The 144,179-nt window shown below is 44.2% G+C and overlaps 2 protein-coding genes across 2 annotated transcripts; both read left to right on the top strand.

Moving 5' to 3' along the window:
• Positions 1-31,332: 31,332 nt before the first annotated feature.
• On the top strand, positions 31,333-47,306 carry LOC134573607 (complement factor B-like). Its single transcript, XM_063433392.1, has 9 exons — positions 31,333-31,604; positions 32,796-32,935; positions 33,986-34,106; positions 36,536-36,677; positions 37,889-37,976; positions 38,909-39,010; positions 39,238-39,370; positions 39,644-39,693; positions 46,622-47,306. The coding sequence occupies exons 1-9, from the start codon at positions 31,337-31,339 to the stop codon at positions 46,781-46,783; spliced, it is 1,206 nt and encodes a 401-aa protein (XP_063289462.1). The 5' UTR covers positions 31,333-31,336; the 3' UTR covers positions 46,784-47,306.
• A 20,910-nt stretch (positions 47,307-68,216) lies between these two features.
• On the top strand, positions 68,217-103,096 carry LOC134572487 (class I histocompatibility antigen, F10 alpha chain-like). Its single transcript, XM_063431477.1, has 7 exons — positions 68,217-68,315; positions 69,321-69,575; positions 71,804-72,082; positions 94,861-95,130; positions 101,951-102,052; positions 102,412-102,437; positions 102,835-103,096. The coding sequence occupies exons 1-7, from the start codon at positions 68,261-68,263 to the stop codon at positions 102,838-102,840; spliced, it is 993 nt and encodes a 330-aa protein (XP_063287547.1). The 5' UTR covers positions 68,217-68,260; the 3' UTR covers positions 102,841-103,096.
• Positions 103,097-144,179: the final 41,083 nt, after the last annotated feature.

Raw genomic sequence — 144,179 nt, 5'->3', positions numbered from 1 at the left:
AATGGATGGCACCGTAGGGCGTCGAGTGTATGAGAGAGCCGCGCTCTCTACTAATGTGGTCAAATAACGTGCTAACGTCCGGCTGATAGTCTGAGCGGGCCGTACCCGTAAATAACCAAACAGTAGAGTCTGCATCCGTGACCGTTCCTCTCTCTGAGAATGTTTCCTCCAAACATGACCCCTGTATCCAGCTCAGTCTCTGGCCGAGGTTGAGGGAGGGGTGCGCCCTCAAAGAACAACTCAGTGTCCGGTTCCGTATCTGAGAGGGGTTCGCTCTCTGCTCCAGAAGATAAAACGTCCTCGGATCGAAGAGATGGAGGGCCGCACCCTCCTGTGATCCAAGCTAGAGTCCCTAGAGACTCAGGGTGACCAACTATAGGGTACACCAAATACGAGTATTAGCATAAGGCTGAGGGTAATCCATGGGAAAAACGATGGAAAAACTATCAACTGACCGTCCGGATCCCGTGCGCGCGCGCGGGTTCCAGGCGGACCGTTGGTAGTCTGAGGAAAGCAGGAGACGTTCTCCGCAATCCACGAGCACCCGGGAGGTCGGAGGAGGTCAAGTCAGGCCTCTCGACGACCCGAGCGAAAGGAAAAGGAAGCCACGAAAAACGAAAAAGACAACAATAACGTAGGTATGAGTAAAAAACGCAAATTCTATCTCAGCTAGAAGGCAAATAGCAGGCCGGAAGGCAAGACAAGTAAGCCCCACTGCACAGGGCCAGGAGCTAACCTACGGAGGAAAAACTACCGATAGCTATATGGATACCGGGAGGCAGATACGGAGGTGTTGATAAAGACAAGGAAAAACCGCGTTCTCCTGTAGGTGACTGAGTACCGGTCCTTGCCTGTGCAAAGTTCCCCTTGGAGATGTGCCCTCGCCGGACTGGCGTAAACCGCGGATGTGTGTCCGGGGTCTTCGTAATAAAACTTGCCCTTCAGGTCTGAGGTTTAGGGCCTTCACCCTACCTACCTTATCCAGATGGCCGTATATTGGTGTCCTCTTGGACAGTATGGCAATGGTGCTCGTCCGGACACCTGCCTATTTCCGTGTCACTGGTGGGCACTGGCTTCTCCTCAGTGATATTCCCCCAGGCCCGCGGCCAAAAGGGGGTTCGGCACCAATAGAGCGGGCCCAGCAGGCCAAACTAATGGACGCAGGATAGTTGGGCAAGCAAATAGGCACCGACATAGTAGGCCATACAAATAGGCACCGACATAGGAGGCCAATAAATGGGGCACCGACATAGCGGGCCGTGCTTATGGGCACAGACCCAGCAGGCCGTTCTTATGGGCACAGACATAGCAGGCCGTTCTTATGGGCACAGACATAGCAGGCCGAACTTATGGGCACAGACATAGCAGGCCAATCTTATGGGCACAGACATAGCAGGCCAATCTTATGGGCACAGACATAGCAGGCCAATCTTATGGGCACAGACATAGCAGGCCAATCTTATGGGCACAGACATAGCAGGCCAATCTTATGGGCACAGATATAGCAGGCCAATCTTATGGGCACAGACATAGCAGGCCAATCAATGGGGCACAGACATAGCAGGCCAATCAATGGGCACAGACATAGCAGGCCAATCCTGGGTCGTGTATTATTGTTATATTATTATAACACGTATTTATATAGCGCCATCCAATTCCGTAGCGCTTACGAGGGGTACTGAGTGAGAGTGGGGACCTCTGAGTTGGATAGAGGCCCCTAAAATTAGTAGGTCCTCAGAGCATCCTGTGACGTAGGATCCCTAGACCCCAACCCTTTTAGACAGCGTAATGCCGTGTGAATAACCTGAACCGGAACTGGCGGTCCCCCAAGTGCCCAGCAGGGAAATAGTGGTATTCCAGCTGTATAGGGTATAGGCGGAAGTATTCCAGTGACCAGCATGGCCATGAGTGTAAGATGCACTGAGCGAAACTGTCCTTGAACTGTGAATAGGTAAGCATATGCTCTCACCGATCCGTAGGAATTCTAGCGTATATAGAATACCATCATCATACCACCTGCAGGGGATGTGAAACCACGGACACTGCGAGGAGAAGGGTTAAACCATAGCCAGATTAATTAACTCCCCGAGAACCTGACAAAATTGTCTCGCATCAGCGCAGACTGGTTTCCCATACCAGTTTGAGACAGAGCCAGGTCTGATAGCCATATACATGCCATGGACAGATAATTCATACCAGAGCAGTCCCATCTGAGACCTCATAGCTGGACCAGACAAATATATTATTGTCATATTGCTATTTATATAGCGCCAACATATTCCTACTCAGAAGCATATGAATCTGAGAGCTAACTAGCACTGTCTACCTTGAACAGAGCCTGTACAACTGAGTACATACACACTTGAAACTCACGGAAATCTGTGAAACGCGTAGAAAATAGCAATATGTACAGACTGCAAAACTCTCAGCTATCTGAGAAAGACACTGCCAGCAAAACGCACAGTGATCTGTGATTCGCACTGACAGCAAACACACAGCAACAGTGACATACACGGTCAGGAAAACGAAATCTAGAAATACATTGTCAGTGAAACGCACAGCCAACTGCGACATACACTGTCAGGAAAGACTAAATCCTGAAATACACTGTCAGAAAAACACAGCAGTCTGTGAAGTGCACTGTCGGCAAAGCTCAAAACATCCGTCATACACACTGTTAGTAAAACGAAATCTGTGATAAACAGCGTCAGTCAGACACACAGCAAAACTGCACATACATGGTAGAAAAACTAAATCTAGACATACGCTGTCAGAAAAACATACAGCGATCTGAGAAATACACTGTCAGCAAAAATACCCACAGAGCAAAATTACAGCAAACTGTGTATATATGCCAAACACACATCAATCTCAGGTAGAATATGCCAAAAGGCCCATGTCACCTAAACGCAGTAATCTGAACATATACATAAAGGAGAGCTGGCAATCAGAGAAGATGAGAGAACTGGCATGACAGTGAGGAGAGGGGTCGGGGGGGTGAGCGGGAGCAATTGCCCTCCCCTCCCCCGGCGGACACATGCAGTCCGTGGATTGAGCCGGCCGAGGTAGGCAGCCACGTGTAGAGGCTCCGGTCGGCGGTATCCTAATACCGCGACCGGAGGTGAAGCAAACCACAGGAGGGGCAGCGAATTGCTCCCTCCTCCCCCGGCGGGCATGAGGTCCGCGGGAAAAGCCTCCGGTCGGCGGTATCATAATGCCGCGACCGGAGGAGAAGCAAACCACGGGAGGGGCAGCGAGATGCTCCCTCCTCCCCCGGCGGGCATGCGGTCCGCGGTAAGCGGGCGGCCACGTGTAAAGCCTCCGATCGGCGGTATCAGAAACACCGCGACCGGAGGAGAAGGAAACAGAAGTGGGGCAGCGTAATGCTCCCTCTTCCCCCTGCGGACATGCGGTCCGCGGGTAAAGCCGGCGGCAGGCGGCCACCTGTAAAGCCTCCGGCCGGCGGGTGTGGGAAAAAACAGAGCACCCCGCGACCGGAGGAATGAGGGACAGAGAAGGCAAAATTAAAGGGGACAGAGAAGGATAAACATCCCAGGAAGATGAGGAGAGAACAAATAAAGACAAACTCCCCACAAACCCCAGAGCAAAAGGCAGGGGTGAATAAAGTGAAACACACAAAGAAGTCCCCAAATGAAAATAAGTGAAACACTGAAAATATAATTAAAATCCCAAAGCCACCCACTAATGTTAGCAGGAGGCAGTGGTACTCTGACCTGTACTGATGCGGAGCAGCAAAGAAAGAGGAAATGATGCATGGGGAGGGGAGTTTTATAGTACCTAACTTTTTTCTGATTGGTTGTTTTCTGTGCTGCTGTGGAGTTCTAGTAAAGAGAGACTTGAGCAAATACGAAGCCTCCTGTCATGTTATAAAATTAAACTTTGGATTAATACTAGATCTTATGCAGGAGGTCGCTATTTGATAAACTGTGACATTTATATCATTAAACATCTAGAATCCTTATAGAAGAGACAAGTCAGCATTGAGGAAGACCCCTGACAGGGTCGAAACGTGTCTGCGGATATCCTTTGGGACTTTTACATTTGTATTTATATTATTTGCTTATTTGTTTGTTTTTGTGGTGCCATACGTTTTATTGTATTCCACTTTTTTGTTGGCACTGCTCATTACTTTTATTATATACCCTTATATGTGTTCCAATAAATTTCCACTTTGAATTTACCTGTTGGACCATCGATCTCTTCTATGTCTACCTTGTAGCCTGTATAGGCACCCTGATACGGCTTATTGCTGTGTGAGTTTTATTCCACTTGTTTTTATGTATGTTTTATATATACAGTGAGCACTATGTGTTTTCCTATTCATTTTTTGTAGATTGTTGGGTTTATTATATATTTATTTATCTCTACTAACTATTGCAGATGTATAAGAGGACACACCTAATTATACACCCCTTCACTTTTTCTTTTGTGAGAAGCGCCAACACACTTTGTCCTTCTTTTCTACACGTTGTATGTTACAAGAGAGAAATCAATTAATCAATCAATCAATCAATCAATCAATCAATCAGAGGGTTTGATTGGTCACCCTGATATTTATTAAGGAATTCCACTTGTAAGTTAGGTAAATTCTTTATGCTACCCGCCAGCATTTTTTATTGAACTGCAGGGCTTTATACGACCGAGCAGAGGTAATAGATTATGGCAGTCAAGAGAGATTGAAGTGATCTGGGTGTAGTGCCCTTGTCAGGGCCGAGCCTGGGTGGGTACATGGGTTGCGCAGGGCCCAAGTGTCAGAGGTTTGGGGGCGCTGCACTGAGTGGGCCAATGTGATAGGAACCTAAAGGCGTCCCTGGAGAGGCACTTATTCATTAACCCCTTAAAGACACAACTTCTGGAATAAAAGGGAATCATGACGAAATATTTTCGTCATGTGTCCTTAAGCGGTTAAGGCAGAGTAGGCACCTGCTTTCCCTACATAGCATGTGCCTGCTCGGCCGCAATATATCAAGTCGGGGAGATGAGGAGTCAGGCAGCGGATAACAATTCACACCAGATTGAGGTGATCGTGGGGTTAATGCTGCCTTGATGTCCAAGACAGACCAGCTGCAGACAATCACGCTGCTCCAGCCAGTGGTGAAACTACCGCTGGTGCTGCACTGGGGCCTGCATGTTTGGGGGCCCATCGGGTGGACCATGCACTTAGGGGGCCACCCAATGGGTATTGCTGACCAGACGCCATGGCCCTTCAACAGCGTGACTGGGTCCCTGCAGAATTCGGAATGATCAAAATACAGATGACAGTAATTTACCGTCAGATTTGTTTATCTTTTAACCCTCAAGGCTTAACTTTTTTTAGCTAACTATCTTTTAACCCTCAAGGCTTTAACTTGTTTATCTTTTAACCCTCAAGGCTTAACTAAAAAATGGGATACAGTTGTATAACCTAAAATTAAAAAAATATAAAACAACATAGTGCAATATAGTATAACATGTGCAAAGAATGACACACTAATATTTCACACTCACAAGATGAAGAGTATAATATCGCTTAAAAGTGCCTCCCTCGATGGAGCTGGGGGGCTGAAATGGCCCCTGTCTCCCTTTAATGATGGAATTTCAGGAGCCAAAAGAAGCAGGAATCAGGTTGAATGTAAAAAAAAACATTTATTTAGTAAAGTTATGTTAAAAACAGGCCCAGTCCTGCGCATTTCGTTCTATTAATAGAACTTTCCCCTCCCAGTGTGTGCTTCTTCCTTCCTACCTTTGATAATTGCGTAGGATTTTTAATAAATAAATAAATAAATATTTTTCTCCCCTTCTTCCTTCCTGGTTGTGCACATGTGCTCTGAGCCAGGGAATCGGTAAAGATCAGGCTTCTCTATGAGAATTCTGTGATTGGACTGCGCGAGTACTGGGATGATGTCAGCACAGGGAGTGGATTTCAGGATTACAAGATGATCCAGCACACAGTACTGTGTCACACCTAGGACTAAGAATAACGTATAGTTGGACCTTAGAATGGCCGGACTTAACGTCTCCAAGAATAGTCAAAGTACTTGCCGAGGTCAGGGACACAGAATCAGACACAAAGATGAGGGAAAGTCAAAAGTCAAGGATACCAGATATCAGGGAAGTTCATTACAAAGCCAAAGTCAAATACCAGAAAATCAAGATCAGGAACGCACTCTTGGATAACCATAGGCATGAAACCACGACAGGGCACTGAGCAAGAGGAGAATTGGGTTTAAATACCTCTCCTGTGGATCCGATTGGCTGTAACCGGCCTTTGACCCCAAAAGTAATTACCAGGTTTCCATGTGCACGATTGCTGCTGGGCACAACTTTTCCTGTCAGGACAGTAAATGCAATTAACCAAATTTTTATGTGCGGATGAATACGTGACAGTGGAAGACACAGCCAAGAGCTTCGCCAGTGCTGGATGTCAGGTAGGTTCTAAAACTTCTAACATTGTTTGGGCGGTTGGGGACCTAAAAGTAATGCACTGTAGGTCATTGTGAGCGAAAAATCTAACGGTATGTATAAGGGCTGGAGTAAAACAGCTTTTCTTGATGACAATGGATGGTCTATTCCGATGCTCCTCAGAGAGCGCCCTGCTGCACCTGCACTCAAGCTTCTCTATAGGAAAGTATTAAACCAGTCATTCCTATGGGGGCGTCCATGCTATGCGACTGAGTTTTACTTGGTTATTGCATTTAGTGGCTATCAGTACTAGAGGTAGAGTTAACCCTACAATGTAAACTTTGCAGTTTCTGTTTTACATTACAGGGTTTAACAGAGCTACTGCACCTACACCACTTCATTGAGATGGTCTAGGTGAGTATAGTGTCCCTTTAAACACCATCAACTAGTACGTTGGAAATCACATGGCACAAATCTTAATAAAATACATTTTATTCCCAGGGTGGAACATCCATATTTATGCAATACTGTGTACGTTGTTCATTAGCAGTGCCCCATAATTATACCTCCATCGTATCTTTGTCTTTTTTTCCCCAGCTTCCATTCCTGCTTCTAGAAGAAGCTGTGATCTCAATAAAATACAAATATCTGGAGGTAGTTACAGTGTAAATGAAGCTAGTGATGTGGTCACGTATAGCTGCCCTAGTGGAATGTACCCCTACCCAGGATCCATACGAGAGTGCCTGAGTGATGGATGGACAAAACAGAATATCAAGGCTTTCTGCAGAAGTAAGTGAGTGTGAACCCATTACTGCTTATATCTTCTTACAACGTATTTTCAGTTTTAAACACTAAACCAGAAACCAAGGAGAACTGAAAGTATAGCTCAGTTGGAGTATATGCATTACTTTATTCTCTAGGTTTGCCTATTGAAGGTACGGTCAATGCACCATAACCACTACAGTTGAGAGTGTCAGACAATGAACGAAGAGCTGCACAATATCTGTATAGCTAAAGTTGAATAAGAACTTCAGCTTTAGTGATATGGAGAAGACCAGAAAGACCACAGGTGCACAGGGGTCTCAGTTAATGGTCTAACTCAGGGATAGGCAACCTTCGGCTCTGCAGATGTTTTGGACTACACCTCCCATGCAGGGCCGGTGCAAGGATTTTTGGGCACATAGGTGAAGATGAATTTTTCCGCCCCCCCCCCCCTCTAAAATTAACATCTTCACCTATGTGCCTCCTAACCAGCTCCTCCCTCTTCCCCGTCCCTTAGTGTTCCTCTCCCCTCCCCCCTCTTTTCCCTGTCCCTTGGTTTTTCTCTCCCCTCCCCTCTCTGTCCCTTGGTGCACCCCCCACTCTCTTAGCAGTCACACTCCCCTTCCTGGTGTGCCTCCTACCTGTCTTGTGGCGTTGCGGAGCAGACCCTCTACAGGAGCTTCAGTTTTCTGTACCTGGCTGGACTGACAGGAAGTGCTCTCTCAGTGAGCACCTCCTCTCAGTCTGGCCGGGTACAGGAAACAGAAGCTCATGTACTGCGCTCCGCTCCGCCACGCTACACTCAGTGGTGTATACACACTAACAGCCACACATACTCAATGACAAACACACAGACGTCACTGACAGACACAGACTCACTGATCTGACACACACTCATTCATTCATTGACAGACACACACTCAATCACAAACATACTCTCACTGATTTGACAGACACTCACAAACACACACACACAGACACACACATGCATACAATCATTCACAGACACACACAGACACATACACACACTCACATACACAGACACACACACTCACAGACAAACACATACAGACACACACAGAAACACTCACAGACAAACACATACACAGACACACACTCACAGACAAACACAGACACACACTCACAGAAAAACATACACACACAAAGACAAACACATACACACACACACTGACAGACACATACACACACACACACACTGACAGACACATACACACACACTCACAGACACACACACACTCACACACACACTTACAGATACACTTTCAGACACACTCACAGACAAACACATACACAGACACACACACATTTAGACAAACTCACACATACACTTTCAGACACAGACACACACTTTCAGACACACACACAAACTCACACATACACTTTCAGACACACACACTTTCAGACACACACTCACAGACAAACACATACACAGACACACACACATTTAGACAAACACACACTCACACATACACTTTCAGACACAGACACACACACTCACAGACACACACTCACACATACACACACACACACTCACACTCACACATACACACACACACACTCACACATACACTTTCAGACACACACACTCACAGATACACTTTCAGACACACACAATTAAATATTAATATCCACCCAGCCTCCCTACCTGGAGAGCTGGTGTGGATGTGTCCCTGGGGTCCAGTGGGGCTTCCGTGCGGCTGGCGGCAGCGTTCTAATGAGAGGCGGCGAGGGAGCTCTAACCTGTCTGCTCTGCTCCCTCGCGGGCTGTCTGCTGATGCCGCGGGAGCCGGAAGATGACGTCATCTTCCGGCTCCCGCAGCATCAGCACACGGCGCGCGAGGGAGCAGAGCAGACAGGTTAGAGCTCCCTCGCCGCCTCTCATTAGAACGCTGCCGCCAGCCGGGGGTCCAGGAGGTGACCTGGCAGGAGGGAGCGCTTCCCTCCTGCCGGTCACTGAAATCTGGCGCCCCCAGAGCCGGTGCGCCCTAAGGCAGCCGCCTGTGCCGCCTTATGGACGCGCCGGCCCTGCTCCCATGATGCTTTGCCAGCATTATGTGTGTAAGAGCATTATGGGGGATGTAGTCCACAACATCTGGAGAGCCGAAGGTTGCCTATCCCTGGTCTAACTATTCAAAACCTGTCTGACTCCTTACTGTGAGATGGCGCCAGGAGACTCCTGGCACCATAATCACTACAGTGGGCTGTCATGGCTATTATGCTTAGAGTGCTCCCTAACCCATGTTTACCTTTCCATCTGTTAGGCTGCAAAATGTTACAGGGTCTGTAACCCTTACGCTGCCATGGACCTATGCTGTAACACATCCTGCATTCCTTAATCTTTGTTATGTTCACTGCAGAGAACATACATGTACACCAGTCATTATGGAGTTCCAGTGTATATATGAAAACAAAAACACGGTTTTCATAGGGGTGTATCCAACAGAAGACAAAATCAAACTATCATTGACGTCCATAGACGTTTAGTGCAAAAAGTACAATTTCTCATATAACATTACCTATTACAGGAAATCTACTGCGCATGTACAGAATATTTGATAGTCCTAACCTCAACATATGAGGAAAGGGATTTAGGGGTGATTATTTCTGAGGACTTAAAGGTAGGCAGACAATGTAATAGAGCAGCAGGAAATGCTAGCAGAATGCTTGGTTGTATAGGGAGAGGTATCAGCAGTAGAAAGAGGGAAGTGCTCATGCCATTGTACAGAACACTGGTGAGACCTCACTTGGAGTACTGTACACAGTACTGGAGACCATATCTTCAGAAGGATATTGATACCTTAGAGAGAGTTCAAAGAAGGGCTACTAAACTGGTTCATGGATTGCAGGATAAAACTTACCAGGAAAGGTTAAAGGATCTTAACATGTATAGCTTGGTGGAAAGACGAGACAGGGGGGATATGATAGAAACATTTAAATACATAAAGGGAATCAACACAGTAAAAGAGGAGACTATATTTAAAAGAAGAAAAACTACCACAACCAGAGGACATAGTCTAAAATTAGAAGGACAAAGGTTTAAAAATAATATCAGGAAGTATTACTTTACTGAGAGGGTAGTGGATGCATGGAATAGCCTTCCAGCTGAAGTGGTAGAGGTTAACACAGTAAAGGAGTTTAAGCATGCGTGGGATAGGCATAAGGCTATAACTATAACTATAAGATAATGCCAGGGACTAATGAAAGTATTTAGAAAACTGGGCAGACTAGATGGGCCGAATGGTTCTTATGTGCCGTCACATTCTATGTTTCTATGTTTCTATGAAGTTAATAGCTACATATAATGGCTGGCCTAAGAGCCGAGCAATGTGGATGCTGGTGAGTGCTTTCTAGTCAAACGCATCTCACAAAATTGGATGGTTTTGTGCTTTTTAAAAGACCGTATTGTCATACCTGCCAGTATGCGCAAGAAACATTAAGTCAAATTCATGGTGGCTATTTGGGGATTTCTAAGTCTAGAGAAAGACCAACTATGGTGGTGTGGTGGCCTGGAATCAGCACTGACATTGCAGAATACATATCAAGATGTGCCTTTTGCCGTGAACGTCGGCCTACACAGACAATTGAGCCTCTAATCTCTACCCCACTGACTACAGGCCCCTGGCAGGAGATAGCTGCAGAGTAGTGTGAACCCAACGGAAAAAAAAATATCTGGTTGTGTAGACTACTACCTCAGATATCTCTAAATTGCACCTTTAGGTGAGGCGACAAGCATGGCTGTCATCACCCGTCTTAAAAGCATATTTGCCAGGTGGAGTATACCATTGGAGTTGGTGAGTGACAATGGAATGCAGTTTACTTTTACGGAGTTGTGATGGAAAGCACCTTGGCCCAAGGCTCAAGCTACAGATGACCGGATGACCAGTCTGTTTTTATTAAATTCGCTAACTTAGATTATGATATGATTTGAACTTTACCCTAGCTTTAGTGTCTGACAAGTAAGCATCATTTCTTTAGTTGTGACATTCTGTGATTTCTGAGGTGATGTCACGTCTAAACATTTGTTATGAAGGAACACAACTGCAGATTTCTTATAGTTTGAATATTTATTATAAAAAGTAAAAGGTATTGACTTTAAGTCCAATTACAGGTACTGTAGCTTTCATTAATAAACGATAACTGAAGTCCACAATTACAGGCACTGTAGTTTTAAGTAGTAAACGATAACTGAAGTCCACAATTACAGGCACTGTAGCTTTAAGTAGTAAACGATAACTGAAGTCCACAATTACAGGCACTGTAGCTTTAAGTAGTAAACGATAATTGAAGTCCACAATTACAGGCACTGTAGCTTTAAGTAGTAAACGGTAGTAATTAGCAGACACTGAATCAGAAAGAGTCTCTTAGTAGTATTAATGAATTAGGTGATAAGAAGTTACAATAGTTGTTCCATAGACTTTAACTGAAGCGATACAGATGCAGCTAACTGAGATAACGTATGAGTTGAAGTTAGCTGTAACGGTTTTGTTTTATCGAAGGACTTTGAAGACAGGAAATAACAGCTTTGAAATGCAACGCTTATCACAGAGGTTTTACTTAGCTTCCGGCACATAGAACACTGGTTCCCGAGATCTCCTCAGAGGCGGCTATCCTGGAAGGAGAGAGTTCAGCTTTAGTCGTGGAAGAGGAGAGGTGAAGGGAACTTGAAGTCTTCCAGTCCGGTCCGGTAACAGAGGGCTTTCACAACGATGTTGTAGCCGGTTCGTGAGTACGGAACGTAGTTCAATAATCCAGCGTCGATCAGCTGGTGCGGTCGGATTAAATAGGGAGACCGTGTCATAAAGGGGTGTGGCTAAGCTCCGTGGAACCAGGAAGTAAGAGGATACCATAGTTAAGGCATGACAGTACCCCCTCCTTAATGAGCAACCTCTGGGTGCTATTGACTTGGTTTAGAAGGGTAACGCTTGTGAAATTTGGAAATCAATTTGTCAGCATGAACGACAGAGGAGTTTTCCCATGTATCTTCATCAATTCCATATCCTTTCCATCTGATGAGGTATTGTAAAGAGCCACGATGGATCCTTGAATCTAGTATACTTTGAATTTCGTATTCTTCTTCACCCTGGACCAATATGGGATCAGGAGAAGTAGTGACATTTCTTTGGAAAGGGTCAGGATGATAAGGCTTTAGTAAGGACACATGAAAAACAGGATGTAGCTTCAAAGTAGGTGGAAGTTTCAATTTAACAACATTACGGTTGATAACCGATAGTATTGGAAAAGGACCAAGAAAAAGGGAACTTAACTTCTTTGATGGACGGTTTGTAGAGATGTTCTTTGAGGAAAGCCAGACAAGATCACCGATTTTATAAGAGGGAGGAGGTTGTTCCACCAAGAAGTCCATAGAAATGGATTGCCAAGGCCGTTCAGGAATCGGTAAATTCAATAATTGACCGAATGGTCGATGATGGACATGTTTGGATCTTTGGCATATAGAACAAGATTTGACATAAGATTCAATAGTTCGGTCTTGACGAGGCCACCAATAGTATCTCTTAGACAATTCAAGGGTCTTTTTCATACCTGGATGACCTGCCAGAGGAGAATCATGAATAAATTCAAGTACTTTAATTCTGAAAGAGGGAGGTACATAAATCCGGTCTTTAAAATAGTAGAGACCGTTTTTCTTGGATAATTTCATTGATTTAGGAAGTTCAAGAGCATCTTCACTGAGATCTTTAATGTCGTCAATAAGAGAAGATAAGATTCCAATGACTGTAGGAGGAGGAAACTCCAGTTCGGTGTCAGAACAACATGAGGTTTTAGCTGGTTCTTTAGTAGACTGAAGAATTGGAATACGTTGCAAGCATGTTTTCTTGCAATAATCGGAATTAAAGGCAAGAGAGAAGGGAAACCATGAGATTTGAGGGTTGTGGTTCCTTAACCAGTTGATCCCTAATATAATAGGAAAAAATGGTGATGAGATAACATCAAATATAAGACTTTCAGTATGAGTATGATTGATGGTTACTTTTAGAGGGATGGATTCATGAAGCATTGGTCCCGATGAAATTAGGGACCCGTCAATCACTTTAACAGGCACAGAAGTTCTTTTACGAACACAAGGAATTTTATTCTTTGTTACAAAGGCTGAGTCGATGAATACTCCATTTGCACCGGAATCGATAACAGCCTTGGTTATAATTCTTTTATTGTCCCACTGTAATACAAGAACGATAGGGGACATTTGAGTATTTGCTGTAGAGGGAAGTACACTTAGGATGGAAGAGGCATGAGACTGCCTACTGCCTTTTTTTTTTTTTTTTAAATTTGTATTTTATTGAATTTTATGCGCATGGGCAAATATTCACATCAGGGTATGGATGTTAGAAAATAAAGACAAAACAGAAAAACAACCATTTGTCATAACAATATGCAGTATCTTGGGCTGTCTTGGGCTTTATCCTGGGCATTGTTTCATGCAGTGTATTGGGCAGTGTATTGGGCATGGGGCGTTCTGAGTTGGGCAGTCTGTGTAGACCTCAGTGAGGCTTAGACTCGGTGGTGCTTCTGGCATATGCCTGTGGTGCTGGCAAGTCTGACCGTGGTACGGTGCCGGTGAGGAGTGAGCCTGTGTGTAGGGTGGGGATCGTGGTGATGACAGGCAGTCAGAAGTCAGGGTAGTCCCTAGGTTTTAGCCTCTGTTGGTGATTCGTGTGTACTCTGCCCTCTCGGCATTCTGATGTGCTCAGTCTGCGAATTCCCGGGTAGTCATTCTTGGGGTGGTTTCGCAGCTTGTCTTCCCCTGTTGCTCCCCTCTCTTTTCCTTTGCGGTTGTTCGTGCTCAACCTTGCCGGCGGGTGCTCTCCAGCCATACAGCATCCTAGTTTCTCTGGATCCTCATCCGAGGTAAGTGTGAGGGTTTTGCCTTCGTGTGGCACCATCAGGGTTCCATCAGCTCCCCAGCGGTACCTCACCGCGTTGTCTCTCAGTTTTTTTGCCATTGGGGCCAGCTTTCTTTTCTCTAGGAGTGCAGCAAATGGGATGTCACTAAAGAACAGGATATTAGCTCCTTCAAATTCCGCACTCCCCATCTCTCTGGAGCGTGACATAATGGCCGCTCGTACGGCTGTGTCTCTGGTTACTATTATGGTGTCTCTGGGTGCAGCCTCCGGTGCCGTCGGGGCTTTCCTGACTCTAAAGGCCGCAGTAATTATTGTAGGGTCTGTTTGGCCCTGTAGGCCAATGGATGTAAGTAGCCTTTGGGTGTATGATAGGAGTGCGTCCCCTTTAACGGCCTCAGGTACCCCCCTCAAGCGTACATTGCGGCGTCTATGCCTGGCCTCTAGGGTCGCCACAGAGCGGTGTAGTCGTTGTACCTGCTGGGTCAAGCCGTCCAGGGTGTTTTCGGTGGCTAGTAGCCGGGTTTCCCGAGCTTTGCCTGTTTCCTCCACCACTTGGAGTTTGCTTTGTAGCGCCCCCATTTCCTGCTTGATGTCTCGGAGGTCTGACTTCCAGATTTGTCTCATCTCCAGCAGCATGTGCTTGATGTCCCCCTTGGTTGCTGGGGACGAGTCCTCGTCGGAGTCAGCCTCCCGGTGTAGGTCTCCCCGTCTCGGGGAGCCAGGTGATGCCTCCCTCTCCTCGTGGGAGTCTTCCGACGAGTCTGCTGTGCGGCTTTCAACGGGCGCCATTTTCGGCTGTGCTGGCGGAGCATGCCGCTCAAATGAAAGCCGAATGTCTCTTTGTGTGGTGAGTTCAGGCGCTTGAAATTTACGGTGCTTGCGCCCCATGTTGCCTCTGGTGGGGTGGGATTGTGGAGGGTTCTCTCCGGGTGCAATTTTCGTCTTGGGAGGTATTTATCCGTCGCGATTTAGCGGAGCTCCACAGAAACACGTCTGTTCAGTCTCTAGGTTGGCCACGCCCCCCCTGCCTACTGCCTTTTATCCGTTTCAATAAAGGACAATCAGAGACTAAATGAACTTGAGAGGCACAATACATGCAGAGGTTTAATATACGTCTTCGATTTTTCTCTTCAGGAGTGAGGGGACTTCTTATTATCCCTATTTCCATAGGTTCGATTGGTTCAGATGGGTTGTCAGCAGTGGTGTATCTTGGTTTTGTGCTGCCCTAGGCAGGACAAAACTCAGACACCCCCCCCCCCCCCCCGCGCCACCCCCACCCAACCCTTCCCCCGCCTTCTAAATACACACACATTCACTGACAGATACGCATACACTAGCTAACAGACACACACAGTCAGACACACACAGTCGGACACACACACACACTAACAAACACACACAGTCGGACACACACACTAACAAACACACACAGTCGGACACACACACACTAACAGACACACACAATGAGACACACACACTAACAGACACACACTGTCGGACACACAGTCAGACACACACTAACAGACACACACAGTCAGACACACACACTAACAGACACACACACACTAACAGACACACACACAGTAACAGACACACACAAACACACAGTCAGACACACACACACACACACACTAACAGACACACACAGTCAGACACACACTAACAGACACACACAGTCAGACACACACACACACACACTAACACACACAGTAACAGACACACACAAACACACAGTCAGACACACACACACACACTAACAGACACACACAGTCGGACACACAGTCAGACACACACTAACAGACACACACAGTCAGACACACACACTAACAGACAAACAGTCAGACACACACACTAACAGACACACACACACACACTGACACACACACACACACTGACACACACACACACACTGACACACACACACACACACACACACACTAACAGACACACACACTATCAGACACACACAGTCAGACACACACACACACACACATTAACCCTTTTTTTTTTATTTACTCCCCCCCCCCAGTCTCCTTACCTTTGGGAATGCTGGGGGTGGGGGGGTTCTCCCATTCCCTGGTGGTCCAGTGGCTGCAGGGCGGCACTGGCGGGCAGGCTGGGTGGCCGGCGAGGGAGCTCTTCCCCTGAGCTCTCTGCTCAGCTCCCTCGCGCGCCGCCCGCAGAGTGAGGCTGAGAGGCGGAGACGGAATATGACGTCATATTCCGGCTCCGCCTCTCAGCCTCACTCTGTGGGCGGCGCGCGAGGGAGCTGAGCAGAGAGCTCAGGGGAAGAGTTCCCTCGCCGGCCACCCAGCCTGCCCGCCCGCCCAGCAACCAGCCCAGCAACCAGCCCAGCATGTCTGTTAGCCGCAAGGCTAACAAGACATTTGCCTTGGGCATTTGGGGGCGGCGTTTTTTGCCGCCCCCTGGAAAATGCCGCCCAAGGCAAATGCCTTGTTTGCCTTGCGGCTAATACGCCCCTGGTTGTCAGGAGGCTTTGGAGGATGAAATGATTTTTTCCCAGTAGAAGTTGAGAGAGCCTTTTCGGTCGTGGAAGAGGAGAGGTGAAGGGAACTTGAAGTCTTCCAGTCCGGTCCGGTAACAGAGGGCTTTCACAACGATGTTGTAGCCGGTTCGTGAGTACGGAACGTAGTTCAATAATCCAGCGTCGATCAGCTGGTGCGGTCGGATTAAATAGGGAGACCGTGTCATAAAGGGGTGTGGCTAAGCTCCGTGGAACCAGGAAGTAAGAGGATACCATAGTTAAGGCATGACAGGTGACGATTGCAGCTTTCACCCTCAGCCCCCCTTCTTATGTTCTTACTAACTTCAGGTTTTTATATATATAACCATTGAAATATGCTTAGTTCTGTAAATTCCTTTTATGGTACAAAGTGCCTTCAAGCATCCTGGTTTTGTCGCGCAAGTCTCAAAGCTATATTATCTTGCTCTTGAATAAAAAAAAAAAAGTGGAAGCTTTCTTTGATACACAAACACTTGTGGTGTCTGATTGCTTCTCCGAGCGCGCTTGAACTAACAATCTGGTTTCCCCTGAACATATCTTTGGATTATATTTATCCATGACAGAGTTAAGACCTTTCAGTAGAGAGTATGATCTTTTTTCACTTTACTTCCAGTTTACATTACCTGCAGGCCAATGGAGTCGCTTATAGAGCGGTTCAAACCACCAAGTTTGTTTTGAAGAACCAGAAATTTACTTGGCACTCTTAGCCTACAGGGCAACTCCAATTAAAGCTACAGGATGCAGCCCTGCACAGCTGATGTTAGGGTGACAGAATCGTACCACGTTGCCTTCTGTGTGGGGGGCATTAAAGCTTCCTCTTTTCTTCCAGAGGACATTCGTAGGAGGGATGAGAAGACAAAGCAGAATTACAGATTATTTTACAATAAAAGACACTCTGAAAACCCACTGACCGGAGCTGTACCTGGGCCAAAGTATCTAAATCAAGTTGGATGACAAAAAGAGGTGGAAAGTACTGGCTACCCCCAAGCCAATGTCCTATGTGGTCCACACAGAAGACGGACTGTTGCCCACCGCAATAGAAGGCACCTTCCACTAGTACCCTATGAGTTAGGTGATGAGAATTTGGGACCACAGCTGGTAGAATCCCAGGTCATGATAAGTATGCCTCTTTCGAGTTGGTGTGGATCCAACACTGCCTCCAGTGGAGTCACAACCACTCTCACAAGGACTCAGGGAAGGTCCTTGCAAAATTACTTTGAGTGGTAGAGTTGTGAAGCTTCCAGCACACTACCAAGTTGAGCACTGCAGTTAGAACAGTGACTTGAAGAATGGCCAGAATAATCCCACAGTAACTGTGGACTAGTGTAATCTAATCTGATGTCCAAGATAGTATAGTTATTTTTCCTTCTGTTTATATGTTTTGTTTGTCTGCTAAAAAATAATAATAAAAATGGGGAGATGTGATGAGAGCCTGAGTGAAATCACAGAAAGGGGGCATAGCGGGAGGTTGCTGAGGGAACTGTCATTTTTCAAATGTAATGCCGGCTGCTGAAGATGGTGACTCGCCTCAGGTTAAGCTCTGCAATAAGGACATGTTGAAACCAGCTCTCTTTGGTATATTATTTTCATGACACTTACATTTTAGTCCCCACTGTGCTGGTCTCCATGGGGAAACTCCACCCTCTTTGGCTGCGATTATCAGTGTAGATGATCTCAGCCAATGCAGTGCTTTCCCATTGTGAAAACAGGAAATCTTTGGGAGGCTAGTGAGCGTAACGCAATTATGGATGCGGAAGCACCTCTTGTGGCTGTCAGGAAGAAAGCCACTGGAGCTTGTTTGAACTGACAGGGGCATTGCACCCAGACCACTTCAATTATATAGTTTATATATTCACACTGCAATGCCCCTCAGAACAAAATAGGGTAATTACAAACCTGTCTCCTATTAGCAATGCATTTGATTGTAAATAAATCACTGTATGTATATTTTATAAACTATTGGCAGGTTTCCAGCTTTGATATCGAACCCCGATACGCAATTATCTCTTATGCTTCTGAGGCAATCCCAGTTGTCCGTCTGTCTGACGAAGAGAGTGTGGAAGCAGATAAGGTGATAGACCAACTGGATGAGTTTAAGTATGGAGGTTAGTACTGTGCAATTTCCTTTAGTAATGTATAGCATACTGTGTTAGTCCATGTTATACAGATATAAATAGTATTATACCAGGAACTAAACGAAGAGAGACTGTTAGCAAACAGGAAGCATGAAGTCCAAATTCTACTCTACACTCTGATTCAACACCTATTTTTTGGTTATTTTATTTTTTTCAATTGATATTTTGTGCATGCAGATAAGTTGTTATTTGTTTGACACATTAATTGGAGGGACACTTATTGACTGATTTTGGTTATACAATTACGAGTCAGTGGTGACTCGTGGCATTTCAAGACTGGACACATGGAAGTGACTCTGCCACTAAATGTTTTTAGTCATGAAAAGGAATATGTCTAAATGGCAATACTGTTTCCAAAATATGTGTATGATTCCATGTATAGGGAATAAACCATATAAGCATTTTCCTATTACGGAGTTAAATAAGTTGGTCATTTTGAGGCAAAATTTAATTTACAAGTGTAATACAGAATTTAGCCACAAGATGTTGTCAAATTATTACTTAAAAAAAAATATTTTGTAGTAAAATGCTAGATATAATTTCTCTAGCAAAAAAGCAAACAATAATTATTTGAGTTAATTATTTGAATTAATACCTCATGTTACAGCCGTGCCTGCCATCGTGGACATCGGAAAACAAAATTAGTACTAGATGCAGCCTGCTCCCAAGGCTAGTGCTTGAGATCTTGGAGGGCGGTGGGAAGCTAGGTTGGGGAACCAAGGGGTGAGGACATCGGGGGTAGGAGCTTGGAGAAAAGGAGATAGCTGCTGGAGTAGGAAGCGAGAGAGCCAGACACATACCTTACAGGGACACTATAGTCACCAGAACACCTACAGCTTAATGTAGTTGTTCTGGTGAGTATAATAGCTCCCTTCAGGCATTTTCATGCATACCTCTAGGGACACCTCCAAATGGCCACTCCTTAGCACTGGAGGTGCTTCCTGGCTCAGGGCTGCACAGTTCAGGGCATGGGGATGCTGAATTTTCCTCATAGAGATGCATTGATATAATGCATCTCTATGAGGAGGTGCTGATTGGCATTGCCCCGTGCCCATGGGAAAGCATTGGATTTGTTAAAAATTCGCAATTTTGATGATGCCACCAAGGGGGCGGGGCCAGCACCAGCAGACCAGTGGAGAGCTGGAAATAAGGTGATTTAACCCATTCTGAAGGGGCTAAGGGGGAAACAAGCCACTATAAGGTCAGGAATACATTAGCTTTTGTAGATGAGTAAAAGATTTTTCCAGTACATGTTTTTTTTTTGTTCAATTTTTCACCATATTTTTTTTTTTTTTTTTTAAAGTAAATTATATGACATGATATAAATAATGGTATCTAAAGAAAGCCCTTCCTGTCCTGAAAAAAAAAAAACAATATATAAATTTGTATGGGAACAGTAAATGAGAGAGCGGAAAATTACAGCTAAACACAAACACCACAAAAGTGTTAAAACAGCCCAGGTCCTTAACGTACAACAGGGCCAAAACAGTCCGGTCCTGAAGTGGTTAAATATACACAGGGATTTTGGATAGTGCTCAAGTAACTCTTTTCTTTGGTTTTTAAAATCTCAATAAATGCTATAGAGACATGTACATACTATGGATATGTAATTATATGTAAAGACTCAAGGCACATCGACAATCAATAAAAAGAAAGCAAACGTTAAGAGACATGATAACAAAAATAATTTATCTTTATATAAATAAAGTGCATGTGTATATTTCGAACGTTTAGACAAACGTCTATTTTCCCACAGACTTCCATTGAGATAGCAAACACCTTACATTCACCCATAGACTTCCATTGAGATAGCAAACATCCTACATTCACCCATAGACTTCCATTGAGATAGCAAACATCCTACATTCACCCATAGACTTCCATTGAGATAGCAAACATCCTACATTCACCCATAGACTTCCATTGAGATAGCAAACATCCTACATCCACCCATAGACTTCCATTGAGATAGCAAACATCCTACATTCACCCATAGACATCCATTGAGATAGCAAACATCCTACATTCACCCATAGACTTCCATTGAGATAGCAAACATCCTACATTCACCCACAGACTTCCATTGAGATAGCAAACATCCTACATTCACCCATAGACTTCCATTGAGATAGCAAACATCCTACATTCACCCACAGACTTCCATTGAGATAGCAAACATCCTACATTCACCCACAGACTTCCATTGAGATAGCAAACATCCTACATTCACCCACAGACTTCCATTGAGATAGCAAACATCCTACATTCACCCATAGACTTCCATTGAGATAGCAAACATCCTACATTCACCCATAGGCTTCCATTGAGATAGCAAACATCCTACATTCACCCATAGACTTCCATTGAGATAGCAAACATCCTACATTCACCCATAGACTTCCATTGAGATAGCAAACATCCTACATTCACCCATAGACTTCCATTGAGATAGCAAACATCCTACATTCACCCATAGACTTCCATTGAGATAGCAAACATCCTACATTCACCCATAGACTTCCATTGAGATAGCAAACATCCTACATTCACCCATAGACTTCCATTGAGATAGCAAACATCCTACATTCACCCATAGACTTCCATTGAGATAGCAAACATCCTACATTCACCCATAGACTTCTATATTGATAGCAAACATCCTACATTCACCCATTGACGTCCATTAATAAAGCAAACATCCTACATTCATTCAAAGACTTCCATTGAGATAGCAAACATCCTACATTCACCCATAGACTTCCATTGAGATAGCAAACATCCTACATTCACCCATAGACTTCCATTGAGATAGCAAACATCCTACATTCACCCACAGACTTCCACTGAGATGAAAACAGCCTATATTTTCGTATAAACCTGGCTGTAGTTGGTTATGATAAACTGTATGAAAAATGAAAAAAAAAAAAAAAAGATACTGTGAAAAGCTGTATTTTTGGATGCCACATTAAAACGATCCTGAACTTGCAAATAGCCAAGACAAGTTTTCTCTTACTTCTGTTGCTATAACTGCATTGGCATCAACGAATACAAACAAAATGTAAAAAAATTTAAATTCCTAACTGTTCTCCTCTTTCTCACCCTTTTAGCTCATGGAGATAAGAAGGGAACTAACATGAGAGCTGCCCTTCATTGTGTATTTGAGATGTTGGTTTTGCAGGAGCTGAGAGAAAAAGAACAATTCATGAAGAAACGAAATGTCATTCTGCTCATGACAAATGGTAACACACAACAACATGTTACACCAAAACCCACACCAACAATGATTTCCAAACAGCACCATTCACCACCACCTGGCTTTCAATCTATGAATTTTAAAAGCACATTAACAGGGAATATATACCACAGTTAGACATCAACTCTTACTAACAAGCCTTCACCTAGCTTACATATAGATAACCAATGATAGACACTGCACTCGAGGGCCCTTTGGACAATCATCAACCAACAAATACAATAAAACTGGATGAGAGTTCTGGGTTGTTAATATCAGTTTTGTGCATAAAAGATGTCCCTCACCAGCACACATGTGATGCTGGTTATAGAGACCCCTCAGTGCCACCCTCACTCCTCCCTCATCATGGCCTCAATCCCCCCCTGCAGCGAGGCGGAGTGATATCAGTAAGGGAGAAGGAGGTGGGGAGAATTTTTCTACTTTATATAAGACAAAACTGAATATTTGTCTTGGATATTTAAACCATTATTGTACTATAAATAGAACAAACACAAATAAGGTGTGGTAAAACAATGGCGCTTTGTGATATAAGATAGAAAGTTTTTTAGTTCAGCTGCTATAGGCACTCAGTGGATACTCCAAAAAAACCCACTATAATAGATAGACACCAAAGAAAACAAATACTTAAACAGTGAGTGGGTACAAAAAGACCTTCTCACTATTCAGTAAACAGTGCAGCGCTGTGAGTGTGATATCAGAACAAGTGACACATTCATGTAAAATAAACAGAGAAAAAAAAGTACATAGGGTAATATTGTTTGGTATCAATTATAATTGGGTAAAATACATTGAATAGAAACAAACTCACATTTTATAGAGCCTTTTATGGGGATACAGGCTCTAAACACTTCTGTGTCTGTGCCTTTAAGGTAGGCAACAGCACCTAAATGGTAAACTTTGTTCCTCTTTTTCCAGCAAGTAGTTTATCTCCCAAAAAGAGCAGAAAAGAGAGAAGACTCTGGGTGCAGATGAAACTTAAAACATTGGTGCACAACATAAAACAGTAATCAGTGCTCACCTACTAGAGAGCCTTTAATAACTGGCTTTATGTATAATACTATGTATAGACAGCTGCAAATATACCACGTATAATAGCACAGCCACTATGTGTATATTCCATAAACTATACCTTGTACATAAAAATATATAATATAAACTATACTATTTAGGCTAGGCTCCCTAGGCTTGAAGGAAAATATAAATTAAAGATAGGAGGCAAGTATTAAGCATTAAAGGAACACTATAGTGTTCGGAATTTAACCATGTATTCCTAATAGTATAGTGCTGGCGTAGCAGTTTAGGTTCCGGGCCCTTCACAGAGTGGAGTTAAATGTGTTTAAAATGACCTTTTCTCCATTGCCGCGCTGGTCTTGCCTTGGCTGGCCCTGCCTTGATGATATCAGCGAATCCAATGCTTTCCCATGCAAACGCATTGCACTGCAAACATCACCTCATAGAGATACATTGAATCAATGCATCTTTATGGGGAGCATTCAGCGTTTCCATTCAGAGCACTGAGACTCTGAACACCAATGCTGCACATTGTGCAGCACTGGAATAGGAAGCAACTCCAGTGGCCGTCTGAGTGACTGCAACTAGAGTTGTTACGAGGCAGCAATGCAAACACTGCCCTTTGGCTGAAAAGGAAGCATTTACATTAAAAAGCATGCAGGAACATGCTATAGACACCAGAACAATACATTAAGCTGTAGTGGGTCTGGTGACTATAATGTCCCTTTATACTGTCTTTACTACTCCATAGAAGCAAACAATGAGTTAATAAACAAGTTTAAAAAAAAAACACAGTAGGTGCAACCAAAAATGAATAGGATGTTTATAAACACGGAGCCTCCGGATATTATATAAGGCACACTCCTATCACTCTCATCCTCTTTTGAGCTGCTGTAAATTAAGTGGAAACACACAACCATAACATAAATTTAACTGGAAATAAAACTATAAAAAAACAGTGAAGATGCACCGAATCAAAGCTTGAATTTTATGATAGACATAAGGCTCCTAGTATGCAGAACAATAGCCAACAATACTTTATTAAGGTAGAACTATTGTGGACACATAGGAAATCGGTTTAAAATAAAAAGTTTTAAAGAGAATATGAATACTAATCAGCAGCTTTTAAAGTGTATGAAAGGAACCCCCTGCTAGTAAAATTCTAGAAAACGTGGCCCCCCTTGGTAGAATGTACAGCAAATGTGATTATATCAATGCCTGCTATTTGATGGAATAAAATTTGAACCTTTTTTTTTTTTTTAATTCTTTATTTTTATTCGTGCATGAAGTAACAGTAAAGCGTACAGCGCCACAACAGCTGCTGCAAGCTGTTTGTCGGCATTTCAACATGTGGCAGTTTATACAGCACAATATTTTGTATTAAAGCATGAAAATAACAAGATGGAAGCAGTTTCATAGGATTAGGAAACGTGGTAAACATGCAATTTGAACTGTGAAACACTCTGGATTATTATGTCGAAGGCAGTGAGACATGATAGGGTTACAGGCTAGCATCGGTAGACATAAGTGCCCCTTTAAACATGTGGATGTATGTTGTCTTAACTATGAGGCAGAAAAATGAATAGGTAGCATGATAACAACCGTAAAAATAACCATAAAAAAGGGAACTTAAAACATGCTGAGCAATGGTGCTTTCTATAGCATAGTAGCTGCTGGATGCGATTCATGCGATTAAGGCATATTTAATTGTTATGTTATAGTGATGTGCCTATGTGTATGCTGAAAGTTGTTACCTAACACTTGAGGACATTCTATTCATTGTATTATGCAGGCTAGTGCATCAATTGGTATGCTAGAGTGACATATGTATGCATATAACCAGTAAGGCTGCGGTAAGCAAGGGGTTAAAGTTGGGCCCTCAGTGTACCTATCTGAGTGCATAGTGTCCTTTTCTGGCAGCTCTGTGGTCTAGTTTTAAGTACAGCCTCAGGATCAGCCGATCCCCGTCAGCGGTGGTGGTGGTGCCTGGTTAGGTAAGTCCAGACCGGAATAGCATTGCTGTTGGCGTCGGGTGGTTTCGCAGTGAAAGAGCTGCAACCGCTCCCTTCCCCCAGCCCAAGTTGAGACAGGAATCAGTCTCTTGCGTCAACGGGTCACTCCGCGATGTGCGGTGGGGCTGTGGGTCTTTGGGTGCGTCGGACCCCGGACGACCTTTCGGGTGTATGGGCGGTGAGTAGAGTGTTGTCTTTTGTGGCTTCCTGCCAGGGGGTGTGAGCCCCTTGTGGATACAGTCCCTGTGCCCCTGCTGAGCGAGTCCGGTGTGTCTAGGTGAGGAGTGGTGTCCTTGCGTGGGAAGCAGGGGAGGCTTTTAGGGTGCTGCCCGGGTCCCTTCAATGGTGTGGGTTTCCGTCGCTGGGCTGAGTGTGGAGCCCGGGGAGGTCCCTTTGCTTGAGGGGATTGTGAGCTGGAGCATCCAGGATGGCTACCTCGGCGGTGCCCTGTCAGCGGCAAGGTCAGTCGTTTGGGTTTGTGGGCCCGTCGGGAGCTCCGTCCGTTTTGGCGCCCATTGCTTACTTTATCAGGGGAAGGGAGTTTGCGCCTGCTTAAGGAGTGTGTCGGTAATACCTTGGGCGAGCGTGTGGCCTTATTGTGAGCCTCCGCTTTTCTCTCTTTAGCCGCCGTCTTCTCCAAGAACTTAGTTAGTCGTGGGCTCCCAGCCTCGATGCGGTCCCAGAAGCGCTGGCAGATTGTGTCGAACTTGGCCCTGAAAGCCGCCGCCCAGTCCTCATCTCTCCGCTGTTGCAGAGGGACCGCTCTGTCGGCGGCCATCTTGGCCAGGCCAGGCCTCGTGGTGCTGTCATGGCGGCATGGCCCGGGTCTGTGTTCCAGAGGGATGTGTCCTATGCTGGAGGACCGGGATGACCCCCACCGGTCCAGGGGGGGGGGGGGGCAGGGGTCCGTCCGCAGTGAAGCCCTCAGTCTTGGCGGGGGGAGAGCGGCCGTCTCTCCTGCTCCCGCCTGTTGACTAGGCCTCCGATGGTCGTCGGGCAAAAAACTCTCGTTTCGCCGCTTGAAGGGTAACATTCTGTTCCTCTCGGCATTCCCCATCGTTTGCTGGCTCTATCGGCCCCCTTAAGTCACACTTGGGTCGGGGAAAACCGGTTAACAGCTGAGTCATGCAGGAGCCCACAAGGATGTCGACCGCTCGGTTCTGCGGCCAGGCCCCGCCCCCAAAATTTGAACCTTTTTAAGGCCTCCCAATCCCATTTAACCTCCTCCTGGGCTGAAGGTCTCTTCTATTACACAAAATATGCTTTGATTCACATAGTTCTTGATCCTTATGTTGAATAATGTCTTAAGAGCATTAAGCTAAAGTGACAGGCAGGGGCGGACTGACCGGTCGGGCACTTCGGACATGGTCCGAGGGCCCGGCCGGGAGGGGGGCCCGCCATCAGGGGGCCCGGCCGCCCCTTTAAATCCTGCAGCCGCCTGAGCGCTCTCTTCAGAGCCTCAGGCGGCTGCAGCTTCTCACCTCCCCTCCCCTCCCCTGTAGCTTCTGCGTGGTCCGCGGTGCCGGCCGGAGTGATAGGAAGGTGCTCAGTGTGCACCTTCCTATCACTCCGGCCGGGCACGCGGACCACACAGCAGCTCGGCCACGCTACAGGGGAGGGGGTGGGTAAGAACGGGGGGGGGGGGGGATGAACAAAGAGAGAGGGTTGGGGATCAGAATGAACAGAGGGAGGGGGGGGAATGAACAGAGGGGGGGGAATGAACAGAGGGAGGGGGGGGAATGAACAGAGGGAGGGGGGGAATGAACAGAGGGAGGGGGGGAATGAACAGAGGGAGGGGGGGGAATGAACAGAGGGAGGGGGGGAATGAACAGAGGGAGGGGGGGGAATGAACAGAGGGAGGGGGGGAATGAACAGAGGGAGGGGGGGGAATGAACAGAGGGAGGGGGGGGAATGAACAGAGGGAGGGGGGGAATGAACAGAGGGAGGGGGGGGAATGAACAGAGGGAGGGGGGGGGAATGAACAGAGGGAGGGGGGGTTGGGGATCAGAATGAACAGAGGGAGGGGGGAATGAACAGAGGAAGGGGGGGAATGAACGAACAGAGAGGGGGGAATGAACAGAGAGGGGGGGATGAACGAACAGAGAGGGGGGAATGAACAGAGAGGGGGGGATTAACAGAGAGGGGGGATTAACAGAGAGAGGGGGGAATGAACAGAGAGAGGGGGGAATGAACAGAGAGAGGGGGAATGAACAGAGAGAGGGGGGAACGAACAGAGAGAGGGGGAATGAACAGAGGGGGGGAATGAACAGAGAGGGAGGAGGGGTAAGAAGAAAGAGGGAGGGGGGATAAGAAGAGAAAGGGAGGGGGGTAAGAAGAGACAGGGAGGGGGGGAGAAGAGAAAGGGAGGGGGTAAGAAGAGAAAGGGAGGGGGGTAAGAAGAGGGGGAGGGGGTAGGGGGAGGGGGGGGAGTAAGAGGAGGGCAATTGCTCCCTCCCCTGTCCGCAGGCACCGTGCGGGCAGCCGGCAGGGGAGGGAGGAAGAGAGGACCCGGGAGCTCAGCCTGCAGCTCCTCTGGGTCCTTGCGCGAGCACAGATCGTTGCCGCGGTTACCACGGCAACGTTACGGCTCTTGCGAGAGTAAACTAGCCCTGGAGCTACAGGCTAGAGTTCACTCTCAACACTGTGACCACCAGGGATTCCTGGTGGTCGCAGTGGTGAGAGTGAACTCTAGCCCCATAAACACACTACCCCCCCACACCATACACATTCACACACTGCCCCCCCATACACCCACACACACCATACACATTTACACACATTGCCTCACACACACATACACTGCCCACCCATACACACACAGTCCCCCATACTAACATTGCCCCACACACCCTTCACATTCACACACTACACCCCCTCACACACACTGAACCTTTCACACACACGGCACCCCTTACACATTGCACCACTGCTCCTATACCCTACTACAGCCTCATATCCCAGCAGACCCCAGGTAAGTTGTCAAACTGTTCTTAAAGGGTTTGACTACTTACTCTGAAAGGGGGGTCCGGCCCTCCTGGCACCATAACGACTACACAGAGCAGTAGTGGTTATTGTGCATGGATTATTTCTTAAAATAATCTACAAGTGCCCCAGTAGCCAGCAAGCCAGCCAGCCCACAGGCCGGCCAGCCAGCCAGCCCACAGGCCACCAGTTAGGCTTACAGCCAGCAAGCCCACAGCCTGCCAACCGCAGCCAGCAAGCCACAGCCAGCAAGCCAACAGCCTGCCAGCCGCAGCCAGCAAGCCAACAGCCTGCCAGCCGCAGCCAGCAAGCCCACAGCCTGCCGGCAGTAGCCAGCAAGCCCACAGCCTGCCAGCCGCAGCCAGTAAGCCCACAGCCTTCCAGCAAGCCCACAGACTGCCAGCCAGCAACAGTAATTAAGGTAAGAGGAGCTAACTTGGCCTAGGTATCAGTGAGCTATGTCCATTGTAGTCTCTAATGGGACCTGGAGGAAATTCTTTCTAACACACTCTCTAAAGGACACTGAGATAGCCTCTGCTAGAATGCTCCCCCCCTCCATGGCCCATTAGCCCTCAATTGTAGTCTCTACTGGGGCCTGGAGGCGACTGTTTCCAGCAGGGACACTGAGATGGCCTCTGTTAGAAAGACCCCCTTCCAAGCCTATTAGACTCCATTGTAGTCTCTAATGGGGCCTGGAGGGGATTCTTTCTAACACACTCTCTAAAGGACACTGAGATAGCCTCTGCTAGAAAGACCCCCCTCCATGGCCCATTAGCCCTCAATTGTAGTCTCTACTGGGGCCTCGAAGGGATTATTGCACTTTTGTTCCTTGTGTCTAAAGATTGTGTAGGGTGTGGCTGGAGGCGGTGCATGGAGGCGGGACATGGGTGGCGCTTGCTGCGGAGTATGGGTGGGGCCTGTAAGGGGGCCCTTGATTTATTTTGCCCGGGGGCCCTGAGGGTTCTCAGTCCGCCCCTGGTGACAGGATGGTCAAAGCAATAATGTCTCTTCTGGGTGGCCTTCCCGGATTTTTTTTAGTCCCTTAGCGAAACTGTGTTCTGATTTCTCTGCGGACCAAAAATGATCGAATGGAGTAACAGGAGCTTGATTTGGAAAATGGTACATTGGTTAATGGCTAACGCAACAGGCAGACTCCTACATTGAAGACATAGTTGACAGGATTGCTGCTGAACCTTATCTTATTGATAGAGGCATCCAATACATTTTGAAGTTGGTCTTTACTAACAAAGTCACAATCACATATGTAATAACATTTTAGTTGACAAGAGGGACACTATAATTTCATCGGTGTGCGTGTGGGTGTGGCCTAGGGCAAGGCTAAATGAATACTATAGTGTCAGGAATACAAACAACACTATCTCCTTTAAAAGTTGAGTTTACTCACCGTTATTCCAGCACCGCCCCTTCACTAGCACTTTAGGTATACAGCACTCCACTGTTATCTATTTGTTGTTTGAAGTGCTTTATGGTTGTGGAGTAGTCCTTTAATTATGGTGAAAAAGAGCCACAAAAGCAAGACAAAGGGTGGGGGAAACCAGAGGGAGTCTGAATTTAATTGGATAACCGAAAAATGACAATGTGTCACGGTGTAATACCAAAACACGCAGAGTATAGGATAGAAAGGGACAAGACAGGGATATAACATATTACCGGGCCTTAGAATGGCCGGACTTAACGTTAGACAGAGATAAAGCGTAGTCAGACACGAAAAGGGGTCAGGGTAACAGAGACAGCGAAAATGAGAACTAGCCAGAGTCAGGTACCTGGTAATCAGTCAGACAAGGAAACAAGACAGGAAAGGGTTAAAGATAAACTCAGAGTCAAGAACAAAGCTAAGGTCAATACCAGAATAAACAAAATAGATAAAAGAACACACTAAAGGATACTGAAACATAAACCATGATAGGGCAAAGTGGATAGGGCTAGCAAAGTTTAAATAGCCTTACTTTACATTTGATTTGCCCACGTCATGCTTACGCCCTCAAAACGTGCATGTGTGGGAGCATCGGAATGACGTGGGCCAATGGGGGACTGAACTAACGTGTAGCTCCCACTGCCCCTTTAAGAGTGTGCTTGTGACGCAAGTTGCGCTCCTAGAGCGAGGCAGGCCACGTGACCGTACACTACGGTCAGCGCATGCGGCCCTCTCAGGAGAAGCAATCGAGCTGTGCGTGGCTCATGTGTAGGCTGTAGTGCTTAAACCATGCGCGGCTCGAGCTGAGGAGCCTAGCCGGCCCCCAGATAAGGTAAGTACTGCCACACAATGATATTGCCGCAGACTTATAAACTTGATATGGACAGAACTAAAAATATATATAAGATCAATAAATATGTAATTGAGCAAATGCACGTACTTATACTGATGCAGAAGCAGCAAAGAAAAAAGATGAGCGCTATAGACCTGTGCCTTATATCATATCTGGTGGCTCCTGATTGGTTTATAAACATTCTATTCATGTTTGGTTGCATCTGTGTTTTTCTCCATCTAACTTGTTTATTAACTCATCGTTTGCTGCTATAGAGTAGTAAAGAGAGTGTAATAGGAGCATAACATTTGAAATTTACTTTTAATTTATGACAAGTTATACTTTAGTGAATAAGCCTGCATTTCCTACTAACCAGCAATGCAATTTTCTTACAAGCTAGAAATGTCCAACGTATTTGAGCCTGTGCAGTTAGAGCACGTGAATGACATTTTTGATCATGGAACTCACAGATCTCTCTGTGGAAGGGGAAGCTCACACTGAGCATGTCATATGTAGCTTTGACACCTGGAGGCTGCTGGAGTAGGGATGTGTGACTTTAGATTTCCGTGCATCCTCCATCAGTGGGACCTGCACAGAGGGACAGAGTATCCGCAGAAATAATGAATGAAATGAATAACTAAGAGATGTTGGCTCTCCTTCCACCAATTACATTACAGGGCTGGAGAACATTGAGATTGGCAATTCTAACTTGCTGCCTTCCTTCTCCCTTACTGTACTAACAGGCATCCCAATGTAACACTTGGTATATCTATACATTAAAGGACCACTCTAGGCACCCAGACCACTTCAGCTTAATGAAGTGGTCTCGGTGCCTGGTCCAGCTAGGGTTAACCCTTTTTTTTTTATAAACATAGCAGTTTCAGAGAAACTGCTATGTTTATAAATAGGTTAATCCAGCCTCTAAAGCCTCTAGTGGCTGTCTCATTGACAGCCGCTTGAGGCGTTTGCGTGCTTCTCACTGTGAAAATCATTCAGCCCGGCCCGGCGGGAGGGGGTCCCTGAGGGTGGGGGCACCCTCAGGGCACTATAGTGCCAGGAAAACGAGTATGTTTTCCTGGCACTACAGTGGTCCTTTAAAGAACGATGGGAGGCTGCAGCCCACAAGATCCTTTACAGCCCTCACTTGCTATTGGCCCAAGGGTCAATATCCCCCGGTCCCCCTTACAAGCCCTCTCATGTCCCAACTGGTTCACTCTTGTGGTATTAATTGCTGTGTTATTTGCAGACGTGTATGTCTTTGGCATCGATTATAATGAATTGAACCTTCTTGCATCAAAGAAGACTAATGAGCAGCATTTATTTCGCCTTCAGGATGCAAAGAGCATGAAGAAGGCGTTTGACATCATGATAGGTACAAATAGTATTGTGCTCCAATCTGTTACGTGGCCTGTCTTGCATGGAACACATTCTCTGTATTTTCTGTATGTGAGCTTTCTCCTCTCCGTTTCTCTCCTATCTTACATGCACCCTTTACACACACTTAATATTCTCTATCACCTTCTGATATATTGCCTTCACACATAATGGACATTTTAAAAGAGCAGTCCAGGTAACCTAACCACTACAGAGACATGAAGCCCATTTTAAACACCCTCTGCTCTCCCTAGAAACATAGAGACATAGAATGTGATGGCAGATAAGAACGATTCGGCCCATCTAGTCTGCCCAATAATCCTTACAAGCCCAAGTTTACACCCAGTCAGCTCAGTGTAACCTATGCTCACTGTTTACGCACAGTCTCAGGCCCCCAACTGCCCTTATTTTGGAATATAGTTCACTGGTGCCCTGAAACACTAGACATTAGGGAACTGTCCTCTTCCTGAACAGCATGAGTGCATCATTAGAAGTGCCCACACTGTGCATGGGCACTAGGCTTCCATCCAAACTGCCGATTGGTCTATTGGTTTCCATTCAAACTGCTGATTGGACCATTCAAATTTCATCCATCCAATCAAGTTAAGATAACTCCTTTTTATACCGGGCAGAGCATACAGTCTGGTTCCCTCCTGATGAGCCGACAGACGAAACGCGCGTCAAAGGCTTAATAGCTTACATTAGCTACATGTTGACTGGGACACATTATTAACAATGAAGTAGGAATGCTACACCCTGATATCTTTGGCTGCACCGACAAACGGGACACTGTAGTAATACCAAACGTGTCAAATCAACAGCCATACACCACCTCTTCACCTCAAATTCTTTCACACTTCCGTACCCATCTTCAAGATTCTGCAGTCTGTGGGCTGAACAGACTGGTCCTTCTGTGCTTCAGTGGGTTGGCCCTCACAAATCACGTCAATGGCGACACCCCCCATTCAGGCCCATCCACCCCATCCACCTCGTCTTAATCTCATACCTCCCAATGTTGGAACTCGGGTGGTATGCACTCTGCTTACTCTTATCCTGCTAACTAGTCCCTATTTACTCACAATATATGGCTCTGGGGATTAAATGTCTGTTCAGTGACCAATCTAATTTCTTCATTGCTACAGTCTGTCATTGACCATCCTCCCACTAATGATGACACTTTCTCCCCCAGATGAGACAGATGCTATGGATATGTGCGGACTCAATAAAGAGCTTATAGATGAAGTTTTTAATGATCCAAATACTGATTACAGAACACGCAAAACTCTTGTCAACGAGAAATTCCCTTGGATTGCTAAAATCAACATAACTGTAGGTATCCTGGAGAAATCATGCACTAACATACAGATATCTCTACAAATGTCATTTAATAACCCACACCAGTGATGTTCTAACCAGAGCGCGGTGCTCAGAGCACCCCCTCCCGCCCCAATGAGTGCCGTTGGGGATGCTGCACAGAGGGTGCCTTCTATGTGGCTGTTGTATGTGGTTGCAGAGCAGAAAGTGAGGGGCTGCTAGGATTACTGTGCACTGATATGTCTCTCCCCACACCTGATGCTGGGAGCTGGGATGTCACGTTACTCCAGCCCCGGCATCAGTACAGAGCTACAGGGAGCTGGGCAATAAGTACAGAAATCCCAACAGCAACCCACTGGACCCTAGGGATGAGCTTCCGCTCCAGTTAATTTTAAGGTAAGAATAGGGAGGCTGGGTTGGCATCACTGGGAGAAAACAATACATAAAGAAAATGAAATGAAAATTAGGTGTGTGTATTTGAATGCATGAGTGTATGTCCTTGTGTGTGCATATATGTGTCCTTGTAGATGTATATGAAAGAGAGACACACACAAAAACCTACATATGGTGGGACGCCAAAATACATTACCGCCTGGGTAACCTAGGTAAATCTCTAACCCACACACTTGCCATCTCTCATATATTTCAACATTAACTCATGAAGATTGTAATATTTTAACATCTTTGTAAGAATTTTTGTGTACTGTTTTTCGAGAACTGGTATGAATCAAATACAAAATAGAATTTTTTTAAATTTAATATAACTTATATATAACTTAAACCGTAAAGACCCTTATTTAATGGCCTTTTTCTGTGTATTGAGTTACGGGTGTAAAAAAAATGTTATTAAAAATAAAATCCATGTATAACTTACCAGCTGAGCGACAGTCTCAGCCAATCGTTACCATTAAAATTTGGACAAAATTGACATTGCTGACGCTGACATTACGCTGTTCACCCTTATGCTGACAGACATTAGACTTCTTACTGGCAGACTGAAAGACATTATCGAACTTACTGACGACCATATATTCTTTTTATATTTTATCCTCTATCGTCCTCTAGCATCCTGGGACACAAGAGTTTTGCAAAGGATCAATTTTGACCAAAAACTTTATCCTGACGGCTGCGCACTGCTTCCATCTTGATGAAGACACAAAGCATATTAGAGTGCAAGTTCGAAATGGTGAGTGCCCATTCTTTGTCCACCATTCAGCATGCCAACATACAGTCAGAAGCAACTGCTAACGTGGGTTTATATCAGGACCATTAATAGACTCAATCAGGTTTATTCTATAAAGTGTAATGTGTCGGAAATTCAGAGTGAATAGCCAGTTTGGAAAATAAAAATGTTTAGGTTTCCAGTTTTTTTGGCCCAACACAATTTACACTTTAGCAAATAAACTTCTATCACATCAAAGTCATTAAAATAGTCAATGATAGTATAGGTTTTCTGCTTAACAACAAGGTACAAAATCTCAATGATAAATTGGAGGCAATTTTGCATGTCGGTTTTTTATTTTCTCTGCACATTGTCAAGGGAAAATTACCAGAACCTAATAAAACTCTACCAGGTCATTTCAACAAACATTAGACATGATTTTATAATTCTTGCTTTTTTTGTCAATGAAAATAATTGGTTTCCATTCAAACTGCTGATTGGACCATTCAAACTGAATCCGTGATGTGGTTTTTGTACCGGGCAAAGCATACAGTCTGGTTCCCATCTGATGAGCCGACATGTGAAACGCACATCAGAGAATCAATAGCTTTCATTAGCTACACGTCGACCGGGACACACCATTAACAATGAAGTAGGAATGCTGCAACCTGATTATCTTTTCCTGCACTGACGAACGGGACACTGCAGTTATACCAAAGGTGTCAATACAATTACAAGCAGTTGCTTGTCATTGTATTACTCACTAGTACTACTCACTAGTATCTAAGGGATAGTATTTTTATTAAGGGGTGTCCTCGAAGGCACAATAGGGATAACATAACCTAGGACTATTATGGGAAGCACTCCTTGGTTTCTCCCCCTTTACTACTAGTGCAATTTTCAAATGGATACTAGATAGTAAAATAGATACAGTGTTACACAATATTTGGCAACAGTATCGTCCTCTAACTAACGGTGCATCCTACCACTGGCAGAAATAGTTGGATCTCTGCATATAGTGAGCTATGAGATTGAATAGAGACTTACTTTCTTCTATGATGTTTTAAACTTATTTATGTGTTTGCTATGTTGTCTACTCGTATATATTTGTTGTTGCCTAATTCGGTTACCACTTTGGAACTATTTAGTAGACATTCCCCAGCAATTATATGTCGTGTCTCTTTTTTTGGCTATTTTTGTTTGGTACTATATGGGTAGCTATTACCCTTTTATTCTCTGATCTAGTTATATGTCATTAGAGGAGCAATCTAACTTCCACTATTCTACCTTTCGTCTAGAAAATATTCCGAATCCTCCTGTCCTTCTTCTTCTTTTGTCAATTAATATGTAAGGATTACTGCCTATCTGGGAAGATTTGTTTAATTGGCTCCTCTCTTTTAATAATTCAGTAGTTGTTTCCTACATTAAAAATAAATTAATTTCACTTTTTATTTATTGATCCACATGTTGTTCTATTTTGCCTGATAAACAGGGGGCACTTTAACCATCATGACCACTATGGCTGTGTGTCACACATTTAAAAACTGCCTCTCCCTGACACCTATAGCCAGCTCACTCTCCAGCCGCATTGATAATTCCATATTACAATTATCCATTCCATTAAACATGGACAGAAGTGAAAGTCTGAGAACACTGGGCTAATCCACCCCATTAAGAGCCGGAATATTTCAATCATAATAATGTAGTCTGCTCCTATGGAAATAGAAAACTCCACTAATTTATCAAGAGCAGAGTTCCATAGAAATCTTAGATCTTCATAGATCATATAAATAGGTGAAACATTCCATGCTAGCACTGGATCTTTATAGATGGTTATGGCAGTCTGAAGTATGACATTAAAGGATTACTATAGTGTCAGGAAAACAAAGCGGTGTTTCTGACACTATAGTGCCCTAAGGGTTAAAACCCCTTCAGCAGCTTACCTTATTCCAGCGCTGGGCTACCTTGGTGCTGGTGACCTCTCCTCCCCCACCGACGTCAGCTCCCACTGCCAACGTCAAGCTGTCAATGTCCGGAAGACAGCCACTAGAGGCTGGATTAACCCCAAATGTAAACATAACAGTTTTTCTGAAACTGCTATGTTTGCGTCTGAAGGGTAAAAACCTGAGGGACCTGGCACCCAGACCACTTCATTGAGCTGAAGTGGTCTGGGTGACTATAGTGTCCCTTTAAAGGGTTTGCAAGGGTGAACTTGTCAAAAGGCAGCCACTTATCTTGCATTATAAGTATGATTGCACTACAGATTGCAGGGTGGTGGCGGCTTCAGATCACTGCTAGGATACTGGACACTCAGGGGACTGGAAGCAAAGAGGACAAAGGGATTAGAAAGTGAAAAGGAGCTGGGTACATTGGCTTTGAGCTGACATGCACGAGTCTCCTCTTTGGTATCTTTCCTTCTTTCTCACACATGTTATTTGTTTTCTATTTTACAGTAAGCCTGCCTGTCAAAAACCTTTACCGACATCCTCAGTTTGACCGAAATGCCAAGAAGGATAAAAGCATAACAAATACATTTGACTATGATATTGCACTTCTCGAACTAGGTCGGAAGATTTCCTATTCATCAACAGCCAGGTTAGAGAGCAGCAGAGATCCTTTTAAAGAAATCAGGCCAGTGGAGGAACTACCATGATTTCAGGGGTCGCAGCTGTGACTAGGCCCGTCACTCCAGGGGGCCCGGCTGCCCTGTCAACCCCTACTAACGCACAGGGCCGGACTAGCCAAGCAGATGTCACGCTCAGTGCTCAGCCCCACTGGCCAGTGGTGTGCAGTTCCTGGACACATGGACAACATGGGGCTTGGGGTAGGATGAGACACATAAAGGAGCTGGCCAATAAAATGAGACACATGGGCCTAAGGGGAATGAGACATATGGAGGAGGAGAACAAGTCACATGGAGGGGATGAGGGGGGATGAGACACATGAAGGGACTGGGGTGAGAATGAGACACATGAAGGGGGGGGGATGGGACACACTGATGTGGAGAATGAGTCACATGGAAAGTGGCACTTTCCCTATGTATGAAATAATCATTATGATTGCTTTGAGATTTCACTGAAATTCCAACACATCAAGAGACATACAGAGACCAAGTAGAGACTAGTTTGACTCCGTATTCCTCCTCCGCCTAACATTCTTAGACACTAGGTGAAGACACAGAGTCAATCCCAACAGCCATCACCGGTTACTGCTGCAGGGAATCGGATGTGTCTGTGGAGGATCCAGCCATCTTTTATGCATAATAGTACAGCAGTCACTTTGGCACTGAAGAGATACCTGCCAGATAAAAATGGTGGCACCTGCGAGGGACAGATTTAGGTCGGTAAACTCACCTTTACCCGCACTCTCCAGCTACCGGACCACCAACAGTGATGTCACCTTTGGGGGACTTTACTTATTTGGCAAAATCCCCAAAAGGTGGCAGTGTCGCTTTAACTCATAAAGAACCTTGGCAAAACACAGTCGTCACAAGACAAACCAAATATATATTATATAAAGTGGGAGAAAGTGGCAGAAAATGGTTTCCAATATTATTTATATTATAATTTTCGAAATCTGCATTTTGTGAGTATGTGTAAGAAGTGTACAAAATAAATTTAGTAGCTATTTTGCAACACCAAAAACCTGTTTACATACTGTTCACAGTATGTAAAAAAAAATGTGAAAAAGGTTATCCTCCAAGGTGTACCTCACAACAACACCACAAAAATATCTAATATAAAAAGAAATAAATAAATTATGATGTTTGTTGTTGTTAATGTTACAATCTAACCTCTGTTTTACAGACCCATCTGCATTCCCTGCACTAAAAGCTCATCGTGGGCCTTAAGGATGAAGAGAAAACATAACACATGCAAATATCATAGTGAGTTATAATAAGAAATGGATATAGTGATTGAATAAAGGAAATGGAGAACGGGAACACAGTGATTGAATAAAGGAGGATATAGAACAGGAACATAGTTATTGGATAAAGGAGGATGGAGAACAGGAACATAGTGATTGAATAAAGGAGGATGGGGAACAGGAACATAGTGATTGAATAAAGGAGGATGGAGAACAGGAACACAGTGATTGAATAAAGGAGGATGGGAACAGGCACATAGTGATTGAATAAAGGAGGATGGAGAACAGGAACATAGTGATTGAATAAAGGAGGATGGAGAACAGGAACATAGTGATTGAATAAAGGAGGATGGAGAACAGGAACACAGTGATTGAATAAAGGAGGATGGGAACAGGCACATAGTGATTGAATAAAGGAGGATGGAGAACAGGAACATAGTGATTGAATAAAGGAGGATGGGAACAGGCACATAGTGATTGAACAAAGGAGGATAGAGAACAGAAACATAGTGATTGAATAAAGGAGGATGGAGAACAAGAACATAGTGATTGAATAAAGGAGGATGGAGAACAGGAACATAGTGATTGAATAAAGGAAGATGGAGAACAGGAACATAGTGATTGAATAAAGGAGGATGGAGAACCGGAACATAGTGATTGAATAAAGGAGGATGGAGAACAGGAACATAGTGATTGAATAAAGGAGGATAGAGAACAGGAACATAGTGATTGAACAAAGGAGGATGGAGAACAGGAACATAGTGATTGAATAAAGGAGGATGGGGAACAGGAACATAGTGATTGAACAAAGGAGGATAGAGAACAGGAACATAGTGATTGAACAAAGGAGGATAGAGAACTGGAACATAGTGATTGAATAAAGGAGATCAGAAGCAGCTAAGTAGCTAAGATGAAATGGTGTCAAATCCTTGACTAATAAAAATCCTTTTTTCACAGAGGACTTTTTATTTGAGGGAAAATTGATCAATTCACTCTTTGTAGCGGAGGAAGACAAGAAATTAATGGAGCAGAAGCACGTGACTATAAAGACAGGAAATGCGGTAAGGACAGCGTTAACGCACTTGTTTACGTAAATGATTCTTTAGTCTCTAATTTATCAGCCACATATTTGTAGGATAATATGTTATAATATAAATAATTGTAATTGTTAAGCCAACTCTACCAGGACACTTTGGAAGGTTTGATTAGGATCACTTATTTAGTTTTCTATTCCTTTTCTTTGAACATGTTGTTTTGTACCCTCCATTTACACTGTATCATCCCACAGAGGTTGGCCTGCCTCCGAGCTACCGCACAAGTCGAGGAGTTCAAGGATATAGCTGATATTCGTGACATGGTGACTGATCAGTTCCTCTGCACAGGGGGGACAGAGCCTTATGTTGAACCCTCAACATGTAAAGGTAATGCCTTCTATTTCACATAATTCTACATATATATTATTTCATTGCTTCCTCTTTTTGTCTACATATTTTGCTAGGAAATTAATTGTGTTCTTAGTCTCTCCATGTTGTACATTCTTTTTCATTAGAACCCCATGTTTCCTGTGAACCATTAACTACATTAGTTCTTTCCAATCTCATGTTTATTACATCCTATTTCTGCCTTTCCTGATTTGTCTGAATCTCTCTTACACCCCAACACTAACCATGTTCCATTATATACACTTCATACAGGAGATACTGGCGGTCCCCTGATCATTGAATATAAAAGGCGATACATACAGGTAAATAAATAACAAGTCAAAACGTATCACCAGTCAACTTCTTCTTTCATTCTCTCTCTCTCTCTCTCTCTCTCTCTCTTTAGCTGAGAGATAGTTTCTACAGGTTTGTCTGTTGGCATTTGAAACTATCAAAGTCAAATGGATTTGGACATGAAAGAACAATTTGGCTTCTCAGAATTATTTGTTTCTATTTATTCTTGATTCATCTGAATTTCAGTTATGCACCAACTGGGTTTGTTTCAAAGTTGTTTAGGCAAATAAATCTTAAATGAAATGTGAATGAATCTAATTGCAGGCTTAAAGGAGCACTCTAGTGTCTGGGCTACAAATGTATCCCCGGCATTATTGTTTTAAGAGCGTCGGTGTTAAAACTCACCTTATTTTCAGGGTTGCTCAGGTTTTGCCGTGGTTAGCTCAACCTCCTTGACTGAGTTCATAAAATGTGATTATCTCAGCAAACCAACGCTTTCCAATTGGGAATCACTGGGAGGCTATTGCACGTGCATGGCAAAATGTCACCCTGCACCAATCAGCATCTCCTCATTGACATACATTGAATCAGTGCATCTCTATGAGGAACATTCAGCATCTCCATGCAGAGAGTGATTCAGTGCATCTCTATGAGGAACATTCAGCATCTCCATGCAGAGAGTGATTCAATGCATCTCTATGAGGAACATTCAGCATCTCCATGCAGAGAGTGATTCAATGCATCTCTATGAGGAACATTCAGCATCTCCATGCAGAGAGTGATTCAATGCATCTCTATGAGGAACATTCAGCATCTCCATGCAGAGAGTGATTCAATGCATCTCTATGAGGAACATTCAGTATCTCCATGCAGAGAGTGATTCAGTGCATCTCTATGAGGAACATTCAGCATCTCCATGCAGAGAGTGATTCAATGCATCTCTATGAGGAACATTCAGCATCTCCATGCAGAGAGTGATTCAGTGCATCTCTATGAGGAACATTCAGTATCTCCATGCAGAGAGTGATTCAATGCATCTCTATGAGGAACATTCAGCATCTCCATGCAGAGAGTGATTCAGTGCATCTCTATGAGGAACATTCAGTATCTCCATGCAGAGAGTGATTCAATGCATCTCTATGAGGAGATGTTGATTGGCACAGTGTGGCATTTTAACCTGGATGGATATTGCACTTTATTTCTCTTACACTGTCCAAACTGGAACTGAGTGAAAAATCTGGGAAGATTCCCAAACTGTTGTGCTTTGCTTATCTTCGCTTGCAGGATCACCGCTATACATTGTGTATTTATATGTTGAGGATTTAAGGACACCTAGATGGGCTGAAGTTTTTTCCAATTTGTTTAACTTATTAATTTATCACCTATACTCTTGTGAATGTAGCTTTTTTGTGTAAATAATATCAGGAATGTGTTGGCCAACATTCAGTCAGGGAACTGACTCTCGTGCTAAAAGGACAATCTCTTAAAGGAAAGTCTATCGAAAAAGGAATCTAAACTTCTTCATTTTCCCCTCTGCATTTCATCTAAAATCAGTAAAACAGGTGGGGATGATTCCTAACCCATACTCGCCTAAAACAATTAAATGCCAAAATATAAAACCATCTTCAAGCACCCTGGGCTTGTGTCTCGTGGTTGATGCCATCATTCTATTACTGAACAGCAGAAACATCCCCAAAATGTGTAAACTAGTGCTTGCACTTACACTGTTAGTTCATTGAGTGGCCTGCCTCCGAGCATTTCCTTAAACTACCCCCAGAACCTGGAGCCATAACTGGCACTCAAAGCACCATGCCGACTATCACTTAGTATACTAGGTTTGGTGCTCTGAGTCTACGTTGCCTATAGACTCATAGTAATATAAACACTACACCAGTTGAGACTAGGTATGGGGCTTAACATGCCCCTTTAAACATATACTGATATCTTTGGAGCAACATTAAACTAACGATAAACCAACAACCTTCTCTCTTTGCTGTAGATTAGCAAGGATCGCTAATGTTTGCCCAAACAGCCCATCGTAATAAAATCAAGGTACATTTCCACAGTGTTTAAATGCCTCTAATAATACCTTAAGGCACTCTTATTAAATTACTTTCAGTGTCCATCATTTCATTATTATTCTCTGATTTAGGTAACTTTCCAATGACATCAATGAAGGTAGATCCCCAAAATACATCTCCAACTGTTCCCTTTAATATTTCCTGGCAAGAAAGAACCTATACAGTTCTCCTTATTATTTATCTGCGTCTATTCCCTGTTCGTACTCTCACCCAGTGGCGGATCCAGGGGGGGGCAACGGGGCAATTGCCCCCCCAAGATTCTCCCCTGCCGGCTAATGCAGGGCTGGCTCTCCCTGCCCGGTCCGCAGGCACATTGCTGACAGCCGGCAGGGGAGGGAGAGAGGACCCGGGAGCTCTTACCTGCAGCTCCTCCGGGTCCTCCTCTCGCGAGATTTGGAGCGTTGCCGCGGTAACCACGGCAACGCTCCAAATCTCGCGAGAGTGAACTCTAGCCCTGTAGCTGGGCTAGAGTTCACCTCACCACCACCGGACCACCAGGGAACGAAATATGTCCCCCTCCTCCCAGTAAAGGTAAGAAGAGAGGGGGGACATAAATGTATTATTTTTAATTAAATAAAAAAAAAGCCTCCGTACCCTCCTTACCCCCCATACACACACTGCCCCCATACACACACTACACACACTGCCCCCATACACACACTACACACATTGCCCCACAAACACTGCCCCCATACACACACTACACACACTGCCCCACAAACACTGCCCCCATACACACACTACACACACTGCCCCCATACACACACTACACACACTGCCCCACAAACACTGCCCCCATACACACACTACACACACTGCCCCCATACACACACTGCCCCACAAACACTGCCCCCATACACACACTGCACACACTGCCCCACAAACACTGCCACCATACACACACTGTGCACACTGCCCCACAAACACTGCCCTAATACACACACCGCCCCCAAACACACACTGCGCACACTGCCCCACAAACACTGCCCCCATACACACACACACACTGCAACTCTCACAAACACTGCCACCCTCACATACACACTGCACCGCTCACACACACACACACTGCCCCACACATACACTGCCGCCCTCACGCACACGCACTTCACCACTCACACACACACTGCACCTTTCACACACACTTCACCCCTAACACATACCACTGCTCCTATGCCCAATATCCCAGCAGACCCCAGGTAAGTTGTCAAACTGTTCTTAAACGGTTTGACTACTTACTCTGGGATGGGATCCTGGCACTACTGGCGCCATAACTACTACACTGAGCTGTAGTGGTTATTGTGCCTGCATTATTTCTTTAAATAATCTACAAGTGCACCTCCCGAGAGCAGGTTCTGGATCCGCCACTGCTCTCACCTCTGATGCCCGCCTTCAAGACTTCTCTAGGGCTGCGCCCTTTTCTGTTATACTTTCACCCAGTTTCAGTTCTTTCAAAAAAGAAAATGAAAAACTCAATTCTTTAATAAAGTATATCAATTAAACTGTTAATAGCTTTACCTCCCACCACCTGTTATTCCTTTCAGGAAATCATCTATTAATGCACATAAAGTGCGTTTCTATCAATGAGAGATCGTGAATATGTTTAGTAAAATTAGAATAGGCTAGGTTCCATTAACTCCATTCATGATTGTCAATATTTACGTTCAGATCTTTTTCCCAGATAGTTACGTCTTTTTTTTTTGTAATTTAATTAATTTTAGACATCTGACAAGCAATTTTAAAATTATCTTTCTGTGTAAAAAGGTTCTCCAATGCGGTCACTGATTTGATGTGTTGCTTTTAATTAGTAAATGATCCATCAAAAAGCTTTTTAATCTAATGTAATTAAAAATGTATTTTGGAGTCAAACAATATCTGTGTTGTAAATCTCCAAAAGTTTTTATGGACTTTTTTTCTACGAGTTGCTCTACAATTTCAATACCTACTATCTTCCAGTATTCCCAAAGATACACTTTCCAGGTTTTTTTCTGTTACTTGGATGTTGACAAATCTCGGGATTTTGTTTGCTAAATTTACTTTTTTTTCTTTAACTTTTACCATAACGGTATAATTTGGCTGTGAATCATACAGCTTTTCTTGCAAGTCGGGAGTTTTTTTAATTTTCTAGTTTCCAAATAAATGTTGGTAAGTTCTTACAGTATGCATTATTTGGCTTCAAATAATACGAATCTTCATTTTTAAACCCAGAATTATACAATTTATTCACATGATAGAGGATGCTAGCCTCATAGTAATGGTGAATAATGGGAAAATGTAATCCTCCATTTTTAGTATCTTTTAACAGTATACTAGAACTGATGTGTGGTATTTTGACTTTCCATACAAAATTCCTAAATGTAAAAAAAAAAAAAAAATTCCTTATTTGTACCAAACCACGCCAAGGAACTGGGAAACTTAAAGGCAGCATCCTGAACAAATAAATCCACTTAGGTAAAACATAAGATTTTATCATGTTAATTCTTTCATACTGTGAAACTTCCTTATTACTCCAATCCTTGACTACTTGACTACTGTAATCCGCTTCTCTGTGGACTTACGTGCTCCCAACTTGCACCGTTACAGTCCATAATGAATGCGGCAGCAAGGCTCATCTTCCTGTCCGCCCGCACCTCCCATGCCTCACCATTCTGTCAGTCCCTACATTGGCTTCCTATGAAATATTCAATTTCAAATTCTGGATTTGCTTTCAAATCTCTACATAATGCTGCTCCCACCTATCTATCCTCTCTTATACACAAGTATCTCCCGTCTAGGCCCTTACGATCTGCTGAAGACTTACGTCTATCTTCTGTCCGTACTCCCACCTCTGATGCTCGCCTTCAAGATTTCTCGAGGGCTGCACCATTACTGTGGAACTCACTTCCCTCCACCGTTAGACGCTCACCCAGTCTCCACTCCTTCAAAAAAATCGTTAAAAACCCACTTCTTCATAAAAGCGTATCAATTAAACTGTTAATAGCTCCTGACTGATTCCTCTTCTGCAACTGTCACTAGTCTATTTCTATCCTTACCTTTTGTGTCATTTTACCCCACTCCCTCTAGCATGTAAGCTCATTGAGCAGGGCCCTCAACCCCTCTGTTCCTGTGTGTCCAACTTGTCTGGTTACAACTACATGTCTGTTCGTCCACCCATTGTAAAGCGCTGCGGAATTTGACGGCGCTATATAAATATCATAATAATAATCCTTTAACATCATATTCATAGATCCTATGGTATCTAAAAAAAAAATAAGCTTGACTATTCTTTTTAGATCAATTGGGATTATAATTCTGAAATTACTAAATGCTGGAGCTTTATTTATTTGAATTACAAGGCAACCAATCCAAGTGCTCTAATCAGACTTCGAAGCGTGGGAAAGCCTTTATAAAGTCCTTGCGAGGCGAAATTGGATTTACATATTTGCCCACAGTTTCAATTTATTCCATCAGTTTTTCTATTTTACGAATCAGCCTTTTTTATTTTCCATTTTTTCAAGTATTTTGTCATGTATTTTGTTTTTTATTTAAATTTTTGGGGGGCTAAAGTTAAAAAGACTTCATATGGTACGTATTATTTATGTTTTGTTATTCAGTTATCATCTGTAGTCATAGAATCTTGAGATTGATACTCAAGATCGCAAGGTTATTGACAAATCTATTTGACTTCTTTTATAGTGCAGTGGTGATGATAGTCATGTGTGTCTTTAAGATATTGTGTTTGAAAACAACATTAATGTGTGTATATTTCTTTAAGCATGTTCCAATTGTGTTTGAAAACAACATTAATGTGTGTATATTTCTTTAAGCATGTTCCAATTGTGTTTGAAAACAACATTAATGTGTGTATATTTCTTTAAGCATGTTCTAATTGTTGATAACTGTATTTAAGCCCTGTTTTAAGTGAACTAATCATTTTGTTTATAGTATACATGGGTATTTCTTGTGTTATCAATTTCACTGTTATTTTGTTGTTAAAGTGCTTATTTGTCCGTTAATTTATTTAACTGATTGATGTGAAATTGCTTGTAAAGTTTGGTGACATAAAAATCTTCAGCTCAACATGTATTCTTGAATAGGCAATCTCTCATAAGGGCACCAAATTAAGGGAGCCATCTACGAGACAGCACCGTATAACGTAGTTCCAAATTTCTGAACATTTTCGGAAACATTTCTGGTTATTACAAATTCAAAATTAACAAATTTTGCCTAAACAAATTTTCAAGTTATCCCATTGAAACCAAAAACAAACCATTCACATGTCTAGATAGGAGAACCCTGTCCACATTTCCCAGTAATTGGACAAACCATTTTACATTTTGACCTCCTACCTGAGTCTCTGGGCACTGTTAGTTTTCCATAGAAATATGCACAGAGATGACATTACCCAGCCTGAAACTCTATTTATGGGATGACGGATTATGTCCCTATGATGCTGCCACAGGTGACGTTACACCTTGAGCAGCAAATGGGTTAAACTTCATATGTGCAGCATTTCATAGCGAAATGGAGTACACACAGACTCCAGGCGCCATGGCCTCTTAAAATCACTGAAGTGATCATGGTAGTTGGAGTAAGCCTTTATAAAGTACTGGCATCACTATAGTGCCATCTGTGATGGTCATTATCATAGGGGTCAAGTCACATTATTGTATCTGGTGCTGTAACGTGACGTACAGTGTATCCTGTCCTCTAGGTTTAGGGAGAGTTAGAAATTATGGTTAGCAGGTGTTTATTGTTTAGTTGGCTTGTTTATGTTGTAAATGCCGTATTCTAGTAAGCTGGTATAGATGAGCTTCAGACTGCGCAGTCAAAGGATATCATTAGAAAACTCTTGCATTTCCTTTATGACCAGTCAACCTGTATCCTGTCTCAATAGGTAGGAATTATAAGTTGGGGATCTGTGAATCATTGTATTGGCACCAAAAGAAAATCAGCTCCCGTCCCAGAACGTTCCCGGGATTTCCATATCAACATTTTCTCCATGCTGCCCTGGATAACGGAGATTGTGAAGAATGAACTTATCTTCCTTCCCAACTGAACAACACGATCTTGGGTGTTGATGGACACAGCAGGGTGACCTTGTGATGGAAGAAGTGATGTGGAGCCATGTAATTTCTTTTTATAAAGAAAGCATCTTCCAATAAATCTATATTTCACACTTATGACAAATGTTGAAACAATTCAATAGACACTTAGAGTTTAAGGTGCCGGTGATGTTAACTCTTGCTGTCCTAGTTTTCTTGTTATTTTTAATGTCATATCTCATATAGGCTATCTTCTACAATATAGATAGAGCTGGTAGTATTTCTATAATAATTAGCCTTATTAAACGCTATTTACTCCCAGAGCCTTGTACCTTTGTTAATAAACCCTGAATTACTATTTTAATATTATCTGCTACAGTCTTACTTAATAGTGCTTAGTTTTGAATATCATGATTATACTGATTAAACTGCTGCCAGAGTACCCAATGGCAATAAAAGGTTAAATACGTGTTTGTATAGGTTCCCATATTATTTTTTTATTACAGTCTATTGAGACTTGTGAACCCTAACCAACAGCAATGACGAAGAATAAAAAACGATGAGCATTAAACATAACTTGCTTTATTTTATTTTTTGATCTGATTTCATAAAAAAATAGACACATAAAGTTACTTTAAGACATTACACCTAACTATGTCACTTTAAGATCTTGCACTTGAACGGATTATCTGTATAAAGGTGTCAGTTATAAGTCAAGTTTATGTATATTCACAATTTTACCACATGACAGGAGGCTTACTATTTGCATATATTTCTTTACTGAAAACTCCAGCAGCATAGAAACATAACAACCAATCAGAAAAAAGTTATGATGCCCATAAGAGGCCCTGTCTATGACATATCTTCCTCTTTCTTTGCTGCTCCAGCTTACAACAGATCAGAGTATTTTGCCTCTCCTGTGTAACCTCATGTTTACAGACTATTTGTATTCTTTTTTCCTTTCATACTTCTTGCTAATATACTCCTGGCTCTCCTATACCTGTCCCTCCTAGACTTATACTGTATCCATAACTGTTTTCTCACTGTCCCCTGGTATACTGGTGCTTTACCTGTAGAAGTTTTGTTTCCCTTGCTTTACAGATCGAGAATCACTCGATCTGCACCTTTAGTGTTGCCTTTTCCTCAGGATTGCTACTCACTGTTATAACTCTAACATCACCAAATATACTTATGATGAATGTGTAACACTGCCTGTCAGTTTTCCAATACACTTTCCCTCAGGATTGCCCTCACTATATCAAACTGCTCCATGTACTGGTGATGAGTGTTTTACACTGCCTGTCAGTTTCACATATAGGAACTAATAAACAATTCCCAGATTTTACTAGTAACATGACGTAAAGTCATGATTTTATTAAAGACACGGAGGCGAGTATTATGCATAACTCTTTCTTTATTTCCTCAGCAGCAAAGATAGAGGAATATAAATATTATCAAATTGAAAGGAAAAACTGTATGGGTACACAGGCAACCAATAACATAACAGAAGAAGGGACTATATAAGGCCTGTGTCTCCCACAATCCCCCTCTTTCTTGCGAAAACCGAAGACCAGTTAAGACGAACGAAATCCCACTTGGAAAGAACAGGAAACGGCAGCACTCCAATAACTTCAAGCTAAAAGAGAGAGAAAAATATGGTAATAACTAAACTCAAAACTGTGTGCTTACCAGTTAAAACTGTTGATCAATCACAGAACAGAACTGAAATTTGAAAAATACAAAATATGATTAGTATCAAGGTATCATAAGTGGCACACGCAATTAACCACAAAATGGACCAATATGTAACATACCTGAAAAGTCCAAAACGCATCTCACTCGCAGACCCCACACCGGGAGGGTGGGCGGGAATAATACTCGCCTCCATGTCTTTAATAAAATCATGACTTTACGTCATGTTACTAGTAAAATCTGGGAATTTTATTAAAGACACGGAGGCTCATATTATGCAAGTTCAAAGCTGTGCTATCACCTGAGATGCGATGTGCTCAATTGGTCTGAAATAGAAGTCCCTGAAGGTCGACTCTCGAGACCAGTCCGCTGCGCGCATGATGTCTTCCAGACGGCAACCAACTGTAGATGCCTTCGAGGCCATAGCACCCCGTACAGAATGCGGCGTGAAGATAGACGTGTCTATACCCGCTAGGGATAAAAGCCAACGAACCCAACGCGCTAGTGTCGGTGTCGAAACCGGCTGATGAGGAGCCTTAAAGGAAATGAATAGAGGATGTCGGTCAGACGAGTGAAATGTCCGTGTAGCATCCAGATAAGTCTTCAAACAATCCACCGGACAGAGTGCCGGACATACCGAGAATCTAGGATACACGAAGGATTTGGATGCCGACTTAGTCCTCCTAGATATGTTGAAAGTAACGCCTTCAGGAGTAAACACAATGGCACCCCAGTCAAGGGCCCTGACATCTGAGACCCTCTTACAAGAAATCAGGCAAAGCAGCATAACCAGCTTGGAGGATAGCTGCTTGAGGGTCAAGTCATGGTTAGGGTACCACGCCGACAGGAACTGTAACATTATGTTGACGTCCCAAAAGGCCGAAAAACGCGACCTAGGTGGATGGGCGAGGCGAATACCCTTGAGAAGGCGGCATACAAAAGGATGCTTGCCGACGGCTAAACCTTCCAAACCGCCGTGACCGGCAGATATGGCCGAGCGAAAAATATTGATAGTTCTGTACGCCTTGCCCGAATCGAACAGGGCTGTGAGAAACTCCAGAATCAAATGGAGAGGGGCAGATACGGGATCCATTGCCCGTTCCATGCACCAACTAGACCAAGACCTCCATGCAGCACGGTAAGCTGATCGCGTGCCCGGAGCCCAGGCGTTATCGAGGAGCAAGAGAGTCATCTGTGGAACGTCAGGGACAACCCACCGTCCCCTGAAAGGAACCACGCTACCAGGGGCAACTGGTGCTGTAATACCAATTCGTGCGAGTTCCCATCCGGATCCAGAAGGAGGTCCCGAAAGTTCGGTAACAGCCGTGGGAAGTCTATGGACAACTCCATCAGTCGAGGGAACCACGGACGGGATCTCCACAGAGGGGTGATCAGGGCCAGACAGCAGTCGTGACGAACCAGTTTCAAGATTGTGCGAGCAATCATGTTGAATGGAGGAAAGGCATATTCCTGAAGAAAGGCCATTCCTGAAGAAAGGCATCCGTCGCCACAGCCGCTGGGTCCGGTCTCCAACTGTAGAACTTCGGCAATTGAGTGTTCAGGCGAGAGGCGAATAGGTCCATCTCGAATCGCTCCCACAACCCGGTTAAGCTTTGGAAGACCGAGGCGTGCAAGCGCCAGTCTCCCGAGTCTCTTAAATGTCTGGAGTTCCAATCCGCACCCGAATTGTCCAGACCCGAGATATGTTCCGCTGTCACCGAAACGTTGTTGAAAAGGCAGAACTGCCAAAAATCCTTCGCCAAGAGAGCCAACATCCTGGACTTGGTGCCGCCCAGGTGATTTATGTACCGGACCGCCGATACGTTGTCTAACTTGAGGAGAATGCAACAGTTCGCCCTTCCAGGGGTAAGGCTGCGTATCGCAAAGGCTCCCACCAGAAGCTCCAGGCAGTTGATGTGCAACGACTTCTCTGTGTCGGACCATCTGCCTCCTGTGGAAACGTCGCCACAACGAGCACCCTAGCCGTGCAAGCTGACATCCGATTCTATGATCACGTCCGGAATGGAACCGAAAATCGCCCTTCCGTTCCATGTGTGCTTGCCACCATACCAGCTCGTCTTTGGATTCCTCGTCCAAACATATCCGTGATTCGTAGGAGTGACCCGAACGTAGGTGTGACCCCTTGAGCCGCTGGAGGGCCCGGTAATGCAAAGGGCCTGGGAATATTGCCTGAATGGAGGAGGCCAACAGACCGATGATCCTTGCTAACTGCCGGACCGATAAGTCCGAAGCACGAAGAGCTCGCCGAAGCTCCTTCTGGATGGCCTTCATCTTGGATTCCGGCAAGTACAGGAACTGCCGTATGGAATCCACCTGGAACCCCAAAAACTCCATAGACTGGGCGGGGGTCAGGACCGACTTGTCCCAGTTGATCAGAAAACCTAGGTTCTGTAAAAGGTTTACTGTCCAGTCCAAATGCAGTCTTAGGCATTCCAATGATTGGGACATGATCAAGATATCGTCCAGGTAAATGATTAGGCGAACCCCTCGGGTACGGAGGTACGACACCACCGGCTTCATTACCTTGGTGAAACACCAAGGGGCCGAGGAGAGACCGAACGGCAGGCATGTAAAACGCCAACGCCGTCCATGCCAGGTGAAGTGTAAGTAGTCCCTGGACTCTACTGCTATTGGAACCGTGAAGTACGCGTCCTTCAGGTCCAATTTGGCCATCCAATCCGACTGTCGCAGAAGGTCTCTGCCCTCCATCTGAAAATGCTGGTAGTGTAGGAAGGCGTTGAGAGGGCGAAGATTTATCACTGGGCGGACTCCGCCCCCTTTCTTGGGCACTAAGAAGAGATTGCTCGTAAAGCCTGGAGCGGCGAACGGCAATTCTTCGATCTCTTCGACTTCTGCGGAGATCATCGCGTCCTGCTCCTGTGGGAGAGACAATTCCCTGGGGGCAGAAATTTGAACAGGCATGGAGACAAACTCCAGTCGATAACCCTTTACGCATTGTAGAACCCAAGCATCTGAGGTTATATTTGCCCACCTTAGGTAGAATAAGGCCAGCCTCCCCGCCACCCGAACCTGATCGAGAGGGGAAGAAAGGGTACTTACCATAAGGGCGTCTGCCCGAAGACCCACCACGGGGGTATCTGGAGCCCCACGATCTCCCTCTTGCCGGAAAGAAGGGAGGCGTTTTCGGATCTTGGAATCCTCGGGAGGGGAAAAAGGAACCTCTGGTGGCACGGAACGAGCCTCGGAAGCCACGGCCGGGTGGACGGTTCCTGCTACGCCCGGCCCCTCCAAAAACCTTGGGCGCGAATACGCGCTTCATATTTGCCTGCGCCTTGTCGATTGCCGTAAAGGTCTTGACATAAGATCCCATGTCCTTCACGAAGGATGTGCCGAACAACATCCCTTCATCGGCTGAATCAGGTTCAGCTACGGTCATAGCGGCCAGTTTAGGGTCTATTTTTAAGAGAATTGCCTTGCGTCTCTCTGAAGACATGGCCGTGTTAGCATTCCCTAGAAGGCAGATAGCCCGCTGGACCCACCCGATGGCCACATCGACATCCAAAACAGAGTCACCAGTACGAGCGGCGTCAAGAAGCTCGTACAGCTTCGACAGGGGGCCCAGCGTATCTAGGATCTTGTCTTGACACCCTTTCAGGGAGTGATCAAGACCCTTCTTAGGATTCCACCCTTTAAAAATTGGGCAATTTGAGGGTCAACGTCTGGGGTCTTACAGGCAGCGCCAGGGAGGGAAGGTCGTGGGCATTCAATATGTACACCTTGGACAGAGGTGTGCGTATTCGCTTAGCCACGTATTGGGCGATATGGTCCGGAGGGACCCATTCAGCAGACCGCGGGTGACGTAGGTCGTCCGGGTCAAACAGGGGGTTACCCTGTGGGTCTAAAAGCGCTTTATTATCATCCCCAGCGGGGCCTGTCACTTTCCCTCGGGGGTTGGCAGAGGACCCAGAAGGGGATACACCCGTAGGGGGTTGATCCTCGCCCGACTCGCCCTCAACATAGGAGTCATACTCCATAATATCGGAATCATCTTCCACACTCCGGTCGGTATCCGACCCATTATCCAGGGCTCTAGCCCGTTTCCACAATCTAGCCTTTTTAGCCCGGCCAGGGGCTCTTGTGCGCGTGGGATGCGCGCTATCTGTGACCGCCAGAGGCATGTCAGTCATGGCAGGCAAAGCCTGCATCGAGGAGTGGGAGCCGATATGTCGAGATTTTGCCTTTGCCTTACGGGCACCCGGCACAGTTTGGGCAGGGGAAGGGGACCCCACACCCAGGGGGGTAGGGGTAGCCATGGAAGGCAAAAACACAGAGTGAAGTGACTGGGTAAAGGAGGATGAAACAGCCCCCATTGCTGAGGCAATAGCCTTTTGAAGGGAGGAAGCCATAGTGGCCTCTAATAAGGCTTGAAACTCCTGAGAGGCCATAGCACCCTCAGGGTTATCAATTGGGAAATCCCCAGAGGGGTCAGTAGGCCCATCTTTACTATCCTGCATAATGGCAGTAGGCACTTAGAGAAAAAACGGGCACTAAGTGAAGTACAAAAGAAAATGGGTTGATTAACCCAGCAGAAGAGCATATAAATTCTAACCTGATCGTTGGTGTAGCAGGGGAACCCAGAGTAAAACAGGGACCGACCTCACGGCAGAACAGGGAGTGATGCGAGTGATCGCCCAAAATGGCCGCCGCACGTGTCAGAGTGCGCTCGCGGACCGGCTCCCGGCGGGGGAAGGGGCGCGTGCACCTACCCGCGCGGGCAGCCCGCGAGAGGGAACGAGCACACTCAGCCGCGGTCGCAGGGGAAAAGGACCGTGGCGGCAGAGGAATATGCTGGGAAGCGAGCAGAGTAAATAGGGACGGGAGGGAGGGTTAAAAACAGCCCGCGGCGGCGGGCAAAGTCCCAGGGGAACACCCAAATACACCAACGATGTAGGTAACAGAAAATACCAATTACAAATACAATAATAATAGTAATAAGCAATAGGTCAAAACATGAACCAACAAGTAAATATCACAAAGCAAAATGCAATGAGTAGGAGAGCTCTAGTAAGATACTTAGCTGTCTGAGGAAGCAGCAAAGAAAGAGGGGGATTGTGGGAGACACAGGCCTTATATAGTCACTTCCTCTGTTATGTTATTGGTTGCCTGTGTACCCATACAGTTTTTTCCTTTCAATTTGATAATATTTATATTCCTCTATCTTTGCTGCTGAGGAAATAAAGAAAGAGTTATGCATAATATGAGCCTCCGTGTATTTAATAAAATCCACTTGCTGGATATTTGAGCATGCAAATCATTAAAGGAGACTGAGTGTATTAAAGATTGCCCTGCACAGGGATACATATATATTTACTGTACCTAGTGTACGTTCTAAATGTGGGTGTCCTCTGGGTATTTTTTTCATGGCACACCACCCGATCTGCACCTTAGCATTGGTTTCCTTTCTCAGGATCGCCTCCACAGCAAATCAGCTCAGCTCAAACTGATCTCCACATACATTTATGGATGTTTAAACACTGCCTGTCAGTTCTACATTAAAGCAACAGTACCACTCCACTTGCTGGATACGATTTGATGCAGGATCATTTAGGAAACTGAGTGTATTGCAGAGTACCCTTCACAGGGATACATATATGTATATTTACTGTACCTAGTGTACATATTGAACGTGGGTGTCCTCTGGGTAATTTTTCATGGCACACCACCTGTGGTGACCCCCAGATATACATGCAATGCTTGTAAGGTGCCAATAATTATAACGTGGGTGTCCTCTGGGTAATTTATCATGGCACACCACCTGGGGTGACCCCCAGATATACATGCAATGCTTGTAAGGTGCCAATAATTATAACGTGGGTGTCCTCTGGGTTACCATGGCACACCACCTGGGATGAACCCCAGCCGAATGCACGAGGGTCCTGTGACTGCAGACCTTAAGGAGACAGGCCCCACACGCTTCTATAATAAGCCTGATTGTTAAAAAACGTGCATACAGCTCTGGCGTACATTTGTGGTGAACTCGGCTAACCAGACCAACACCACTACCAATCAGTCACGCCTGCACAACGGCTCTCGGTAGCCAGATTAAACTAATAGAGGTGACCCCTCTACACTTGGCACAAGTATTCATACACTCAGACAATCTAAAGCAGGCAATTCAAGCCGTTTAACCTGGGTGATCCCCAGTTCTACCAGGAGTCTAGCACCCCTACGTGCTGACCCTCCAACACTACTCCCACTGACTACCACTATCTCCCAAGAGGACGAGAACGAGTCATGGAGGACACTCTCAACCTTCCCAAGATTTCCAGGCAATGATAAACGCCGCAGTAGCGGCCTCAGTGGAGAAGGTTCTGTTATGAGCTCTGCCCCAAACTGCTTTATGGAGGCCTCAGGCCCAAAAGTATCCAAGTCAAAACGGCAAGGGAAGGGCTCCAGCCCCCCTGCCACTAAGGTCAAGGGCAAGACGTCCATCAAACAGACCAAGTGGACGGAGCACCGGGAATCCAAACCCCGTCCACCACAATCTTCTGACAAAGAAGACTATTACCCACCTTGCACTTTGGACATGGTAGATGAGTGGCACAAAGACGACTCACCATCTGAGGAAGAGGAATGGCAAGACCTACCTCACACTTCCTCGAAGTACGTTAGGGAAACCTTACTCGGTGACGACGGCTGAGGCAGAGATAGCAGTAGCGGCACTAAACCAGAGTAGCTGAAGACGGAACGTTCCTGGACGAACAAGGGGCCTCACTCTTCGACCCCCACAACATCCTGCATCCCCGGTCTTCAGAGTGGGGCCTCCCGGACCACCCAGCACATTTCGTGCACTATTAGCTGCGCAACCGTCTGGAGATGGAAGTACGCGCACGCCTCAAAGCCGAATACCCCAGACCACTGCTACCAGACAAAGTGGCAGTTACGCCCGAGTTCAACAACACCGTGGTAGTCTTTGCACGCTCGGGATGAAACCCCCGCAATGGTGGGGAGAAAGGCCTGAGGTCGACACACTATAAAGTACTTGATTTACCAGGCCTAATTGCAAAGATGCTCTATTTTGCGGATCTGGCGCTCAACCAAGGTACACAACTCAACCCTAACACCATCAGAGAATGGGCTCAATGTTCGATATGCCTCCTGGGCAACGCAAATGACGCACTATGCGCCGAAAGACGCAAATCTGCACTGGTCCGCATCGACAACACACTCTTGGACTTAGGCACGAAAGAATTCGGTCCAAAAGCACAAGGCCTACTATTTCACGAACCGTTCATTGCAGAACTCAAGAAACACGTCAATTTATTCACCACACTAAATTAAGCCCAAACCTCACTAAAACAAGTCTTCCACACCCCTACGGGGAGAGGTGCTTTTGGGAGGACTGGTCAGTAGTGGAACCGAGCCACCAGCCGCTTCTGGGCGACAGGTTCCAAATTGTGTACACAGTCCTCATATTTTTCCAATCTACTACACAAAGGACCTCATCCTACAGAGGCGCGGATAGAACCAGAGGCTTCAGAGGTCGGGGCCGCGGCTGCTTCTCTACTAGTGAGTCCACCTACATACCTAACTGTTTCCAATTTTATGACCGGCAGCCTGTCTCTGTTTTACAGAATTGGGAGACAATTACCAAAGACGCCTGGGTTCTCCAGACAGTACAAGGCTACGTCATAGAGTTTTTTATCACAGCCATTCAGGTCGCCCCTTCACCTCCAATACGCATGCTGGCGGAACAGGAACGCTTTGTGGACAAGGAAATCCGCACCCTATTCAAGAGGGGCGCAATTCAATATGCACCAGAGGGGAAGGCTTCCTCAGCAATATTTTCCTGATCAAGAAGAAGCCAGGAGACTACATCAATTGAACTCCTACGTGGTATACAAACACTTCAAGATGGAGGAAATTCATCTTCTACAAGACCTCCTAAGCGATAACGACTGGTTTACACATCTGAACCTCAAGGACGCATACTTGTCAGTATCCGTTGCCCTAGACTGCCGACGTTTCCTCCGATTTCAGTGGAGAGGACAAACAGGGCAGTTTACGACTCCGTGGTGCTCACGAAGCTACTGAAACCAGTGAGGGCATGCATCCGAAAATTTGGGCGTGCAATGTCTCGTATACCTGGAAGACTTGCTGATCCATTGCGAATCCAGGCTACGATTGCAGACAAAATTTGTTGTTCACTTCCTGGAATCCATGGGTTTTTGTAGTACACAGACAAAGATCGCTTCTCCCTCCGAGTCGGGACAGTTCCTCGGTTTTGACATCGACTTGGAGAACTGCGTTCTGCGTCTGTCTACTGCAAAGATCGCCTCTATAAGGAAAGATATCAGACGCGCTCTAAGGTTGGATACGATTCCTCTCAAGATACTCGCCCGGATTGTGGGACTCCTCTCTTCCTCCATACAAGCGATATTCCCGGGCCCACTACACTACAGGGCCATGCAACGACTGAAGGCGAGATACCTACGCACCGGTCACTCATACGACCACTGGATCCCACTGTCAGCAGAAGTGAGGACGGAATTTCGATGGTGGTTACTTCACATACAAGCTTGGATTGGCAAAGCGATCTTTGGCTCTTCCTCCGGATCTGAACTGCGAAGGGGTGGATGAATCCCTGCAACCGTGGCCCAGCCGTTCTCCACGATAGGAAGGGTGCTTCGATACACACGCACCCACAAGATATCGCTCCTGCTCATAACACCCCTCTGGCAGAGCCAACCGTGGTTCCCGGATCTCCTGGAGATGTCTCACGAAAACCCCCTACTACTCCCTACCTTCCCTCTTCTTCTGACGGGACCTCGAGGGGAAGCCCATTCCCTCGTTCTCGAAGGACAACTGGCGCTAGTGGCTTGGTGATTTCAGAGGATCCTGGTCAGTCCACGGCCTATCACAATCAACTAAAGACCTCCTATGGGACTCATGGGCTCACGGCACCAGGAAATGCTATATTTCCGCCTGGTCGACCTGGAGTGATTGGTGTGGGGAAAGGGATTCTGATCCCTTTACTGCCCCTGTCTCACTGATCCTTAACTACTTATCTCATCTATTCTCACTGTGACGATCATATCGATCCCTCAATGTGATCAGATCTGCCATATCGGTGGAACATGTTCCGGTACAAGGCAGACCAGTAGGTCAAGATCCACTGGTTTGTCGGCTACTGGAGGGTGCCAAATTAACGAGACCCCCAACACCCAAGTATTCACGCCTCTGGCAGGTGGATGTAGTGCTGAAATTCCTTAGGGAATGGCCGGACAACCCCTATCTGTCGCTGAAACAACTCTTAGCCAAACTGGCCCTCTGGTTATGCCTCAACGAGTGGCAGACGTTAGAGCGTTCGATGTGGACGGTTTCTCTCTCACACCGGAAGGAGTTACCTTTTCCATATCGAGACAAACTGAGTCAGATTAATCTTCAGTGTCATACCCGTATTTTGGGTCAGACCCAAAACTATGTGTTGTCAGGACACTAATGAGGTATACAGAAATCACAGCTCCCCTTCGAACTAATTTGACGGGTCAACTCCTGATTTCTTACGTAAGGCCTCACAGACCGGTGTCTATGACAACACTGGCTAGATGGGTCCGCTGGCTATTATCGTTAGCGGGCATTGAACCTTGCTTCGGAGCACACTCGGTCAGAGGGGCGGCAGCCTCCCAAGCCTTAACGGAAGGCGCCTCCCTAACCGTCATTATGCGCTGCGCGGATTGGACACGAGAGAGTACATTTAGGACGTTTTACTTTCGTCAAACATCTCATGCTTCCTTCACATTAGTCAATTCAAAGCTTTAAAAATGCAAATATGAAGCCTCCTGTCATGTGGTAAAATGTAAGATTATATTAGCTTTAGTGTACTAATAATCTTAATTTTAGTAATGACAGGAGGCGAATATTTCCCGCCCTATAGGATCCCTCCCATGTCTTACTCAAGTTGAACAGAATACGTCTTTTATGTTCAGAAAGACACGTGCGATATATGGTTGTATGTTTAATACTTAGACATTTATCTTGAGAGGATTGTATAGGGTGAATAATTAGACATGTATCTTGGAATATGTTGTGTATATATTTATTAAATAACATTAATTTAGAATTATATATTGATTTATTACCCATTCAGGCATCCATTGTTATGTCAGATTCTTAATGTTTATTGTATGCGGACAATGTATCACGCCAAAGACCTTTCACCTTTTTCTTTTCTTGCAGTGTGAACGCCTTCTCAACAAGACAAAGATTCACCTTCCATACCTCTACATCACGGAACTACTGGAGTTGGATATTCTCTTATGTTATTGAACTGTTGGCGTTTAATATGATTATGTTTTATAGTTGTTATTTGTTGTTTTGCTTCAAAGAAAGAGGAAGTGATGTCATAGACAGGGCCTCTTATGGGCATCATAACTTTTTTCTGATTGGTTGTTATGTTTCTATGCTGCTGGAGTTTTCAGTAAAGAAAGATATGGAAATATTCGCCTCCTGTCATTACTAAAATTAAGATTATTAGTACACTAAAGCTAATATAATCTTCAATTTTATGTGTCTAAAGGCAAGATTGTTACTGACATTTATTTATTTCTCTTTTGTCCTCTAATAACCAGGTCTCTAATACAATATGTATTTTAAGTATGTTCTAATGAACATCACATCTCCATAATATGTGAAATAGTTAATAGTAGTTTATGTGAACTGATCATGACCGATTGAAGAATAACCTTTTTAATGATTATGACACAAATGTGGTAAAAAAAAAAAAATATATATATATTTTTATCAAAAATGTGCTGTGGGTCTTTCCGCTGTTGTGATATAGGAAATACTACTTAGAGATTGAATAAGCCAATTTTAATGTGTTGCTTGTTAACCATTCGAACGTTATATCCATATGTAAATTGTGAAGAAAAAAATGCACCAATCATGAACGGGCATTTGCCCTATAAGAGACTGTGACGGTAGAACGCACTCTAGCTTCATTACGTCCTGACGAAGCCGTCAGAGAACGTCGAAACACGTAGACGAATTGACGTGAGCACGCAGACAAGGTAGGCGGAGCCATAGCGGGAGCCGGCAAATACAAACGGCAGACTTTATACCACTGAACTATCTGCTATCCGGTCTCCACACATCGGCATTTCATCTGACCGACTCCCAGTATGTGAAAGCCATCTACTGAGAAGTATAAGTATACTCTTTTATTTTTGGATACATGTGGGAAGGGGCTTATCACCTTAATATCGCTCCACTTCTTGAGACTTATTTTACTAAGTAATTTTTACTTAGTATTTGTAAATTTGGCTGAAAGACCAATTTAGGTCTTTCAGCCTTTTGGCAGTTAGCTCCCTAATTCCATAGGAATAAGGGAGTTATCTACTTACTCATTCCCATCCATTGACTGGCTAAGTAATTTACATTTTATATGAATGTGTTACTTGATTTTTGTAAGTGTTGCAAATGCTTAAAGCTGAATCCTGGCTATGTTTGCATATTTTTTATTTAAACTGGTGTACAGTGTAACATTCTTAATTCTTCCACTGGGTATATTAGTACTTCAGCAATTCTGTGCTTCAGAGCTTTGGCACTTCGGCACTTTGACACTTCGGAACTTCGGCAACTTCAGCACTTCGGAACTTCAGAAATTTGTCAATTCAGCTATTCGGACATACGGATGTCCGAATTGTCCGAAATTTGTCCGAATTGGCATTCGGGACTTAACAAATTGCACATGCCTATTTAGAACTGGTGTTTAATAATTCCATTCAGTTTAGGCTGGTTGAAGCAGAACCTCATGATTTTTCTCTCACCATGTGTCTCTGGCCCTGCTGATTTCTTCATCTCCCACCAGGGTCGTTTGCTTGCGATAGTCTCCACAGTTGTTTTGCTGTCTTCTGGGAAAATAGTAGGAAAACAGATTTGGCGTTTTTCCATTGTATCTCTACCGCATGCCTTCCAGCTTACGGAGCGCACAGTGTGGCGTTTTATGCCATGTCTATGCTCCACCCCCTAAATCCAGGGTCTTTTCTCACAATTCAGTCAATTAGATATGGCACTATAAGGAGCAATATAAAATTGCTGTATTTACAAAGTATGGTGTGCTACAAAGAAATGGTATTGAAACCTAAGATAAATAACTAGAAGAAAGAAGTTAGTAGCCTAATAATATATACTTTGTATCACACAGCCTTGTTACAATGCTGCCGCCCAACCCATTTGTTCCCTATTAAGGGTTAATAAGTATATAGGGGTGTATATAAAAAATACCCCTCTCTGTCTCATTAGAGATATCTTTGCCAGAAGCTCAAGGAAGCAGGCTGAAGGGTCAGTGTTAGGACCCACTTAGGGGGGTCTGCCTTGACGTTGGCAGGCGGGCATCCCTCCAATGGCCATTGGAGCAACTAAATGACCTCCATTTGTTTAAATATACATAGGGATTAAGGAGAGAGCGCAGGTAACTTTTTTTCTTTTCTTTTTTTGGTTTTTACTATATATTGGGGCTGATGTGTACTGTAGTCATTGCTGCCGGCCCAATAGTGATGGATGTGAGCGCAGGACTTCTCTTTTTGTATTTGTGTTTAATAATATATATCACTGGAAAATAGTAGGGGGTAACCCTAATTAGCAAAGGTTAAATTGAGAGGATAGATAGCAGGGTAGTAAAACTTACATTTTATTATATTTATATATATATATATATATATATATATATATATATATATACACATATACAAAAACAATTACAGCTATAATAGCTATATAAAAACAAAATTACACAAAATAAAAGAATACATAGATAAACTCACAAAGAAAATAAATAGAAGCAATCAATAGAGATAGAGCCCCTCTATCTCTAATTTATAGGCCAGGGGTAGTCAACCTGGTACCTACGGCCCGGTGGGCCTTGATGGCCGTGGACCAAGGCTGGCAGGGGAGTTCCTTTCATCTCCCCTGCTGGCCCATGCAGAGTCAGTCAAAGATCACCCTCACCGGCACACTGGCACTTAGTTCCAGCAGAGGGAGGGAAGGGCCTGGGAGACCTCACTTACACAACACCACACCCACACACACACACACACATCACCTCTAAGACACACACTGCACCCCTCACACACACACTGCACCCCTCACACACGCTGCACCCTTTACACACTGCTCCTCAGACACACACACACTGCCCCCTCACGCCCCCCTCACACACACTGCCCCCTCACACACACTGCCACCCTTCACACACACTGCCCCTCCCACACTGCTCCACCTCAGACACACACACTGCCCCCTCACACACACGCAGCACCCTCCATACACACACAGTAACCCTCACACACACAGCACGATTCACACGCACACATAGAAAAAAAGTAGAATAGAAAATAGAAAAAAAGGGAAAAATAGATTCATTTAAGTATTTTTTTTTTTTTTTCAAACCTCCTTTCTAAAAAAAAACAAAAAAAACAACCGCACTTGCACTATAAAATTAGTTACTGCAGCACTGGTGGGAGGTAAGGGAATTTTACCATCAACAAAGCAATAAGGATATGGAATTCTCTGCCTGAAGAGGTGGTTTTGTCAGAGTCCATACAGATGTTTAAATTGCAATCGGATTAATACTTGCAAAAACATAACATACAGGGATATAATTTCCAATTAGTGGGGTATTTGCTGCTTGATCTAAGGAGACATCTGACTGCTATTTTGGGGTCAAGAAGGAATTTTTTCCAAGTTTGTGGCAAAATTGGAAGCGCTTCAGACTAGGTTTTTTGCCTTCTTTTGGATCAACAGCAACAACATATGTGAGGAAGGCTGAACTTGATGGACACAAGTCTCTTTTCAGCTATGTAACTGTGTAACTATGTAACTGTGTAACTGTGCAAAAGATACAAAAGTGGGCGGCAGGTATTAAAAGGTAATTTTCCCCTGCAATAGATCTCATAGTGGAAAACCCCTTAAAGCTATGAATGCAGACTAGCCGGTTTTTACAATCCCTGTCATAACAAATCCCAGCTCTTTGTGCCTTGAAGGTAAAAGCCTATTATTAATTGTCTAACTTCTTCCTTCTAGAACTTGAAGCAGAAAAAACATTGAGTCATTTCTCACACTTTTTGTTAGATTTTATTCACATTAAATTATGTTTCATATATCAATATGAAATGAAAGCCATGTTTCTCCTGAACAAAATGATATATGTGACGAGAGCAATCTCGCCACATTGCATTGGAGAAGCCTGGTTGCCCACCTGCTCCCTTTGGACTATGGACCAGACTTTAAAATACTTTATTTTCCATGCAGAAAGGCTTATTCGTGCATTTCTGCCAGGGTGTTCGGTAGATTTTATCTACTGAACAAACTAACGAATGCGTGACCACCTGGGAGCTGGAGTGTGCCGTCAATTTACCTCCCTGAAGCTGCGGTTAACCGCAGCTTAATTGACAAATCCAGGGTGGTCTTTTGTGGCAAACCTAGCCACTTCTGGACTGCAATGTAGAAGGTTCTCTGTAGGCTGTATTGTGTGCTGTGTATATTATGCTGTATGTATACTGTATTATGGTGGTTCGCATGCTGGCAGCCGTAAGCTCCCAGCATGCAGAACACTTCGTTCGACGAACAGCGACTATCCGGGCTGTTCGTCAAACGAATCCGGGCTTCCCTGATAGACCACACACTTAGAGGCGTGTGGCACTTGTTAACCGATTGCAACAATGTTGCAATCGGTAATTAGAGGCTCTCCTAGGTGGCCGTCGTTCGACTACCGACCATGCGGCGGTCCGCCATCTTGGATTCGCCATTCTTCAGCGGTGTTTTGTCGTCAAGCGCCTGGAACTGAAAACGGCTGCTCGACGACACGAACACCGCTGCCCTTCCAGGCCATTCGGGAGTCCGGTGTTCGGTAGGAACGTTCCCCTAAATACAATCGACAGATTGAGGGGAACTTCCATATATAACTTTATTTGGTGCGGCGTTCGGTTATTTCAGCTGGGAGCTGAGCGGTATTCTCTCAAAAGATGCGCTCAGATCCCAGCTATCTACCGAACGTTCGGCCCGGTCAAAATACCGAATAAAACGTAAAAACTGTATTTTAATGTAAATTGTCGGTTTTGCTGCACGAGGGGATAATCTACTTAATCGTCCATTTTGGTGGGAGTATCCCTCTCGTGCAGCAGGGTCTGCTGGGAGAATTATACTGCATGCTGGGATAAAACCCCTGGAACCTCTGTAAGAAAACCCCTTGCATGGGGAACTGTATAAATATGCAACTTGTGAATAAAGCCAGTTGGTTGACTCCCAAACTGTGTTTCGTCCGGTTATTGGGAGGATTGGGAATATTGCCTTGCTTTCTAACCTGACTGTGGATTACCTGTGATACCAGCGGACATCGTGGACTATACTACTGCATTCCGTTACATCTTTGTTCGGTTGACGACCACGAGGCGGCGGCCATTTTAAACGTACGAAAGACCAGCGGTGTTCGGCGAGGATTCTATGGAACTAAAATCGGATACTTATTTGCACGAACACCGCTGAGCCGTCCGTCTCCTGGTTCCTATTTGTGCCGATTTGACCGAACACATGTTCATTCAGTACTTTTGTTATGTGAATATGTTAACCCAGATAGCTATGCCATGGAGCCTATTCAGGTAATTAAAGACTTCGGCTCCATGGCAATTGAACTGTGTGAATAGGATCTGAGCGATATTCGGTAGTTTTGTGCGCTCAGATCCCAGCTCTCTGGGGATATGTGACATGTCTGTGTTTTATGTATAAAATGTGTCTTTATGTATTTTAAGGTGTTTTGCTGTCTTTTGTGTCCCCACATGTGTAATGGCGATTTGCCTCTGTCCTGGGGGATAATTGGATTACTTCCCAATTATCTCCAGGATAGAGGGAGGAGATCAAGATGCATTGTGGGGATGTTTTACTTCTGTATGTCTGTAATTGGTGTATGTCTGTCCTTTGTCACAGTCTTCCATCTGGTCCCCTAGGGGAGTGTCCACCAGGTGGGAGACCTGCATAAATACTGGGTGGGTAGCCCTGAGTAAACCAGACCATTGCTTGACCCTCAACACGGAGCCTTGTCTCGTTCTTGGGGGGATTCACTGTATGCTGTTAGAGACTGATTGCCAGGAGTGTAAGCTGCTTGGGAGCTTTTCCTGTTCGTCTGCTAGCAGCTATTCGTGAGGTTCCAGTTTGTGAGTTTGGAGTGCTACCTTATTCCCTTGTATGCAGTTTGGGAGTTTGGTGCATTCACTTGTATTCAATTCGGGAGTTTGGTGTTCTGCAGTAGCTGTGCCTGTCTCACAAAGGGGAAGATCACCTAAGCGGATTTTAACCCCTTGTCTGCTAAAACGGTCCATTACAATATATAATAAGTGTGGGTGCATATAATATGAAAGAGGTGATCTATGGTTGAACAACATATAGCGCAAATTCCAGGTTTTGTTTACTTTTTGTTTTGATCAAAATGTGAACAATTGCCTCAGTCCTTAAATATGTGACCTACTAAAATGCCCCATAAACCTATCTTCAATTTGACATTTCACAAAAAACTTGACGAGGGTATACAAAGGGGGTCATTCTGTACTTGGGATCTGTAGTAAAGTAAAATGTAGTTATTTTTATTACAGTAGAACATATCAAGTTTACAAATTATGCCGCTAAATTGCAATGTGCATGTAAAAAAATTGTGACAATCAATAATACCATAAACTTTTAAAGAAATTGGGGCGAAAATGGCTGTATAATAAAGCTCAAAATATACCATATGACATACCCCGTGTTGTCGACTTTCACAAGGGGTATGCATTTATGGGGTCATTTAAGCTATCAAACTGCTGTAATGCCCCAAAAATGCAGAATAGATAAATCAAATTTATCAATCAAAATTCTAACTGTAAAAACGTAATTAGTCAGGTCTCTTATATGGCACTGTAACTTTGCAAGATAGTACCAAAGGTATATTGTATTGTGGGTATAGTTTAAAGGGACACTATAGTCACCTGAACAACTTTAGCTTAATGAAGCAGTTTTGGTGTATAGAACATGCTGTCAGGATCGGGACAGGGATCCAACACGCAGAGTACAAACAGTAGCCAGATACGTATACCGGACCTTAGAATGGCCGGACTAACGTAAGTAGTACAGTATAGAATGGTCAAAGACAAGCCGAGGTCGAGGGTAACAGAAGACAGGTAAGCGAGAGACAAGCCGAATCAAGGGTAACAGAGATAAGCAGAGTAAGGTAAACAAGCCGGGTCAAAACCAAAAGGGATAATAGAATACACAAGCACTGAGTGACTAGAACAAGCTAGAACCACGACAGGGCAATGAGCTAATGAAAGAAGCTCTGTTAAATACCCTGTTCAGAGCAGTAACCACGCCTCCGAGGCGTCCTGATTGGTCCTGCAGCAATTGAGTGACAGGTCGTTCCGGAGGAGTGTCCTGATGACAACTTCCTGCCTAGATGCTGTAAAAGGCAGTCACTCCCTCGCGGCCGGCCTTGCATGACCGGATAGACCGTGGGGAAGGGAGCCATCAGGCCGTCTGGATGGAGGAACAGCTAAGTCTCTACCTCTTTCGGAGGTAGAGACCACAGGTACCCTGACACATGCCCCTGCAGCCTCACTGCTCAATCCTCTGCCATTTAAGAGTTAAATCCCTTTGTTTATGAACCCTAGTCACACCTCCCTGCATGTGACTTGCACAGCCTTACATAAACACTTCCTGTAAAGAGAGCCCTATTTAGGCTTTCTTTATTGCAAGTTCTGTTTAATTAATATGTTCTTATCCCCTGCTACGTTAATAGCTTGCTAGACCCTGCAAGAGCCTCCTGTATGTGATTAAAGTTCAATTTAGAGATTGAGATACAATTATTTAAGGTAAATTACATCTGTTTGAAAGTGAAACCAGTTTTTTTTTTTCATGCAGGCTCTATCAATCATAGCCAGGGGAGGTGTGGCTAGGGCTGTATAAACAGAAACAACGTGATTTAACTCCTAAATGACAGTGAATTGAGCAGTGAAATTGCAGGGGAATGATCTATACACTAAAACTGCTTTATTTAGCCAAAGTAATTTAGGTGACTATAGTGTTCCTTTAGTTCAAAAGAGTTTGCTGAGCTCTTGATCACAGTGACAAATCTCTGATTTGAAAAATGCCTGGTTAAGGGGGGTGGGACTTGGCTGCCATGCTGTGAGGAAGCACAGGGCTGTAGCTCTCTTAAACCGACAAGGTTTTCTCGATGTTTTTCCAAACATACCTGATTTAAACTCCTCATAACTCGGCAATCCTGTTTGAGGAATCTCCGGGTAACATAGAGATAACACTCCAGCAGCCATACCTCACTTTTTCGCAGCTCCACGCCATCGGCGGCATACCAGCTGACTTAGCGCTGGAGAGAGGGACACTCTCCTGTAGTCAGCATAGCTTGGGGATCCCATCTGCCACCTTTATCCCCCTTCCATCTGGACCAGTGGGGGTTATCTTTGTACCCGCTGGGGAAGACAGTACAACTTTCCCGCCAAAGCAAGTCTTGGTGGTACGCAGATCCTGTGGAGTAACTAAAATGGTGGCGGTGACGGAATTCTGGTTCCAGCAAGCAGATCTAGTGGGTCAGGGCTGGATCCTTTCTAACCCGATTTGACGCCTTTTTAAAACTCAATAAAAATTGTCAAATTAGTGGGGTGAAGGTGGAATAAATCGAAAAAAAATTACATTTTACTCTAATATTTAGCAGACATGGGCAGTTGAATGCCTACATAATAAGTTTCAAAATACCCTTAGATAAATAACCTATGATGTCTACTTTATACAAATATATACTTTTGTGTGGCAATTGTTTTCTGTGATGCTATTAACCCCTTAAAGGGATTGTATAGTGCCAGGAAAACAAAGTGATTTTTCTGGCACTATAGGTTCCTACAATGCCCCCTTCCCTTGTACCCCCCCTTCCCTTCAGTCACTTACCTGAATCCAGAACCGATGTCCCTTGGCCCTGGGTCAGGCTCCGCCAATGCTCCTCCCCTGCCGACGTCAGCCTAGCGTCATTTAGGGTGACCAAAACTCATCTAAGAACCCGGAAGTCCTTCTAGTGGCTGTCTGGAAGACAGTGACTAGAGGGGGAGTTAGACCTAATAGGTAAATATTGCAGTTTAAAGATGGGACATTGCACCCAGACCACTTCAATGAGCTGAAGTGGTCTGGGTGCCTAGAGTGGCCCTTTAGCTCAACCTAGAGTGTCCCTTTAGCAACTTTAGCTCAATGCAGTTGTTCTGGTCACTATAGTAAGTCCCTGCAGGCATTTTGCTATAAACACTGTATTTTAGTGTTTACATTCTGGTTTAGGGACACCTCCACTGGCCATTCCTCAGCTCGACACTAGAGGTTCTTCCTGAGTCAGTGCTGCGCACTGTTCAACGTCTCCACACTATGCATGGAGACACTGAACTTTCCCCATGGAGATGCTGATTGGCCAGGGCGGCATTTGGTCAGGCTCCCAGCCAACCTCCTTGGCTGAGATCATCAGAATAAACAATCTCAGCTAATGCTGTAAATTGTGCAAAATAAAATCACTTTTACTACATCTGCCTGTTTATTTCTCCTCTGCCTGATCTGCTGTGTATTAATTTTATCATTGGACAGATAGTGAAGCTGTACAGTGTCTCCTCCCCCCCCCCCCTCCCCTCTTCCCTCCTCTCTCTCTCTCTCTCTCTCTGCCCTTCTCCTACCTCCCAGCACAGTCCAGGCTGAGTCAGGCTGGGAGTTAGATACAGTATCAGTTATTAATACTCAGTCACAATATGAAGGATCCCCTCCTCCTGCTGCTCATCTCTGGGGTCTCTGGGGTGTATTGCAGTGAGTATAGACGGAATCATAAACAGACTGTATAATATATAGACTGTGTAATATATAGACTGTATGATATATAGACTGTATGATATATAGACTGTGTGATATATAGACTGAATGATATATAGACTGTGTAATATAGAGACTGAATAATATATAGACTGAATGATATATAGACTGTGTAATATATAGACTGTGTGATATATAGACTGAATGATATATAGACTGTATGATATATAGACTGTGTAATATATAGACTGAATGATATATAGACTGTGTAATATATAGACTGTGTGATATATAGACTGAATGATATATAGACTGTATGATATATAGACTGTATAATATAAAACTGAATAATATATAGACTGAATGATATATAGACTGTGTAATGTATAGACTGTATCATATATAGACTGTGTGATATATAGATTGTATAATATATACTGGATAATATATAGACTGTATGATATATAGACTGTGTGATATATAGATTGTATAATATGTACTGGATAATATATAGACTGTAATGTATAGACTGAATGATATATAGACTGTAATGTATAGACTGTGTAATGTATAGACTGTGTAAGACTGAATAATATATAGACTGTATGATTGATCTATAAACTGTGTGAACAGAGTCGCACTCACTCTGACATGTGTCTGTCTTGGGTCGCTCTGTCTAACATGTGTCTGTCTGTTTCAGGTCACTCTCTCTCTGACATGTGGTTGTCTGTCTCAGGCCACTCTCTCTCTCTCTCTGACATGTGTCTGTCTGTCTCAGGTCACTTTCTCTGACATGTGTCTGTCTGTCTCAGGTCTCTCTCTGACATGTGTCTGTCTGCCTCAGGTCTCTCTCTCTCTCTGACATGTGTCTGTCTGCCTCAGGTCACTCTCTCTCTGACATGTGTCTGTCTGTCTCAGGTCACTCTCTCTCTCTCTGACATGTGCCTGTCTGTCTCAGGTCACTCTCTCTCTCTCTGACATGTGTCTGTTTGTCTGTCTCAGGTCACTCTCTTCAGTTCTATGGCACAGCTTTGTCCGTTTCCGGACTTGGGCTTCCAGAATATACATTGGTAGGTTTTGTGAATATGATACAGATTATAAAATACAACAGTGACATTGGCCGGGCCGTTCCTGTGGCTCCGTGGGTAAAGAAATTGGAAACTGAATACTGGGTGATAATTACACAGATCGGCAAAGAGGGGGAAGCTGTATTCAAACAGGAATTTAAGACGTATTTGCCTCTCTACAATCTGACAGGTGAGATACAAACACAGTATATACACACTGACACACACCGTATATACACACTGACACACACAGTATATACACACACAGTATGTACACACTGACACACAAAGTATATACACACACAGTATATACACACTGACACACAAAGTATATACACAGTATATACACACTGACACACACAGTATATACACACTGACACACAAAGTATATACACACACAGTATATACACACTGACACACACAGTATATACACACACCGTATTTACACACTGACACACACAGTATATACACACACAGTATATACACACTGACACACAAAGTATATACACACACAGTATATACACACTGACATACACAGTATATACACACACAGTAAATACACACTGACACACACAGTATATACACACTGACACACACTGAAACACACAGTATATACACACACAATGTATATACACACTGACACACACAGTATATACACACACAATGTATATACACACTGACATGCAGTACATACACACTGACAGACAATGTATATACAAACACTGTGTGCACACAAGAGGTTAAAAAACGTTTAGGCGATATTCCCCTTTCCAGATGCACAGGCAGCTACTGCAAGCACCAATCTCCTGAACTGCAAACTACACAAATCCTCCAACTCCCGAACAGGAAACACATGAACACTGGCAACAGCCGAACAGGAAAAGCATACAATCAGCTTACACTCCTGGCAATCAGCATACAATCCAATTCCCCCAATAACGAGACAACACTTCGTTTTGAGGGTCAAGCAGAATCTGGTTTACTGGGGCTACCTGCCCGGCTTTTATGCAGGTCTCCCACCTGGTGGACACTCCCCTAGGGGACCAGATGGAAGACTGGGACACAAAGGGTAAAAGGACCAATCACAGACTTACACATTTCAACAATCCCACAATGCATCACAATCCCTCCTCTCTGGCCTGGAGATAATTGGGAAGTAATCCAATTATCTCCAAGGACAGAGGCAAAACTCCATTACACACATTTTCAGTAAAAAGACATAAAATTACATACGGTTACATTTATCACATAAAACATACACATTCTACATATCCCCAGATAGCTTAGACCTGAGCGCACATTATTACCGAATGGCGCTCAGATCACATACATACAGTTCAATCGCCATGGAGCCAAAGTCTTTCCCCTAGTCTTTCGTTACACGAATAGGCTCCATGGCATGGCTATCTGGGGTGATGCTGTTCATACGGTTAAACTACTGAATAAACAGTCATTCGGTTCCACTACCGAATGCAGAGGTAAGGAGGCTGGCGGCTCAGCGGTGTTTGCGCAAATAAGTGTCCGTTTTCAGTTCCATAGTTTGGGCGCTGAACACCGCTGGCCGTTCGGGAGTTAAAATGGCCGCTACCACGTGTTTCGGCAAACAAACAAAGGCCACCCAGCATTCGTCAATTAAGCTGCGGTTAACCGCAGCTTCTGGGCAGTCAATTGACGGCACACTCCAGTTCCCAGGTGGTCAATCGTTCGGTACTTTGTTCGATAGATTGAATCTACCGAACACCCCGGCAGAAAGGCACGAATACGCCTTTCTGCAGGGAAAATAAAAGGTTTTAAATGCCGGGCCATAGTCTAAAGGGAGCAGGCGAGCAACCAGTCTCTTCCAGTGGACAGTTGCGAGTCTGGTTCCGCCACATTTCTCCCCTTTACCATCCAGATTAACAGGGTATCTGGGTGTCTGTCACTCTTACTCCCGGTATCCCTCACACTCAGTGTCTGTCACTCTCACTCCCGGTATCCCTCACACTCAGTGTCTGTTACTCTCACTCCCGGTATCCCTCACACTCAGTGTCTGTCACTCTCACTCCCGGTATCCCTCACACTCAGTGTCTGTTACTCTCACTCCCGGTATCTCTCACACTCAGTGTCTGTCACTCTCCCTCTCGGTATCAGTCACACTCAGTGTCTCTCACTCCCGGTATCTCTCACACTCAGTGTCTGTCACTGTCACTACCGGTACCCCTCACACTCAGTGTCTGTCACTCTCACTCCCGGTATCACTCACACTCAATGTCTGTCACGCTCACTCCCGGTATCCCTCACACTCAGTGTCTGTTACTCTCACTCCCGGTATCCCTCACACTCAGTGTCTGTCACTCTCACTCCCGGTATCCCTCACACTCAGTGTCTGTCACTCTCACTCCCGGTATCACTCACACTCTGTATTTGTTCTGTTTGCAGGTTTTCACTCTATCCAACAGATGACTGGCTGTGAGCTGAGGGATGATGGCAATATCACGGGATACAATAAGTTCGGTTTTGACGGGAAGGATTTCCTGGCTCTGGATATGAAGCACGGTGTTTATGATCCGCTCTCAGACTGGGCTCAGATAATAGCACAGAAACTGAACAGCCCGGATGAGAGACAAGGGGAGAGAGACAAGAGGATCCTGGAGACTCTGTGCATCGAATGGCTGAAAAAAGTATTACAGTACGGCAAGGAAGAACTGGACAGGAAAGGTGGGTGCTTGGTATGGGGTAGTTGGGGTGTGTATGAAGGAGGGGTTACACAAGGGAGGTGGGTGGGGAATGGGGGAGGAGCTTAATACAGACAGTGCAAGGTAAAGGGAGGAGCTACACATCAGAGGTGGGTGGGGTATGCGGGTGCTATACGGGGTAGGTGGGGCGGGTATTGTAAAAATTTAGAAGGAGAGGCTAGATAAGGGAAGAGGGGCATGGTATGAGTAGAAGCTACACAGGAAAGATGGGGCGGGGCACGGTGTTGTGTATAGGAGTACAAGCAGGGATGGGGGATGAATTGTGAAGCGATATCAAGACTATATGTTCCCTTTAATGCAGTTAATGTGTCATTGTTGTCCACACTGGATCTGGTGTTGTATTCCTCCTTTCTTATTGTTTAACCCCGTAACCCCTTAAAGGTACTCTATAGTCACCCAGACCACCTCAGCTCATTGAAGTAGTCTGGGTGCAGTGTACCTGTCAGTTTAACTGCAGTTATCGAGAATATAATTAGCTCTCAGGGTTAACTCCTCCTCTAGTGGCTGTCTACCGTTGGTGGCAACATTGCATTCCTATCACTATAGTTTCCCTTTAACCCCTTAGTGACCAGACAGTTTTTCAATTTTCTTACCGTTAAGGACCAGGGCTCTTTTTACATTTCTGCAGTGTTTGTGTTTAGCTGTAAATTTTCCCCTTACTCATTTACTGTACCCACACATATTATATACCGTTTTTCTCTTTCTAAAGATACCATAATTTTAATCATATCATATAATTTACTATAAAACTAATTATAAAATATGATGAACAAACTGAAACAAATACACACACTTTTTCGAACTTTGACCCCCCAAATCTGTTACGCATCTACAACTGTCAAAAAACACCCATGCTAAATAGTTTCAAAATTTTGTCCTGAGTTTAGAAACGCCCAATGTTAACATGTTCTTAACTTTTTTGGGGAAAGTTATAGGGCTATAAGTACAAGTAGCACTTTGCTATTTCAAAACCAATTTTTTTTCAAAATTAACGCAAGTTACTAACACTGATATCTCTCAGGAATCCCTGAATAACCCTTCACATGTGTATATTTTTTAAAAGAAAACAAAACGGGTTCTTTGGGGGCTAAAAGATATTATTTGGAGGGTGCGTATTCCAGTTTTCCAACTTGGAATTTTCACAACTGGTCATCATGCACCCATGTCCTATTTAGGACATTTCTGAGACCGGCCAATGTAATTTACCCGCATCAAACCATATATTTTTGAAAAGTAAGCACCCTAGGGTATTTCAAATGGTGGTATTTTAACACTTTCCATGCACTAATTCTACCACCAGTCTTTGTCAAACATTTGGGTAGTTATTTTTTTGTTATTTTTCTCTCACATTGTATTCTCAGTTCCTGTTATGTGTTACTGCCAAAGAACACCCCAATATGTGTTCAGCAACATCTCCCGAGTACAACAGTGCCCCCAATGTACAGGTTTTATGGGTTTTTGCCAACTTACAGGGGTCAAATGTAGGGCTTTCCCCTTTTCCATGTTTGCACATTGAAATTTGCCAGACTGGTTTGCTGGGCCTATGTTGCCTGTGAGACCATATAGCAGCCCTGGAATGAAAATTAACCCCATCATGGCATACCATTTGTAAAAGTAGACAACCCACGGTATTCAACATGGGGTACGTCCAGTCTTTTGTAGTAGCGACCAAAGCTTGCGTTTTTATTAGTTTTTTGCATTTTTTTTTACACAAAAACTGCACTTTTACTGGTGATTTCATCGTCATGATATGTTTTACTGTTGTAAACGCTCATATTTGTCTCCCGAGTATAAAAATACAACCCATGTACAGGTTTTATGGTGTTTTGGAAGTTACAGGGTCAATATAGGGCTTGCCCAATTCAGTTTGCCAGATTGGTTTGCTGGGTCTGTGTTGCCTTTTGAGACCATATGGTAGCCCAGTAATGTGAAATATCCCCATCATGGCATACCATTTTCAAATGTAAATAACCCAGGGTATTCAAAATGGGGTATTTCCAGTCTTTTGGCACAAATGCTGGCCAAAGTTAGCGTTTTTTTTAATTTTTTTAAAATGTTCTTTATTTTTACTTATATGTTGGAAGGCCATTTTGCCTGAATTTGTGGGAGGATTTATGATCCTATATAAACCCAACCCCCTACTTACCTTTGTCGTGCAAGCTGTTTGTCATCTCCATAGTTACCTGCACCGGTTCGTCGTTCCCGCCAAGTCCTGTCTCAAGCTGTCTCCAGTAAGCAGTCCGTCGCCAGCAGCTCCTGCCTCCGTCTTCCGTGCCCGTCCACCAGCTTCTACCTGACTCCGCCACTTGCTACCCGGCATCCGGTCACGAGACCGGCACGTCCACTTAAGCATAAACGTGGGAAATGGCGTTCGGCTATTTCCCACGTTTGGGCCTAAAAACACGGGGTTAGGCTCCCTTTATTACTTACCCATTCGTGATTTTACACCATTCGCGTACTTCTGCGTTCGTGCGGCTAACAGCCGACTGCAGAGTACACACTCCTCTCGTTTATTTTTGTATAAGCTAACTACCGACCGCACTAAACGAACTTACATTCGACTATTTAATCCGTTCGTTTGTTTGTTCGTTCATCCGACCACAGGTACAATTGGCTTTCGTTTAAAAATCTGTTTTGTATGCTCCATTTAGCCGAACGCAGGAGTTCTTTCTCGTTACAGTTCTCCTGTTCATTTGTTTACCGAACACAAGAGGCTACAGTGTTTAAATTCACTAATCTACTGTTATAGTACATAGTTATGCTTTCACGTATCTAAGCACTCGCATTGTTTATCCTATATGTATTTATGTGTTTTTATTATATGGCTCTTAAAGTCACCACTGGTTAAATAATATGTGTTTCTAATTTTCCGCTATGGTCACATAATTATGGGACACCTATCTTTTACAGGGTAAATCTTCTTAAAGGCACAGTTTATCCACTTTCTCTTATAAGTTATAAAGTACACCTTCAGGCATTATCATACCCTGCTGAGACTTAGTCTATTGTACTTTCCTTTATGTATTAGTCTTCTACGCTCATAGGTTAAGCCTTACGGTCCTTTTTCACCAGGCTCATTACAGACCATTAGCACGATTTAAAAAAACCTCTGTTCCTTAAAAGTCCTTATATACTGGTTCCTTACACTTAGTCTGCATATTTTTTTAGTTTTTTTTTTTACTGTATCAGGTAAGAAGGTTTACCAGTTCTCTTTTCCCTTGAGGCCTTATTCAACCTCCATGGCCTCATTCAGCTTCCCCACCTCCCAAAGTGGGTTCTAAACTTCAAAGGGCCAGATCTGTGTTTCCTCACTGCGATTATAACATCAATCACACAAACCAACACCACCTTGCTTCTACTTATACTTTTCTTCAAGCAAAGCTCCAAGAAGAGGTTCCTAGTATCCCGCATTTCGGTAACAGGTAAGAAGGTTTACCATTTTACGTTTTCCCTTGAGGCCTCATTCAGCCTCCACGGTCTCATACAGCCCCCCACCTCCCAAAGTGGGTTCTAAACTTCAAAACGTACCTGGTCTAAGATTCCTCACAAATGTCAACAACAATCTCATTATCATAATCCACCGTATTACTACCATATTTAACGGTACATGTTTTTGTCATTCAGTTCTACATATCATTACTTAGACCTGCGTCATTACAGCAGCTCGCCAAGTCCTATGCCATCGACAACATACAGGCTACCTGGTTCCCTGCATTACAGGATCAGGTATTGGTAATCCTACTCACTATGTTTACGTTTCTTCTTAAGGCCTCACTTCGCCTTTTTTTCATTCAAAAATATTCACATTTGTGGGAACCCAGGGGCTTGTCCCAAGTTCTTACGTTACAGTATCTCTGATACACACCTACCCATACGTTCAACATTTTTTCACTCATTATACTAGTGGCACGCCTCTAGTGGCACTGGCCCACTAGCATCTTTTTCCCCTAAGGTTTCCCGTTCCCTGCAGAAGCAAGACTATATTGTAATCTTCCTGTGCATTGCCCAAAGAAAGAGGAGAAACACTCAAGGTGAAGTATCTACATAAATTATATCACACCATTCTAAGAGACAAGCCCCATCAGGCTAGAGAACTGGCATTGAGGGTTAGGTGCTGGCCTTAGCTATCCTAAGTAATACTACGGTCCCGCGAGGTCTACACCCCCACCTCATACACAGAGGTTCAGCCCCATGACCAAATCATAGTTAGCTTCCTCGCTCGCCCTTCTTTAGGGCTACAGTTAGGGCTTCCCAAGTCACGGCCACACGTTTTGAATCTCTTACGGTCACCGAGAGGCTGACACCCTGCCACCACGTTCAAGTGGCCACAAAATTCCCTCAGCCCAAATCATAGGTAGAGCCTCTCTACACCACTTGGCACTAGCAGGGCCTCACCTGTCACTTGGTTCTAGATTTTTTTTTCGCTTCGGCACTAGCTAGCAGGCCAGTTCTCCGAAGGTCTCATCCACACCTCTAAGACACATAACTTATCCAAATTATTATTTCTTTTTCAGAATCCATCCCAACACCTCTAAGACACATAACTTATCCAAATTATTATTTCTTTTTCAGAATCCATCCCAATAATCGGTCTGCTGTTAGACGAAATACCCAGCCCGCCAGTCAGGCCTGGGTCTCCAAAGGAATCCCTCACCCCTTCTACCCTCAGTTACCTGGGATACTTGTACATTCCAAAAATGTCAGCAGAGCTCAGTCACAGGGGTATCCCATCTCCAGCCACTACCAGTAAGGCAGGACTACACAGGCTCACGGCGGCTCAGGCCAAGGTCTCCAGGCCCGGCTCTAGTTCACAAGGGCCATCAGCTAACTCCTCAGATTCCAATCAGGAGACCTCGGTCGCTATCCCGGCCAGCCTCCAAATGATCAACAGGCTGATAAGTGGAATTGGCTATAGCCACACCAGGTGTCTCATTAAGCCCGGCAGGCCCTCACCTGGCGATCTCGGTCATACAGTCTGACTTACCCCTCATTTCCCTCCCCGTTCCCCCACCATCCACTATCACTACTCCATACGTCTCACCGGCCCACTCTGTTCCAATCACACGGGCCTTATCGCCATTCCCACAGGTACACTCATATGCCCAACCTATTATCTACATCTATTGACCCTCTTACGGTGGACCACCTTCTGTCCACAGCAGTCATACGCTGGTTTCACGATCGCCTCTTTTCCGGTCCTCACACTATTCATCTTGGCGTACCATTCCCATCGAGGTAGCCATTCACAACCCCTTTTATACGTCTGATCATAGTCCCCTTCCACACCGCACTCTACTTCCATTCCCAGCATCAAAACTCCTCATTCCCATTAAGGAGTTCTCACTGCACTACGCAAATCGACCATGCCATACAAGCTATTACTTCAGCAAGTAGTAAGGCTTGGTTGAGCAAGTCAGACTTATCCAACGCAGGTAGCAACCCCTCAGTTCTTTCTAGTCTACATTTTTATTCCTGGTGTCCACTACACAACTGCTGACACTTTGCACGCTCTCAATTTAAGGTTTTCTCTCAAGCACTCCCTACGATCCACTACATACCATCCAAGACATCATCATTCCATGAGCTAATCTTGGACTAAGCACACAATTTCACCACGTACAGGTGTGCACGCTTCACTCAGTTTCACGACTACTCCATCACTCACGCCAGGGCCTTGTATATTGTAAACATCACAATTAGAGTTTGCTTGAATCAAGACTTTTGCAGTTACAATATGTTTGTTTTTTTGCCTCTTTCTCCAAACCTACAAATCAAGCATCTTACTTAAACCGCCTATGCTGTCACACCGCTTTATGTCTCCAAGGTCAACCACACACTGTGGCAGAACCAACCTCGCCACTGCCCACTGGAGGGGCCTGGTTGCTCGCCTGCTCCCTTTAGAAAGAGGACAAACACTCAAGGTTAAGTATCTACATAAATTATATCACACCATTCTAAGAGACAAGCCCCATCAGGCTAGAGAACTGGCATTGAGGGTTAGGTGCTGGCCTTAGGTATCCTAAGTAATACTACAGTCCCGCAAGGTCTACACCCCCACCTCATACACAGAGGTTCAGCCCCATGACCAAATCATAGTTAGCTTCCTCGCTCGCCCTTCTTTAGGGCTACAGTTAGGGCTTCCCAAGTCACGGCCACACGTTTTGAATCTCTTACGGTCACCGAGAGGCTGACACCCTGCCACCACGTTCAAGTGGCCACAAAATTCCCTCAGCCCAAATCATAGGTAGAGCCTCTCTCCACCACTTGGCACTAGCAGGGCCTCACCTGTCACTTGGTTCTAGAATTTTTTTTCGCTTCGGCACTAGCTAGCAGGCCAGTTCTCCGAAGGTCTCATCCTCATTTGTTTTTTTTGCCTCTTTTTCCAAACCTACAAATCAAGCATCTTACTTAAACCGCCTATGCTGTCACACCGCTTTATGTCTCCAAGGTCAACCACACACTGTGGTGGAACCAACCTTGCCACTGCCCACTGGAGGGGCCTGGTTGCTCGCCTGCTCCCTTTAGACTATGGTCCTGCACTTTAAACTTTTATTTTACCTGCAGAAAGGTTTATTCGTGCCTTTCTGCCGGGGTGTTCGGTAGATTTAATCTACCGAACAAAGTACCGAACGATGGACCACCTGGGAACTGGAGTGTGCCATCAATTGACCCTCCAGAAGCTGCGGTTAACCGCAGCTTAATTGACGAACGCTGGGTGGCCTTTGTTCGTTTGCCGAACACGTGGCAACGGCCATTTTAACTCCCGAACGGCCAGTGGTGTTCAGCACCCAAACTATGGAACTGAAAACGGGCACTTAATTGCGCGAACACCACTGAGCCGCCAGCCTCCTTACCTCCGCATTCGGTAGTGGAACCGAATGACTGTTCATTCGGTAGTTTTACAGTATGAACAGTATCACCCCAGATAGCCATGCCATGGAGCCTATTCGTGTAACGAAAGACTATGGGAAAGACTTTGGCCTCATGGCGATTGAACTGTATGTGTGTGATCTGAGCGCCATTCGGTAATAATGTGCGCTCAGATCTAAGCTATCTGGGGATATGTAGAATGTATATGTTTTATGTAATAAATGTAGCAGTGTGTATTTTTATGTATTTTATTGTCCTTTGTCTGCCATGTGTGTAATGGAGTTTTGCCTCTGTCCTTGGAGATAATTCGATTGCTTCCCAGTTGTCTCCAGGATAGAGAGGAGGGATTGTGATGGATTGTGGGATTGTTTAAAGGTGTATGTCTGTGATTGGTCAGTGTCCAATGTGTTTCCCAGTTTCCCATCTGGTCCCCCAGGGGAGTGTCCACCAGGTGGGAGATCTGCATAAAAGCCGGGCAGGTAGCCCCAGTAAATTAGTTCCTGCTTGACCCTCAAACCAAGGTGTCGTCTCGTATTTGGGGGAATTGGATTGTATGCTGATTGCCAGGAGTATAAGCGGATTGTATGCTTTTCCTGTTCAGCTGTTTCCAGTGTTCGTGTGTTTCAAGTTCAGGAGTTTGGAGTATTCCCCTGGTTCCAGTTCGGGAGATTGGGGAATTCAAGTGTGTGCAGTTCGGGTGTGTCTATGTATGTCTGTGTATGTATGTCTGTATGTATGTATGTCTATGTCTGTCTGTATGCATGTATGTCTATGTATGTCTGCCTGCATGTATGTCTATGTATGTCTGTATGTATGTATGTATGCATGTATGTCTATGTCTGTGTATGTATGTCTGTGTATGTATGTGTATGTATGTATGTCTGGCTGTATGCATGTATGTCTGTATGTGTATGTATGTATGTATGCATGCATGTATGTCTGTATGTCTATGTCTTTATGTCTATGCCTGTGTGTATGTGTATGTCTGTCTGTATGCATGCATGTATGGATGTATGTCTATATGTAAGTGTATGTATGTCTGTCTGTCTGTATGCATGTATGTCTCTGTCTGTCTGTCTGTATATATGTATGTCTGTATGCATGTATGTGTCTGTATGTCTGTCTGTATGCATGTATGTCTATGTATGTCTGTATGTATGTATGTCTATGTATGTCTGTATGTATGTCTGTATGCATGTATGTCTATGTCTGTGTATGTATGTCTGTGTATGTATGTCTGTCTGTATGCATGTATGTCTGTATGTGTATGTATGTATGTATGTATGTATGTCTGTATGCATGCATGTATGTATGTCTATGTCTTTATGTCTATGCCTGTGTGTATGTGTATGTCTGTCTGTCTGAATGCATGTATGTCTATGTCTGTCTGTATGCATGTATGTATGTATGTATGTATGTGTGTGTATGTATGTGTCTGTCTGTCTGTCTGTATGTCTGCCTGTCTGCATGCATATATGTCTGTATGTATGTCTATGTCTGTCTGTCTGCATGCATATATGTCTGTATGTATGTCTGTCTGTCTGTATGTATGTCTATGTCTGTCTGTCTGCATGCATATATGTCTGTATGTCTGTCTGTCTGTATGTCTGTCTGTCTGTCTGTGTGTATGTATGTCTGTCTGTCTGTATGCATGTATGTCTATGTATGGCTGTTTGTCTGTATGCATGCATGTATGTGTATGTATGTCTGTATGTCAGTATGAATGTATGTCTGCATATCATTATGAACATATGTCTGTGTGTATGGATGTCTGTATACATGTATGTCTGTATGTCTGTGTGTATGTATGTATGTCTGTATGCATGCATGTATGTGTATGTATGTCTGTATGTCAGTATGAATGTATGTCTGCATATCGTTATGAACATATGTCTGTGTGTATGGATGTCTGTATACATGTATGTCTGTCAGTATGTTTGTATATATGCATGTATGTCAGTCTGAATGTATGTATGTATGCATGTCTGTATGCCATTATGAATGGATGTCAGTGTCTGTATGTCTGTCAGTATGTCTGTATGTATATGTGTGTGTGTGTATGTATGTATGTCGGTGTCTGTATGTGTGTATGTATGTTTAGTGTATTAGCATGTTATATATTCACAAAATGACATTGTAGTAAAACAGAACTTCTCTTTACTTCAGTACACACACATAATAACATAACACAAGAGAGACTAACACAACAGAACAAGTGCATAACTTCACTATGCTGCCATCTACTGGAAGGTGGACTGCATAACACCCCAATACATAACACTCCTCCCCCCTAGACCTCAAAGTCTTTGAGATAACTGGGAGGGTGAATATTTCTTCTTGGGCGCCCCAAAACCATGTTTGGAGCTGCTTCACCTGGACCTTCAGTTGTGCCCATCCCTTCTTCCTGTGCTCTCTCAGATGGACCGCAAGGAACTGGTTCTGCAACAACAACTCCTGGAGAACTGACACCTGTATCACCTAGTGGTTCCACATCATCTGGTATCACAGAAAACTCGGTATGACTGGGACCGACAGCAGGCACAATCTCATCACTCCATTCCCGGATCTGATCGACATGCCTTTGTAATATTCTACCATCAGGAATTTGAACTTTGTATGACAAAGGTCCTGTGGCCACAAGTACTTTTGAAGGTATCCATTTAGGCCCAGAAACATAATTCCTGACATAGACAGCACTGTCCGGTGCAAATACTCTCACAGTGGAAGCATTATAGTTCTTATTGAATTGCAATTCTTGCTTCTCTTGTAACTCAGATGTCAAATCAGGATGTAAACGATCCAGACAAGTTTTAAGACATCGGTTCATAAGGAGCTCTGCTGGACTACTACCAGTGCTTGAGCATGGTGTCACATGTTGTTTCAGAAGGAAATTTGCAAGTCTACGATTCCAATCTCCTTCAATTATTCTCTTTAATGAGTCTTTGGTAGTCTGAACCATATGCTCAGCTTGACCATTTGATGATGGGTGAAATGGTGCAATCGTAACATGTCGAATAAGATTACTTGCCATGAGAATTTTGAATTCTGATTAGGTAAATTGTGTTCCATTATCAGACACAATTGTATCTGGCAACCCATGTGTAGCAAACAGCCTCCTTAGAATCTTTATGACTGTGACTGAGGTAGCAGATGTAACTGGAACAACTTCTAACCATTTTGAAAAGGAGTCAACAACTATTCCAGGATGTCCTTCATGAAGAGCATGCAATACTCGAGCTTGTCCTGCATTTGGAATTACCACTCTGTTTCCCCATAATAGGCACCCTTTATAGGCAGATAGTTCATGTTGGCGCAGTACAAATGGTTTAAACTTGTCTTCCACTTTTGATTTTGGCCACCCCCTCCAAACCCAGTTGAGCACACGGGACAGCAAAGGATCCTTGGCAGACATACAAGCAATGTCACTTGCATGTAACGGAGGGTTTGGAATGGATTCCAACATGAAGACATCAGACATAGGAGGAACAAGGAAGTCAGGAGAAAGCAAAGGTAATCGGCTTAATCTATCAGCATGTTTGATATCCTTGCCAGGACGATACTTGAACTCACAATCATAGGCATTCAGCATAAGGGACCACCTGAGCATGCGTTGAGGAGTATTGCTGGTGAACAGACTGTTATAATAGTAAACCGCCGCCCATACAAATAGTCATGAAACTTTTTTACACCGGATACAATGGCTAAAGCCTCCTTGTCAATTTGGGTGTAATTGCTCTCTGTAGTAGATAAAGTCCGTGAATAAAACGCAATAGGAGCCTCAACCCCATTTCTCAAAGTGTGGCTCAATACAGCCCCTATGCCATACGGAGAAGCATCGCAGGTGAGGTTGAGCGGTTTCTCCAAAATCATAGTGTACAAGTAAACTGTCAACAGGTTTTTAGCAGTGCTGAAAACGGTAGTATGAACGTCAGTCCACTTCCATGGAGCATCTTTATCTAGAAGACAATGCAGAGGTTCAGCAACAGTGGCTTTATCAGGCAGAAAAGAATGGTAAAAATTAAGCAACCCTAGGAAAGCTTGCAGTTCTTGTTTGTTTGTTGGAACTGGAGCTCTATGGATAGCTTCAACCTTAGAATCAGTTGGATGAATGCCCTGTGCGTCAACTTGGTAACCAAGGAAATCCACGCTGCTTACACCAAAAACACACTTTTCTTTTTTAAGTTTCAGACCAGCATTAAGAAAACGTTGTAAAACAAGTTGTAGCTGTGCAGCCAATGACTGTATAGAATCTGCTCCAATAAGAATGTCATCAAAATAAGGCACTACACCTGGAAGTCCAGATAAGAGGTCCTCCATTAAATTCTGGAATATGCCAGGAGCAATGGAAACTCCAAACTGCAAACGTCTTGCTCGGAAAGCTCCTTTGTGTGTTATTATTGTTTGTACATCAGCAGCCTCATCATCCACAGGTAACTGCTGGTAGGCTTGAGCCATATCCAACTTGGCAAATACTTTTCCTTTTGCCAAAGTAGTAAGAATTTTATTAACAGCTGGAATTTGATAGGGATGCTCTTGCAACGCTTTGTTGATTGTACATTTGTAGTCAGCACAGATTCTAATATCCCCATTTGGTTTCATCACCAGAACTATGGGTGTACACCACTTTGGGTGTGTTATGGGTTCAAGTATACCTTGTTCCACAAGACGTGTAATCTCAGTATCTATTTTTGGTCTGAGAGCTAATGCAATTTTGCGAGGCTTCACACGAATTGGGGGTACTGTTGAATCTAATACAAAAGAAACAGGAGGGCCTTTAAACATGCCAAGACCTTCTTCAAAAACTGCACTAAATTGATCAATCACATTCTGTAGAATATCTGTGGATACATTATTAACTCCAGTTAAATAAATTCCTAAGGGTTCAAACCACTCTCTACCTAACAAACTTGCTCTTTGTCCCTTACCTATTATTAACCCCTTCAGGACGGAGTCAATAGTACACGTTCTGATCAAAACAAAACGTAAACAAAAACTGGAATTTGCGCTATATGTCTGTTCACCCGTAGTTCCCCTCTTTCATATTAAATGCACCCACACTTATTATATATCATTTTGTTCAGGGGAAACAGGGCTTTCATTTCATATAAAATATTTGTATTTGAAACAATTTATTATGAATAAAATTAAAAAAAACTGTGAGAAATTTGAAATTTTTTTTTAAATTTGTAGTTCCGCCTCACATTTTAGCTTTAAATGTCATAATACTGTTAGGTTTTACGGCAACAAAATGCACATATTTGTAATCAGCGATGTCTCACGAGTACAACAGTACCCCCCATTAACAGGTTTTATGGTGTTTTGGAAAGTTACAGGGTCAAATATAGAACGTTCCATTTTCAAATTGAAATTTGCCAGATTAGTAATGTTACCTTTGAGACGGTGTGGTAGCCCAGGAATGAGAATTACCCCCATAATGGCATACCATTTGAAAAAGTAGACAACCCAAGGTATTGAACGTGGGGTATGTTTAGTTTTTTTTAGTAGCCACTTAGTCACAAACACTGGCCAAAGTTAGCGTTCATATTTGTTTTTGTGTGAAAAAAGCAAAAAACTAATATTTGGCCAGTGTTTGTGACTAAGTGGCTACTAAAAATGACTGGACATACCCCATTTGCAATACCTTGGGTTGTCTACTTTTGCAAATGGTATGCCATCATGGGGGTAATTCTTATTCCTGGGCTACCATACGGTCTCAAAGGCAACATAACTAATCTGGCAAATTTCAATGTCAAAAAAATGAAATGCAAGCCTTATATGTGACTCTCTAACTTTCCAAAACACCATAAAACCTGTACATGTGGGGTACTGTTATTCTCGGGAGATTTCACTAAACACAAATATTAGTGTTTTAAAACAGTAAAACATATTACAACAATAATATAGTCCATAAAAGTGCCGTTTGTTTGTAAAAAATGCAAAAAACGTCACTTTTACTTAAAATATCATCGTTGTAATACAATTTACCAGTTTTAAACACTAATATTTGAGTTCAGCGAAGTCTCCCGAGTAAAACAGTACCCCTTATGTACAGGTTTTATGGTGTCTTGGAGAGTTACAGGGTCTAATATAGTGCATGCGAATTAAATTCTCTGCACTTTCTCCCTGTGTTGTCAGGCATGTCAATCAAATTTTAATTAATCAAATGACATAATTATGTTAAAAAATTACTTAAATATACACGTAGAATTTTAATATATATGCATTTATAGGTATATAAATTCTACGTGTATACTAATGTAATCTTTTATGTAATTATATGTATTTATCTCTCTATATATATTTGCGGTTATTTGTATTTTATATATAGATAGATATATATAGAATGTCATTCTAATTGTATTCTGTTTCCAATATATATATATTAATAACAAAATACAGTTAGAATGAAATTACATATGAATATATAATTTATTCTATATTTTGTTTCAATATTTTATTTATTTATTTAATTATTTTATTTATTTATTATTGTAATTATGCGTATATATATAATATATATATGTAGATCTATTATATATATAATATATATACATATTATATATATGTAACGTCATTCTAAGTGTATTTTAATATTAATATATATACTAATATTAATATTAAAATACATTACGTATGACGTTACATATATATAATATGTATATATATTATATATATATAATATATATACATATTATATATATATAAAAAGGCATTTAATTTATTTTATAACATTTTAATATTTATTTTTTTACACTACCTACCAGCAGGGGGACTGTCTAATATTTTAAACAGTCCCCCTGCTGGCAGATCCATAGCCAGCTATAGGGTGCCATGTGATCGCTCTTTGAGAGCGATCACATGGCCCCCGGGGGCCTCATTTGCCGGAGGGGGGCTGCCTGGGCTCTCAGACAGCCCCCCAGAAGAGGATCGCGGCGGAGGTGAGTACACCTCTGCTCCTGGGGCTGCAAGCCGTTACGGCGTTCTATGCCGCCGCAACGGCTTTAAAGCCCTTTAAAGCCGCGATGGCATAGAACGCCGTAACGGCGTTAAGGGGTTAAACGTAAGTGTCCTCTGTATTTACCATATTTTACAATGTAAATGTCTCTTCTGAAATCAAAGAATATGCGCACCCACAATCTACTTCCATTTTGCACGGAACATCTTGCAGCACAATTTCAGTGTAAATCTTCAGTCCTGATGGCGAATTTTCCACTTTATTCACATAGTCATTTGAGTAAACACCTGCAGTCATTTCACTATCTGAAAAGGTATGAGGAGTATTAAAAGAGTGCGCTGTGGTTTGTATTTTATTCACATTCTTATATTTGGTTTTAATTCCACTGGCTTGTCTTTGGCAAACTGTCTGTATGTGACCTGTACGTTTACATGTGTGGCAAACTGCATTTCGAAAACGACATGTACCGTATATACTCGAGTATAAGCCGAGTTTTTCAGCACATTTTTTGTGCTGAAAAACCCCAACTCGGCTTATACTCGAGTCAATAGTCTGTATTATGGCAATTTACATTGCCATAATACAGACTGGGGCTGTGGCGGCTGGCAGAGAGCTTACTTACCTGTCCTGCAGCTCCTGTCAGCTCCCTCCTCCTCCGCGCCGTCAGTTCAGCACCTCGGTCAGCTCCCAGTGTAAGTGGCTCTCGCGAGACTTAGAGTGTGAGCTGAAAGAAGAGCTGACCGGACGGCGCGGAGGAGGAGGGAGCTGACAGGAGCTGCAGGACAGGTAAGTAAGCTCTCTGCCAGCCCCCACAGCCCCCCACTGAACTGCCAATGCTGGACCACCAGGGAAGGAGAGCCCCCCTCCCTGCCATATATCAAGCAGGGAGGGGGGACGAAAAAAATATATATTAATACTAATAATTAAATTAAATAATAATAAAAAATAATAATAATGAAATTAAATAAAAAATAATAATAAATAATAATAATAATAAAAAAAATAAAAATTAAAAATTAAAGGAAATTGCCCACCCCCCACCAAGGCTCTGCAACACACACACACACTGCACACATACACACACACTGCACACATACACACACACTGCACACATACACACACACTGCACTCATACACACACTGCACTCATACACACACACTGCACTCATACACACACACACACACACTGCACTCATACACACACACTGCACACATACACACACACTGCACTCATACACACACTGCACTCATACACACACACACACTGCACTCATACATACACTGCACTCATACACACACTGCACTCATACACACACACACTGCACTCATACACACACTGCACTCATACACACACACACTGCACTCATACACACACACACTGCACTCATACACACACACACTGCACTCATACACACACACTGCACACATACACACACACTGCACACATACACACACACACTGCACTCATACACACACACACTGCACACATACACACACACACTGCATTCATACACACACTGCATTCATACACACACACTGCACTCATACACACACTGCACTCATACACACACACTGCATTCATACACACACTGCATTCATACACACACTGCATTCATACACACACACTGCATTCATACACACACACTGCACTCGTACACACACTGCACTCGTACACACACACACTGCACTCATACACACACTGCACTCATACACACACTGCACTCATACACACACTGCATTCATACACACTGCATTCATACACACACACTGCATTCATACACACACACTGTATTCATACACACACACTGTATTCATACACACACACTGCATTCATACACACACTGAACTCATACACACACACTGCACTCAAACACACACACTGCATTCATACACACATTGCATTCATACACACACACTGCACTCGTACACACACACACTGCACTCGTACACACACACACTGCACTCGTACACACACACTGCATTCATACACACACACTGCATTTATACACACACTGCACTCATACACTCACACTGCATTCATACACTCACACTGCGTTCATTATACACACACTGCATTCATTATACACACACTGTAAATAAATATTCAATTAATATATTTTTTTTAGGATCTAATTTTATTTAGAAATTTACCAGTAGCTGCTGCATTTCCCACCCTAGTCTTCTACTCGAGTCAATACGTTTTCCCAGTTTTTTGGGGTAAAATTAGGGGCCTCGGCTTATATTCGGGTCAGCTTATACTCGAGTATATACGGTATTACGCCTGTGTTTTCCAGCGCAACTATAACAAGTTCCTTTAAATGGAGCTTCAATTGCGAGCGCTTCCTCTTGTGCAATAATAAAAGTTAAATTCTGTCTTGCAAGCAGTCTGCTCTGCAGTGCTTCATCTTGCACCCCACACACAAGCCTGTCCCTTAACAAGGATTCTAAACTGGCACCAAAATTGCAATTTTCAGACAGCCTGCGCAGTTCTGCAATGTATGCTGCAATGTTTTCACCTGGTTTCTGATTTCTTCTATTGAAATGAAAACGCCTCACTGTTTCAGATGGGGTGGGTGCTAAATGATTTTTTAACAGTGCCTGTATTTCTTCAAATGAGTAGTCTTGTGGTTTAGCAGGAGATATCAGTGAGCGGACAGTATCAAAAGTCTTGGATCCAATAACACTCAGTAACACAGCTCTCTTCTGAATAGCATCCGCCACCTTATTAGCTTCCAGGAAAAACACTAACCGGTCAGCATATGGGTCCCATGAGGCTGGATTAGCCAGATCAAATTCCCATGTGTCCCAGAGAAGCCATGATGGAGATATTTGTAGATAATAGAATTCCAAAAGGAAAGTTTTACTTCCTCACTCAGGCTGATCTTATTTCCTTTATATATATACTGCAGTGTCCATTTACTGACATCCCATCCTCGTCGCCAGTTTAAAGTATTTGCATGTTATATATTCACAAAATGGCTCTCAGACATTGCAGTAAAATAGAACTTCTCTTTACTTCTGTACACACACATAATGACATAACACAAGAGAGACTAACACAACAGAACAAGTGCATAACTTCACTATGCTGCAATCTACTGGAAGGTGGACTGCATAACACCCCAATACATAACAGTATGTATGTGTCTTCATGTCCTCATGCATGTGTGTCTGTATGTATGTTAGTCTGTGTCTGTCTGTCACTATGTATGTCTGTGTGTATGTCTCAGTATGTGTGTGTCAGTATGTATGCCTGCATGTCTGTTTCAGTATATGTGTCTGTTAGTATGTATCTGTGTCCTTTTGTATCAGTGTGTGTGTTTGTGTCTGTGTGTATATTCCTGTGGGTGGTATCTGGAGGCGGACTCAGTGGGAGGTATTTGGAGGCGGGCCCCAGACCCTGAGCTGAGTTAGGGTACCCAAAATTTCTGGTGGCTGCCCTGTGTGTGTGTATTGGATGCATTGTGTGTTTCACTTCATGTGTGTAAGGGAAGCATAATATGTTTCTGTGTGTGTAGTGAGACATTGTGTGTTTCTGTTTGTGTAGGGATGCATTGTGTGTTTCTGTGTCTGTGTAGTGTAAGAGAGTTTGTGGGGTAGGATTTTTATTATTTATTTTTTTAAAGATTATTATTATTATTATTAAGTGTATTTTACCTGTATCAGGGAATGGGAACAGCATATTCCCTGGTGGTCCGGGGCGCTGTAGAGGCTCTCTCCCTTCACCTCTGCGGCTCTTCTCGCAATTCCCAGCACCATGTACAATCGAGTGCTGCCATGGTAACAGAAACAAGGCCCAACCGCAGAGGGGAATGCTGAGATCCTCCTGTCCACCAGTAATGGTGCACAAACTCTGCAAAGACTTCTGAATTCCCTTACTAAGTCTGTGTGTATGTACCTGGCCCAGGCCACTGCACATAGAGGACACGGCTTGCGGAACCCACTGGTGGCCTGTGTCCCCTAGAAGTGAGGGGATTGTACCCCTTGTCCGGACAAATAAATATCCAGCGCACTCGCACATTCACTAAACACCAATTTCAAGTCTCACAGAGATATTTTATTTATCCAATCCCCTAATCCTTCCACATTTCAATCTGGAGATGTTCAAAGACTCTGCGTAAAACAGTATCTTTGCGGAATCCAACCCACAGTCCGCAAAAAGTCACCGCACAAAAAGTGCAGAGCCTGTTACAAAATGAGAAGTTGGAAAGGAGTCTACATACTATTGCCACTCCTCCCCATCTCTACCTGGCCTATTTGCTTTTGGTGCTTTTGAATGTTTTAAAGTGTACTCTATAGAGTTTAACTAGTAATGCAAATGACTATGTGTGTGGCTTTATTTGGTTATTCTGGATCCATGACCTCAGCTTATCCCGATTACTGTTTGTCAGCTTCCTGTACCGACATACCAGCTTGTTATACCAACTACTGTGATTTCCGGATCCCCTGACCTTGGCCTGTCCCTGTTTACATTAAGCTCAGCTAATATAAAGCGGCTAGACCAAACAACTCAAAATACGTAATTTGAAATAACCTGAGTAGCCTACTTTTAAAAATGGTATGCTTTAATGGGGGTAGTTTTCTTTCCTGCTGTCTCAAAGGTGAGATGGGCTCTGCAAACTAATCAATCAAATTTATAAGAATAAAAACGGTCCTTGTAACATTCCAAAACCTGTACACAGGGCATTGATGCACTCATGGGACATCACTGATTTGGCCAGGTTTTGTGACCAAGTGGCTATTAAAAAGACCGGACATACCCATTTTTTAATATTGCTGGGTTGTTCACTTTTGCAAACGGTATGCCATGACGGGAGTAATTTTATTTCCTTGTCTGCCATACGATCTCAAAAGCGACATTTACAAAATTTACATGTATGAAAACGGAGGCTGAAATTTGGGCCTGTAACTTTCAAAAACTCTAGCAAACCTGTACATGTGGAGAATTGTTGAAATTCATGATACTTCACAGAATACTAATATGTGTGTTTTAATCTATAGAAATCTATTAGTATTCTGATATTCACAGTAGAATATGCCATGTTGAACTTTGGAAAAAATGTACATTGGTTAATTTCTCACAGTTATTTAGATTTTGTTCATATCAAATTATGGTTGATGTCAAATGAAAGCCATATATATAATAAGGGTGGATGCACTTAATGTGAAAGAGGTAAATTATGGTTGAGCAAACATATAGTTTACATTCTAGGTTTTGTTTTGGTTCAAACCTTGTACAGTTGCTTCCTTCCTTAAAGGGTTAAATGAGCACTCCACACACCTGAAGCACTTTAGCTTGCTGAACTGCTTTATGTGTGAAGTGTGTACCCCCTTTTTTCAAATAATCAGTAGAAATTGGCACTTTTATAAATACAGGTGTTCTGTTGCTGTGTGTTCTCACCAGCCCTCCAACACACTCAGAGGTCCTTAAAGTAAGACTTTCTATCTTATGGACTCTTGCCTGTATATACGTTTAGTTATTTTAGCTAGTAAATTATTATAAATATTAAACTAATGAGAAAGGAAAATGTCTAGCAAAATAAAACATTTGATTTGTTCCTCCTGTGTTCATACCATACCAGAAAGTTTGTGGCAATTGTTCTAAATAAGCTTCTGAGGAAGCTAAAAGGCTAAAAAGATTCAATTTTCTTGTCATGGTTCCAAAATTCTGTAGAAAAAATATTTTGTACATAAGAACAGCTGCCATTCAATCTACACAGTCTTTACTGTGTACCTTACAGCTATCAAATCACCACCTTTTAAGGCAAACACGAAAACATTTTGAGATCACAGATTCAAGTTCTGTTCCTCATCAGTTGACTTTGCCTCTGAAGGTTCTACTGTCTCCTCTGATGAGGAAAATTACTTTACTAAATATAGTCTTCACAGTCTTATTAAAGAAGTTCAGCGTCTTACGGAAAATTAAAGGACCACTATAGTGCCAGGAAAACATACTCGTTTTCCTGGCACTATAGTGCCCTGAGGGTGCCCCCACCCACAGGGACCCCCTCCCGCCAGGCTCTGGGGAGAGTAAAGGGTAAAAACTTACCTTTATTCCAGCGCCGGGCGGGGAGCTCTCCTCCTCCTCTCCGCCTCCGTTCCTCCCTTTCGGCTGAATGCGCATGCGCGGCAAGAGCTGCGCGCGCATTCACCCAGTCTCATAGGAAAGCATTTACAATGCTTTCCTATGGACTCTTGCGTGCTCTCACTGTGATTTTCACAGTGAGAATCACGCAAGCGCCTCTAGCGGCTGTCAGTGAGACAGCCACTAGAGGATTTAGAGGCTGGCTTAACCCTATTATAAACATTGCAGTTTCTCTGAAACTGCTATGTTTATAAAAAAAAGGGTTAATTCTAGAGGGACCTGGCACCCAGACCACTTCATTAAGCTGAAGTGGTCTGGGTGCCTAGAGTGGTCCTTTAAGATGTAATAAAAGATAAAGATGCTGGCGAATGCAGGAAACTTAAGTCATTTTCATTTAATAGTATTTTAAGGGATCTCGTGTTAAGAAAATGGAAGTATCTGCCTAAAAGGGTCTTTATATCTGTCACGGATGGCGGTACGGAGACCGGGACCCCTGAGTGCCTAATGATGATGGGAGTCTCAGCGTGGAAATGGATCATCAGGGCCTGGTGCAGGTTAACCACACACCCACTGGTGTTGAGCACCAGCGTTTCTGCGGCCACATACCAAGGCCCTGATGCATCTTCTGCGGTTTCCAAGAGCTAGGAGCTTGATGATAAGCAGACATCCCAGGAAGCGGATAGGGAGGCTCTGCAGCAGATTTGTATCCAGTACAGAAACAAGGCAAGACAGGCACCTAAGGAGAAAGCAAGACAAGACTAGAAGAACCCAGAACATGCACACAAGACATGAGGGAAACATGAACTGGGAATACAAGACAAAATAAAACAAGACCAGATATGCAAGGCAAAACAAGAGGAGACATAACTAAGTACTAATATGTGCAATAAACATTGGAGAATTAGACATACATAAATGGCCAAGATGTATGCAGCCCACCACTGCGTCAAAATACTCCAATTAATGGTGGGTCCTAGACTGCCTAGATATGCATGACTAAATAAACAATAATAAAACACACACAGCACTTACCTGCAAGAAAGGGGCAGAGGACTTGAAACAACTGCCTGCAGGAACCAACTGAAACTAAAAGGATTAATGGGAAAGGAACTGGTGTGGCAACAAAAAACAAACATTTAAAGGAATGTAAAAGGGATAAAAAAGCAGAATCTTCTTTAATAAAACAGTTTTTCACAATGGCAGCACAAAGAAAAGCCCTTATTGCAGAAACATCAATGGCTAAGTCACAACGTTTCTGGCTAGATTACCTAGAAAAATTAATTTGGGTGAATTCAAGGAAGATCTTTTGAAACTTTAACATAACATTAGAATGGCATCTGACTTTCTTGCAGATTCCACGTCCGAAGTGCTAAAACTATGGGTTTCTCCAATGTAGCCAGGAGGACAGTGTGGCTTCGATCAGCAGATTCAGCTTCAAAGAACACCCTTTGTGATCTACCCTTTGAACAGAGAAAACTATTTTGGTCACATCTGGATGATTTGCTCAAACAGATGGCAGAAGGGGAAAAAAGCCAAGTGGAACAAAACATTTTTCTGCAGAAACAAATCTTGGTATAGGGATTCCATTTCATAGACCCACATCTAGAATAAACCAGAGACAGCCTTTTGACTATAAGAACAAAGGAAAGCTCTCTGAGAAAAACAAGGATCGTAGATTATGTTGACATTTCTGTTGGAGGAAGACTCCAGGAGTTTTGGTCAGAAAAATACCACCACACAAAACAGAATCTTGTCAATTGTAAAAAGAGACTTCTGATTGGAATCCAGCAAAATACTTCCAAGAAGTTTCATTTGTGATGCAGTCCATTTTCTCAGTACTGCCTTCTTTTCAAAGAAGTCCAAACAACATTGAAGAAAAAAGTAATCGAAGATCTACCCAAAGCAGGCAGTGTCTCTTAAACAGTTTGGCAAATGTTCGATAGTATCCTTAAAGAGATAATCAAGCCATTTGGCTAATGGCTCCATAATCCCCCCTATGGCAGACACTATAGGCCATCCTGGTGGATTATCTAGTGTGTATAAGACAGGTGTCTTAGGACAGGTCTTGAATAGGTATTGATATAGATCTGGTGTTAATTTGAATCCAACCCTTTCTGTTGGATCACTGGATAATTTCATGTAGGTGTTGGTGTCTGAAAGTTGTAGTATTTCAATCTGTTAATCGTTATAGTCTTTGTTTGCTTTGCTATCTAAATTTAAAGGGTTTCTCCTGCCACCATGACCACTTCAGTGATTTGATCATGGTGGAAAGTGTCTGTGTAGTGTTTCAGTTTGAAAAACTGCACATACTGAGTTATTGTAAATTGTGTGCTGAGGGCTAGTTCCACCCCCAACACACGTGACTCAGGAAGCCCATAACTCTGTTCCAAGCTGCTCAATTTCAATTCTATGCATAAAAACATATGTCATCGACAGTCGTAAAACTCATCCTACAAGCATGCAGAGCTCCTGCAAGGGGAAGATAGTTTTCCCCTCTCTCCCTCCTACTGTATACTCTCTCCGCTAACTGAATGTTTTTTTGTACAATAAAGGTCTCCAGTGAATCTGTTCAATCACAGGCTTCTCTGAGAATCCTGTGATTGGACCACGCAAATGCCAGGTGACTTCAGGACAGAGCATGGATGATCAGCACTGGGATCTTTGCCCGGCGCTGGTATAAGGTAAGTTTAAAAGTTTTTAATACAGTTTGGGGGGCTGGGGACCTATTATTAACTTATATGTCATTACAATCTAAAAAAGTGATTGTTTAAGGGTTGGAGTAACCCTTTAATCTGTATTTTATTTATATATTTTTCTTTTCTAATCTCAGTTCGACCAGAGGTGAAGGTTTCAGATCAGAAAGCAGATGCAGCCACAAAGATTTACTGCCACGTCTACGGGTTTTGCCCTAAGGCCGTGGATGTGAATTGGAAAAGAGATGACGTTGATGTTCCCTCAGATGAACCCAAACAAGTTCTTCCCAATACGGATGGTACTTACCAGATCACAGTTACTGTGGAAGTACCACTAAAGGACACAGGGAAATACACCTGCCACGTGGAACACATCAGCTTGGAGAAACCACTTATAGTAAATTGGGGTGCGTGTCACAATAACACAGATATCATGAGTCGTTTTTCAGTGTGGGCTTTTTGAGTAATTTTAGTCTCTATCGGTCATAAAGTAATAAACTCAATAATATGATAATTACAGAAAATGGTGAGTGTCATGGAGCTCCCTGTACCCTTGGCTGGGTACCTCCACCAAGGACCGCTTCCTACCTGTAGCAGGGGACAAAACGCAGCACTTCTGCCCACAGTCGAGGTGGCTTGACTGGGGTTCTGGAACCACTCCCTCCTGGAGCCGAATGGGGAACTCGCTCTATCAACCCCCAGGCACTGGACGACACTTAGTCCTGGGAGCTCTAGTCCTTACAAGAACTTTCCCTGTTGAATCCTCCACACTGGAACAGTGATTAGCCCTTTCCCCTCCCAGTATCCAGACAACACATAGTTCTGGGAGTACAAGTTGGAATGTTTTAATCTGGCCAGATGGCCTGCTCTTGTACCGTTTCAGATACAGTTGAGCAGGCCCATGACACTCCCACACAAACAAGATAATCCCTCTTCTGGACTTGAGAGGGGACTAGTTACCAGTCCCAAACTACTCCCCTGTGCCTGAGAGATAATTGAGTCAGGAACTTAACTAACTCAATTATCTCTAGACACAAAAAACCCACAATTCACAGACATCCCAGAAATTACTTTAAAATACAGAGAAACACCCTAACCCCCTGAGAACCACGATCTGGGTGACCAACATATTAAAAAATCACCCATATCGGTTCAGGGGTTCGGGAATTTCCTAATTTGACAGACTGCACACGAGGTTCCTGTCCAAAATAGTTCCATTAGATCAGGACTACATTTATTTTTATATTCGTTTTTTTTATTTATTCATAGTTTCATTTTTTTAGTGTATTTTGCATCTTGTTTTTATTTCTCTACCCGTCTCTCCATTATGGAGAATCAGTAGAGATGTATACACTGGCGAATGTACCCCAAATTTCATGCTTTACATTTAAAATTTGAAGATATTCTCTGTAGAATCCAAGTTTCCTTAGGAGACACTGATGGCTGACAGGAAACATGAGAGGCGTTGTATATATGTAATTATTGTTGGAATTTGTTACCATTTAGGTAATTTAGTGGAATTTTAGATTTAAAATAAAAAAAATCAATAAAAGTTACATTTTAGTCAAGTGAGACTTTTGAAATTTGATTACCAATACCTCAGAGGACACTTTCTTTAGTGTGGTTCTGTAATAAGATACAGGCAGATAGTTTATGGTAGCTTGTCTCCAAGTAAATCCTCTGGCCTGTTTATTGCAAGATCGCTGAGCATAATGCAAGCTTACCGGGCCTGGAAAATATTATTTCAATATTTATTTTCATTATACATTATCTAATTTTAAAACATCAGTGTCAATTATTGAAATTCCCATCCAGACCTCTGGATTTTCAGTGTCTCTGTGTCTACACAACATAGAATATAGAAATTGGGGTTATTCACTAAACAGAAACTGTGCTAAGCAGAAAACCAAAAAATGAATAGGTATGGAACCCCAAAAGGTCCCTAATTGGGAGAGTTATAATAAGAAAGGAGTCCCTACCTTTAATAGTCCTAGGGATATAAGGGGATAAAAATAGTCAGGAAGAAAAGACAAGGCACAAGGATTAGATGTGTAAGTACACATGCAAATCCAAACAACTACTAAACAGGGAGATAGCCAGACCCAATGTGGTTGGTACAAATTCCTCCAAACTGTAAGGTTGTAAAAGTATAGGTAGATAGAGGAAAGAGTAGAGGGTTAGGGGGGAGGGACACCTCCAAGGGGGGAAGATAGAACAAAATCCCCCATAAACAAAAACCCCAATCCCAGTAAAGAACCTACTCCCTAAGAGAGGTTCCTAAAACTATTTTACCTCGGCACAGTGAGATTCACAAGTGCCTACCTATTACCCTTCTGTCTTCCTGGCTAAGTAGCTAAAAATACAAATTAACTTAACTAAACTAATCCATAAGTGCTACCTAAGTGAACAAACTGAACAAAATAAATAAAAATAAATGAAAACTCGACGCGCGTTTCAGCGTGCTAACACGCCGTCGTCAGGAGTAATGAACCTCTGCATGGCTTTATGCTCGTTTATATAGGGATTGTAACAATTAGCCTGTAACAGTTTGCCGGTGTGTATCGAGCGTGTGTATTACCCCGCCGTCTCTTGCGGTTCCTTGATTGGTCACAAAGCAGCCAGCCCAGTTTGTAATTGGATTGCCGCTTGGACCATATGACCGCAGGCTATTACGGTTCAATTGGGTGATACCCACGTGGGGGCGTGGGGGGAGTGGCTTGATCGTGTCAATCGGTGACGCCGTTATCCTTTCAAAGTGACGCCTCCCATACAGCATGCGGTCTACGTAAAATCTGATCCCCTACGGGATCCTCTGGTGACGCGGACCAAATTACAAGTGTAAGATGTAGCTGAACTTCCTGTACCCTGGCAGGGTATCTCCGCCAAGGATCGCTACCCAGCTAGAATGGGGGAAAAACCTCAGCGCTTCTGCCCCAGTTGCCGTGGCTTTACTGGGGTCCTCCTGGAGCCTGTCCATCAGGAACATGATAGGGGACTAGCTCTGTTTCCTCTCAAGGACTTGACGACACACAGTCCTGGGAGCTATAGTCCTTACAAGGACTTTCTTTGATTGTATCATCTTAGGAAGGAACTATTTGAGATAGCTTTAGTAACTTGCAATACTATTTATGTGACTTGGTGGAATTCTAGTATTTATTTATTTTTTAAATCAATAAAAGTTACATTTTAGTCAAGTGAGACTTTTGAAATTTGATTACCAATACCTCAGAGGACACTTTCTTTAGTGTGGTTCTGTAATAAGATACAGGCAGATAGTTTATGGTAGCTTGTCTCCAAGTAAATCCTCTGGCCTGTTTATTGCAAGATCGCTGAGCATAATGCAAGCTTACCGGGCCTGGAAATTATTATTTCAATATTTATTTTCATTATACATTATCTAATTTTAAAACATCAGTGTCAATTATTGAAATTCCCATCCAGACCTGGATTTTCAGTGTCTCTGTGTCTACACAACATAGAATATAGAAATTGGGGTTATTCACTAAACAGAAACTGTGCTAAGCAGAAAACCAAATTACAAGTGTATGATGTAGCTGAACTCCCTGTACCCTGGCAGGGTATCTCCGCCAAGGATCGCTACCTAGCTAGAACGGGGGGAAAATCTCAGCGCTTCTGTCCCAGTTGCCGTGGCTTTACTGGGGTCCTCCTGGAGCCTGTCCATCCTCGAACATGATAGGGGACTAGCTCTGTTTCCTCTCAAGGACTTGACGACACACAGTCCTGGGAGCTATAGTCCTTACAAGGACTTTCTTTGATTGTATCGGCTTAGGAAGGAACTATTTGAGATAGCTTTAGTAACTTGCAATACTATTTAGGTGGCTTGGTGGAATTCTAGTATTTATTTATTTTTTAAATCAATAAAAGTTACATTTTAGTCAAGGAAGACTATTGCAATTTGATTACCAGTTGCAGGGTTAACTCCACCTCCAGTGGCTGTCTACTAGACAGCCACTAGAGGTCACTTCCTGATTTGTAGCAAGGATTTTCCTTCCTAGAGCGTCGCTGGACGTCCTCACGCTGTGTGAGGACCTCCAGCGCCGCTCATTTCCCCATAGGAAAGCATTGAAAATCTTTTTCAATGCTTTCCTATGTGAAGCGCTAATGCGCATGCGCGGCATTGCCGCGCATGCGCATTAGGTCTCCTCGGCCGGTGGGCGGGATCAGTCTCGCCCACCGACCGACGGAATCACAGGGAGGAGCGGCGCGGAGGAGGAGGCAGCGACGAAAGACATCGCCGCTGCCTCAGGTAAGTGACTGAAGGGGTTTTCACCCCTTCAGTAACTGGGGATTGGTGGGTGGGAGGGAGAGGGACCCTCCAGTGCCAGGAAAACGGATTGTTTTCCTGGCACTGGAGTTTCCCTTTAAGCCCTCCTGCAGAGACTATAGCTGTATAGCTGGTCAACCCAAACACTAGCCGAGACTGAGTGAAGGGTGAAAAGGAACTGGTTTATTATGGCCAAATTGCCTGTTTATGTACATGGCTCCCAGCAGAGGGTCTCTATTCAATACAACACAAGCCCCTCCCATAGATCTCTGGGCCTGGGAGATAATTGGGTTAAAGACCGGTAAGCTAATTATCTCCCAGGAATAGAGAACCAAACACAAAATATAAAAACATAAAAGTACCCCAAAACATAATAAAAACACCCAATAATCCCACAAATCATACATAGCGCTCAGATCCACACAGCACAAGGGAATCACCACTGTGTCACAAGTTCTGACCGGCCACACACATGACCCCATGCCCAAAACAGTTCCAGGGCAATTAGTGCTTTTGCCGGTCATCTTTCGGGAGCTCCTGCAGCCAAAATACAGAGTTTATTCCTCTTAGTTTCAGGCACATTTCCTCCAAAAAGCGATCGCATGGTGGTTCGCAGAGTGGTCCAAACCACCGGACCAAGTTGCCGGGAACCACACGGTCCCCTAGCCGAAAATAGTTCCAGAGTAATCGCAGCTAGGTATCGCTGGAGACCGAAATTTGTTCCAGGCAATCGCGGCCAAGTACCCTTGAGACTGTTCATGGTTTTGGTGCATGCGAACGGCCACCAGGGAGCCAGCGTTCGGCTGAATTCGGGAGAAGGGAAAGTGCCGAACCTGGGCAACTGGGGGAAATTCTCTACAGGAGGCCAAACAGGCTAACTCCCAAACAGGGTTTGTGGACATGGCCCATAGTCCTTGTTGCGGGAGACTAGCAAGCAGGATCCTCCAGGAGCTTGTGGCATAAGCATGTTTGCCACAACAAGCATTTGTAACATGATGAGTTAGACGGACAGGAACAGAGGATGTTGAGGACCCTTCTCAAACAAGTTTGCATTCTAGAGGGAGTGGGGTAAAGTGGCACGAGGTGCGGGTAGGATGTAGGTTACTAGAATAGTTTACATTAAAATGGTTAGTTTATTGGATGACACAGTTGCAGGAGAAGAAGCAGGGTGAGCGCTGCAACCAGCACAAGGTTATTAGTGGGCGGAGGTAGGGAGCTGATAATGCAGGGAGGAGGGGAGGGAGCTAATAGTGCAGGGAGGAGGGGAGAAAACTGATAGCGCAGGGTGGAGGGGAGGGAGCTGATAGTGCAGGGTAGAGCGGAGTGAGCTAGTAGCACAGGGAGGAGGGGAGAGAGCTGATAGTGCAGGGAGGAGGGGAGAGAGCTGATAGCACAGGATCGAGGGGAGGGAGATGATAGCACAGGATCGAGGGGAGGGAGCTGATAGCGCAGGGAGGAGGGGAGAGATCTGATAGCGCAGGGAGGACGGGAGAGAGGTGTTAGAGCAAGGAAGGAGGGAGAAGGACGCCAGCCACATATCTTGTACTGATCCAACTGCACCAGGGGAAGTTAGGTTCTGACAATTCCACCCCCTGGTGCAAACAGCCAATAAGAGCCCAGTTGGCAAGCTAATAGGCTGACCTCTCTAATTATTGCAGATTATTTGGCTCCCTAATGGGCCCATTAACAAACAATAGGGGGCTGAAGGTCCCCAAAAATCTGAAAAGGCTTTTTTTTTTTTTACTCTCACTAGCAACAGTACAGAGGAGTAAACAAGGAAACTTGTTAAAAACAGAAAAAGTTATATAGTTTAGTTTTACTTTGTTGCAAAAAAGGAGGGGGAAGGGGCTTATGGATGAGCCTCTTCCACTTCCAACACACTCATACTAGGCACTAACGATTATTACTAACAATCCCCTCCTCAATCGAACCTACTACATTTATTTTTAAGTAAACAGAGTTATTCACTAACGTGATAATTCAAAATTTATTTCAAACTTAAGGCCAAGATAGTCGAACTAGAAGCTATGCCTTCAGTTTAACTACTTTGGCCTTAAATTTGAAATTTACTTTAAATTCTCACTTTAGTAAACTAAGGGTTTTGTCAAAATGTCAGCTGGGAATTGCTAGATCTCAATAAATCCTTTCTGGTGCAGGTTTCTTATCACATAATCTAATGTCAATGTGCTCGGTGTGTGCAGTTAGTTTCTATATTTGCACCATCTTTATGGAGCTCTGGTTGTCTTTCATCGGTCGAATGGGCTTTGGCTCTCTCGTTCCCAGGTCCTCCAGAAGTTGGCGGACCCATGGTGTTTCCTTACCTGTTTCTGCAGCTTGTGTAGTACAATGTCCCACTGTTTCCTGCTCCGCTCCGAAGAGACCTGAGCTATAGCTTTGCACAAGGAAGAGTGGGATCTGGTGAAATGGGTCCGATGTACAGGAGGATTTTGTTAGCCATACAATTGGTAGCATTTAGACTTTCCGCTTGTGTGACTTCCTTAAAATGCTCCCAGGGAAGCCAACCACTTGGTGACTAATGCATTCTACTCACCCAACTTTCTTCTCTCACCCCTCCTATCCATCTAGATCAGGCTTCCCCAAGCTCCGTCCCTCCAGATGTTGCTGAACTACAACTCCCATGATCCTCAGCCTATTTCATTAATAGAATCATGGGAGTTGTAGTTCAGCAACATCTGGAGGGCCGGAGTTTGCAGAAGCCTGATCTAGATAGTAAGTTCCAATGGGAATAGGGCCCTCAACACCTCTTGAATTTGTTTGTCATATTTTGTGTTTTCTCTTAGACTTTTTATACCTTTTGTCCTTTTACTTCCACCAGCTGTACCCATGGAAAGTTATGGACAAGTAATAATAAGGTTCTCTTAACACCTTAGATTTTCAGAATTTCTCACCCCTAATCATACCTTTGTTTCTCTATCACTCAGAGCCGAGGTCAAACCCCGTCCTGTGGATAGTGATCGGTGTTATTGCTGTTCTTGGAGTGATTGGCATCGCTGTAGGATTTGTAATATGGAAGAAGCTTTCAGGTAACAATCTAGCCAACTGTACAGACCAAACAGAGCAACATGTCAAGATATGTTGATATAAAGCACGAGCAGGATATCCCTGCATGTTCACAGGTGGAGCAATCACTGGCTCAGTCAGTGCGGCTGCAGCAGGATATCCCTGCATGTTCACAGGTGGAGCATTTACTGGCTCAGTCAGAGCAGCTGGAACTCAGACAAACACAGGGATATCCCTAAACCTTTCCAACCCCTGTTTTTAGGCTGTAGTTTGCTCTCCCTGTGTTACAGACTCTATTCATTACCTGTTAAATAATGTGCCGATTATAGGATGGAATTACTCTACTAGTTTCTAACACAGTATTTTATTTTTTACTCTTCAGGACAAAATCACAATTCTCCTTCAATAGTAAGTAACACATTTGTGATAATGATAATGTATACATTCACTATGACTGTTACTGGAATGTATGTCTGAGCTGTATGTGTATTATATGTGTGCTGTGGAGCTGTGTTTGTGTGTGTGTGGGGGGGATAATTGTAATGACATCCATGCTCGGCCACTTTTTGCAGGGCAGGACTGGGCATACAAAGCAGCCCTGGAAAAAAATGTATGCCAGCCCCATAAGTCATGGGAGTTGTACAACAGATGGGAATCTACCTTTTGGCCACCCTTGTGATTGGGAGAGAGGGCAAAATAATTATTGGACTTGGGCCCTCTTTACGTTAGTGGCTGTGCAATATATGTTTTTATATTTATGATAATTATACTAATAGAATGTTTGTTTGATTTTCTCTCTTTTTAGCTCTGAAAACAGCTGTGGTCATTACGGCTAGTTCCCTATAATGGTAACATATAGCACCTGGTACTGTGTAATCCTATAATAAGTTCTCCTCCTCTCAGCTCATACGTGCCATGCAGTAATGAGTAAACAGTGTGTTTGGTGCTGTGCGTGATTTTTCTTCTGTCGTTTACCATGTTGGTGTGCACAGCACTAACCTCCATCAATCAGCTCAATATGCATTCTTCCTGAATTCTGTGTAATTTGTCATTTAACCAAACAGAAATATCCTAAGATAAAAGGAATGGCATACATCATTAATTCACTGGAAATACTAGAGATCAGTTAATTCTGTTTATAAATCGGATCCATTTAATGTATCTGGAGTTGGTTTTACATTTATTGATACATAGCAAGTTATCTGGAGGTGAACTGTTGGTTATTAGGTTACCTGATGGAAAAGCTTACATTAGCTGTTCTAGAATGGAGGAAGATGGATCCTTTCAGCTATAAAAATGTAGAGTAATTTTGATCTATAATTCCAATTATGTAAATCAAGAAAACTGTTATTTCAATTTAAGAAGCTGCATTACTGTGATCCCCCATTACTCTGGTGTATTTTGCTCCATCATCAAGTCTAACACATTGTTTGAAAGACGAGCTTTCGGGAGAGTCTCCCTTCGTCAGTCTAAGCATTTCTGAACAATATAACCATGCAAACCATCATTTTTTAGTGTTTTTAAATTCCTTTAAATAATTCAAGCTTTATATCCATTTGTTAATTTTGAACAGATATTATTTAATGGTGATTAAGGGAGATTCTCAATAAAGTTTTGTGTTCAAGCATTATTACATAACTCCCAACTTCGGCAGTCCAGGAATATGTACGCCAGTGGGCAGGGGGTAGGCCAGTGACACAATCACGTAGTTGCTTCACCTACAATGTATGGGGACAGGCTCACCCACATTACTGCCAGGTCAGCCTGGTGTAAATGCATGCTGTCTGACAGTCATATTAACCACTCCGCTGTATTTAGTTTGCACACTTGAACCTTTTGGTCTTAATATTGATTTTTTTTAAAAATGTGAATTTTTTAATTATATTTTTGAAAAAATGATTTATTCATGATATTCTTGTATAATGTTTTTAATATATTTCATTTTCTTTCCCTCTATTAGTGGAAGATTATCTCTAGTAGATAGTTATTCCAAGTTGTATTTGTATTATAATATTTATAATTTTTTTGTATGGTTTCTCTATATGTCTATGGATCAGTGCAAAATATATTATTAATAAGTGTATATTCTTAATATAAGTTTTTATTTTACATGGAATTTCTCCTTTCGTTTGTAGTACAATTCCTTTTTCAATATAACCATTTTTAATAAAATTATTTTTATCTTTGTAGTTGTTCTTGATTAAATGTAATCCTTCATTTTTATTTATCTGTATTTTGATGTACTCCGTTTCAAGCTGTATATGAGCTTTTTCTGCGGACAAAATCCGTGATTGAGACTTAATTGGATATGCAAATGAGTCGTTGAACATTAGCCAATCCGAGGCTGTTTTTACGGACTATTTGATGAACACACCCACTCAGGGTGGACTTAAAAGTGGGACACAGGCAGTAAGAAGGTAGATCTGAGGAAGCCATCGTTACGGCGAAATGCGCCATTATGCTACCGACGTCATCACGCACGCAAGTGAAAGTAACCCCACCACTCGGAAGTACCAAGTGATACCTGCAGTTCGGTCCTAGGATTCTGGCCACATACCGTGACCAACTGAGAACCTTACCCGGTTAGGAAGAAAGAAAGAGGGTCTACTTGCCTGCTGCTATTTTTAAAGGTTGTGTGGAATAAAGATTTGTTTTACATCTACACCAGCCTCATGTTTTCTGCCTATGTCTCCCTTGGGATTACTGCTTTGGAGCCTTGATAGTTAGATCTATACTTGTGAGTGTGTATCTCTCATTTTTTTTAGTGTTATTACAATAGCACACTATACATTTCCTCTTTCCCTTTTTTTTTTCTTATACATGTGTATGGATATTTGGTACCTCTTTCAATGGTTTGAGAAAATACAATTTTGTAAGTTTTGGAAATTTTTTATATTTTTCTGCACTTTTTGGCACAAATATCAAAGAAGTGTTATATAAAGCATTATTGATTGCACTTTATTTATTGCACTTTATTAAGTCATTGTATTTTTGCACTATATAAGTATTGAATTTTTCACTTTTTTATTTTACTTTTTTTTTTTTTTTTTTTTTTTCTCCTTGGATTGTGATGCCTGGAGATATAGCGGAAGGACTTCACATTCTCAGTTCGAGTTCTCTCTTCACCACCTCCTTCCCTTATCTCTAGGCAGAGGATCCAAGAGAGTCTTTCAGGTGTGAGGTAATACCAAATGTATCTGTTGTGCTTCATAGATGCCAATTCCAATCAGCCGTCACTTGTAGCATCTGATTGGAGACATGCAAAGCAGCAGTTGGAAATTAAGCAATATTCGGAGTGTATGGAAAACTAAGAAGTGACAAGTCCACTTTAACCAATTTAAATGCAGCTCTGTAAAGAAGAACCGTGCGGAATAAACCAGCCTTGAAAGCATAGTCTGAATTCCCTTGGTCACAGTGTGAAATGGAGGAAGGATAAGAAAATGAAGCAATGCTGTATCTGGGTACGGGTACCACGGATATTTGGCATAGCAACTGATGTGGAATATATTTACTATGGTATTCACACAACCGTAAAGTTGCCTGAGCATCATGGGAATTGTAGTCCATTACAAATGTAATACCACAGGTTAGCCATCGTCTCATATTGGGTACGTTACTGAATACAGCAGGCGGACATTAATCCCACAGATCAGTAATGGATATCTTTCTGTACTGAAGCTCTAGTGGCCACATTTTATATGGTTCTCAGGTAGTCGTACAGCTGGCTAAGTGCCATGAGGTTTGCAGTCCATACAAAATGCAATGCCAAACGTTTAGCCATCTCTGATGTTTGATTAAATGTCCCATGATGAATTCAGTAAATTAAGAACACATGCAGGCATAATTGGTTGCTGTAATTAATCCCTTTTTACTACCAAATTATTTTAAATTATGCAAACTTACACATTTTTATTTTTACATTTATTCTTTCATACTTATCTTGCAATGTTTCACACAGGATTTTAGTTATTAAAGGGATGCTACTGGCCTCAAAACAACAAGGACCAAGCTTCATTAGTTTGTTTTGCATTGAAGGAGATAAGCAAGTTTTGCTATGTGTGCGATCAACCGTAATTGCCATTTTTCTCATTAATCGCACCCAGGGCCGGCGCTTTCTAGGGCCCCACATAGGAGGGGGCGCCCTGCACCCTCTTAGCCGGCCATTCTAATGCTGCAGTTGACTGAGCGCTCTATAGAGATCCTCAGGCAGCTGCAGCACTGCCTCTCTCCCCCCTTTCTCCTTACCCCCCCCACCCATCCCCTTCCTGTGTAGCGTGGCCTCCTCTCCGGTCTGCGGTACAGGAACATGTACTCACACAGTGTGCATTTCTTGTCAGTCCGGCCGGGTACAGGAAACAGAAGCTCCTGTACCGCAGACCGGAGAGGAGCTCGGCCATGCTACACAAGGAAGGGGAGGTGAGGAGAACACAGGGAGGGGGGAGGTGAGGAGAACACGAGGGGGGTGAGGAGAACACAGGGGGGTCACAAGAACACAGGGGGGAGAGGTGAGGAGAACATGGGAGGGTGATGAGAACGTCGGGGGGGGAGTCCACTGAGGGAGGGGGATAAGGAGAACGTGGGGAGTTGAGGAGAACAGGAGAATGTGGGGGAGGGAGAGACCACTGAGGGAGGGAGGGGGTGGTGGGGAGTGTGGTGAAACCAACCTCGCCACGTGTCCTTGGAGGGGGCTGCTTGCCCGCCTCTTGCCTTTGGACTATGGACCAGACTTTATGTGAATGTGTTAACCCAGATAGCTATGCCATGGAGCCCATTCGTGTAGTTAAAGACTTCGGCTCCATGGCAATTGAACTGTGTGAATAGGATCTGTGCGCTATTCGGTAGTTTTGTGCGCTCAGATCCCAGCTATCTGGGGATATGTGAAATGTCTGTGTGTTATGTGTAAAAGGTGACTTTATGTATTTTAAAGTGTTTTATGTATTTTTGCAACCATGTGCTCAATGGAGTCTGCCTCTAGCCCTGGATAATCTGATTACTTTCCCCATTGTCTCCAGGATGGAGGCCTCTGTAAAACCTGTTTAAACCAGATTGCCATGCTGCCAGCCAGGGACCAAAATATACTTTTACTAACTTTTGAACCCCTGGTCTGATTCATGCCATTTTTTAATATGTTGTTCCCCTGAATGGATTGATTGTGAATATGTAATTTTTATGTGAATGTGAGGTATGGTTTTAGAGTTATGAATGTTAGGTAAAAAGTAAGTTTTAAACTGTACGTATAATTGGGTTACCTCTCAGGCTATGGGGAGGAGATGTGTGGGATGTAACTGATGTGTGAGTGGTTGTTTTATACCTCCCTGTGGGCGGACCTGTATTTGTAACAACTGCAATAAAAACCAGGCTGGGTGTGCCAGCACCTGAGTTCCTGCTTAACCCTCAAAGTGAAGTGTCGTCTCATTATTGGGGGAGGATTTATTGTATGCTGTTCCAGTTTGACTGCTAGGAGTGTAAACCTATTCGTATGGTTTCCTATTCAACTGTCTACAGCATTCATATGCTTGAGAGGATTTATACGCTTCTCAGATTCGGTGATTGGGGTGTCGGCTAGAGTGCTTGGAGGCCTCAGGAAGTGCTAGGCGCATCCTTTAACGGAGGTACCCAGTCGGGGTGCCAGGCGATCCGTTATAGGGAGACCACTAGAGGAGGGTGGGGGGAGAGCTGAGTCCACTAAGGGAGGAGGGTGGTGAGGAGAACCTGGGGGGAGGAGGAAGAGTCCACTAAGGGAGGGGTTGGTGAGGCGACCACTAAGGGGCAGGGGAGCTCTATAGGACAGGGGGCAGGACAGGGAGCTCTTTCACATTATGCACACACACAATGCATCCCTATACGTACACAGAAACACACAATACATCCCTACACACACAGAAAAACAACATGCTTCCCTTACGCACAGAGAAACACACAATGCAACCTTTACACATAAAAACAATGCATCCTTTGCACACATACACAGGAACACACAATGCATCCCTTACACACACTGTTTCTCTTACACACACACACAGAAACACAATGCATCTCTTACACACACTCGAAGCACACCTTACAGACACACACACTGCATCACTTACATACACAGAAACACACCTTGCTTCCCTTATGCATACAAACACAGATTCACACAATGCATCCTTTACAAACAACCAGAAACACACAATACATCCCTTATACACAAACACACACTGCTTTCTATCCCTTACACAAACACACTGCATCACCTACACAAACTGGTATCCCTATACACTACATTCCATAAGCACACACATTAGATCCTCTAAAATAACACATAACACATCCCCTACACACTCCACTCCCTGTGAGTGAACTCATGTGTGGAACATGTAGGTGGACCCTTTGGTGGGCCTTATGGGCATACTCACCGTCAGGCCCAGGGGCCCAGACCTTGAGCTGTGTAAGGGGCCCAAAAAAATGAAGCTGCTTCCCGTTCTCCCAGAATATTGAATTTTGTGACCACAGTTACAAACAGCCTCCAGAGATCAGTGGAACCAAACTGCAACCAGAGCCCATCACCATCCTCATCTGGTTGTAAGTAGTCAATCTATTATATTATTAGTGACACTAATCTCTAATTTACCTCACATTAAAGGGACACTATAGTCCCCAGGACCACTGCAGCTTAGTGAAGTGATTCTGGTGTCTATAGCCTGTCCCTGCAGGCTTTTTAATGTAAACACATACTGTGGCAGATCATTTGGGTGGGGCAGATCATTTGGGTGGGGCATTGTGCTGTCACATGGGGGAGGGGGGCAAATTTTTCTTTTGCCTAGGTCGGCAAAAATCCTTGTACCAGCCCTGATTGCACCAACACATATTATAACCAATTTTAAAGCACATTAAGGGCATTCATTTGATGAGACATATACAGTTAGGTCCAAAAAATTTTTGGACACTGAGACAAGTTTTATTATTTTGTCAGTTTACCAAACTAAATTCAAGTTACAGTTAAATAATGAATACAAGCATAACGTGCAGTCTCTCAACTTTAATTTTAGGGTATTCTCATCCAAATTGGAAGAAGGTTTGGGAATTCTAACTGTTTAATATGTAGCCCCCTCTTTTTCAAGGGACCAAAAGTAATTGGACAATTGACTCAAAAGCTGTTTCATGACAGGTGTAGGCTATTCCTTCATCAATTAAGCAGGTAAAAGATCTGGAGTTGACTCCAGGTGTGACGTTGGCATTTGGAAGCTGTTGCTGTGAACCCACGACATGCGATCAAAGGAGCTCTCAATGCAAGTGAAACAGGTCATCCTTATGTTGCAAAAAAAAATAAAAATTCCATCAGAGATAGTAAGAACATTAGCAGTGGCCAAATTAACAGGTTGGTACATTCTGGGGAAAAAACTAACACACTGCTGAGCTCTGCAACACAAAAGGTCCTGGACATCCATGGAAGACAACAGTTGTGGATGGTCGTAGCATCCTGTCCATGGTAAATAAAAACCCATTCACAACATCCAGCCAAGTGAAGAACAATCTCCAGGAGGTAGATATATAATTATTCTAGTCTACCATAAAGAGAAGATTCACAAGAGCAAATACAGAGTTCACCACAAGGTGCAAACCATTCATAAGCCTCAAGAATAGAAAGGCCAGATTAGACATTGCCAAAAAAACATCTAAAAAAGCCAGCCCAGTTCTGGAACAGCATTTGTTTGGACATATGAAACTTAGATCAATCTGTACTGGAATGATGGGGGGGGGGGGAAAGTATGGAGAAAGCTTGGAACGGCTCATGATTTGAAGCATACCACATCATCTGTAAAACCTGTCAAAGCACATATCACTATGTGATGTGTTTTCATTATGCTTTTATGGTATGTTTTACTAGGCGCCCTGTGGTCTGGAGGTTAAGGTTGAGATCATTAAATTATCTCCCAGACACAGTGGTGCCTGGGAGTAAAACAATTGTTCATCTTTATGACCTCCGGCTGTTATTGTCCCTATAAATATGTGTGTTTATGACAGTAAAGGTTGTTGTTCTACCCTAAACTAAGTGTTGTCTAGTGCTTGGGGAGGTCAGTTATAATCACTGAAGCTGCATTTCTTCTAGCCTGAGAAAACATTAGTGGAGGTGTCAGGATCGGGTTAGGGATCCAACACGCAGAGTACAAAGAGTAGCAGATACGTATACCGGTCCTTAGAATGGCCGGACTTAACGTAAAACTACGATAGAATGGTCAGAGACAAGCCGAGGTCGAGGGAACGAGAAGACAGGTAAGCGAGAGACAAGCCGGGTCAAGGATAACAGAAAGACAGGAGAGTAAATACCAAAGCCGGGTCAGAACCAAAAGGCAAGAGAATAACAAAGCACTGTGTGACTAGGCAGACTAGAACCACGACAGGGCAATGAGTAAATGAGAGAGCCACTGTTAAGTATCCTGGTTAGGGAGAGAAGACACGCCTCCGGCGAGTCCTGATTCGTCTCCCGAGATTTGAGTGACAGGACGTTCCGGGTTGGCGTCATGACGTCGATCTCCGGTCCTCCTGCTATAAAAGGAAGTGACTCCCTCGCGGCCGGCGTTAGCAAGACCGAGTGAACCGCGAGGGGCCGAGGAGACATGCCGTCCGGACGGATAAACTTCTAAGTCTCTACCTCTCTCAGAGGTAGAGGCTTCAGGTACCCTGACAGTACCCCCCCTCTCAGATACGCCCACCGGGCGGAAGGAGCCGGGGCGAGATGGAAAGCGGGAGTGAAATGCCCTGCGAAGGCGAGGAGCATGAACATCCTCTTGTGGTACCCAACTCCTCTCCTCAGGACCATAACCCTTCCAGTCAACCAAATATTGTACTCTCCCCCGGGAGACACGAGAATCAATAATGGAGTTAACCTCATACTCCTCCTGACCCTCCACCTGAACAGGGCGCGGAGGGGCGATTGTGGAGGAGAATCTGTTACAGATTAGAGGTTTCAGCAATGACACGTGAAAGGAGTTCGGGATGCGTAAAGTAGCTGGGAGAGCTAGACGATACGCCACTGGGTTAATTCGAGTCAAGATCCTGTAGGGACCAATATAACGAGGAGCGAATTTCATGGAAGGAACTTTAAGGCGAATATTCCTAGTACTCAACCAAACTCTATCGCCTGGAACAAAATTCGGAGCCGCCCTTCTACGTTTGTCAGCATGTTTCTTAACCAGCATAGAATTGTGTAGAAGAATCTGTCGAGTCTGATCCCACAACTTCCTCAAATTGGCCACATGGACATCAACCGACGGCACTCCTTGGGAAGGAGAAACCGAGGGAAGAATAGATGGATGAAAGCCATAGTTCATGAAGAAGGGGCTTGAATGTGTAGAGTCACAAACGAGATTGTTGTGCGCAAACTCCGCCCAAGGAATCAAACCAACCCAATCGTCCTGGTGTTCGGAAACAAAACAACGTAAGTATTGCTCAATCTTCTGGTTGGTTCGTTCGGCAGCTCTGTTAGACTGAGGATGATAAGCGGACGAAAAATTCAATTTGATGCCTAATTGAGAACAGAACGATCTCCAAAAACGGGAAACAAATTGGGAGCCTCTATCAGAAGTGATCTCCGAAGGAATCCCATGCAAGCGAAAAATCTCTTTAGCAAAGATCTCCGCCAATTCAGGAGAAGTCGGGAGTTTAGGCAAAGGTACGAAATGTGCCATCTTGGTAAACCTATCGACTACGGTGAGGATAACAGTGTGCCTTTTAGAAACAGGCAAATCCACAATAAAGTCCATTGCCACACAGGACCAAGGTTTGTCAGGAATTTCCAGAGGTTGTAGAAGACCACAAGGAAGCGAATGCGGTAGTTTAGTTTTAGTACAGACCTCACAAACTCCGATAAAATCCTTAATATCCTTCCGTAACGAAGGCCACCAGAAATCCTTGGAGATCAAAGAATACGTCTTGCGAACACCCGGATGACCAGCCACCTTACTCTCGTGAAGACACTGTAAGAGCTCCAATTGGAGTTCAGGAGGAACGAAATGTCTGGAAGCCGGAGTCAGTCTAGGTGCCAGATGCTGCAAGCTCCTTATCTGATCAAGTAGCGGAGAATGGATTTTGAGAGTAGTGTTAGCGATAATGTTACACTTGGGTACTATAGAGGACAAAACCGGCTCAGATACGGCAGCAGGTTCATATTGGCGAGACAAGGCATCGGCTTTAGAATTCTTAGAACCTGGCCTATATGTGAGTACGTAGTTGAAGTGAGTGAGGAATATGGACCAACGAGCCTGTCTAGATGATAGTCGTTTAGCCTCTCCAATATAGGATAAGTTTTTATGATCTGTCAAAATAGTAACAGGATGCAAAGTACCCTCCAATAAATGTCTCCACTCCTTTAAGGCCATTATAACCGCTAGTAGTTCCCTGTCACCAATGTCATATCTGCTTTCAGTACCTGACAATTTTTTGGAAAAGTATCCACAAGGATGTAATGGTTTATCTACACCCAATCTTTGGGACAGAACGGCACCTATACCTGTCTCAGAAGCGTCAACTTCGAGTAGGAAAGGTAGTGTAGTATCAGGGTGAACTAAAATTGGTGCGGAAGCAAACAGCTCCTTGAGTGTCTTAAAAGCCAGAAGTGCTTCAGTAGACCAATTCTTAGTATCAGCCCCTTGTTTGGTCATATTGGTGATGGGAGCAATGATAGAGGAGTATCCCTTAATGAAACGTCTGTAGTAATTGGAGAAACCAATAAATCTCTGGATAGCCTTGAGACCCTTAGGTAAAGGCCAATCTAATATGGATTGGAGCTTCTCCGGATCCATTTCAAACCCCTCCCCAGAAATCACATAACCAAGAAAGGTAGTTTGGGATTGGTCAAAGCTGCATTTCTCTAATTTGCAGTATAAGCCATGCTGAAGAAGTTTGTGTAAAACCCTTCTGACTTGTCCGTGGTGAGTTTCAATATCCCTGGAATGTAGAAGTATATCATCAAGGTATACAATCACACAGTCATCTTGAAACTCCCTAAGAACCTCATTAATAAGGTCCTGAAATACCGCCGGGGCATTGCAGAGACCAAAAGGCATTACAGTATACTCATAGTGCCCATATCGAGTATTGAATGCAGTTTTCCACTCGTCTCCGTCGTGAATTCTCACCAAATTATAAGCACCTCTAAGATCTAACTTAGTGAAAATCTTAGAACTTTTTAATCGATCAAAAAGCTCGGTGATCAAGGGAATCGGATATACATTTCTAATGGTTATCTTGTTAAGACCTCGGTAGTCAATGCAGGGTCTTAAAGAACCATCCTTCTTTTTAACAAAAAAAAATCCAGCCCCAGCAGGAGAGGAGGATCTTCTAATGAACCCCTTGTCTAGGTTTTCACGAATATACTCCTCTAGAACTAAGTTTTCATTCGTAGACAAAGGGTATACATGGCCCCTGGGGGGCATAGTACCAGAAAGTAAATTAATTTTGCAATCAAAAGGCCTATGTGGTGGTAAGGTATCAGCCTTTCCTTTGTCAAATACTGCCTTTAAATCTTGATACAAGGACGGTATCTGTACTTTGGTAGAGTCGGTAGCGTTATTAAGTGCGTTGACACTACAAAGAGGTGACACTTTCTTTAAACAATTCTCTTGACAATCCTGACCCCACGAAACTATTTCCCCTGATCTCCAATCTATAACGGGGTTATGTTTCTTAAGCCAGGAGTATCCCAGGACTATGGGAACAGAAGGAGATGAAATGAGTAGTAGGGATATTTCCTCCTTGTGTAGAATACCAGTAGTTAAGTTAAGAGGTGTGGTCTCCCGGAAAATCACAGGCTCAACTAAAGGTCTACCATCAATGGCCTCAACAGCCAAGGGTGTCTTCCTTAACTGGGATGGGATAGTGTGTTTGGTGAGAAACTTTTGGTCGATAAAACTCTCAGCAGCGCCGGAGTCTATCAATGCCATAGTCTCTAAAGTTCCCTTTTCCCAAGTTAAAGAGACCGGTAATAGGAGTCTATGTTCTTTGTAGTTATGAGTAGAGGACAAAATCGAAACACCCAAGGTCTGTCCTCTAGAGAAACTTAGGTGCGAGCGTTTCCTGGACGACTGGGACAGCTCAAACGTACATGACCTCTGGCTCCACAATACATACACAGTCCCTCCCTTCTCCTGTACTGTCTCTCCTCCTCTGACAGACGAGTAAGGCCTAACTGCATAGGTTCTGAAACCTGTGGAGTTTTGGTTTCAGAAATTTGAAATGATGGTGCTAGTCTAAAGGAAGATTTACCGGTTCTATCTCGAGTATTCTGCCTCTCCCTTAGACGTTCGTCAATACGAGAGATAAAGGAAATTAAGTCTTCCAGGTTCTCGGGAAGCTCTCTTGTCGCTACCTCATCAAGTATTACATCCAGGATGTCCATTTAAAAATACGTCTATATAGGCCTGTTCATTCCATTTTACCTCTGCCGCCAAAGACCTGAACTCTAGTGCGTAATCCACAAGTGTTTGGTTGTCTTGTCTAAGGCGCAACAGTAATCTGGCTGCATTGACCCTCCTGCCAGGGGGATCAAAAGTTCTTTTAAAAGCAGCTACAAAGGCATTATAGTTATAGACTAATGGATTATCATTCTCCCACAACGGATTAGCCCATCTCAGAGCTTTCTCAATGAGTAAGGTAATAATAAATCCCACTTTTGCCCTATCAGTAGGGTAGGAACGGGGCTGTAGCTCGAAATGGATACTGATCTGGTTCAAAAAGCCACGACACCTCTCAGGAGAACCAGCATAACGTACAGGTGGGGTAACTCGGGAAGAAGCACCTACAGTAGCTACCTCTAGCCCTGAACCCACAGAAGAAGCAGACATATTACGCATCTCCTCAGGTGGATTAATAGGACGTGATAGCAGCGCCTGTAGTGCTAGAGCTATCTGATCCATCCTATGATCCATGGCGTCAAACCTAGGATCAGGGGAACCAAGCTGACAATTTGTACCTGCAGGATCCATGGCCCTGTCGTAATGTCAGGATCGGGTCAGGGATCCAACACGCAGAGTACAAAGAGTAGCAGATACGTATACCGGTCCTTAGAATGGCCTGACTTAACGTAAAACTACGATAGAATGGTCAGAGACAAGCCGAGGTCGAGGGAACGAGAAGACAGGTAAGCGAGAGACAAGCCGGGTCAAGGATAACAGAAAGACAGGAGAGTAAATACCAAAGCCGGGTCAGAACCAAAAGGCAAGAGAATAACAAAGCACTGTGTGACTAGGCAGACTAGAACCACGACAGGGCAATGAGTAAATGAGAGAGCCACTGTTAAGTATCCTGGTTAGGGAGAGAAGACACGCCTCCGGCGAGTCCTGATTCGTCTCCCGAGATTTGAGTGACAGGACGTTCCGGGTTGGCGTCATGACGTCGATCTCCGGTCCTCCTGCTATAAAAGGAAGTGACTCCCTCGCGGCCGGCGTTAGCAAGACCGAGTGAACCGCGAGGGGCCGAGGAGACATGCCGTCCGGACGGATAAACTTCTAAGTCTCTACCTCTCTCAGAGGTAGAGGCTTCAGGTACCCTGACAGGAGGTACTCCTGAGTACTGGAGCTCTGCTACACACCTTACCCCCTTTCCACGTTGCTCCCATCTCCCCATCCACACACCACTGATAAGGAACCATGATGCTCAGCATTTGCACAATATCTAGAGGTTTATTGGATGAAGGGCACAATGATGCTCTCTCCTCGATGCTCTCTCCTAAACTTATTCTCTATTCTTGAGCCCCAATATGAGCTCTTCCTGATGCATTTTCCTCGTGGGATCAATGGACTGGTGGATTATGTTGGTTTCTATATGAGCTTGTGGATGTTGTCCTTAGTAGCATCACTCCAAAAGCTCTTGGGTGTATCCTTTAGGAGCACTTTAAGATGCACACACTCTATTAATTCTCAATTATGAGGATTATTGCATTTAATGTGAAAGGGCTGAACAGCCCAGGGATGCTCTCTGTTTAGAGATCTCAGAAGACAATGGGTTGAAATTAAAAACCAAAGAAAAAAGAGTTACCTGCGTACTTCCCAAATCCCTATGTATATTTAAATAAATGGAGAAATGTAGTAACTCCAATGGCCATTAGATGCAAGCCCACCTGCCACGTCAAAGCAAACCTTTCAGGTGGGTCCTACTCTAACAATTCACCTTGCTTCCTTGAGCTTCAGACAAAGAAATCTTAATGAGACAGAGAGGGGTATTTTTCTAAACCCCTACAGAATTATAAACCCTTAATCGGGAACACATGGGTTGGGCTGCAGCATTGTAACATACTGAATACCGCATCCACAAGTTAAAAGATAAACTACATTGGTGGTATTGCAAATTATGTATTCATTTATTTTAAATGGTTCACCTGTTTTGATACTTATAAAATGAAATGTTTTCTTAGGTAAAAATCTGCATCCCTTGCATGTCCGACACTTATGAAAGCCCTTTAAAACTATGGTTTTAGTTTCATTCCTTCTGAAGGTGCTTGGTGCTAATACGTTTTTGAAGTTTTTACTCTTTCTGAAAATCATTTTACGAGCTGTCGGAATCTGTTTTTTTATTTAAACGTCTTCCATTAAAAGGGGCCAATGTTTCTGTAGAGTTTTCTTAATTTTGAAGGCTTGAGCATTATAATGAGTGACAAAGGATAATGCAAAATTATCGCTTGAATTAATATTTTTATCTTTATTTAATAAAAGATTATTTCTATTAATATTTTTGCATCTTTCAATTTCCTGGTCTAAAAATTTTGGAGAATAACCCTTCCTTATAAATGTATTTTTTAAAAACTCTGATCTAAAAAAAACAGGTTTCTTCAGTGCAATTTCTTTTTATTCTAGTGAATTGGCTTCGTGGGATACCACAAAGCCAATTTGGATGATGTGTACTTTTAATATTTATAAAAGAATTAGAATCTGTAGGTTTAAAAAAAGTTTTAGTTTTAATAGTCAAATTCTCTATATAAATAGTCAAATCTAAAAAAATTAATACTATTAAAATCCGAGTGTGGAGTAAAAATAAGTGATTGATTATCCTCATTAATGTAGCTAAAAAATTATTGTAATAAATCAAAAGAACCTTTCCAAATAATTAAAATGTCATCTATGTATCTCCGCCAGAGTACCAAGTTCGCGCCAAAAGGATTTTTATTATTCCAAATTTTGGATGTTTCCCAATTATCCATAAAAATATTCGCATGACTGGGCGCGAACTTGGTACCCATGGCGTTACCCTTGACTTGCAGATAAAAATCTCCATTAAACTAAAAAATGTATGGGTTAAAATACATTTTGTAATTGCCGGATATGGTTTCCAAAGTACAGCTCCAAAGAGAGACTTGGAACGCATATGATGAGATCCATGACCACAGGTGATAGTAATAACGAGGACACAACCTGGTTGGATGCGGAAATGGCGGGAGATACAATCTCCACACTTAAAAACGGACGGAGAAGATCAAGCTTCTTACTTTCATTTGCTCCTGAGGAAGTCCTGTTCAAGACAAAATGCCTAGGGTGGAGAGACCAAGAAGGCGCCTTATTATTGTTATTGTTATTCATATTGTATTATTGTATTTTTTGTTTATTTTATTTGTTATATTTTTTTCCGGCTACTACAAAGCACGTCCTTAGAATAGAAGGGACCATAATACCTGAAAGACCAAGTGTCTGAAATGCTGGATTTTAACTTCAATCCTGTAAGTGCAATCTAAAATAAAGCCTATCTTAATGATTTTACCGGTGCACTATGTTTGTATCTCTCCCTCTTAATCTTTTCATTAAGGTTGAAAATGAAGAAAACTGAGCTCCTCCAAACTCTACAGATTTCTATACATCTATCACTTACAACTATCTTGTAAGTGTAATTTTGTCCTAAGTGCAATTTATTCTTTATATAAATAGTCAAATCTAAAAAAATTAATACTATTAAAATCCGAGTGGGGAGTAAGTGTAATTTTGTCCTAAGCGCAATTTATGGTGTTTCAAAATACCACACCATTATTGGTTTTTGTGTGTTCTCATATTTCTACATTGTATTGTTTGTATTTTATTAAGAAGACTTGAGGGATCTTCTTACAATGTATTATATTTACAAAAAGGGTAATTTTATTTTTTATACTTTTACCCACTGGGGAGCACGTGTGTTATATTACATCTGTTGTACTATCAACTAGAGGTGGTCAAATAAAACAAACAAGGTACCAGGGTAGGGTGAAAACTGGGAGGGAAAGATTTGCCTTCTGTCATTAAAGGACCACTCTAGGTACCCAGACCACTTCAGCTTAATGAAGTGGTCTGGCTGCCTGGTCCCTGTAGGGGAGGCCTGGTATTCCACAGGTTAACTCCACTAAAGATGAGGCTCAGGAACAAGTAGTAAAAACACCATGAAGCAATAATTCCAGCAAACAAAGTAATCCACGAATATCCCCATACAGATCCCAATGACTGGACGACACACGGCATCAGGAGCAGAACTGACTTTTAATCAACACAGTCTCCTTATAAAGCATTCTCCCATGCAAGGGAGGGATTCACAGTAATTAGTACAGTATCCAATAGTGTAACATATACCTCCCACACATCTCCTCCCCTCAGTATGACACTTAATCCCATTATACATACTGTAGTTTTCCCTGAGTTCTGAATGTACCCTAAAACAAGTAGTAATAATAATACGGTGGGTACCCCCTGGTAGCCCTGATCTGGGTGACTAACATATCCAAAATTCACTCAGATCGGACCAGGGGTTCAAGAGTTAGGTGGAGGGTGTAATTTGACCGACCGCACACGAGGTGGTATCCGAAAAGGGTTCCATGTGTTTTTGGCCCTGCGGTCGGTCTTTGTTCGGGAGGTAAAACACACATAAAATACTGCCATCCACGATTAACCTTGTATTCGCATCAATCCCCTTGTTCGGTACTTTGAACTTACCGAACGGTAGGCTGATTAGCCTTCCCGTTCGGGAGTTACGAAGCCCTGGAGGTCTCAGCGGTGTTCGGGTGATCGAGTGTCCAATTTGAGTTCCAGACACTCGACGACCAAACACTGCTAAGATTTTCGTGCGTAAGATGGCGGCCGCCACGTGTTCGTATACCGAACAGCGGCCACCCAGGTACATCAATGAAGTACCGATTAACCTGCGGTTACAGAAGTGTGAACGCTTAATAATGTACACACTTCTCTCTGGGGTGGTCTATTGGTTAGGTAGTTTACATTCGTATGGAGTACGGATGGAAACTACCGAACAATCATACGAATCCCACATACATTTTAACCATAGAAACAGAAACCACACACGAATTGCAATATTATTACAGTCTTTTAGGACAGCCTTGGTACCATCTGCTACAGTCCCTCTAGGATTAACCCCTTTTTTTTTATAAACATAGCAGTTTCAGAGAAACTGCTATGTTTGTACTGAGGGTTAATCCAGCCTCCAGAGCCTCTAGTGGCTGTCTCATTGACAGCCGCTAGAGGCGCTTGCGTGCTTCTCACTGTGAAAATCACAGTGAGAAGATGCCAGCATCCATAGGAAAGCATTGTAAATGTTTCCTATGCGACCGGCTGAATGCACGCGCGGCTCCTGTCGCGCATGCGCATTCAGCCGATGATGTCGCGAGGAAGGAGGAGAGGAGGAGGAAAGCTCCCCGCCCGGTGCTGGAGAAAGGTAAGTGTTTTACCCCTTCCTCTCTCCAGAGCCCGGCGGGAGGGGGTCCCTGAGGGTTGTCAGGATATTTATATCGGTAGACATTTTGTGCTATGATAGAAATTAAAAGTGTATATTGCCTGAGTCACTCAGAACAGAACAGACTCCATTTTGGATTTCAAACTAACAAAGAGACACATAATTGCCTTTTTGTAACTAAACACTAACCACATAGCCTGAGCTAAGGAATGCTTTGTATAAACAAACCAAGTGATAAGAAATGAGACAGGGGGATGGATGCTCTGCCTAGATGTTAATGGAATAGAAATAATTCTAAACCCAGACATTAGTGACAGAGAAGATTAGTAATTAATTTTACTTTCTAAATATTACAAGATCCCATTGTAAGTTAGGGGTCAATTTTAGTTTCTAACTGTCATTTTAGAAATTACAGCAGGAATTGGAGACACACTGTCTGGGCAAAATCCAAAGAAACTCTTGAACTGAAAAGTAAACTTAAAATGATGGCAGCCATATAGATAAGCCAAATTACGTCAAAATCGTCATCAGGAAAAGTTAACTGTTTCCTGGATAGGAAAGTTTAGTGAGACGAGACTGCCCTCTATGGACCAAATACCTAAATTGCCATATGCGGGGTGACCCCACCTGCAATTTCCTATTGGCTTATCAAGTAATGAAGAACAGAAAGTCTGGCCCTTTAAAAATCAGGATCACAGGCTAAGTGAGGAGGTAAGCAAAGGAGTAAGCAAAGGAGTAAGCAAGGGGTGGAGAAAGACAAGAAGTAAGAAGAAAGTGAGTCAGAAAGAGAAAGAGACCCATGACAAACATTACTTGACACTTAGCTACCTGAGAACGTCTGATGAGAACATCTCTTTAACTGGTAAATATGTTGGTTTCATTTAATTAATATAATTTAATTAAATTTTTCTAATAGCATGATATATGACTGGATAAATCACGGTCAGATTTCGATATTTAGAAATCTTAGTTAACCAAGGAATATATAGTTAAGCATTCCATTCTGCAGGTGGAAAAGAGTAATTATATATTAGTGTGATTACATCACATGTTAGCATATCGTGATATTTATCCAGGTGTATGGATTTGCTCTAAAATAAGATAAAATATCTGTTTAGGCACGTTAAAATTTCAGCTTGTAGAATTTGGTAGATTTCTCTTATTGGATGGTTCCAGGAAATGACTAACGAGCTGGTTTAAATGTTATGTTATTTAAAATTACATGAGAATAGATCTTATATGTCCAGAAAGATCTAACCAGCATTGAAAGGGTTACTCAGTTACTTAGTTAACTGCTAGCAAAAGTTTTATGGCCTTTCGCTGCTGTGCTGTGCGAAAGACTTTCTTTCTCTGTGAAGCCCATCATAAATCTTGTCTTGACAATTGCTATGTTAACTATTGGAATGTGTATTGCCATTGTATTGCATACCATGTTATACTAAATATTCATTGATTATTATCACGCATGTTACATATTATTATTATTTAAATTGTCACAATAAATTGTATCTATTTTTATAACAAATTGTGATTTTATTTATATGGAATACATTTCACTTACATGATAACGATCTTTGGAATCTAGAGAATTGAAATAGTGGGCAATTCTCGACTGTTTACTATTATTATCATCCCATAAATATCCCCACAGGGTGGGGGCACCCTGAGGGCACTTTAGTGCACGGAAAACGAGTATGTTTTCCTGGCACTATAGTGGTCCTTTAATAAAATTAAGATTATAGTCACACTAAAGCTAGTATAATCTACAATTTTATAACATGACAGGAGGCTTCATATTTGCTGTTTTAACGCTCAGACAGCAAAGCAAAAGAAGCATGATCCGCCGGTCTAAAATAAAATTGTTGAAAGGTATCTTCTTGGAACCAGTTGGCTGAACGCATGATGTCCTGGAGAGATGCACCCGCCATGAAGGCGCTTGAGGCCGCCGCGCCTCTAACAGAATGCGCTCCGAAGGTCAAATTCACCCCCGCTAATGCCAACAACCATTGAATCCATTGCGCCTGTAAAGGATCCTGCTATCCGTGCAGCGCTGATCCTTGTAGCGTCTAAAGGATCCTGCTATCCGTGCAGCGCTGATCCTTGTAGCATCTCCCGAAATCCAAGCTGAAAAGAGTGAAGTAGTGATTATAGGTCCCTATTCCCCAAAAGTGAGTCGAGACTTCATGAAGGGGTAAAACGAATGTGTTTATTGATGGCCCTTTTATGATGGTCTCCCAGCAAGGGAACTCCCACATGGGACCTTGTGGAAGACTGTAACAAAATAAGCAGAACCAATCAGTATACAGTACAATTCTTATACACACCCACAGGAAGAGTGTAACCCCTCCTCTGTATCCTGGAGATAATTAACTTACCCCTCCTCTCTATCCTGGAGATAATTAACTTAAGTGGTTGCAGAGAACCTAATTATCTCCGGGCAGAGAGAAACATGTGCTTTTTACCTTTTAACAAAACTGTATTAAAATCAATAACTCATGTTTCGCTGAACGAAGTCCCCATGTTCCACACACCCCCAGATAGCTTGGATCTGAGCGCATATTATAGGCGAATAGCGCTCAGATCCCATGAACACAGTTCTCAATAACGTCGAGTAAAATTTTAGTTCACCAGCTGTAATGGAAGTAAACTGCCCGAACCCACATACGAGTGTAACAGGGGAAATGTACAATCCAAGCAAGTAAGGCGAATGATGTGATCCAGAGACAGAGGGCTCTGTCCCAAGTGCCTTAAGACCCCATGACTTAACGGGCCAGCATCCCAGGGTAAGAGGCTAGCAATCCGGCTCCTCCAAGCGATAGGGGGGTAGGGCAGTTTGTCACATGCAGACCCAGTGACAAAAGCCATTTTGTCACACATCTCCCCTTTTCCAAACGGACTAACAGGGTATCTGACCTCCTGCCGGTCAGTGCCCTTGTTAGTCCAGCAGCCCACCCACAAAACAGAAACAGCAGTACAGCCCCGCCACAATAACTGGTTTCTACACCTGAGTGTGGGAAAAACTTGTCCATGTCCAGGTGCCTCACCACGGCTGTGTGTGGGACTGGTAGGCTGCTTTGGTGGGTGGCTGAGTGGGCAGAGACCAGCGGTACTCTGCCCTGGTACCAGCACTACTACGGGAGTAGTCTGGTTGAAACCTGGCTGCTGGAGACCGACTGTCTCCCCTTTAGCTGCACAACTCTGCTGCTGGAGACCGACTGTCTCCCCTTTTTCTGTACAGCTCTGCTGCTGGAGACCGACTGTCTCCCCTTTAGCTGCACAGCTCTGCTGCTGGAGACCGACTGTCTCCCCTTTAGCTGCACAGCTCTGCTGCTGGAGACCGACTGTCTCCCCTTTAGCTGCACAGCTCTGCTGCTGGAGACCGACTGTCTCCCCTTTAGCTGCACAGCTCTGCTGCTGGAGACCGACTGTCTCCCCTTTAGCTGCACAGCTCTGCTGCTGGAGACCGACTGTCTCCCCTTTTTCTGCACAGCTCTGCTGCTGGAGACCGACTGTCTCCCCTTTAGCTGCCCAGCTCTGCTGCTGGAGACCGACTGTCTCCCCTTTGGCTGTACAGCTCTGCTGCTGGAGACCGACTGTCTCCCCTTTGGCTGCACAGCTCTGCTGCTGGAGACCGACTGTCTCCCCTTTAGCTGCACAGCTCTGCTGCTGGAGACCGACTGTCTCCCCTTTAGCTGCACAACTCTGCTGCTGGAGACCGACTGTCTCCCTTTTAGCTGCACAGCTCTGCTGCTGGAGACCGACTGTCTCCCCTTTAGCTGCACAGCTCTGCTGCTGGAGACCGACTGTCTCCCCTTTAGCTGCACAGCTCTGCTGCTGGAGACCGACTGTCTCCCCTTTAGCTGCACAGCTCTGCTGCTGGAGACCGACTGTCTCCCCTTTAGCTTCACAGCTCTGCTGCTGGAGACCGACTGTCTCCCCTTTAGCTGCACAGCTCTGCTGCTGGAGACCGACTGTCTCCCCTTTAGCTGCACAGCTCTGCTGCTGGAGACCGACTGTCTCCCCTTTAGCTTCACAGCTCTGCTGCTGGAGACCGACTGTCTCCCCTTTAGCTGTACAGCTCTGCTGCTGGAGACCGACTGTCTCCCCTTTTTCTGCACAGCTCTGCTGCTGGAGACCGACTGTCTCCCCTTTAGCTGCCCAGCTCTGCTGCTGGAGACCGACTGTCTCCCCTTTGGCTGCACAGCTCTGCTGCTGGAGACCAAAGGTCTCTACTCCTAATACAGTGTCCTGCTGCTGGGGAAAGGAGACTGGGCTCTCTATTTCCTGCTGGACACACTGCCGCTGGGGAATGGAGACTAGGCTCCCAATTCCCTGCAGGACCAGTGAAGAGACCTCGGTCCCATCTCCACCTGCCGACTGTGGATCCTCCCCAGACCAGTCTATGAGGTCCCCTACCTCTGCAGCTGGTAGTGGAGCAGGGTGTACCTCAGCCGGGTCTTGCCAGTGGTAGTGCTGCAGGTTAGGCTGTGAGTGGATCAAGCTGAACAGATGTTGGTAGTCCTGCTCCAGCTCCAGCCCTTCTGACCAGGAATGTTAGATCTGCTCTCACCCCCCTTTCGGGAGGCCAATCGTGTAGGTCTTTCCTGTAGTCCATAAGGTCCCAGAATCTGGACTCTCCCGTGCTCCCAAAATCCATTTCGTCAAAGGACTCCCATAATAGACCAGGGCCATTGTAATCCTCACCCTCGGATCTGTGGTATTCCTCCGTCCAGGGAGCCTGCCGCACTGTGTCCCACCATAGTGCCAGGTATGCGTCCTCTAACCAGGTCTCCTGCCATACCAGGGTCTCGAGCTCCGACACCCACTCCTTCAGGGGCTGCTCCCCGAGCAGAGGCTTTCGCATCGCCAATCGCATTCGCAACCTCTGCTCCTCACTGGGGAGACTCTTGCTCCGTTGTCGCTGCACGTCCTCCATGGCCTCATGCCAAACGCCTTTCCGGGCTGCATCCCTGTAATCCGGGTGCTCCTCCTCATGGAACGCTGTCCAGGAACTAGCTGATTCCATGCTGCTGTAGCCAGGGGCACTGTACGGATACTAGCGTTGCCCTAATTATAAATCCATGGTACCGGTGTCGCTAGGATGCTATTCACTACTTGATTCGGTTCTGTATATCGATTCGGGAGAAAATCCCGCCGCTTGCCACCAGTGTAAAGGATCCTGCTATCCGTGCAGCGCTGATCCTTGTAGCGTCTCCCGAAATCCAAGCTGAAAAGAGTGAAGTAGTGATTATAGCTCCCAATTCCCCAAACATGAGTCGAGACTTCATGAAGGGGTAAAACGAATGTGTTTATTGATGGCCAAACTCAGCCCTTTTATGATGGTCTCCCAGCAAGGGAACTTCCACATGGGACCTTGTGGAAGACTGTAACAAAATATGCAGAACCAATCAGTATACAGTACAATTATCTCTGGCAGAGAGAAACATGTGCTTTTTACCTTTTAACAAAACTGTATTAAAATCAATAACTCATGTTTCGCTGAACGAAGTCCCCATGTTCCACACACCCCCAGATAGCTTGGATCTGAGCGCATATTATAGGTGAATAGCGCTCAGATCCCATGAACACAGTTCTCAATAACGTTGAGTAAAATTTAAGATCACCAGCTGTAATGGAAGTAAACTGCCCGAACCCACATACGAGTGTAAAAGGGGAAATGTACAATCCAAGCAAGTAAGGCGAATGATGTGATCCAGAGACAGAGGGCTCTGTCCCAAGTGCCTTAAGACCCCATGACTTAACAGGCCAGCATCCCAGGGTAAGAGGCTAGCAATCCGGCTCCTCCAAGCGATAGGGGGGTAGGGCAGTTTGTCACATGCAGACCCAGTGACAAAAGCCATTTTGTCACAGCGCCCAAGTAGGAGATGAGACTGGTGAGGTGTGACATAAGAAACAATAACTGACCAGAACGAGAAGGGCAAAGAGGAGAGGTAATTGCCACATAACGAGACAGCGCCGTCACTACACAGAGTTTAGGCGAGTCTCGGAAATATGGTAAAATACAGCCGTAAATCCGACTTAGTATGTCTAGACACCCTGAAGGGGGACCCCTTCCAGAGAGAAGGAAAGAGTGTCGACATCGAAGGCCGTACGTCTGAAACACGTCTGAAAGTAATAAGGCATAGCAAGAGGGCAAATTTAGCCGAAAGTTGACGAAGGGAAAGGTCTTGACAATCCGGCCAATCCTGGAGGAACGACAAAAAACATGCGTACGTCCCAGAGAGAGAGTATCGGAGGTGGCGACAGTCTCATTCCTCGGAGAAGCCTGCAAACCAGCGTGTCCTGACCGATGGGAAGACCTCTAAGCCGTACGTGAGCTGCTGGCGAAATTGACGATCTAGCTACATAAACTGAACTATACGAGCGTTCTAGGTCAAACAGGCGTGACAGAAAATTCAGCACGCTGGTCCCAGGACCCGTAAAAGGATATGTATCCCATATCAGGCACCAACAACACAAATAGCATCTCCTAGTCCCAGGTGCCCAGGAGTCACAGAGGAGCTCCTTACCGACTGCGATAACGCTCCCCTGAAAGAGTCCAGGCCACCAGGCGCAGGAGGCCGTCTATCACGAGAGGATGAGGATTGCCCCGGGAGTGCGAGAGAATCCTCAGAGGGGATTGTAGGAGAAGTTGGTCCAGATGGGACAGATCCAGGAGCTCTTGGAACCAGGCTTGGCTCCATAGCGGAGTCAGCAATACCAAATACACATGTTGATGTTGAACTTGTAGCAAGACCCTGGGTATCATAGCAACTAGAGGAAACACATAGGCTCCCCGTGACGGCCACACTTGAAGGAAAATGTCCACCGCTGAGCAAGCCGGATCCGGGAGCCAGCTGAAGTAGGTCGGGAACTGAAAGTTCGTCCGGGAGGTGAAAAAGTCCACCGTGAACGGACCCCTCTGGTCTTTGATCTCGAGGACAATGGGACAAAAGAGCCTCCAATCGCTGGTGTCTCTCCAATATCTGGAGAACCAATCCACCGTCATGTTCAACTCCCCTGGAAGATACTCCACCTGGATAGTGATGTTGCGTTGGAAACAGAAGCTGTAAATCTCCTATGTCACATCCGAGAGGATCCGCGAGTGGGTTCCTCCCAGTCGGCTAACGTATAGTACTGCCGAGACATTGGCCAACCGTAGGAGGATGCAGCAATCTGAAAGGTGGCTCGCCAGACTCCGAATCGCGAACGAACCCGCAATCAGTTTAATGCGGTTGATGTGGAACTCCGATTCCATCTCCGACCATGGTCCCCCTGTGGAGCTCGTCGCACAGGTGTCTCCCCAACCCCAAAGACTCGCATCTGACTCCAGCACAAAATCCGTAATCGGACCGAAGATTGTTTTGCCGTTCCAGGCCGACATGTGAAGGAGCCACCAGTGTAAATCAGTCTTCACGTCCGGAGAGAGGGGAATCACTTAGTCGTAGGAAGGTCTCCTGCGTAGAAAGTGGGCTTTCATACACCGCATGGCCCCGTAAAGGAGGGAGCCTGGGTAGATCGTCTGGATCGAGGCAGAGAGGAGACCCACCACACGTGCCAACATTCGTAGTGGGATCTGGTCTTGATGAAGAATCCACCTTATTTCCTTTCGAATGGTTGATATCTTGGATAGAGGGAGACCTAGGACACATTCCCTCGCATCTATTTTGAAACCTAAGAACTCGACCACCTGGGAGGGAGAGAGAGACGACTTCACCTGATTGACCACGAAACCCAGGGACTCGAACATGGAGACTGCAGAGAGCGTTTGACACTTCAGTCTGGAGGGCACCTCGCAGAAGATCAGCAGCTTGTCCAGGTAGATGATACAATGGACGCCCTCTGACCGGAGTTGTGCAATCACTGGTTTCAATAGCTTGGTGATGCAAGGGTTCGAGGGTGGCATCCAGGAAGACGTCATTGTTCACTACAGCAGTCGTCACCCCTGACGCAAAAGTGTGTCCCCAGCCTCACGATGCCACCTAAGAACATCATCATAGTCTTCGTCCCAATTGATCTCCCCCTCCGCGGGGGACTGGTCCGCCCGCCATTCGACTAGGACAGCCATGGGTGGGAGGGGTATGGAAACCTCCTCCCCTGCTCCAGATAGGCAACGGCGCCTGGCCGGCAAGGCCGACAGCATCGGACCTTGACGCTTTGCCGGAGCCTTATCCTTCCAGGAGCATGGTTTAGGGCCTTCACCCTTCCAATAGCGCTTCTGTGCACTTGCCTGCTCTCGTCTAGGAGAGTCTGACTCAGCCGAGTCGTCTGCCGTTTGAGAAGTCCCTCTAGTGTCCCACTCAGGTTGAGCTTGAGGGAGGGCCCTAGCCAGGGCCTTTTTCATGGAGGCGGCCACCGCCGCATTAATCATTGCCTGTAAATTCTGCTCCCTAGTCAGGGAGTCGTAGGCAATGAGATATCTAGGGGTATAGAGGACAAGTGTCACCAGCAGAATAATCAGGGCAGCACCCCATCTAATGGCAGAGGCACTATTTAAAGTGCACAATTCCTGCACATAATGACTTTGCTTCCTCAGGTACAGTCTTTAGTCTATTGCAATGGCAGAATGATTAAAGTACACACATTTTAAAAGGGAACTCTATCTGCAACCAATTCTAGCCAAATATTTGGAAAGCTGGACTCTGCAACCTATACTCTACAACAAATATCCGGGTATTCTACAAACACAACCTCCAGCAATGTATCTAAGAAATTCAAACTTCTACAGGCCTTTAAAGACTTTGGATTAAAATACAATTACCACCTTTAACATTGCTATGTTAAATGTAACGTGACCTGTTCAAATGTTTAAAAAGTTAAAATGTTGTTATAAGTTTCATTGAAATAGATTTGATTTCAGTAAATATGCTGCAAACACAACATGACAATGTTCAATTCTTTACAACCTATAAAGTGTTTTGAAACTTACTGTACATAATAATTTGGAATCCCAAATGTTCCAGTAGGGTGAACATGAAGGGCCACGTCACTCTGTCGAAAGCCTTCACAGCGTCTAAGAATAGCTCCAGAGAAGGCGTCCGTGATGCCGTCAGTTTCCAGAGTAGTTTGATATTCCGTTGCATGTTCTCAAAAAGTTGTCACCCGGGGACGAAACCCACCTGGTCTGGGTGCACTAACTGTCCCAGGAATGGGTTGAGTCTCCGCTAAGATCTTTGCGAATAGTGTTGTGTCATGGTTGACTAGGGATATAGGCCTTAATGCTTTGGGTAACAAGTGGTCCCTACCTGGTTTGGGCAGTAGTATGATATTGGCGAGGGCCATGTCTCGATCCGGTGCGCTGCCTGTTGGGTCTGCATTGGTGTCTACTGCGTGGTTGTAGAGTGAGTGGTAGTACTTAGAGAATATCCATGTGATTTCCTTTGGGGAGTTTTTAGTAATCCCGTCCCTATCTTTGATTGCCGTTATGTGGGGTTGTTTCTGTCTGGGTCCTAGGGTCCGTGCTAGCATAGTATCCATTTTATTGGATTTTTTATAAAAATGTCCATTTGGACCATTGCAAGGATCATGCCGTGTCTTCCAGTAGGGTGTCTTTGATGGCGTGGTGCAGAGCTCGCAGTTCCGCCAGGGTTCGCTGAAGAGCATTCGTTTTGTGTTGTTGTTCTACTTTGCGGAGCGATTCAAGTCGTGATTGTAGTAGTTCAGTTTTCTGTTGTTTCCTGTGTGTCGCCGTTTTGATTAGGAAACCCCTGATCACCGCCTTGTGTGCTGCCCAAACTGTGGTCGCTGCCACTTCCGGGGTCGTGTTGATTTGAAAGTAATTGGTTATTTCTTTACGCAGGTTTGCGAGTATGGTGGGGTCCCTGAGGAGCGAGGTATTCAGCCTCCATGTCTACGGGGAGGAAGCGCTTACATTGCCGAGGGTGATACTTACATCGGCGTGGTCCAACCATGTGATGGACCCGATGGTAGTCCCGAGAACTTCATGCATTCCTAAGGTGTTCGTGAGGAAGTAGTCAATTCGTGAATAAGCTGAGTGGTACGTGAGGTCTGCGATGCTGGGGTGGTGCACTCTCCACGCGTCAATAAGGCCTGATGAAGTTATGGACAAGTTTATCCTGCGTGCCCATGCCATGGGATTGCAACTGTCCGGACTTAGTATTCCTGTCTGCAGCTGGACACTGCACCGTGTTAAAGTCTCCCCTCATTAGGATGATATCGCGAGGCAGGGAGTTGAGCGCCAAGAGCAGGTCATCCCAGAATGTTTGAACTGGGGAGTTAGGGGTATATATGTTTATAAAGTGGATTGTTTGGGAGAATAGTCGTCCTGATAGGACGATGTAGTGCCCCCCTGGGTCTGAGGTTGCATACGTGATAGTATATGGGCATCGTCTGTGTATCAGTATTGCTACTCCATTCTGTTTCCGGTGTGTCCTAGCCTAGAAAATTGTGCTGTCTTGGGGATTTGTGTTTCCTGGAAGAACGCTACGTCTGGATCGAGGCGTTTGAGTTCTCGAAAAAATAGGCGCAGTTTGGTCAGACCATTCAGGCCCCTGACGTGAAGTGATTAAATTTTTAGGGACATGGTGGTCGTGTGTGGAGGTCAATATCAGAGGGTCGTGAAGGGGGCATCCGCACGCCCACCCTAGCCCTGGGCGAACCAGCAATAGCAGTGGAGTGGAGGGGTAGAGGGAGGAGCAGAAGGATAGGAAGTAAAGTGTGGTCAGTCTAGTCTAACCAGTCACCAGACTAATGTGGGGTGTGTGTTCGGCCGCTCTTTCCGGACAGGTTTCTGGATTGATGCGTCGGGACTAGGGTCGTCAGTATCGTGTCCGTCGCCACTTTTGACAGCAAGAATTGAAAAACAACGGTAACGTCAAACTTTGAAAAAAAAACGCATAATGATATGCAAACTTGTTGGGATAGGGGGTGTATGTGTGTGGGGCCCCTCACCGTCGCCATTGGGCACGTTTTTGTATCGCCCACTAGGCCTTTTCGCCTGTGAGTACCAGTAGGTAATGTAGCCCCTCTCTTCCCCGTGGGTCTTGCACTCCTTGGCCTTGCATATGTAGAGGTTTAGGGGGGTGGACATAGGTACGTGGTTATGGGGAATGTTTGTCTGTGGGAGGGTCTACAGCAGGTAAGGGATGTGCAGACCACCTCCGAGTTATTTGCTAGGGGGATTTCTTCCCCTGTCCCTTCACAGCGTTGGGGGTTCATGGTTTCACGTTAGTGTGGCTTGACGTAGTCTGCCATGTGAGCTGTAGGTGTCAGGGTGGTAGTTGTGGAAGGGAATCAGTGTGCGGGTCCCAGGCTGGTCCACTGGGCAAGGGTGTCGCCACCATTAAGAAGTCTAGGGGGTCACATACATTGCATGTACATTCAACATTACATCATTAAACAATGATAAGAAGAGAGCATCTTGGCCTCAGTCCCCCCAGTGGTAGCGGCTACACTGGTTCCCCTCGTTTCCCACGACAGTGTTGTGGGCGATGGGTTGTGTGTTTAGTATCCCTTTCCCCTGACCCCCACCCCATCCTCATGGCTAAGTTCTGCCTATGTATCATGGCTGTATATTGTATAGGGTGTCGTATGTCGTATTCTCTTCCCTCCTGTTCTATTTCTTATCGGTGGGTGTATGTTATGTTCGTGATTTTGAGGTGCGTAGCGTTGTTGTGTTTGTGGTTCCTTGTATTCTTTATTGTTGTTGCATGAATTGTGGTGTTAGGTTTTGTGACGAAGTGCCCTTCGCCACTTGGGCCTGGAGAGGACTGCTTGCCAGCCTCTTGCCATGTGATTATGGTCCCTGGGAGATTGAGCCCTTTTAAAAAACGTATTCGGCCCTAACAGAGTGCATGTCACTCATTCTGGCCCTTTAAACACAGTGGGGCCATTCGGTACTTGCCCTGTGTGAGCGGTGATACCCCCAGATAGCTATGCCATGGAGCCTATTCATATAATGAAAGACTATGGGAAAGACTTTAGCTCCATGGCAATTGAACTGTGTGAATAGGATCTGCGCGCTATTCGGTAGTTTTGTGCGTTCAGATCCCAGCTATCTGGGGATATGTTACATGTCTGTGTGTTATGTATAAAAAGTAACTTTATGTATTTTAAAGTGTTTTACTGTCTTTGTGTAACCATGTGCTCAATGGAGTCTGCCTCTAGCCCTGGATAATTGGATAACTTTCTCCTTTGTCTCCAGGATAGAGGCCTCTGTAAAACCTGTCTAAACCAGATTGCCATGCTGCCAGTAAGGGACAAAAGATACTTTTACTAACTTTTGAACCCCTGGTCTGATTCATGCCATTTTTTATATGTTGTTCCCCTGAATGGATTGATTGTGAATATGTAATTTTTATGTGAATGTGGTGTATGGTTTTAGAGTTATGAATGTTAGGTAAAAAGTATGTTAAACTGTAAATGTTCTGGCCAGCAGATAATTGAGCTATGTATATTGCTAAAACTCAACTATCTAGCCTGGCCCAGAGGAGGAGTTTTGTGTTGCATAAATTGTGAGTTCTGTGTGCCAGTAAATCAGTCTTGTTCCAGCATTAAGCTTTGGCTCATGTGTGGATTATTTGGCGAGACCAGCAAGTTATTACTCTGTGGATTACTTGGTGATTTTATTTTATGGGAAGAAGGGAATGCTTGACGGAGTAACGGATTGTACCGTCAGAGGTTTAGTTTGTTTCTCCATTCTTGACATTCCACTCTCCTTTCTCTCCTGGGGGAGGTGGTATGGGTAGGTGTGAGTGTAAATATTGGTCTCCTTTTTCTGTCCCTCTTGTGCCCTGGGGTGCCCCCTACTCTGCGTGTCCTCCTCTCTTTCCATAGGGACCTGAAGGTCACCCCACCTGCTCATGTCCATGTTCGTGTACAAGGTGAGGGATGAACCCCTGCGAGGGGGTGATGTAGTAGGGTATAGGTTACTTGGCTTGGGTCATTGCACCCAATTTACTGTGAGACCATCATGTTGAAAACGTCCCCACGCAGCGTGGGCTGGGCCATGTGAATTTGCATTAAAGTGGAGTTTGCTATAGAGGTCCTCCCACTCCCACCCGCTGGGCCAGAGAAGGAAAAGAAAAGAAAAGGGAAAAAGGAAAAAGAACGTTGTTATTACCATGCATAAGCATGTCAAAAGCTGTCATGCCTGGCATAGCACTATACACCGCCGTGGTCAGTTATTCTGCCAGAGTTCGTGTCAGGCGGATAATCATTGAAAGATGGTACCTCCCTCATACGATTACAAGTCCCAGGTAATGTTAGAGTTCCGTGTATGTTTGGCCCATAGTATGCCAGCGCATATGGCTCAATCTGCCTAGATGTCGTGAAGGGAAGAGTAGACTTTTTCCAAAAGTTAGCGTTTGGTCTGCATGAGCGTTCATACACTTCATTGTGACTGGCACGGCTTATTGATATGACTGCAGGTTTTTTGTACCAGGATAGGGAGAGCTAATCAGAGCTTAGCTTGACTCAGTTCGTCACGTCAAATCTTTTTTTTTTGTAAATATCTTTTTATTTGGAATTGCACAGAATTTCAGAAAGCATAATCAACTTTGTGGACACGCAGGTCCCGGTATCAGAGTATCTATAGCATATATTCCGGGGTTACACAAGACCCCTTCCGACTTGTCAGGATTCAGCATTATTGGACTCGCAGGTCCAGTTATTAAAGAATATGAAACATATAAACTGAGGTTACACACTACCCCTATCGACTGTTCCGATTTCGACATTGGTGGACTCGCAGGTCCCTTTATTTTGTTTAAGCATAGGGTAAGGCATATCTCCGGCTTCCCATTACGTTTGCTGTGATTATGTTATTAGCTGACTCGGGGCTTTCAGGGATTTACAGCCGGGCTCTCCTGTTCTACGGGTGGGTGCCCCTCTCTTTGTGATGTGGAGGAGAGGGGGTATGGGGGGGGGAGGAGGGGGGGGGAATTCTGCTTATCGGGATCAGCTGATGACTAAGATAATCTCGGGTTGTCGTCCCTATCTCACGTCTTCAGTCATCCACCATTCTCCGTTGTCTCTCTGCGGTGTGGGCTCAGTGTAGCTCGTCGGTGTATCTATCCCCCCTGTACTAATTTGGTACGAAGCACCTCTCCGCACCCAGTAGTCATCCTCTGTCTAAAATGCCTAGTTTGTCATGCTTAATCCTATCTATCTATGCAGTCTTATATATTCCTCTTATATGTTCTGCGTGCGCGCCCTCGCTCCCCGGTTCCTGGGGGGGGGGTCAAGCTCCTCAAGCGTTCTGAGTTCCTCCATGCGTTGGAACCAGGTTGCCATCGGGGGAGCGTGTTGTTTTTTCCAGAATACTGGAATAAGACTTTTAGCCACATTGAGGATTCTGACCGTGAGGGATTTCTTATATACAGATGCTTTGGACTTGGTGTGGTGGAGGAGGAATGCTGCAGGGTCCTTCGGTGGTGGGGTGTCTGTGAATCTCTGAATGATTTTGTGTATGTGTTCCCAGTATGATTGGAGAATTGGGCTTTCCCACCATATGTGGAGGTAGGTCCCTGTGTGACTTGTGCACCTCCAGCATGTGTCGTCTGTTGTGGGGTCGTATGTGTGCGTTTGGAGCGGGGTGCAATACCATAGACTCAATATTTTGTATGCCGTCTCCTGTGTCCCACTTGACGGAGCGCAGTGAAGTGTGAGTGTGCACATCTTGTCCCATTGGGCTGGTGTGAAGGTGGTGTTAAGCTGGTGTGAAGGTGGTCTTCTCCTCAGTTGCATAAGCATACCATAGAGAATGGAGATGCCCTTCGCAAGGGGGTCGGGGTCCATGCAGATACCCTCGAATTCCGTCAATGGTCTGGTGGCGTTGTGTGTGTGGAGTAGTGTTTGCGTGAACATGTGTAGTTGGCGGTACCTAAACTGTAGCATAAATGAGTTGTGTATGTTCCCTGTCATTGCCTCAAGGGTTTTAAGTTGGCCCCTGGTGGTCGCGTGGTGGAGTCTTGGGGTCTCTTGTCTCAGGAGCCTGGTTAACGCTTTCGGTTCTTTCCCCGGAGGGAAGGTCTCATTATGGGTCAGTGGAAGTAGTGGGGATGGTGTGGTGGTGAGTGTCAGTGGTGTGGCTAGTCTGTGCCATACCTGCATCGTGGCTTTGATAAGGGGGTGTGGAGCCGCCAGTCGTCTGCCCTGTTGGTGGTCTAGCCAGGGGAGGACCGAGATAGGTTTGCCTCTGTTTGCACCGTCTCTTTCTTTCCAGGGTTTGGGCACTCCTGTTTTGGTCTATTCTACTACCCGTTGAATATGCGAGGCATAATAGTATCTTTTAAAATCAGGGAAGGCTAGCCCACCCTTCTCTTTCGGTAGTGTGAGTGTATCATGCTTTATCCGTGCCTTTAGTTTGTGCCAAGCGAATCTAAGGGCCATGGACCTGAGGGAGGTAAAGAAGGCCTCCGGGATGACGCATGGGACCGCCTGGAACAGGTACAACACCCGTGGCAGGATATTCATCTTGAGTACCCCTACTCTCCCGAACCACGAGAGCCGCACCTGCTCCCAGTCCCGAAGGTCTTTTCGGAAGGTGTCAAGTAGCGGCTGGAAATTGGCTGTATAGAGCTGGGTGAGATCTCTCGTGATTTTTGCCCCTAAGTATCGCAGGGAGGCGTCTGACCACTGGAACGGGAATTCCCGTTTCAGGGTTGTGGCTGTACGTGATGGAATTGAAATATTGAGTATTGTGGATTTAGAGAAGTTTATCTTGAAATTCGACAGTACCCCGTACGCGTCGAATTCCTGCAGTATTGCTGGCATTGTGGTTTCTGGTTTGGTGACAAAAAATAGTAAGTCATCAGCATACGCTGCCACTGAATGCCGCTTCCTCCCTATTACTAGTCCTGGTATAAGTGGGTTGTTTCGGATTGAGGTCAGGAATGGTTCCAGGGCTAGTATGAACAGGAGGGGTGAGAGGGGGCAGCCCTGTCTAGTCCCGTTCGTTATCGGGAAGGGGTCGGTGAAGGCTCCGTTTACGCACACGCGCGCCGTTGGTGTGGAGTAGATGGCTCTGATCCAGGACATCATAAATGGACCCATCCCCAACTGCTCTAGCACTTGGAACATAAAACCCCACGATATTCTGTCAAAGGCCTTCTCTGCATCTGTTGAGAGCAGAAGAAGGCCAGTGTTGCCGATTGTTGCGGCATGGATCAGGGCAAGTGTCCTAGTCGTATTGTCCCTCGCTTCCCGATGTGGGGTGAAACCCACCTGATCTCCATGGATCAGGTCCGGGAGGTAGGCCTGTAATCTCTGCGATAGTATCTTGGTGAAGAGTTTAAGATCGCAGTTGAGCAGGGATATAGGCCGGTAGCTGACGCATGATTCAGGGTCCTTCCCCTCCTTAGGGATTAAACTGATGTTCGCCGCCAGGGACTGCGGTGGGATTTGGGCCCCGTCGCGGATCGCGTTGAGGGCTGCCAGGAGGCGCGGGAGAAGGAGTTCTGAGAAAGATTTATAGTACCTAATCGGGAGTCCATCCGGACCCGGGCTCTTGCCCTGTTTGGTTTGTTTAAGGGCCCCTGTTAGTTCTTGTAATGTGATTGGTTCGTCTAGTTCCGTGCTTGCCTCTTGTGTTAGGCTAGTGCCTATGCGTGATTGTAGGTAGTGTGCTATGCGGGCTTTCTTCTCTGCTAGTTCCCTATCTGTCTCGTGTGATTCTAGTGAGTATAAGTCTGCGTAATATGTCCGTATGGTGTCGGCCATGTCTCGTGGCATGCTCTGGAGTTGACCCTGTTTGTTCCTGATTTTGGGGATGTATGCTGTCGTTCTCTTTTTGGCAATCATGCGGGCAAGGTGGGCTCCGCATTTGTTGGCGTTGGTATGGAAAAACGCTTAAGAGTGAATGTACGCTCTATGGTAGTTGGCGTTGAGGAGGGAGGAAAGTTCCCTGCGTAGGGCTGTCAGTTGCGCCCCGTCGGTTGGGAGGTGGGACTGCTTGTGTGTGTCCTCTAGCTTACGTATGTCATTCAGTAGGGTGGTGAGTCTAGCGGTTTTTGCTCGTTTGAGGGCAGCTCCTTTCGCTATAAAATGTCCCCTTATCACGCATTTGTGGGCTTCCCACAGGCAGAAAGGAGTGGTGTCAGGTGTGTCGTTCTCCGTGAAGTATTGTGTCAGTCGTGTTTTAGTTTCTGTCTGGGCTACTGGGTCATTTAGAAGGGAGTCGTTTAGCCTCCAGTTATTGCATGTGGGCCTGAATAGCGGGGATGTCAGTGTCAGTTGAACTGGGGCATGATCAGACCAGGTTGCCGTGCCTATAGCGGATCGTCGGATTTCTGTCAGATAGTAGTGTGGCATTAGAAAGTAGTCTATTCTTGAGTACGTTCCGTTGGGGGTCGAATAAAAACTGTAGTCACGGTCGCCTGGATGGGTCGCTCTCCAGCAGTCTACTAATCGGTGAACGTGTAGGGTTTTGTCAATGTCCTTCAGTATGTGTCGAGGTATTGAGGAAGTGCCTGTTGACGTGTCCAGATTTGGGTTCAGGGCTACATTCAAGTCTCCCCCTATGACCAGACAACCCGTAGCGAATTTTGTTATAGCTCTGGTCGCGGAGCTTAAGAAACGGTGTTGGCGTCTGTTAGGGGCGTAGAGGCATGCGAACGTGTAGGGTCGGTCTGCTACCATTCCCTTAACACAAACGTAACGCCCCTGTGTGTCACTGATGATGTCGGTGAGGTCGAAATGTAGGGATTTGTGTATCAGAATCGCCGTGCCTTTAGTTTTCCCTTCCGGGTTGTTGCTGAGGAAGCATTGGGTATATCTATGGTCTGTGAGCTTAGGGGCTTGACCCTCCTTAAAGTGTGTCTCCTGGATTAGGACTACATGTGCCCTTTGACTGTGGAAGTGTCGGAGCGCAGTGGAACGCTTTTCCGGTACATTCAGACCTTTTGCATTAATGGATAAGAGGTTAATCTCCGCTCTCTTGTGTGTGGTGTGTGAGTGCGAGGCCATGTCGTCTCCGGGTTGTCTGCTTGTGGGGAGGGGTGGGTAGGTGTGGTTAGTATTGAGAGGGTGTGGGTGGCGGGAAGGGTTACGCTACCAGCGTTAGCCTTCAGCGGCCCCTCCCCCCCCAGGGTCCCCGGAGCGAGAGTCACGCACTCGAAAAAGTAACAAATTGAACCGTTAACAATTAACTGTTTGTCTAACTATATAACCTATTAAGGTAAAGGTGTGGGCTAGGTGGGAATCGACTCGGCCGTACCAGTCGGTCCAGTCGGGTCCCCCTGCTGTAAACTGTACACCCCCGTCCGGTGGGAGCGTGACCTGTCCCTTCCTCGTCCCCAAAGGTCGATCTCTGTCTAGGGGTCGGGAATCTGGTTGGTATTAAAGTGTGTCCTTCCAGAGGACTGTATGTAGGAGACCTCTGCCTGTCCTATGTCCTCCTTCCTCGCCCATCTAGGAGATTGTCTTGCCAGCCTTTGTAGTCAGTATCGTTTGGGAGACCCCTCCCTCGGGTGTCCCGTTACTACTAGGGTATCTAGCCTGGCCTGCGTTGCCAGAGTGGTTTGGGTAGCCTACGTATTTTGATTGCCCCTCATCGCCCTTCCCCATTCTGGCCCAGGGGTCTGGTAACCATGCGGTTTGGTCTTGTGGCTCGGGTGGAGTTCCCCCCGGTGGTGTTTCTTGTGTGGGACTCTTAGTTTGCTTTTTCCTTCCCGTCTCCAGAGGGAGGCTTGTACCTCTCAGGAGTATACCGTGGTATGAGTCCGGGCAGTGGGGGCCCGGGGGGGGGGGAAGGGCAAGGATGCGGGGCCGGGTAGCTCATGTTAGGGTGGTGGCCTCTTCGCTGGCCTCTCCGGTCTACTAATACAGGGGGGGGGGGACCACCTCTCCCTTCTACTCCCACCCTCCAGACCCCCCTCCCCAAGCAGCCATGTTGCCCCATTGATCAGTCCAGGCCCCGGTAGTCCCATTTCAAAAAGAGTCCCCAACATAGATCAAGTCCCTTACGTGTTCCTCTGCACCCTCCCCCCCCCCCCCAGAAACGCAGCGAGGGCCTAAAAAACAGTGTCCCTGTGTAAAGTCTGTGTGTTTGTGTGGCTTAGGGCCCAATTGGTTGCGATTATAGTTACGTGTTCCGCCGGCCCCTCTTCGTCTCCATGGTCGCTTGACGTGGCTAGCGGGTCGCCCCGGCCGGTCTCACAGTTTCTGTCCGAGTCCTCTGCCGGCGCTGTGGTTGTGGCTGTCCCCGTTGTGGTAGCGGAGGGCTGTTATAATAGTCCAGTGGGTCCGGCCAGTTCATCTGTAGCGGGGGCAAATGGAGTTCATCCGTGAGGTCTTTCAGGTCTTGTGCTGTACGGATCTGTCTAGGGCCGCCTGTAGTACTGGCAATAAGGCCTGTCGGGAATGTCCATCTGTACCTTATGTTCTGGGTAGCCAGAGCTCTGGTCAGTGGTTTCAGAGCTCTGCGGTATCCCAAGGTGGCAGGGCAAAGGTCTGGAAACAGTTGAAGCTGGTGTCCGTTGTGTGTGATTTCTCTTTTGTTGCGGGCCTCGTGCAGGATCTCTTCTTTCAGCGCATAGACCTCCAGGCAGCAAATCACATCCCTTGGCGGGGCCTCCGGCGGGCCTCTGGGTCTAAGCGCCCTGTGTGCCCTGACAAATGTTATGGGGGTCTCTTCGGGGCGTTCCAGCAGGCCATTAAATATGGTCGTGAGCAGGCCCGTCAACTGCGTGGGGGTTTCGTCCCCTTCTTGTAGTCCCCTTATCCGTATGTTGTTTCTGCGGCCCCTATTGTCCAGGTCCTCTATATGTCGTGCCATGGCCTGCATTTGGGTCATTTGGATAGCTTGAGTCTTTGCCTGGGAAGTTTGCGCTTCTGTCAATTTATCATGGTCTGCCTCTATTTGGGCCATGCGGTCTGCAATACCTTGTATGTCCGCCCTCATCAGTTGAAGGTCTGCCCTGATGGATGCCTGAAGGGCCGTGTTGGCGGTCGCCAGGTCTGCCCGGGTGGGTAGCTCTTTCAGGAGGCTTAGCCAGTCCGGTGGTGGGGCTGCCATGTGGTCTCCTCTATCTGGGGATTGCGAGGTGGGAGTAGAGGCTTCAGACTGCGTGTAGGCCTCAGAGGCCGCCCGGGAAGTCGGGTCCGGTGTCGCGGCCAGAAACTGCCGCATAGAGGCATGCATCTGTGTTTGGCGTGTCCCCGAGGGTCTGGGGGTACTCCCTGCTTTAGAGTGTTTCCCCATTACGGGGTGAGGCGGCGGATTGTAAGCTGTTTTCGGGCTTGGTCGGAGGAGCTAAAGATTTATGCGGCCATTTCGTTCCGCTGCCAGGCCACGCCCCCCAAATCTTTTTATGTTATTTTTTTTTTCCTTTTTTGTTCTTTTAGTGATTTTTTTTTTTATTTTGTATTTTTTCTTTCTATTTTTTTTCGATTATATTTTGTCTCATGTGTTGCAAGGTGTCAGTCCCAAGTGGTGATGTGCCAGAAGCCCTGATGTAAGTTGATTGTACGAGGTTTTGGAGAATTGATGTGGGAATGCAACCAAAACTCATATGTAGTAATATGCCTGTGTGCTGAGAATTGAGTTGGCCCCAGTAATTAGTTGTGTCATAACAATTTTTTGCAATCGGTGCTTGAAACAAACAGCAGTTGTTGGGATAGTGTTCTTAATAACTAGCAGGAAGTCCTCATCTCCGTATGAAGTCTCCTCTTCCCTTCCCGGGTTAGTTTTAGGGTGTGTTTTTTTTTTATAATAATTTTTGTGTTTTTTGTAAAAAGAAATTGGCATTTTAATTTTATCATTTTTGCTATTATTATGATTTTGCTAAGTCTCCCTTGACAAGATTCTGTGGAGAGTTAATCTGCCGATCTGCGTTGGTAATTGGAAGCCCCCCCGGTTTCCTATCCCCCCCCCCCAATACATTGTGACATCCCCCTCTGGTGGCAGTTGCTGGTTCACAAGAGTACCTGATTGATGCTGGAGATCTGGTGTAGTCGCTTTAGTTGGCAGTTCGGTGAGAGGCGCTTCCCTTGTGAGGTCTGCCGGGTGATGATGGTAATTACTCCCCACTGGTGTACCTGTCCCTGGGTAGGGTTGGGAGGGTGGAGGTCCGTCTTGTAGGTAGCTGGATGTCTTCAGGGAAGGGAATTTACAGGGTTTGTAGGAATCTGATGGGGTCTGCACCGGGTTTTAGGATATGCGGCCTACCGTCCCGGAATGCGATTCGTTTGAAATGGTGTCCCCACGCATACTGGAGGTTGTTGGTTCTTAGGAGGTCGGCGATCGGCTTCCACTCCCTGCGCTTTAGCAGGGAAGTTATGATTGTTTAATAGGTTTTGCAATCTGTTTTCAGTTGTTTTCCTGCTAATCCTGTCATTGTGGCTCTTTCTATATTTGAGAGGGTCCACTATGCAGTTATAGTCCCTCATAATTAATACCAACCCTTGTTTAATCTGCTCTATTTTCTTAAACATTGTTGCGATAAATTTTATTGTAGATTTATTTGGTGCATAGATGTTGACTAATGTGAATAACTTGTTATTTATTTCACATATTAGAATGATATATAGTCCTTCTGGGCTTGATATTTAACCCCTTAAGGACCGAGTACAATTCAGGACCGTCATCGGCATTTTTGCATTGCCGACCGGTGACGTTCCCGAACCGTCCTAACGGTCCCAATGTACTTACCCGATCGCCGTCGTTCCCCGGCTGCGATCGGCGTTGGTCCCGTTGTGGGGAGACTGCCTGCAGCCCAGACAGTCTCCCCGCGGCGGATTCAGCAGAGCAATCACATGGTCACAATAGGTGCCTGTGTATCTGCCTGCAGGGGGACTGCCTGTCCTGACAGGCAGTCTCCCTGCAACTGTAAAATAAAAAATAAAAAAATTAAAGTTAAAGTTAAAAAAAAATAATAATTATTATGTCTATATATCATATATATATATATAATGTCAAACTAGGTGTATTTTTATATTAATATGTACATATATTAATATAAAAATACACTTATAATTAAATTATACATGAATATATATATAATATATAATAACTATATATAGTATATAAATATTATTATAAAATACAAATAAGTAATTCAAATTAAATAAAAACATGTTAAAATAATAATACATTTTTTAAAAAAATATATAGCTATATGAAATTTTATTCTAACTGTATTCTGATAGTAATATATATATATTTATATCAAAATACACTTAGAATTAAAATGTATATATAAATAAATAAAGTTTTACTGTTTTACTCGGGAGACTTCGCTGAACACAAATATTAGTGATTCAAAACAGTAAAACATATCAGTAAAACATATCACAGTGATGATATTGTCAGTGAAAGTGCCTTTTTGTATAGCGTTTTTGAAAGTTACAGGGTCAAATATATGGGTCAAATATTTTTACATTGAAATAGGTCAGGTTGGTTACGTTGCCTTTGAGAGCGTATGGCAGCCCAGTAATGAGATTCACCCCCATGATGGCATACCATTTGCAAAAGAAGACAACCCAAAGTATTGCAAATGGGGTATGTCCAGTCTTTTTTAGTAGCCAATTAGTCACAAACACTGGCCAAAATTAGCGTCTAATTTAGTTTTTTACTTTTTTCACACACAAACAAATATGAATGCTAACTTTGGTCAGTAATATAGTAAAAGATGGTGAGAGCACACATCAACTGTAAATGTAAAACATAAAATATTACCCTTATAATTCAGTAAAATCCTGTAAATACAAAATTAGGAAAAATACATAGGGTAATAACGTCAAAATGAAATTTAAAATGGTGTATAATTAGACACACTCACATATTACTGAGTCACTTAGAAGCTGACTCAGACTTGGAGCTTTGAATGGATAAGGAGTAGTGATAGCTGGTGTCCAAAAAAGCTGACTGTCGATTTTCTCCCTTTCTTTCAAACAACCAGGATGCAGGTTTTCTTTTAAAAGGTTTAATTTCAAAATACAGCAGCAATTCATTAAGCTGAAGTGGTCTGGGTGCCTATGGCGGGCCTTTAACAAGGGCATCCACAATCACCGGAAGCAGTTTGGAATCAATCAATGCCTCATTCAATCTCCATGACCCCCTACCACGTACTGGATAACTGAATTGGAATGTGACTATGATTGGCGAATGATCCGACCATGTCCTAGGGCCTATATTAACCGCTGTGACATTACTCAATGTAATTTTATCAGCAATGCACATGTCTATTCGCGAGTAAGTTATATGCGCGGAATAATAAAATGTATAATCTCTATCTGATGGATAAAGACAGCGCCAAGCATCATATAAATCATGGTTATTGAACAAGGTTCTCAATCTCTGGCCATTAGTAATGGCCAAAGGGTGTGATCTCTTCTCGTCCTTCCTAGAAATGTCTATTGTCGGGTCTAAGGTAATATTAAAGTCTCCACACACTACTACATGGCCAATACGAAGCTCCATAATCTTTTTCAGTGCTTTCTTTAAAAATTTGGGCTGTAGTTTATTTGGAGAATACAGGTAAGCCAATGTAATTTGGATCCCATTCAAGGAGCCTACTAAAATTAGTAGTCGCCCCATCTCGTCCGTGTATTGTGATTTAGATTTCCTCCTGATACACCAACCGTCTTTTATGCGGACTATGAAGTCCGTTAACATTCATAGAGAATATTCTAAAGGATTTATCCATGCCTTATTATTTCATTATCCTGTGCTGTCCTATTTAAACATGTTAATAGAGATACCTTTGTTTGGCAATCCAATTTGACCTTTGTTTGGCAATCCAATTTATGACTAAGGACAACATCATCAGATCCTCGCTCTCCATATTTACATCTGTTATACAATAATCTCTGAATCACATTCAACCCACCTTGGAAAAAAAGAAAAGGGAACAACCCTAAGAAGGAAAAGCAAAAATAGAAACTAACAAAATAAAAAATATTTACACACTTGATGAGAAGGGTAATATAGTGGCCCGATCAGGGATCCTAATATTCTCTGTATCGGCCTGGGAGGGCGAGTAGAGAGGTCCACTCATGGAGAGACCTCAAATAGCATAACTGTAACACAAGAACTTTGCTTACTGTCAATTCTACTGTATCACTGTAAAACCACATCATTCATTATTTATATATACATTATTTAGGTACAAATATTACGCTAATCAGTACTAAATTAACAAGGACCCTATACAAATCATTACTTATCCTATATAATAATCTGACTTATTTATTATTAATATTGTCTTTTTATATATATATATATATATATATATATTATTTTATTTTATTTTTTTCTGGTCCCTTTTTTTTCCCCTCCTTTTTTTCTTTCTTTCTTTCATTTTCTTCCTTTTTCCCCCTCTTTTTTCTCACTAAGAACCTAGACATTACACTCAACATTACTCACTATAATTACCGTGTTTTATTCGTGCCTACACCAAAAGATAGCCATGCGTGTCACTACCTATAATCCTGTACCTAGCCAGAACTACACTGAATTGTTCTCAAGTAACACAAGCTTAATCCACAAGCCTACTACAGTATAACAATGTTCAG

Source organism: Pelobates fuscus, chromosome 9, assembly GCF_036172605.1.
Source record: "Pelobates fuscus isolate aPelFus1 chromosome 9, aPelFus1.pri, whole genome shotgun sequence".
NCBI lineage: Eukaryota > Metazoa > Chordata > Amphibia > Anura > Pelobatidae > Pelobates > Pelobates fuscus.
Note: the sequence above shows the minus strand (reverse complement) of the source record. Positions and strands in the feature narration are given on the sequence as shown.

What these genes read in the sequence shown, in the direction of transcription:
- LOC134573607 (XM_063433392.1), top strand. Translation starts at nt 31,337, where the DNA reads ATGGGAGGCTGCAGCCCACAAGATCCTTTACAGCCCTCACTTGCTATT. An exon ending in GGCGTTTGACATCATGATAG is followed by an intron (nt 31,605 to 32,795) that starts GTACAAATAGTA and finishes TTTCTCCCCCAG; the next exon opens with ATGAGACAGATGCTATGGAT. An exon ending in TGAACCCTCAACATGTAAAG is followed by an intron (nt 39,371 to 39,643) that starts GTAATGCCTTCT and finishes CACTTCATACAG; the next exon opens with GAGATACTGGCGGTCCCCTG.
- LOC134572487 (XM_063431477.1), top strand. Translation starts at nt 68,261, where the DNA reads ATGAAGGATCCCCTCCTCCTGCTGCTCATCTCTGGGGTCTCTGGGGTG. An exon ending in GCCTCTCTACAATCTGACAG is followed by an intron (nt 69,576 to 71,803) that starts GTGAGATACAAA and finishes TTCTGTTTGCAG; the next exon opens with GTTTTCACTCTATCCAACAG. An exon ending in GGAAGAACTGGACAGGAAAG is followed by an intron (nt 72,083 to 94,860) that starts GTGGGTGCTTGG and finishes TTCTAATCTCAG; the next exon opens with TTCGACCAGAGGTGAAGGTT.